Here is a 139,122-nt window from a genome sequence, read left to right as displayed (position 1 = left end):
TGGGCTGCCAGGTGACTCTTGAAGATCAATTTCTAATGTATGAGTTTGTCCATCTGCTCTTGACTCTGAGCTGGCTAGGTGACTGTTGGTTATTCCTGGGACAGGTGCTGGGTAGGCCAGGTTTCAGCATCGCAGACAAGAAGCGCAGGACAGGCTGCATTGGGGCCAAGCACAGAATCAGCAAAGAGGAGGCCATGCGCTGGTTCCAGCAGAAGGTAAAGCTGATTGATTTATCTCAAGTGAGGTGGTGGTGTGCGGTGTTGTGAATGGAGTTGGGGTTTGGGGATGCACAATACAGTAAGTAGTGTTTGATGGGCAGCTTGTTTAGAATAACTGGGCAACCTGGCAAGTGGGGGCTTCCAGGGTTGGTGGTTTAAAAGAACATCCAGAACTAGGGCTTTAAAAGGAGTTCCCTTTTCTCAGGTTATAGTGGAGTTGAGCACAGTGTTACAGTTGTTAAAACCAGCCAGCTTCCTGTTTAGTCCAGAAAGGATATGGGATTCAGAGTTCAAGTTCATGTATCAGATTTGAATTCTCAAATGTTAGCCATTGCTGCAATCTTTGTTGCCTCCTGTTCTGAAAAAATAAAATCTCTTCTCTTTCAGTATGATGGGATCATCCTTCCTGGCAAATAATCCCCGTTTCTATTCAAAAGGCCAATAAAAAAGTTTTCAATGAAATGTACATTACTGTTGTGTGTTCTGTGAAAGGAGCCTGGCCATATTCAAGTCCTTGGACCTCGAGCCTCTTAAAGCTTCGATGGGAATAGCTGGTAACAACCTTGTCGTTCTCTGATTGGATGCAGTGTTTCCTAGCAGATCCAAGTTTGAGCTTTGTAGCATTGCCTGACGTACCCTTGGTGGCATTCTGTGGCATGGTAGCCCCATTTAAACTGATTTTAGAGGGGAGGATATGGTTGGGGTTGGGGTTTGAATTTACAGCCTTGGTTAAGGGCAGGATGCAGTGCTCCTGTGTACCAGGATGTTCCCCTCTATTCAGTGATTCTGTTCTGTACTAGAAATTTTATTAGCACCGATGTGTAGTGAAGGAAACGCAGGCTTTAGTTTGATACTTGAGATTAAATTTTGGCTTCACTGTTCAGACTCAGGTTTCTTTTAAAATGAAGAGAATCTATAGGGTTTTTGAGAGGCGGTGTGTATAGATAAGAGGGCAGTCTTTGAGGCAAATTGTCTAGATTCAATTCCCAGCCCTGCCCTTCATTAGCGATGTTACATTGAGTGAGCGAGTTACAAAATAATTATTTTTGAAGGGGGGAGTGTGGAGGAGGGTTCAGTTTCTTCTTCTTTTTTTTTTTGATACTGTCTCACTGTTGCTCTGGGTAGAGTGCAGTGGCATCATCGTAGCTCACTGCAGCCTCAAACTTCTGGGCTGAAGCAATCCTCCTCCTGCCTCAGCCTCTGAAGTAGCTGGGACGACAGGCGTATGCTACCATGCCTGGCTAATTTTTCTATATTTAGTAGAGACAAGGTCTCACTTTTGTTCAGGCTGATCTTGAACTCCGGAGCTCTAGCAATCCTGCTTCGGCCTCCCAGAGTGGTAGGATTACAGGCATGAACCACTATGCCTGGCCAAAAGGGTTAATTTAGTTTATGTTTGGGTATGTGAGAAATGTTAACTCTTACAGGTTTGCTCCCCTTTGATGTGAAAGTGAAATTTATTGCCTGTAGTGATTTTCTAGATCTCACTGAAGCTGACATTTAGAAGCCATCATTTCTGTGACCATTAGACATAAAACTTGGCCATTGTTCATTTTCAATTTTGGTTTTTAATTTTGAGCACATGTTAATTCAGTTTAATAATTTACTCATTGTGACTGAGTTCAGTTGTTCTTGGGCCACCTTTTCATTGCTGTTATCAGGTTCTCTAATTTGTTTGCTATAGGTGTTTTAAAACCTGGAGGTTATATAGTGTGCCTGATCTTTTATGAAAATATGACTTTTGTAGTCCCAATAATAAAGTCGTCTTAATCAGTGAGATCAGATCTAGTTGGTTAAACGGAAGAATCATGGAGTGTTGCTGTATGCTTTTTATTTCACTTACAATATTACATAAACATGTATTGACTTCTCAATCTTCTAATGTAGGGCCAGGGCACCATCTCATAAACAGTGAAGGAGTTTGATTCAGCTTCAGTTTTATAGGGGGAAACTTGTCTTTTAACTTCTGAATTAAATAACAACTACCACTGGAATAAAAATGTTTGAGAACAAATTCTTGGTGAATAGATAGCTAACGAGAGCTGGGTGCCAACTGCAGTGGGGAGTGGGTATTGCATTTTATAGAGGAGATAGAGCGTTTATGTTATTCTCATCTGAATAAAGCATTTCGGAAATACAAAATGTAGAAAGTCCCTCTGATGCTACTACCAACCTTACAATATTGTTAAGGCTTTTGCTGTATGTCTGTTTTTTGGTTTGTGTTGCTCTTTAATTTTTAGTAATATAATTGTGCTGAACTTTCACTTGGTCCTGTATTTGTGTACTCAGTTGAGTTGACTTCCGTTTTAAAAAAATAAAGCTGCCTGGTCTCTTGTCCCAGTAGAAAAAGCTCTGTTGGGAGTTGAGAGAACTAACTGGATTTGAGCCCTGGCCGTAACTAGGATTGAGATTTTGGGTAAGTCATGAAACATCTGTGGGACTGAAGCAAGTGGGGACACTTTAACTGGTTTGGAACAGCTTGTTCCTATTCTGGCTGGAAACTTGACTTCCAAGCAAATGTCCCACTGGGGGCTTAAGGCTTGGTGTTTGTGGTTGAGCTTGTAGCAAGTGGGTAGATAGGATCACCTGGGAGTTTGTTAAAACTCTTGGGGGCCCCCCACCTACTGAATTGGAATCTGACTTAACGGGAGCTGCAGGTGGTTTGTATGCACACCAGAGTGTAGAGGCACCGCCCACATCCTGATGTCAAAACAAGGGGGAGGACGAGATACCCAACAAGATGGGTTTAATAAATTTAGTTGTATGAAGTTCTTACTGTGTGGTTATTTTCTCATTTCTTCAGCTGCTACCCATGAAAATTTGGGAGTGGATCATTGTTAGGTGACCCTCTGTCCCAGTGTCACAATTTTAGTTGTCTTTGGAATAAGGTAGTATCCCTAGAAGGCATCTGTCTATCCCAGAAATACTGTGCTGCTTTGCTGAATGAACATTCTATTCCTGCAGCTACCCTCTAGGGCAGAGTTCTGAAGCTGGGGCAATATTGTCCAACCCCTATCCCTGGGGTATTTCAAAATTTGTAGGGGTGGGTTTTTTATTGTCACAATGACACTACTAGCTGCTGTTGGCTTTAGTGCCTGGAGGTCAAGGGTGTTCCCACACACATCAATAGATACGTTAAGTGCTAAGGGGATTGATAAAGGGTGGTCACTGATATTACACAATGGGGCCAGCCATTTGTGCATGCTAGTAGGTCCCAGTCTGTTTGGTTGAGAAACAACAGAGACACCATAGAACTGAGTGAAGTAGGAGATCAGATCAGGCTAATGGGGCCAGATCACAGTGAGTGCACAAGGAGCTTAACCTTTGGAGGCACTGGCTGCTGTGGAAAGGGAGATTGGAGCAGACGTTGGGAAACCAGTTAGGTTATTGTACCACTGTGCTGGTATCTTCATCCATGTAGGATGGCCAAAGGACCAAAGGAGGAAGATCAAAATTCAGGTAAAAGAAATCTAGGGATCTTTTTAAAGGTGTGATCAAAACTTAAGTTTGTGTGTGTGTACCTGACTACATATATGTTACTGTTTTGAGCTGTTGGAAAATAATCAGTCCACAAGGATTGTTTTGATGCTAAATAACTAGTAAAAAATTATACATGATGATCATAGCACTAAAGATAGTGGTTTCTCTTTCCACATTGGAAATACTAAATAGCAGACACAGCTAATGTATCCTCTAAGCATTTTTCTTTTTAACATAGTTGAGAAGAAATCAGCTGTAGTTTTTTTTTTTTTTTTTATGAGACAGAGTTTCACTCTGTTGCCTGGGCTAGAGTGCTGTGGCATCAGCCTAGCTCACAGCAACCTCAAACTTCTGGGCTCAAGCAATCCTTCTGCCTCAGCCTACCGAGCAGCTGGGACTACAGGCATGTGCTACCTTGCCTGGCTAATTTTTGCTATATATATTTTTAGCTGTCCAGACAATTTCTTTCTATTTTTAGTAGAGACGGGGTCTCGCTCTTGCTCAGGCTGGTCTCGAACTCCTAACCTCGAACTATCCTCCTGCCTTGGCTTCCCAGAGTGCTGAGATTACAGGCATGAGCCACCGTGCGCAGCCTTCTATAGTTTTAATTCTGTTCTTTTCCTTTTAATAATTGTGTTCTCATGTCATTACTGTGGCTATATAATATTCCATTCGGGGAATGTACAGAACCCATTGCTTTGTGCAGCAGGTGCTAAATGTCTACTGTTCCAGTAGGGGTCCTTACCCTGTTTTGGCCCACTGTCCAGGGAGTACCTGGAAGGCCGTTGCAAGGTATCTTACGGCTGTTAGATGGTGTGGTATAGTGGAAGGAACACAAAGCAGGAGAAAAGTTATCCATGTTCTAATTTTTGTTCTGTTTTCTCTGCTAGCACTATGACCATGGGTAAGTAACATGGCAAGTTGTACCCTTTCTGGCCCTCTAAACGAGCCTGTTGGACTTTGTGTATAACCCTTTATCTTCTGAATTTCATGCTTTTTGCCTTAAGCTTCTTTCTCCTGCAGCTTAACCACCCACTGGCCCTATCCTGTTAATGTGAATGCTGAGGTACCCCAGCCAACTGGTGGCTGAAGACCAGAATGAGTTAGCTGCCAGAGGGGCCTGAGTCTAAAGGGTTAATGCCCAGGCCTTCTAGGTGAGTGGCTAGGTCAGGGCCCAGAAACCACCCACAAATAGTTTAAGCTGCCAGCCACTGGGGACCAAGCTAGTGCCTGGGGGTGCAGAACCACTTTCAGAGCAGCTTGTTATGGAAACCACAGTGTGGTTGTCAGAGGGGAATCCAGCTTAAGGCTCCTGGGGGCACCCGGAGGCCTGAACGTGACTCTGTTATAGGTGCAGATGGTTTGTGTTTCCACAAATCAGTGAACAAAAATGATGAGTTTGATTGTACCAATTGAGGACCTTTATGTAGCTTGATTTTAGAATGTTATGCAATTATATATTCATCACTATTGATGTAATGTTTTTTTTTTTTGAGACAGAGTCTTCGCTCTGCCCGGGCTAGAGTGCCATGGCGTCAGCCTAGCTCACAGCAACCTCAAACTCCTGGGCTTAAGCAATCCTCCTGCCTCAGCCTCCCGAGTAGCTGGGACTACAGGCGTGCGCCACCATGCCTGGCTAATTTTTTCTATATATATTTTTAGTTGGCCAGATAATTTCTTTCTATTTTTAGTAGAGACGGGGTCTTGCTCTTGCTCAGGCTGGTCTCGAACTCCTGAGCTGAAACAATCCTGCCCACCTCGGCCTCCCAGAGGGCTAGGATTAATAGCCATGAGCCACTGCACCTGGCTGGTGTTTTCTATTTTTTTTGTCTTTTTCTATTTTTTCCAGAACATTGGTTCTGCTTAAGCATGATGTGGCATATCATAGTGGTTAAGAACACAAAATTTGGAATTTAAGGGGGTGGGTGAGTGAAGAGAGGTTAATTAATGGGTCCAAAAATACAGTTAGAATAAATAAGACCTAGTGTTTAATACATCAGTAGGGTGATTACAGTTAGTAATCTATTGCATATTTCAAAATAGCTAGAAGAGAACAAATGTTCCCAGCATAAAGAAAAAACAAATGTTTAATGTGATAATATCCTAATTACATGACTGTATCAAAGTATTAATATCACATGTGCCCCAAAATGTGTATATCTACTTTGTATCAATAAAAAATACTAAAGTTGGAATGTAAGCCTCTTAAATCCCTGGTAGGAGTGTGAGATAAAATGCTCAGAATGGTCCCTGACAGGTGGTATGGGCTTGTTTTCTGTGAAGAGCCCACTAGCTGTTACGAGGCCCCCCTTCCAGCCCTGTTGTGAGGAAATACTTGCACAGTGATTGTTCCTGTCAGGACATCTCATCCAGGCAGACTCCAGGGGAGGGTGTACTTTGGTTGATGCTGATTGGGATTCTTTCCTGATCTGCATAAATTTCATTCAGTTGTCACAACCCTCTTAGTGTTAAAATGAGGAGAACGTGGTGTATACAGAAGGAAACAAATTGCCCAAAGTCAAAAGTGGTGGTTGTGGAACCACCTTTAAACCAAGGTTACATGACATTTATGCCCTTTGAAACACACTTGCATGAGCTTTTCCCAAAATTAAGTTACTACCTGCAAAGTACTGTTTATCCTTCTAGGCTACAGTCTCCCAAATCCCCCAGGAGGGCCGGGAGTCATAGAAATGGAGTTGGCCTTAACTTGTCAACAATTGAGTTTATAGGGACAAACACCCAGGCAGCCCCTCAATTATATAATTAAAGGAAGAATGCTTTTCAAAATGAGAGGTGTGTATACCTTGTAGCAGACATTCTGTAAGCTCAGTCACAGGGCCATGTCTCACTCCTATGTTCCTAGTGTCTAACCCTCGAGACCAGCTTGTTGCCCAGGTTGGGCACAGACAGCAACACTGCCACTTACTACCTGGGTGAGACCTTGGACAAGTCAGCCAACCTCTCTGGCCTTGGGTCTCCTGTGAAATAGGTTTAACACCTACTTTACTGGGTTGTTTTCAAGAATTAAAGGTAGGATATGTAAATCACTTGGCACATAGTAGGAGCTGTTTAAAGTATTGTAAATATATGTTAATTGAGTATACTTTTGGTGTTCTGTGGTAGGCCTAAATTCAAGAGGTTTCATTCTGTGGCTTGAGCCCTGTTTTCTACTGGAGGAAAAAAGGGGAATGTGGGGATTATTCACTTTAAAGGTACTGAGTAAACTCTGATTCAGGGGTTTATTTGTCAGGTTTCTCTTCTTTTTTTCAAGGCATCCCTAAAATGTATGAAGAACTAGGCTTTGAGAAGGACAATTTGAAGAAGGACCCAGGTACAGCTTTGTATTCTCATTTCAGCATTACTTATTTTTTTAGAGACAGTCTTGCTCTGTTGCCCAGACTGGAGTACAGCGGCCTGATCATAGGTCACTTGTAACCTTGACCTAGGCTCAAGCAATCCTCCAATCTCAGCCTCCTGAGTAACTGAGACTACAGGCAGGCACCATAGTGCCTGGCTAATTTTTTTATTTTTTATAGAGACTGGTCTTCCCTATGTTGCCCAGCCTGGTCTGGAACTCCTGGTCTCAAGCAAGCCTCCTCTCTTGGCCTCCCAAAGTGCTGGAATTACAGGTCTGTGCCAGCACGCCTGGGTGATTTTTAATTAATTTAATGTTTGAATGCTTACCTATGTGAAACATGGCATTGAATCAAACAGATATATATATAGTCCCTTCTGATAAGTTGGCAAAAATAAGTACATGTGCCCCTCTGCCCACTTTTCTGGTGGGAAAAAATCTTAGTGTCCCTCTTTAATGTTATTTAAAATAGAGACAGGGCCTCACTCTGTCACCCAGGCTGGAGTGCAGTGGTATGATCATAGCTTACTGCAGCCTCAAACTCCTGGGTTCAAGCAGTCCTCCCACCTCAGCTTGCCAAGTAACTGGGACTACAGGTGCACACCACCATGCCCGGCTAATTTTTTAGAAATTTTTTGTAGAGACAGTCTTGCTGTATTGCCCAGGCTGATCTCGAAGTCCTGGCCTCATGTGATTCTCCTGCCTCGGCCTACATGCATGAGCCACCGTGACCTGCCTCAAATCATTTCTTAACCATCAAGAAAGAAAAGGATATTTGCTCCCCCTGAGTCCATTTCCTCCCCTTTCTCCCCTAGTATGGAAAAACACCGGATGAGTTGAGTCCTGGAGACAGGTTTGAATTCAAAGAGCACAATAGTGTTTCTTTAAGTGTGGTCTGAGGACCACCTGCATCAGTCACCTGCCTGTTAAAAATACAGATTCCTGAACCACTACCAGAGATTTGAATTTTGTAGAGCTCAGGAATTCACATTTTTATAACTCTGAAAGGTTGAGATTTCTCTCAACAGCAGTGGCTTTCAAAGTTTTTTGAATATAAACCTACAGTAAAAAATATATATATTTTGTATATCACCACTTACTATTAATACATATATATATGTATACACTTAGCTCAAAAAATTTCATGAAATAATACACTTATAGGCAATGCATTCTCATTTTATAGTCTGTTTAATTTTTTTCCCCTAATGCTGGTTCTAACTCATTAAATGGATTTTAATCTGCAATTTGAAAACCCCTGCTCTATGGTGTAGGTGATCAAGTTTCAATCACAAAGGCAGAATGGAGCTAGAAGAGCCCTCAGAGGTCATCTAATATAGCAATTCCTACTTGCTAAGCCTTGCACAGTACTGGGCTGGTTATAGGAGGATTACCTGAAATACTTGTTTAAAATATAGATTCCAGGCTGGGCACAGTGGCTTATACCTGTAATCCCAGCACTTTGGGAGGTTAAGGAGGGAGGATCACTTGAGGCCAGGAATTAAGACCAGCCTGAGCAACATAGCAAGACCCCATCTCTACAAAAAATTTAAAAATATTAGCTGGGACCAGGCACCATGTCTCACACCTATAATCCAAGCACTTTGGGAGGCCAGGGTGGGAGGATCACTTGAGCTCAGGAGTTCGAGACCAGCCTGTCTCTACAAAAAATAAAAAAATCAGCCAGGTATAGTGGCTTGAACCTAGGAGTTGGAGGCTGCAGTGAGCTATGATGATGCCATTGTACTCTAGCCCAGGCAACATGGCAAGACCCTGTCTCAAAAAAAAAAAAAATATATATATATATATACACACACATATGTATTAGCTGGGTATGGTGCTGCATGCCTGTAAGTCTCAGGTACTCAGGAGGCTGAGGCAGGAGGATTGCTTGAGTCGGGAATTCAAAGTTATAGTAAGCTATGATTGTACCATGGCACTCCAGCCTGGGTGACAGAATGAGACCCTGTCTCTAAAAAATGTTTTAAATAATAAATAAATATATAGATTCCAGGCCCCAACCCTAGGGCGCTTAAAATGGAACATAGGAATCTAATGTGTAACAAGCTTCCTAGGTAAATTGTGTGCACAGCCAGGCTTGGGAATTCTAGGATGCAACCCTTGCCTGTGAAAGCCCTCTGGAATGGCAGAGGATTTGAGTTTGCCTCTGTTGTATAGAGGGCAGTGTTTCTCAATTTGTTTATCAGCTTCAGATGACTTATGAAATACTATTATTTGCCTGATATTTTCCTTAAAATCATAAAAGAACCCTGTCACTACTGAATTTACAGTTTTAACATGTTTATTATATTACTTTCTAATATATTAAAATAAATATTTAACTTGAAAAAAATGTGTCTCGAGCCGGTGACGGTGACACGAGCCTCTAGTCCCAGCTACTCAGGAGGCTGAGGTAGGAGGATCACTTGAGCCCAGGAGTTCCAAGGCTGCAGTCTGCCCGATCAAGCCTGTGAATAGTCACTGCACTCCAGCCTGGACAACATAGCAAGACCCTGTCTCTAAAAAATAAAAATAAAATTTAAAAATGTGTTCTGTTAAAGTCATTCATTCAGTAACTTTTTTGAGTGCCTACTATGTACTAGGTATTGTTTAAGGGGCCCAGGATACATCAGTGAACAAACACAAAGATCCCTGCCTTTGTGGAGCTTACTTTGTAGTGGAGGGAGATGGAAAATACACAAGGAAATCTGGAGAATGTTATAAGATGGTAGGTATGTGCTGTGGAGACGTGAAAACACAGGGCAGAGTGAGGGGATGGGGCAGGGATGAGATTTGAAGGGAGTAAGAGTTGGCCAAGTGAATATATGAGGAAGAGCTTTGCGGAGAGAGGGAGGGGACAGCTAGAGCAAAGGTCTCAGAGGATGTAGCGCAGAGCCCCTTACGGCCAGGTGGAGTCGGGGGGAAGAGGAGGAGATGAGGTCAGAGAAGTGTGGGGGACCAGCTGTGTGGGCTTTGTAGGCCATTAGTAAGACTTTGGCCTTTACTGTGAGCAAGATGAATCATTCGATGCAGAGTTATGAGCAGAGGCATGCCATGATCTGACATCCATTTAAAAACCATGACGGCTGTGTTAAGAATAGAATGTGGGGGGCAAGGGTGGAAACAGGACGTCATGCTGGCCTGGACGTGGGGGCAGCATTGGAGGAGGTGAGACGTGGTCAGATAATAGATATGTCTTGAACGTAAACCAGCACAGTTTCCTTGGACAACTGGATAAGGGATATGAGAGAAAGAGAAGTCAAGAATGACTGAAGGCCGGGCGCGGTGGCTCACGCCTGTAATCCTAGCCCTCTGGGAGGCCGAGGCGGGTGGATCGCTCGAGGTCAGGAGTTCGAGACCAGCCTGGTCGAGACCCCGTCTCTACTAAAAATAGAAATAAATTATCTGGCCAACTAAAATATATATAGAAAAAATTAGCCGGGCATGGTGGCACATGCCTGTAGTCCCAGCTACTCGGGAGGCTGAGGCAGTAGGATTGCTTTAGCCCAGGAGTTTGAGGTTGCTGTGAGCTAGGCTGACGCCATGGCACTCTAGCCCTGGCAATAAAGTGAGACTCTGTCTCAAAAAAAAAAAAAAAAAAAAAGAATGACTGAAAAGGCTGAGGTGGGAGGATTGCTTGAGCCCAGGAGTTTGAGACCAGCGTGAGCAAGAGCAAGACCCCATCTCTACAAAAATAGAAAAGTTAGCCAGGGAAAAATTAGTACCTGCCTGTGGTCCCAGCTAGTAATACTTGGGAGGCTGAGGCAGGGGGATCACTTGAGCCCAGGAGTTGGAGGTTGCTGTGAGCTAAGATGATGCCACTGCACTCTAGCCCGGGCAACAGAGTGAGACTCTGTCTCAAAAAAAAACAAAACAAACAAACAAAAGTCTAAAGTTTCAGGCCTAAGCAACAAGAAGTGTGGAGTTGCTGTTACTTTAGATGGGGAAGGTGGTATGGAGCAGATTTGACAGGAAACTAGGAATTCTGTTTTGAACACGTTCAATGTAAGGTGTTAATGATCTAGGGGAAGATGCTGAGTAGGCATCCCAGAGTCTGGGCTCCAGATGTGTGTTTGGAGATCTGCACACAGAGATGTTCAAATTTAAAGTCTTGAGACTGGGTGAAGATGTAAGGGAGTGGTTGTGACGACAAGAGAAGAGGACCCGGGACTGAACCTTGGAGTACTTCAGCATTTAGAGGTCTGGGAAAAGAATAGGGATCGGAGAAAGAGACTAAGAAGGAGGGACCAGTAAAGTAGGAGAAAAGCCAAGAGTGTGGTCTACTGGAAGTAGAGGGAGCGTGCATGAGGAAGGGATGATGAACTGGGGGAGTGCTGCTGAAGATCACGTGAACATGGGGGTCCCTGGTGGCTCTCCCTGGAGCAATGCTGCTAGGAGGATGGTGGGAAAGCCTCAGTACAGTGGGCTTCAGGGAGGAGCAGAGGAGGGTAAGTGGAGACAGCTGGTATAGACAACTGTTCGCAGGAGTCCTGCAGCCAAGGGAAGTAAAGGTGGGAAATACAACTTCTTATGGTGATTGGAAGAATCCAGCAGAGAAAAGAATTGATGTGGGGGAGTATAGCAATATCCTTGAGTGCGTGGGGGGTCGGCTTTGAGCACACAAATGGAGAGCTTAGACTTAGATAGAAGTGTGGCTAGGGTATTAGCAATAAGTTGGGAGGCTGAGTGTGTGGGTGCAGATATTGGTAGGTGGTTGATGGAGATCTGTGGACGCTCTCTTTGGATTGCTTCCGTTTTCTCGGTGAAGTGGGAGAAGGATAGGAAAGAGTCATCTGAGAGTGTGGGAGAACACTACCAGAGGACAGGACCCTCTCAGTAGAGCACCCATGGGTGAAGAAATAGGTTTGAGAGGTAAAGGGCCATGCTGACGATCACACAGAGAGTTAGTGGCAGAGCCAAGCCTAACCCAGACGGCCTGATTTCCTGGTCTGGTACTTGATAGATCCACAAGAACACTAATCATTTCACCATCCTGACAATAGAATCCTCCTGACTCTTCCTGGTGGTGTCACATGCTGCAGGTCTGTGCTGATACAGAGAGCTGTCCTGTGAGCGGCCCATGCGCTCTCGGTTCTGTCCTGGCTGCCCTCCAGCCCTGCTTTGTATCTGTGTCCTGCTGGATCAGTGATATTCCAACTTGAGTGCTTTAGAGTCTCCTGTAAGGCTTGTAAAAAATAGATTGCTGCCCCTCCCTGAATTTCTGATTCAGTAAATCTGGGCTTGTTTCTGATACTCTGCATTTCTAATGAGTTCCCAGGTGATGCTGAGGCTACTGACCTGGGAACCATGCTTTGAAACCTTGGCACTGTACTGTACACATCTTTCTTGGATTCAAGTTCATGAACTCGGCAGGCATCTGCCCTCTATCATGCCTTAGGAGTACCTCCCATTGACTGTGTTCTAAGAATGTTTGCTGAACTCATTCATTCAGCAAATTTTTATTGCATGCCTGGCTATGCATTGGGATCTGAGGGTTACAACTATGGAAGAAAGTCCCTACCTTTGCATAACTTGAAATTCAGTAGCGGAGACAAACGAATAAATCACCAAATGCTTCCCCAACTTCATTCATTCTAGTGCTGCTTTTATTATCTATCTATCTTATGTATCCATCTATGTATTTATTTATTTATGAATGAATGACAGGGTTTCACTCTATTGCTCAGGCTAGAGCGCAGTGGTGTCATCAGAGCTCACTGCAACCTCAAACTTCTGGGCTCCTGTGATCCTTCTGTCTCAGCCTCCTGTAGCTGGGACTACAGGTGCATGCCACCACACCCAGCTTGTTTTTTATTTTTTGTAGAGACAGGGTCTTGATATGTTGCTCAGGCTAGTCTTGAACTCCTGGCCTCAAGCGATCCCCTTGCCTTGGCCTCCCAAAGTGCTAGGATTACAGGTGTGAGCCACTGTACCCAGCTGCTTTTATTTTTATTTTTTATTTTTTTGCCATAACCAGGTACCACTTGTATTATTACCTAATGTTTACTTCAAATGGATTTATTTGTCAAATTTATATCTCTTTATATTCTACTATAAATGGAACATCAGTCTCGCTAGCTGGTTAGATTCTGTTGGCTGCTAAAGGCTGTGGGCCTGAAGCTTGTTCCATTCAAGAATAATTAGCCATGATTAGAAAGATGCTAAAGAGAACTATAATAACTGTCTGTTCCTGAGCATTTACCATGTGCAAGACAATATATTATTAACTCATTTGGTCCTTAGCACAACTGCATTTATACTATTATCTGTATAGTACAGTGAAGAAACTGAGGCACAGAGAAGTCAGCTAATAAGTGGCGTACAGGGATTGAATCCAGGCAGTCGGGCTCCAGAGGCCATGCTCGTAGTCACCACCTTAATACACCAGCACCACACTGAACCTTTCTCCTTGTAGTTGGAAAGGGAATAACTTTCTCACTTTGTGACTCAATATTAATTAATTAATGTTACATACACGTGGCATCTAAAATCATTTGTGTCGCCAATAGTATCCACCTCAACTTTAGGATACAATAGGTTAGAAGACAGTGTAACATATGGTGTACCAGGGGTTTGCTTAGGTTATTCTGTGAGTACTGTGTGTGGGGGTGGATGGGGGGATGATTAAAAAAACCTATTTGATTTAAATCTCAGTATCGTGAGTGAACCAGGCAAAGAAAGGGGTTTGGGGAAAAGTCATTTCAGGTACAGCAATAGTGATCACTCAGGTATGGATATAAGAAGAAGGATGTTAAATTATCTGGTGTGTCTGGAAATGAGAGAGGTGTTGGGGGCAGTACAGGAAATGTGGCTGAATTGACTAGATTTATGAAGGGCCTTGAATGTCAATCTAGCCCAAACTTGATCCTGAAGCTCAGTCAGCTGTAATGAGGAGGGCATGGGCTCTGGAGCCAGAGATCTGGGGTAGGATCTCAGACCTGGCTCTTAAAAACCTTGTGATCTTGGTGGGTTTCTTAAGTTCTCTGAACTCAGTTTCTTTGGTAAATGGGGGAACATATTTCTGTCTGACTTGGTTATTATAAGGAGCAAAAATGATGCAAGTGAAGTACCTGGCATATAACTATGACATGACTGATCATAATTGTTATCAGTTACTTTGTGTTTAGAAGCTCATCCTGGCAGCAGTGTACAGGGGACAAGGCTGGGCAGAGGCAGAAGCAGCAGGAACACTTTGCCTTACTCCTGATGAGAGATGAGGTGACCTAACAGGCAGTTGGAGAGGGGATGGTAGGTAGAGATAGTTGAGTGATATCTAGTGTTAATTACTGCTGTTTGCAGGCAACCCTGAAAGTCCATAGCAAATTTTCATTATGATTTTGCTGAGACACCCTAAAAGGTGTCTATTGTGGATCTCAGCTGCTAGTGAGGGTGATGGAGGTGAAGAGAAAATGGTGCAGTCTAAGGAATATGGCTTCTGAGACAGAAACCAGCTGGAGATAGAGGTCAGATTCAGCAGAGACTTGGATCCTGGATGTGAGGCAGCCTCTTTATAGACAGAGTACTGTTTATTCTGCAGCAAAGAGAAAAAGCCATTTGTTCTCATCATTTTCATCCAGTATAAAAATTATTTATCAAAGGAGAAAAAAAGATCAGGCAAAAGTTCAAAAGAGAATTTAATAACTCTGCAAAGCACTGTATTCCTAGATTTATGTGATCAGTGGGTATCTAAGGGTAATCTTTTTCCAGTAATACTTTATTTCATAACAAAGGCAATTATATAGAGGCATACATTTGGGGAATTCTCAAAAGTCTTTTATCCCTCCAGGATATCAGATGTTTTCGGTAGAATTGACAAGCTTTAGTCTACAATTTTCGAGGCTATATTTTCCTCATGTTTTCAAAGATGGTAACAACACATGAAGCTATTTAGTGTAGGTTCTGAAAAGGAATCACAGAATAGGGAGCTTGGCTTGAGATACATTAATCTAGAATGCTGGCCAGTCTTTCAAAGTATCTGCCACTGATTGGAGCATATCTAGAGGATCAATTTGGGGGATTATATTTTAAGAGGGAAGTTACCATATTAAAGTAAGGCCCGAGGAGGGTCACCAGGCATAAAGTATGTAAGGTGTCTGAACTGTCTTTGATCTTCTGTACAAACACATCTCATTCATCCAAGCTAGAAGCATATAATTGTCCAGACTGGTGGGTTCAACCTAGACTGACTCCCATTGAGGCATAACAGCCTGTTAGAGCTGAAATAAAAGGCTCCTAAATTCAGACTTGCCATGTACTGTTGAACTTGGGTTTGTGCATTAACCTTTCTGAGCTTCAGTTTCCTTATTTGCGAAACAGATAATACTACTGCACCGGATTATTGAGAACAAAGTGAGATCTGTAGAGTGTCTGGCATTTAGTAGGTCCACAACGAGCACTGGCTCCAACATACCTACACGTAATTTCTAAACAGCCTTTGTATCCATCTATCTGTCTACCTAGTTATTCATCTAACAAATATTTATTGAAGGCTGTTGTATTTCAGGTACTGTTTAAGCTCCAGGTGTACTTACTCTCATGGAGCTTACATTTAGTAAACAAACAAAAATATGTCAGGCATTGATCAAGTGGTAAGAAGAATAACTATATGCAGAGCATGATGGGGGCGTGTTGCAAAGGGTAGTTGGAGAGACCTTTGCAAAAGTTACACAAGCAGACGTGAAGGACGCGAGGGAGCAGCCTTGTGAAGATCTAGGGGAAGAGTATTCTAGGCAGATAGAGCTTGCAAGGACCTTGACATGAGATGTGGCCCCTTTGAGAAACAGCAGGGAGGCCAGTGTGAGTGGAGCACAGCAAGGGGGTGGGAGGATAGAAAGAAAAGAGGCAGGAGTGGTGCAGGGCAGACCACTTAGGGCCTTGACGGCCATGGCAATGACAACTTTGGATTTGTTGTATGATGGGACGTCATTGCAGAGGTTTGAAAAGGTTTGAGACATATTATACTTGAGATGCCTTTTAGTCATCTCAGTGTAGATGTCACGTAAGCAGCAGGGAAAATAGATATAAACTGAGGAGTTTACCAGGGTACAGGATGAAGCAGTTTATGCATTGTGTGTAGCAAAGTGCTTCTCAAACTTTAGCAGCCTCACAGATCTCCTAGAGAGCTTATTAAAACATAGATTCCTGGGCCTCCCAGGGATTCTGATCAGTAGATCTAAGGTGGTGATGAGAATAAACACATTGTGGCTGGGCGCCTGTAATCCTAGCACTCTGGAAGGCTGAGGCAGGAGGATCCCTTGAGCTCAGCAGTTCGAGACCAGCCTGAGCAAGACTAAGACCCCATCTCTACTAAAAATAAAAAAATTAGCTGAGCATGGTGGCATGCCTTTTAGTCCCAGCTACTTGGAAGGCTGAGGCAGGAGGATCACTTGAGCCCAGGAGTTTGAGGTTGCTGTGAGCTAGGCTGACGCCATAGCACTCTAGCCTGGGCAACAGAGTGAGACTCTGTCTCAAAAAAAAAAAAAAAAAAAAGAGAACAGATTGTCATGCCTGCTAGCTGAGCTCACACAGGGGGTTGGAGCAATGGGGAAAGATAGAAGATAAGGGAGACCTAACATTTACAGACAGTATAGTATCTCTTTGTTCCAGGCCTTATACATATTTGAGATAATCTTTACAGTTACTCTATAAATTATATAATATTCCCATTTTATAGAAGAAAAAGAAAGGCTCAGAGTCACCGCCAGGAAATGGGGGGAGCTTGAATTCTACCCCTGTTTCTTCTAACTCAGAGTGACTCTTCACATTGTGCTCTGTTGCTTCAAGAGGAGGTGTGAAGCATAGATACTTGGGCTCAGGTTTTTGTTGTTATTGTTGTTTTGAGAGGGGATCTCACTATGTTGTTCAGGCTGGTCTGAAACTCCTGGGCTCAAGCAATCCTCCCGCCTTAGCCTCCTGAGTAGCTGGGATTAGAGGCTTGCATCACTGTGCCCAGCTCAGTTTTATGTGATTCTCCCTAATAGCTTCAGATACAAGAACATAGGGAGGATGAGTCCCATGTAAAGGCATCAAAGTCAGAAAACTTAAAAAAAAAACCAAAAAACATGGCATGCACCTGTAGTCCCAGCTACTCAAGAGGCTGAGGTGGGTGGATAGCTTGAGCCCAGGAGTCCTAGGCTGTAGTGCTCTAGGATCTGTGCTTGTGAATAGCCACTGCACTCCAGCCTGAGCAAAAGAGCAAAACCCCATCTCTTAAAAAAAAGAAACAAGAAAGAAAGAAAATAAAAACTGGAGAAAACCAGACAAACCTATGAGTCTTTTTGGGACCCCTGGGTGTACAAATCCCCATCAGGATCTGCTTACATCTGCTTCAGGCTTCCACCCTTCACCCAGGACAGCTAAATGGCCATTCATTTGTTCATTTAGCAAACTTCGATTGAAGCGCCAGGCAGGCCAGAGTTGGACCCAGTAGTGAGTAGACAGACACAGCTCCCACCCTCTTGGTGCTAAAGACTGCAGTGGAGGAAGCGAGGAGGAAAAGCATAAACAAACAATAAAGAGTAGACAAAAACTAATACTCATTAAACATAGAGTTACCATTTGATCCAATAATTCCACTTCTGGGTCTAGACCCAAAAGAATTGAAAGCAGAGGAACAGACATTTGTACGCCAGTGTTCATAGCAGTGTTATTTATAATAGCCAAAGGTGGAAACAACCCACATGTTCATAAGATGAGTGGATAAACAAAATATGGTAAATACAAACAACAGAATATCACTCAGCCTTTAGAAGAAATGAAATTCTGATCCATGCTACCATATGGATGAACCTAGAAGACATTACACTAAGTAAAATAAACCAGTCACAACAGGATGAATATTTTGTGATTCCACTTTATGAGGTACCTAAAGTAATCAAAATCACAGAGACAGAAAATGAACTGTGGTTGCCAGGGGCTGGGGCAGGAAGGAATAGGGAGTAATGGTTCAATGGATGCAGAGTTTGAGCAGGGAGTGATGAAAAAGTTCTGGAGACGGATAGTGGTGATACTTGCGCAACAATGTGTACGTGATGCCACTGAACTGTACACCTGAAAATGGTTCATGTTGTGTGTATTTTACCATAACACAAAAAAGTAATACATTTGGGACTTGAATAACATGAAATAAAAAATTATGGAAATAAATTCATTTTATATTTAACCAAAAAAAGGCAATACAAGTAGTAGTCATGTAACAGCCATCATGGTAAGTGCTACAGAGAGTCCTCGCTGGCACTGCGAGAGAGGACGGCAAGTGAACCTGCCCTGGTTAGTAGGAAACCGAGCAGGGCTTCCTCAGAGAACAGCATTCCAACCCAGCCCTGATCAGACGGGGGTGTTTGTGGGAGACAGAACATTCCAGGCAGAAGGAACAGCAAGGCGAAGGCCGGAAGCAGGAGAGGGCCTTGGTGCAGTTGAGGAATGAAGGGTTTGTGTGTAGAGCACAGAGGAGGTGGGACAGTGACACCGCAGAGGGGAGGTTGTGCTTGCAAAGGATTTTAGGCTCCCACCAAGAGAAGATGGAATCCATCAAAGTGTTTGAGCAGAAGATTTTTATTTTTAATTTACAAGCCCACTGACTTGGTTGAGAGTGAGTAAAAAGGGAAGGGAATTATTGAGGCTTACTATATGTTGGCTGCTTTACCTACCATTCCCTTCTTGGGTAGAAGCCCTGTGAGGTCAGAATTAGTAGGAGGTGAGTTCCTTGAGGGCAGGAACCCAGCATTCTCAAACCTCTGTCACTAAGTGAAACACTTGGCGCAGACGAGGTGCTCAGCAGTGATCCACATGGTTGATTTTACATGGTTGTAAACCTCATGTGGTTGATGAGGCTCCAGGAGGCAAAGCCATTTGACCCAAGTAAGCAGGTGGAGGCCACGTGTCCCCAGTACTGTGCCAACCCAAGCCCAAACCCCGTGCTAGGCCATGCTGAGAGTACCAAAGCCCTGGCTTTCCCTGCTCTCTTCCAGAGCCTCTTCCCTGGGTCCCTCCTCCCAAGTACACTGGTGTGTGTACCCCTTGGCCAAGGGGGCACCAAGGGGCAGCTGTCTGTGAGGGCAACTCTGCACTTAGGAGCTGATGTGACCCCACAGGTGAACGTGAGCCCCTGTGGCGCAGGCCAGAGACTAGGGCAGTGTGTTAGTTTCCTGTTGCTGCTATGAAAAATTACCACAAACTTATTATCTTATATTTCTGGAAGTCAGAAATCAGCTATAATCAAGGTATCGGCAGGACTGTATCCTTTCTGGAGGCTCTTGGGGAGAATCCGTCTACCTGCCTTTTCCAGCTTCTAGAGGCCACCCCTGTTCCTTGGCTGGTGGCTGGCTTCCTCCCTGCTCAAAGCCAGCAGTACCATCACTCCAGCCTCTGGCTGTGTCATCACATCCTCCGACTCTGACTCACGCCTTCCTCTTTCACTTAAAGGACCCTTGTGATTACCCGGGGCCCACCCCGATAATCTGGGATAATCTCCCTATCTCAAAGTCAGTTGATTAGCAATTTTAACTCCCCCTTGCCACATAAGATGTAAGATAACATATTCACAGTTTTTTGGGACTAGAGTGTGGACAGCTGGGGTGGGGTGAGGGGATCACTGCCTGCTGCAGGTGGGAGGAGAAAGAGGTAGGTCAGGTTTCCCTCTCCTTGTGCCACCACATTCCCCAAAACTCTTGGGAATCCCAAAATTCTAAATTCAAACCTAGCTTCCAAGTTGCCAATAGGATAGAATAAAAATGATGCGTAATGGTTTGTTGGCTCATAACCTTTAAATATGTAGATAAACAGTGTGTGGGCCTCCATTTGCACGTTTGCCATTAGCCCTGCAAATGTTAGGCCCAACCCAAAGTCACACAACAAGTGAGTGTTCAAATTAGAACACAGATCTTCTGTTATTTCCACCACACAAGGCCACTCTTCAAGGGGAAGTAAGGCACAGGCAGCTCCCCGTGGCTCAGCTTTGATGCCTGTGTCTCCGCCTGCCTCCCTGGTGGCTCCAGGCTGCGGCTTCTGAGCCCGCTTTGAGAACCAGGCTTCCCAGCCCTCCCGAAGCTGCGGTTCTTCTCTCCCACTGTGTATCGTCCTGTGTAGATACCTCTTATACAGACCCTCCTCTAGGCCATTCAAGTTCATTTATTTAGGGTTCACCAGTTATTTAGCACCTCCACCGGGGATACCGAGGTGGTTTAGTCACAATCCCTGCCTTCAAGGGGCTCACAGGCTAGTGAGGACACCAGACAATGAAGTGGACAGTGACGACGAGGAGAGACTGTGTTCCAGTGATGGGCGCAGCGATAATCTGGGCAGGGCTGGGAGTGGCCAGGTGGCGACTGCTCAGAGGAGGTGATGCTCAGGTGAGTCTTAACTAGGCCAAGAGGCTGAGAGCTGGAATTTTGGGTTGAGAGAGTGGCATATTTATAGATCTTGAAGCTGCAATGGGGCAAGATGGGGGAGTCCCGTATCTGTCATGATGACTAGAACAAGGAGTGAGAGATGAGAGGAGGCAGAAGTAAGGCTGAAAACTCAGAGCCCATTGGCCCCAATGGAGCGAGGCCTCATGAGGGGCCTGAAGGTGACCGTTCGCTGATCCTCAATGCCCGTGAGATGCCGGAAAGACACAGCAGGTGCTGAAGGAATGGACGCCACGACCCCAGGGGCCTGAGCACCATACAGGGGAACCTGCACTCTTCATCCCGGACCAGCGGGTCCCAGCCCTGGCTGCACATGAGAACTAAAACTCTTTAGTCTGAATCTCAAGGTATGGGGACTTGGTGTTGGGGTCAGTTTAAAAGCTCCCCAGGTGATCCTAATGTGTGGCCGGGGTTGAGTCAGGGCTGCAGGCCACAGGGGAGCCTCGAAAGGTTTTACTGGAGATCAGATTTGCATGTGAGAATCACTCTGAATTGACAGCTCCTGAAGATGGTGGGGCTGGGTGCAGAAGTGGCAGTTACCGAGAGTGGCTGCAGCAGTTCAGGTGAGAGAATGAGTCCCGACTAAGGAGACCAGGAGAAGCAAATGGATTTTGAGAGAATTTAGGAAGGTACCACCGACAGAGTGTGGTGACTGGAGGTGGGTGGGTAAGGATCTAGGATGGCCCCTGGCTTCAGACGAGCAATTGGTAAATAACAATGCCCTTTCCTGGAGTGGGAAGTATGGGCAGAGATGGGTTTAGGGAGGGTTTCCTTGCCCAGTAAACCTCTCACTGGCCTCTATAAACAGCCGTCTGATCTCTTATTGGGCTTCTTACTGTTAATCCCAGGGTTCCCTAATCTTCACCTTGCCTCAGGCCCTGAGCGTTCTAGGAACTTTCATGTCTTCTGTGCCACCCTCACTCTTCATTCTGTCCATTTGTGTGTGGGGACGTCACTGCTCCCACAAAACTTGGCTGCGACGACCGGGGTTGGCCTTTCAGACTCCCTCCTCCGTGCTGGCCCGAGATGAACACTCTGAGCCTGTTTTTTGTTTTTTTTTGTTTTTTTAATAAAAAATAAAAGGGTGGGTTGGGGAAGAGGGAGCAGCAGGGAGAATGTTTATGAAAGTAACACTTAAGAACATTTGGAAAATACTAAAAAAAAAAATTTCAGTCACTGATACTAATATTATGCCCACATAAACCCAATCACTGCCATCATTTGGGTGTGTTTCCTAGACAGATTATTTTGTTTTGTTCCTTCTATACTTGCAATCACACTGGTGAAACTGAACTGATTATAAAAATAAGAAGGCAGCTTAAGGAAGGCAGTTTGAGTGTGGTTCAGAGAAAGCAATAGGAAGATATACCCAGTGAAGGCAAGGGCATGGAAAACAGACACTTTCACACCATGCTGGTGGAAATGTACATTGGTAGGGCCTTTCTGGTGGGCAATTTGACAATATCTATGCATGACTTTGAGCCCAGAATTCAACTTAGGATTATCCTACAGAAATAAATGTTCAAGTGCTCAAATTTAGATGAATGAGGATGTTTGATGCATCAATTTTTTTAAATAAGGAAAAACTAGAGACAACCTAAATATTTATATGATAAGTTAAATAAATTACACTGTCCAACAGCATGCTGATATGGAAGGTGCCCCACTGTATATTGTTAAGAGAGCAGCAAACACATTACAGGATGGTACGTGGTATCCCATTTAGGTATTAAAAGCAAACACAGAAAATGCTTCTGTCTTGAAAGAAAGGCACTGGGCCAGGTGCAGTGGCTCCTGCCTATAATCCTAGCACTCTGGAAGGCTGAGGCAGGAGGATTGCTTGAGCTCAGGAGTTTGAGGTTTCAGTGAGCTATGATGATGCCACTGCACTCTATCTACCCAGGGTGACAGAGCGAGACTCTGACTCAAAAAAAAAAAAAAAAAAAAAAAGAAAGAAAGAAAGAAAGAAAGAAAGAAAGAAAGAAAGAAAGAAAGAAAGAAAGAAAGAAAGAAAGAAAGAAAGAAAGAAAGAAAGAAAAAGAAAGACAGGCACTGAACTGTTAACAGTGGTGAGTACAAAGAGGGAATTGGGGAGGTGGGGACTTGCCCTCCAGAAGCTTCCAGAGGCAGGCAGGCCCATGTCCTGCTGAGATTCAGGCTCTGCTATGAGATCACTGGGTTCAGATTCCAGTTCCACCTCTGACTAGCTGTGAGCCCTTTGACAAGTCATTAATGTTCTATGCCTTAGTTTCTTCACAAGTAAAATGGGGATAGTAATTGCTTCTATCTCATAGGGTCGAAGTGAGAATCAAATTATTTAGCTCATGTGACACACTTAAGTGCTTAGCATATGAATATGCTTAATCAGTATTAGCTAAATTGGATTCCTGAGCTTGCACTACAGTTTTGCTACCCATAGGGCAAATTTCTTAACTTCTTTGAGCTTCGTTTCTTCATGCGAACACTGTTGATTATAGCATCAACCCTGTAGGGTTTTAAGGATTTGGGATAATAGGATGTCAATATCTCACTGAAGGAGCTGGGCACAGTGGCATGTGCCTGTAATCCCAGCTACTCAGGAGGCTGAGGTGGAAGGAACACTGGAGCCTAGGAGTTTGAATGCAGCCTGAGCAATATAGCAAGACCCGGTCTCTAAAAATATGTATATATAATAAAGTATCTCGCTGAAGAAATTGTCCCTGGCTGTAGTTCCTGGCCCCACTGCAGAGTTGGTAATACCAGTCTCTGGATTTCATCCCTGAGGGTGGATCCCATTAAATCTCCAGTCTGGGAGCAGCACACGTCCAGGCTTCCAGGGCGAAGTGGTAACTACCGGTCACGGTCACGGTGAAGCAGCCCAATGGGGGAGCCTGGGGATGTAGTGAAAGGTGGGGCTTGGCTGCTGCTCAGCTCAGCCACGTATTGCCCCATGGAGATTGGGCCAAGAGCTGCTAGGTCTTACTGTTTTGTACAGAAGTTGTGAAATCTCCTGATTTTAAACTCTTGGCAATTATTTCAATTATGTAAACACTGTGAGGGGAAACAAAGCATGTCAGCAGGCCGTATTTAGCCCACAAGCTGCCAGTTTGCTATCTCTGCTCTAGACTTTCTGTGCTTGATTTAGCAAAATATTTACTAAGTGCCTGCCGTACCTGTAGCTCCTTAGAACCTGGTCATGTTTATTGTTCTGCAACTGCAGGCCTGCTGGCTTGGTATTCCTGTCGGGTGCTAAATCAATTTTGGGGGGTTAGAAATGGTTTTTCATTGTGGTTTTAATTTGCATTTTCCTGATTACTAATGAGATTGAATCTCTTTTTATATATACATCTATAGGAGTTTCTTCTTCCCAGTAGAATTTTTGTTTCAAGTCTTTAGACCATTCTCTAGGTACTGATAGAGTTAGGGTTTCCTTAATGGAATTTTTCTTTCGAATAACATCACATCCACTAGACTGGATTCCTTGTTTAGGTTTGGGGCTGTCTGCACATTTCAGGAGGCCAAGCGTCAAACCCAGTACTGCCACAGAGTAGGGGCTCCATAAACACTTGTGAGTCAAGTCCTGTTTCATGAGCATGTTATTTCTTCTTTATGCTGCAGTCTTGGCACAGGTATTATTGATTTAGCTATCAGCTTATTCAACAATCACAACTCCCCACTTTGATGAGAAAACACGTTGTGAAAGGTTTGTCTGTGCCTTGCCCCATTAAAACCAGGAAGTAAAAAGGGGAACTGGCTGGCCTTAAGGGAACAATGATTCTTTTAGGTGATAGGGAAATGTCTACTGAAAGGGGTATTGGAGCTTGAGAGAGTACAAGATTGGGACTCTGATAACCGACTGCACAGAAATTATTCTAATGTCAGGCTGATGCTGATAAGCCTGAGATGTGAGTGCCCCATGACACAGAAGGCCCTCCCTCCTTCATGGCCCACAACCTGAAGCTTTTTCGTGAAGTGGGAAGAGCATCGTTTTCTTTTTCTTTTTCTATTTTGAGACAGAGTCTCACTCTGTTGCCCTGGGTAGAGTGCAGTGGTGTCATCATAGCTCACAGCCACCTCATGCTCCTGGGCTCAAGCAGTCCTGCTGCCTCAGCCTCCTGAGTAGCTGGGACTACAGGCTTGTGCCACCATACCCCGCTATTTTTTCTACTTTTGGTAGAGATGAGGGTCTCACTCTTGCTTGGCCTGGTCTCAAACTCCTCACCTCAAGGGATCCTCCCACCCTGGCCTCCCAGAGTGCTAGGATTATAGGCATGAGCCACCACACCTGGCCAAAGAGTATCATTTTCACAGCTGGAGTCCTGAGTTCCAGCCCCAGTGGTTCCCACCAAGTGATTTCGCACCTTACCAAGCCTCAGTTTCTTTTTCTGTAAAATGAGGGCAATAATGTCCACATTATAAGGCTATTCTTTAAGTGAGAAAACATTTAAGGCACCCACCTCTGCCAATAGTACTAAGCCTTCCATTTGATTATTTTTTGTTATCATTACTAGCCTTCTTTCATCCTAGGTCACAGGGGCTTCCTATCTGGGGGGAGGAATCTAACACCATATTTGTCTCTGAGTCAACCTTCCCATCTTAGGCAACCCTGCTGCCTGGAATGCTCTGCCCATGGCCTGTGAGGCCTGGTCTTTGTGGTGGCAGTCTCTCTTTCCTGGTTACACAGTGAGTTCTCTAGAGAGTAAGTTCTTTGAGGGCTGCAGGAGGTCACGCCAGTTTGAACATAGTGGTTCCATATGACTGGTTTTGCATCTGCGCTCAGATGACCTGCTTTTTGTCTTCAAGGTAGAAGAACACTCCAGCCCCACAACCCCTTTAATCAGTACCCACTGGGAGTATTTGTAGCTGTGCTTATCAGTTCCAGGGCATTTTGACCAAGATTCAGGGGGGAGGGGATACACTGTGAGCACTGCCTTTTTCTCTCTGTTCTCCTTCATGTACCCTCCACTCGAGCCACACTTCCATTTGCTCCAACGCTACAGACTGTCAGACCTCCAGGCCCTTTACACCTGCTGTGGCCTCTCCTGGAGTATCCTTCCACTCACACAAATTCCGTCCTTCTTCTCATCCTTCAAGATCTAGGTCAAATGGTCTCTTTTTGAAACTTTCTCTGGCCCTCCAGGCAGAGTTAGGCCTCCCTTCTTTGTAGACATTCATTCACTCACTCAGTTGGTTAGCTGCCATTTAATGGAGCATCTACTATGTACCAGGCAGAGGCTACTGGGATTGATTTAAAAATGGCCAGGTGCAGTGGCTCACACCTGGAATCCCAGAACTTTGGGAGGCTGAGGCAGGAGGATCACTTGAGCCCAGGAGTTCCAGGCTACAGTGAGCTACGATTGCACCACTGCACTCCAGCCTGGGTAACAGAGTGAGACCTTATCTCAAAAATAAAATAGTCCTTGCCCTAAAGGAGTTCACAGGTGAATGGGGGAGACAGACCCAAACATTTAGACATTAGGAAAGCACTTCGGAGGAGCACCTCACCTGCCTTGGGGTACAGGTGACAGGGAATGTCCTGGGAGATGGTGACACCTGAGTTCTATGAGTGTGTGGGTATCCAGATAGAGGAACAAAGGAGAGCGTAATTTGGTGTGTGCAAGACAATGACAAGCAGTTGGTTTTGCTGAAACATAGGCAGGGGCCAAAAAATGTAGGACTTTCCATTCGATTGACCCATATGAAACTGCCATTTTTCTGTAGGTCAAAAATAGTCAGATATCATCAATTGGCTCAAGCTAGTATGTCACCCTAAGAGTACTGGACCTTATTTTAGTGTTTCCCAAACTTGTGTCATTTTTGAACCAACTTCATGATTTTTACCTTCTATGAGTTCCTACTAAGAACCACTTAATTTTTATTTAGAGAGATTCACTTTTTTTTAACTTAAATTTATTTTAAAAGAAAACTTTAGGTCAAAAATGTAAAAACATCACCACTTGCCGTATAAAGGAGGTAGTTGTAAAAAAGTTCAGTGAAAACAAAACTCTTGCTAGATCCTGTTGCCCATAAGCCCTATCTATAAGTTTCCCCTTCCACAAACAAAAGGAGCCTAAGCAGTTGTTAAAGAAGCATGCAGTTGGAAAGTTTGAGAGAGTACACATCAGTTAAGAGCCCAGGAAGGTTCACGGCAGTGAGAATATAGAAGAGAAAATGGAATCAATAAATGCTTGAGAATGAAGATCACTGGGGTTAATTGGATGTGGTGGGAGAGAAAAGAGGAATCAAGAATGACTTTCAGGGCCAGGCGAGGTGGCTCCTGCCTGTAATTCTAGCACTCTGGGAGGCTGAGGTGGGAGGATCACTTGAGCTCAGGAGTTCAAGACCAGCCTGAGCAGGAGCAAGACCATCTCTACTAAAAATAGAAAAAGATTAGCCAGAGCCGGGCATGGTGGCGAGCGCCTGTAGTCCCAGCTACTTGGGAGGCTGAAGCAGGAGCATCACTTGAGCCTAGGAGTTTGAAGTTGCTATGAGCTAATGATGACACCAGTGTACTACAGCCAGGGCAACAGAGTGAGACTCTTGTCTCAAAAAAAAAAAAAAAAAAGGAAAAAGAAAGATTAAAAAAAAAAAACAATGGCTTTCAGGAGGGCCAAAATCCTGGGGGAAGATGATGGCACTAGCTACAGACGTGGGAAGTGATGATTTAGGCAGGAGGATGATGAGGTGATCTTGTACATCTTGCATTTGAGGTGCCTCTGGTGCCCTCCAGATGGAGATGCCCAGGGTGAGGGTACAGAGAGTCCTCAAGGCTGGGGAGGCAGCCATTTGGGTGGGTGTACTTTGCTGCAAATCCTCCCAGCCTAAAACTTGATCTTTGCCCTCCCCTATGGAGGAGCAGATTGGGCTTCCAGTGGGCAGCAGTTTTCTTAGTCTTCTCTGTCTCAACAGCTTCTAGTTCACCAGAGGAAAGGAAGTTTGAGGAGAAGATGACAAATTCCATCTTGAACCTGCTGAGTCATAGGGACATGAGGTAAGGGGAGGGAGCCAGAGGGAAATCTCCATCCAGGTAGATTCTGAACTCCATCCAGGCAATCACAAGCTTGGGACTAGACCTATAGATTTGGGAAGCGCCAGCCTATAGATGGTGGTAGAAACCACAAGTGTGGATGAGAATAGCCAAAGGGCGTATGTAGTGTCCTAAAAGTAACAGGCACAGGTCTAAACTCTGAGGAACTATAGCATTTAAGGGTAGAAAAGGAAACCATAAGGGTGACAGAGGGGAGTTGGACACAGTGGCTTGCTCCTGTAATCCAGCACTTTGGGAGGCTAAGGTGGGAGGATCACTTGAGACCAGGAGTTCAAGACCAGCCTGGGCAACATCTTTACAAAAAATTAGCTGGGGCTGGGCAGTAGCTCATGCCTGTAATCCTAGCACTCTGGGAGGCCGAGGCGGGTGGATCACTCGAGGTCGGGAGTTTGAGACCAGCCTGAGCAAGAGTGAGACCCCGTCTCTACTAAAAAATAGAAAGAAATTATCTGGACAACTAAAAATATGTAGAAAAAGGTATCCGGGCATGGTGGCGCATGCCTGTAGTCCCAGCTACTTGGGAGGCTGAGGCAGAAGGATTGCTTAAGCCCAGGAGTTTGAGGTTGCTGTGAGTGAGGTTGTGGCACTCTAGCCTGGGCAACAAAGTGAGACTCTGTCTCAAAAAAAAAAAAAAAAAAAAATAGCTGGGCATGGTGGTGCATACCTGTAGTTCTAGCTATTTGGGAGGCTGAAGCAGAAGGATCCCTTGAGCCTGGGAGTTCAAGGCTGCCGTGAATTGTGATCACACCACTGCACTCCAGCCCAGCCTGGCTGGCAGAAAGAGACCCTGCATCAAAAACAAGGCCGGGCGCGGTGGCTCACGCCTGTAATCCTAGCTCTGGGAGGCCGAGGCGGGTGGATTGCTCGAGGTCAGGAGTTCGAGACCAGCCTGAGCAAGAGTGAGACCCCCGTCTCTACCAAAAATAGAAAGAAATTATCTGGCCAACTAAAAATATATATACAAAAAAATTAGCCGGGCATGGTGGCTCATGCCTGTAGTCCCAGCTACTCGGGAGGCTGAGGCAGTAGGATCGCTTAAGCCCAGGAGTCTGAGGTTGCTGTGAGCTAGGCTGATGCCACGGCACTCACTCTAGCCTGGGCAACAAAGTGAGACTCTGTCTCAAAAAAAAAAAAAAAAAAAAAAAAAAACCCAAAAAACAAACTACCTTCAGATGTTGTCACTGGGATTTCACCGGTGACCTTAGAAAAACTGTTTTCAGTAAAGTGGTGAGAATGGAAACCAAAATTCAGATTGGACTGAGGGGTGGCTGGGAGACAGGCATAAACAGTAAGCATAGACTGTTCTTTGGGGGAGGTATAACATACCTTTATTATTTGTTCATTCATTACATATTTATTGACAGCCTACTATGTTCTCAGCACTGTTCTAGGTCATGATGAACAAAGCAAAGTTCTTGCTTTCACAGAGCTTATATTCTAGTGCTGGTGAGGGAGACAGCACATAAAATATGGCAGGTGGTGATAAATGCTTTGAAGAAAAAGTGGCCGAGATGTGTATGCCATTTTAGATAGGGTGATTAGGTAAGGGCTCTGTGGTCAGGTGAATGTTATAAGGGATTGTTGAGTTTGTTTTAGGGTACAGTATCAGATTAATTATAGTCCTTAATTCTTGGTGTACTGTCTACAGTGTTCCAATAATTATAGATTTTTTCTCTCCCCTACATGGAATCCACAAAACTTTACAATAAAATACAAATTCCTTATCCTGGACCCTACATAAAGTTCTAAGGCCCTGCATAATCTGCTTCTGCCTTCCTTGCCAAATTCATCTTCTACTACCCTTCCCCTTTCTCATTCCACTTCAGCCTCATGCACCAAAGCTGGACCAAATGAATGAATGAGGGGTTGGATAGTATCTTCCCAGGTGTCTTCTCAGGTGACAGTAAGCAAAGCAGCTTAAGGTCGAAGAGCTCGAGTTTTAGTGCCAGACAAACCTAGCTCTGAGTCCTGGCTGTACTACTTAAACAAGCTCTGTGACCTTGGGTAGGTCACAAATCCTCAGTGAGCCTCAGTTTCCTCATCTGGGAAATGGTGATTACATATGTATATTGCAGGATTGTTTTAAGGACGAAGTTGAGAGTTAATGCAAATTGCTTACCACAATGCCTGGCACATTGTAAGCACTCAAAAATTGGTAGTAGTTAGGGATGGGGAGGGCTGCCCAGGCCCCAGGTGTTCTGACATGGAATGCAGGCCAGAGTGGGCTTTGTGGCTGAGCAGACCTTGGCTCACATTTTGAATTTGTCATTTACCAACTTTGAGTTAGTCACTTAGCCTTTCTGAGCCTTGAGTGCTCCTTAAAATGCCTCACGAGATTGTTGGAAGGTGGAGAGATGACAGCACAGAGCTGGGCCACTGAGAAGGCCCTCAAGCAACAGCCCCTTCTGTTTTCTTCTTCCCTGCTTCATTCAGTGGGTTTCAATCTTTCATTCTTTTTTTTTAAGGGAGGAGGGAAACACACACCCCTTTGAGAATTTGTCATCTGTGGACACCCAAACTCAGAGAGTTCACAGACCTCAGCCGACACTGGGGATGAAAACTTAAATCAGTCAGTTGCTCCTTCTTCCTTTGCCTCCCCAGTCCCCCTTTTTTCTTTTTCCTGTTCTCTCTATCATTTCTAGGCTAGTTGCCTTTACCTCACATTTTTCCTAACAACTTTGTTCCAGGGGCATTCTCAGCAAAGACCACAACCACAGTCTCAGTTTCTGAGGCTGAGGACACGGTGTCATGTAAGTTTCCTAAGCATCAATTTTCTCATCAGTAAAATGAATAGTGAAGATGAACTAAGATAACATTATTGGTGGGTAGCGCTTTGCCAGGTGTTTTTACACATAGTCTCATTTAATCCGTTCAACAAGGCTGAGAGGTAGAGTTTTCATGCAACTCAGTCAATATTTATTGAGTGCCAGTAGGCACCAGGCACTGTTTTAGCCACAGTGATGCCTCATGGAGCTTACATAATGGAAAGAGACTATAAAAACTTGCACCACTAAATAAGGTAATTTCAAGTTGTACTAAGTGTTGTAACAAAAGTGAAACAAAGAGCTAAGGGAAGGCATGTAGGTTACTACCTGGATACAATTTATATAAATACATAAAGTTTAAAAGTAACAAAGTATACTTGTTATTTTTTAACTTTTATGGTAGTTTTTTATCTTGTAAACAGTATTCTCAGTAGTTTGCTCCCCTGAGAGCAGAATGCTACATTCTATCCTCTTTCCACAAAGGGCCTAAGAGGGTATCTAGGTCTGACATCCTTAAATTGTCAGTGGAAAGTTTAATCCAATTTCAAGGCATTCTGCAAAAGGTGTGGATTTTGAATCTCAGCACTACTCCCTAGAGCTGGCAGTCTCCACTTGCATTACTATTAATATATTTGAGAAGGGTGAGTGAATCCAATGTGAGAAGCCCAGAAAGATGCCACCCCTAAGTAAATAACCAACTGAACATATTTGAAGGATGTGAAACAAAGATGAATGTAGTCAATTCAGAAACATGAGCCCCTGGGGAAGAGAACAGTGGCTACAGCTGGGCAGAATAAAACTGGCCCAGATGGAGGATTTTATATCCTGCTTTACAGCAGAACACAATATTCTCTTTACCAAGGCAATGCATTTTCCCTAATTGCTGCTTTTTCAAAAATACCTACTATATGCCAATTACTTAACATATTAATAAGCCTCACAAGAAATCTGTAAAGTAGGAGGAAAAAAATTCAGCACGTTTCAGTAACTGCTCAGGAGCCATGGTTAGCATTGGTAAAGTTGGGCTTGGAACTTGGCTCCGACCCTGTTCTTACACCCACCATCCAAGCAACCTCAGACACTGCCTACTTGCTGAGATACAGTGGCAGAGCCCGGCAGGAGAAGTCCAAGGGGGACACCTGCTCAAACCAGTATCCCTCAGTTAGCACACTGTCCAGCCCATAGACTCTCACTCGACCATTCCGTGAAAGGGTTCCTTTCTGCTATAGAGGACAAGATGGTTGGTTTTTATTTTTACTTGTCTTTCAGTGTTTTAAATCACCCTTATATTAGCCAGCCTGGGATTACTCTCTTTCAAAATTAAAATACCTTTAAGTTATTTTCATGTTAAAAGTAAATCATACTTGCTGCAAAAACTCAAAAAAGTGTATAAAGCAGAAGATAAGAGCCTCCCCTCCTGGCCTTCTCCCCCAGTATAGCTTTAAACATGTCTTCTGAGCAGAATATGATAGGTCTTTTAATTACTCTCATGGGGGCTCTATAGTGCTGATAAGAGAGCTCAGGAGCCCCTCTCAGGTTTTCAGATAATACTCTGGGCTAGCTGTAAGTGTAATAATAATTAGTTCAGTTTTCAACAGACTTTTATTGAATGTCAGCCGTGTGCTAAATGTTGCTGATTCAAGGTGGACAAAACAGCCTCTAACCTTAGGGAACACATTCCTGTGTTCAACACCCTTGTGTAAACCAAGGATTACAATGGTAATTCCCCAGTGAATTCATACAGAGTATCATTTTTAGAACTGGTTAAAAACTTAAAAAAAAATTAGAGTATGACACACATATAATTAACTGCTCAACTGAGAAGTCATATATTCAAATGTAGCAGTACTTTGCAGGTAAGCCTGACTCAGGCTGACATAGATGGGGCAGGGGGTGATGCACCCTCTCCAGGAACCCCCAGCAGCATTCATTGTTTCTTTTCATTTTGGTTGTTGAGATCTCCCTGGGTAACATTTGCAAAATGCCCCATGTATCCCGAGCATGTGCCAGGTCAGTTAGTCAGCAATCTGCTTCAAGAATTGCCCTGTATTCCATTACACCAGTGCTACAATTTCAAAATGGAAGGAATTTAAAATGTAAAATCATTTGCTGTGCAGAGAAGGAAGACTCTAGTGCTGGGACTGGAATCCAAGTCTCCTCACACACAGTTCAATCCCTTTTTCATTACACCTGATTGAGTCTTAGGTCATCAAGTGGGTGGTCATTAATCTTGTATAGACTTTATATCCAATGCTGATTATATTGTATTGTCTGTATTATGCTAGGTGGCAAAGATTCGAAGTTGGACAGGTCGGTTACTGTACTTGATAAATAAAAAGCCCAGCTGGCAAGACAGATAAATAGACAATTTACACTCTGAAAGGGTCAGTTGCTTAGGTAACTTGGGGAGGGGCACCAGATGGAGGAGTGAGACATGGTGGGGAGGACTTCTTAGCACAGTCAGTGAATGAATGTTCACTGGAAGAAACCACTTATATTTAAGGGTTTTTGTTTTCATGTTTTTTGGAGTTTTTTTGCTTGTTTTGTTTTTATTTTTTCTTCCAGAGCTGGGACCTGGAAGAATCTCTGGGCTTTCCTGCTTTGGGGGAGATGTCAGTCTAGGTGCATTGTCAGTTTGGAGCTGAAGATCTGTATTTTTTTTCATTTATTTATTTTTGAGGCAGAGTCATGCTCTGTCACCCGGGCTAGAGTGCTGGGTCATCAGCCTAGCACAGAGCAACCTCAAACTCCTGGGCTCAACCAATCCTCCTGCCTCAGCCTCCCAAGTAGCTGGGACTACAGGCGCCACCACGACGCCCAGCTAATTTTTCTATTTTTAGTAGGGGGGGGTCTCCCTCTTTCTCAGGCTGGTCTCAAACTTCTGACCTCAAGGGATCCTCCCACCTTGGCCTCCCAGAGTGCTAGGATTACAGGCTTGAGCAGCTTCGCCCTGGCCAACAGCTGAAGATCTGATTAGGATCTACTCTGATCTGATCTAATCAAATGAGAGGCATGCTGGTATTCTAAGTCAATTTTTGACTGTTTAGTTGCTCTTTTTAGTAGTAATACTAGTAATCCGTAAAATTTAGTGCTTCTAGGATGAGGGTAAGTGGCCTCAAGGACAGTGTCTTGGGCTGTTCTGATTTAGGTCCTCCTGCTCATGGACAGGTCATCAGAGGAAACATCCACCCATCCATTTATCCATTCATTCATTCAAGAAGTATTTATTTGGTGCCTCTGTGCCAGATACTGTTTGGGGGAAAACGCTACACACAGGCTATTACTGCCTCACAGAACTAAGCTGTTTGACTTTTGACACATCTCTTTCTCTCTCTGGGCTTCAATTTCTCGACCTATTCAGAAATGTGCGTTCATACTGGACCTAGATTTCTAAGATTCAGATTCCATTTTCACTTCTTCCCTGTTATGTGACCACTTGCAAGTTAATTTCATCTCCCTGAGCCTCAGTTTCCTCGTCTGTAAAATGGGGATAATATAACTCGATTCATCAGTTTGTATCGAGGCTTAAAAAGATAGTCCAACTGCTGGCGCGCAGTGCGCTCAACCTAGAGTGGTGGCCGCTGTCGTTCGTACGCCCGCTGATTGCCTGAGCCGGGCGCCAGCCAGGGACCACTGACAGGTGTTAGTTAGGGCGCGGCTCAGCCCAGGGCGTGGGGGGTGGGTGGGTAGGTTTTATAAGCCGGGGCTCTGGCGCTGCGGCCTCATTCCGTCTTGGACTATACACCGAGAGGTCTCCCAGAGGCTTCGGCTTGGCACACCGAGGACCAGAAGCGGGTCGCCCGCCTGCGGCCAGCGCGTTCGGCCCCAGGGGCCCACGGCGCCCGGCGCGCGCACCTGGGCCCACGGCGCGAGGCGGGCGCCACCGCGGGTGGGCGCCGAGGACCCCGACCTGGGGGCGGGGCCTGAGGCCGGCCAGCCCCCCTCGCCCCGCGCCCCCCGAGCCGAGGCCCGGAAGGGGCCAGTCGCGCTTCCGTCTCCGCCGGGGATGCACGGAGGGCGGAGCTGCGGCCCGAGGACGCGACGCGAGCCCAGTTCCGGCGAGGAGGCCGGCCAGTGACAGCGATGGCGGCGGAGTCGGCGCTCCAAGTTGTGGAGAGGCTGCAGGCACGCCTGGCCGCGAACCCGGACCCTAAGAAGGTGAGCGAGGGGGCTGCGCGGAGCGCGGCGGGCGTTGGGCGCGGCGCGGGCCCCGTAACGGCCGCGGGCCCGGGCGCGGCCGGTTCCCGACCGACCAGGGCCACGGGGGCTCGGACCCTGAGCCAGGCCCCGCCGGGCTCGCGGGGCCGGGGTCGCCAAGTTCGCGGCCCTAGCCGCTGCCCACGCGGGGGGACCCCGCACGGCGGGCGTCGGGACTCGGCGGCCCGGCCCACCTCCCCCTCGGGCCCGGGACGGGGGCGCCCGCGGGATCCCGGCGGCCGGGACGCGCTCCGGTGCGGACCCCGCGTGCCCGGCGGCCCCCGGGCCGCTCCGCCCGCTCCGCGCCGGCTGTTTCCCGTCGGTGGGGCTCGCCGAGGGCGCGGGAAGGCGCCAGCCTGGGAGTGACTCTGCCCGCCCGCGGGTCCTGCGGCGCCCGGCTCCGACCGGTCCCCGCGAGTCCGCTCTGATTTCTGAGTCCCGGGACGGTTGTCGCGAGGAGGAGCAGGAGGCGGTGCCGCCTGTGGTGATGGAGCCTCGGCTCGGCGTGTGGTCCTGCGTTTCCCACTCACGTCTTTATTGCTCCTGGCTGGATGTTAGAGCCTGGACCTTTCGCTTTCAGAACAAGATAGAGCCGCCGTCACCTCGCCGTACTCCTAAAACTTAGGTCGGGATTGAGAAAGAAGGGGGTGGGGTAGAAGTTGCAGCTGGATCTCCTCCTGGCATTCATGGAAAAGTAAGAGCTACCGTTTCTCGTTGTTCGAGTGATGGGCAACCATTTTTAATTGTACTTAACTAGTTTTTGTTGTTTCTTTTTAAAACTGGACGTTAAGTTTAATGCATTCTTCTCTCTGTTCATCGTTGTTATCCAGCTTCTCCGTTGCCTCCAGGAGAGTGTCTGGTGGCTGTTAGAATTTTTTTTTAATTGAAATACGTGGATGAAAGCACTTGGGGTGTTTGACATTCGCGGTCCGCATTCTAGCTGGGGCGCGCGGTTCCCGGAGTTGCGAGTCAGCGCCAGCGTCCTGGCGGAGGAGGAAGTAATGCAGGGAGGCATCTGCTATGGCCTTTGGGGGCGGTTCTTTGCTGAGCGTGTTTACTCACCTGCTTCTTACTAAACTGAAAGGCTAAAGTGCCACGCTCGATGTATGTGCTCAGCAGATACAAGTTGCCATTCTTCAGATCTTTCTTCTTGAAGAGCCCCTTTCTCTTTACCTTGTTCTGGCCTGTCAGAGGTGTCGCTTCTCGCTTTCGAGAGGCTGCACACAGCCTCTGCCCATCAAGCCACTGTCTGACTCTCCTCACTCATTCCTAGCTCCAAGATCCACTTCAGGAAGCCATTTTAGTTCTAAATCTGTGAACACTTAAATACTTTAAATTGTGCTATGTTTTCTGTTGAGCCTGCAGTACCTAATGGCCAGGCATATTTACAAGTTTCTTTTTACAATAACCCTTTGTGGACATCTAATAAATGGTCATTATTTCTGAGTACTAGTTTGTTTTCCTAAACACTAAGATTTGTGACTGACTTTCAAAATCTTAAAGCCAGGTTATGTAACCACCACCACTCCGCTTTGGTCTTTATTTGTATCAGATAAAAAAAGTTGTCTGTAGTATGGATAGTCATTTCTCCACTAGAATTTAAATTTTGAAGTAGCCCTGTGCATGAAATATCAAATCGGGAAAAGGCTCATTTTGCTTCTCAGTCTACTTGAACAGCTATTGATACTTTGAGCATTTGGGCTTTCTCTTCCCAGATAGAAAATCGCCCTGAATTTCTGGCTTTGCATTGTAAAGTGAGCATTATGAAGATGCAAAAATGTTGAGAGATCATTTTTGCAGAGAGCATAAGAGTTGGCATTCAGAAATGAGTTAACTGCAGAGAGAAAATTGCAAGCTGGCACACTGGCCTTGCTCCTCTCAACCTTCTGTTAACCCAGCAAGCTCCCACAGGTTGTTTGTGAAATTGCAAGATGATTATATAGCAGTATTGAATTTGCAACCATTTCTTGCTTTCAAACCATTATTAGCCAAAGGGGTGATTCCACACCTATGTTCATGGATCTTCTGGTATTAAACGTGCTGTAATTCTGTTTTCACCTTTGAGTTCCTCTATGATCTAGGCTTACTTGGGGGAGAAGGTATCAGGCAGACCAGGGCCATTTGGTTTCTGTTTTCATGTTTCCGATTTTCATGGCTGATAACAGTTACCTGTCCCATGTTACATTTTGACTGTGAAAACTACCAAGAACACAGTTTGATGGCAGGGAGAGAACTAGGAGGTCAACATTAAGAACATTTTTGCTCTTTGCAAAAGCAGTGTGCAAGGGACAACTGAGATTCCTAAGCATGTACTGTGAAAATGTTTGATACTTCTCAATTGTCTGTTATCACTTATTGCAAGCTCTATAATTGGTACCCTGCTTTGATAACAGCAAATTTTCATCCACCTAAGGATGCCCAATGTGCTTTTGCCTTGTTATTGCTTTGTTCTTTCTTGAAATTTACTGAAAATAGAGGCATTGTGAAGCTCCTTTTCTCTATTGTTGGGCTAAATTGTTTGAAAATCTTGAGAGTTTTAGTTTTATCTGCTTTTAAGTCACCCCTGCTAACCCAAAGAGAAACAGAAAGGCAGTTTTTATTCTTCCAGTTAGTGCTAGGCTTTGAGGTAAACACACCCACAGTGACTTGTGGCCTCATCCTTATATATTGGCTTTGTAGAGGTCCTGGGACTCTGTCCCCCTGGTGACTTCCTTTACTATGTGGACTCTAAACTGTCTAACAACATAGTACTGAGGAGGAGCTCTTCTGCTACTCTTATTCCGAGTATGCCAAGAGGTATATGAGTTACTGCTCTATGTCCTTTTCCTAAGGACAGTGTTATTATGTTGGATGCTTCTCTTGGCTTTGTAGTCCATACCGTGGTAGACACATTTGATTTATTAGCTCGTTAGGCAAGGTACCTAACCTCACAGGCTCAGTTTTAATATCTGTAAAATAGGGAGAATTATAGTCACCTTATAGAGTAGGTTGGTGGGGATGAAATGAGGTAACATATTATGTGCTTAGCATAGCAACTGACATGCAGGAAATGGTATATAAATGTTTCCGACCTACCCCTTCCAGGGGATGGCATATTGTGGGATAACCACTTGTTTTTAACCTTTTTGGTGATATTTAAATTTTCCTTTAAGAAAATGAATTGGCATTAATCTTTGCACCTATAGCTTGGGCAACAAGAAACACAAAACTTTTCCTTAGTTAGATACAGTGGTGATCGAATTTGAAGTGGAAGATAATTTTCACTCAGCTATGACAATGAAACTCCCTAGATACACCAGTTGGCCTCTTACTTGTTCCTAGTCAAACAAGATTATCACTTGTGATCCAATTGCTCTGCCTAGTGACCATGTTAAGTAATGATTGAAAGCAGAATGACCAGAAAAACATACTTGTTACTCCACCTAATAGCAATATGGCATACTAATTATAGCCTGGGCCACACATGAAAAAGAACTGATCTTGTTATCTAATATTTAAATGCAAAGGTAGCCCCAGTTATCTATTTTTAATTACTTGTACTTTGCACCACTGCTTGTATGGTAAGTATGTTTATATACACATAAACATTTCCTAGAGAAAGGCATAGCCAATCATGACTTTTGGTAGAAATAGAGCAAGTAGGGATTGGCTAAAGAATATCTGGCCGAAGATCAAGAGTAGAATATTTAAAGAGCTGTCAGTTGATGAATGAAATGATTAATAATCATTTATTGAGCTTTCAGACTATTCCAGGCACTATGACTAAGGACTGCTCATGGTTTGGTTCAGTGAGTTCTCACAGTTTGTGAAGCAGAGACAGGATCTAATTCCTGAAGTCTGGAGAGGTTTCTGACTTGTACAAGATCACCTGGCAAGGAGGTGACAGAGCTAGACTGTGAAGCCCGTCTCTGACTCTGGAACTCCATCTTAACAGCTCTGCTCTACTGATTTTGACCTAGTTTTAGGGGCTATAGAAAGGAAATGTGGCCAAACCCAGATCGCTTTTTTAATCTACCTAGGCATTGTGTGTTCACCATTAACAGCAAAGCTCTGATTCTAGCAACTTGAACTTGCTCTTGGCTTCCCACTTATGCATCAAAAAACCAATTCAACACTGCGGGCCTCTGGAAACATGGTGCTCTTTCCCTGCAGAGGCCTCTTCTCTCTTTACTTTCCTGTGTGCCAGTCCATGGGTAATTTTCCTAAAATTGGCATCCTTCTCATAAATTCTGTCAATACAGGGACAAACTGACAGTTGTTGATGACTTTTATCTGAGTTGGTAGGTTTTGATCCTCTTCTCTCTGGCTCACTTCCCCTTGGTGTGGCCGAGTGGTTGAAAGCAGGAAATCGAAAGCCATGGACCGGAGTGAATCCTGCCCTGCTTGCATCCTGGGGAGAGTAAAATAACTTTTCTGAGCCTATTACTGCACTCGTAAAATAGGGATAATACTTATTACTGTAAAATGCTTAGCACTGAGTAAGCACTTAATTGTCAGATACTATTCTTATTCCAGTGGATATGACTATTAGAATTAATGGTTGTTTTATTCTCTCTGCAGCTATTGAAATATTTGAAGAAACTCTCCACCTTGCCTATTACAGTAGACATTCTTGCGGTAAGAGTTGTGTAACTTTATATCCCATCCCCTTCCCACCAGAGAGAGCGTAGAGGTAAAGTTAAGAGCGTGAGCTTTGGAGTGAAAGAAACCAGACACAAAAGGCTACATGAAATGTCCAGAATAGGCAAATCCATAGGCAGGAAGTAGATTAGTGGTTGCCAGGGGCTGGGGCATTGGGAGGAACAGGATTTCTTTTTAGGGTGATGGAAATGTTCTGGAATTAAGTAGTGGTAATGGTTGCACAATACTGTGAGTGTTCCGGAATCCACTGAATTATACACTTTAGTTAAAATGGTGAGTTGTTATGTGACTTTTATTTCAAAAAATTTAAAAGAATTAACGTCTACTTTGGCATCAACTTGTCCTGGATTCAAATCCCAGTTCTCTGACTTTCAGCTGTTCCTATGTAAAACGGGGCTGATTCCTGCCTCACAGAGTTATTACAAAGACTGATTCAGATACTGTAAGCAAAGCTCTTAATAGTACCTAACATCTGCCATAATCACTCTTGTTGTTACTGTTAAAGTTCTAGAAGTGGTTTTCCTGTTCTGAATTTGGTGTGCTTTGCTACTATGTGTCATTAGAGATTTGGGGCATAGGCACAAAGTAATTTAGTATGAAGACTTGTATGCTTTAAGAAAGAAGTATTGCTGTTGAGTTTCTCAAAGCAGGAGGCCTTATTTCTTAGAAAAATGTCAGCCTAGTTCCATAACCCTCTAACGATTTCTTTGTCAAATTTGTAGGAGACTGGGGTTGGGAAAACAGTAAATAGCTTGCGGAAACATGAGCATGTGGGAAACTTTGCCAGAGACCTAGTGGCTCAGTGGAAGAAGCTAGTTCCAGTGGAACGGTAAGAACCATTTTTCTTTAGATTTGTTCAACTGCATGGTTAAATCCAGTACTCAAAGTGTTTACAGATTGGAAACTTTTTCTTTATTATTCCTTTTCTGCCTTCTTATTTAAACTCTTTTGTTCAGGATGCCTTTGGTATAGAGAAAAAAAAAAACACTCTTTGCCTCAATTTTAAAAATAATCCATGATCATTGTAGAATGTTAGAAAATATTAAAAAATAGAAATCAAAATCTCTCATGTCTATCATCTAAAGATAAACATTATTAACAGTTTGGTAAGTTTCTTTCTAACCTCTTCTTAAAAGGCATTTTTATATAGTTGTGAACTAGATAAATAATTGGCAGCCCTTTTTTTATGTAACAAGTTAAACATGTCCCTGCATTTAAAAACATCTTCAAATTTTCATGTCTATAAGAAATTTGATCTTCTTTGTATGTTGCAGTTAAACTTGTCATTTCCCATTTCTGTTTTCCCAGTTTTAAAACTTGAGTATTGGCCGAGCATGGTGGCTCACGCCTGTAATCCTAGCACTCTGGGAGGCCGAGATGGGTGGATCGTTTGAGCTCAGGAGTTTGAGACCAGCCTGCACGAGAACAGGACCCCATCTCTACTAAAAATAGAAAGAAATTAGCTGGACAACTAAAAAAATATATAGAAAAAAATTAGCCAGGCATGGTGGCGCATGCCTGTAGTCCCAGCTACTCAGGAGGCTGAGGTAGGAGGATCGCTTGAACCCAGGAGTTTGAGGTTGCTGTGAGCTAGGCTGACGCCATGGCACTCTAGCTGGGGCAACAGAGTGAGACTCTGTCTCAAAAAAAAATAATAAAACTTAAGCATCTTCCTTTGTGACTAGAGAAGAAAGAAAAAAAATTAAAAAATAGGCCGGGCGCGGTGGCTCATGCCTGTAATCTTAGCACTCTGGGAGGCTGAGGCGGGAGGATCGCTTGAGGTCAGGAGTTTGAGACCAGCTTGAGCAAGAGCGAGACCCTGTCTCTACTAAAAATAGAAAGAAATTAGCCAAAACAACTAAAACATATACAAAAAAAATTTAGCTGGGCATGGTGGTGCATGCCTGTAGTCCCAGCTACTCGGGAGGCTGAGGCACGAGGATCTCTTGAGCCCAGGAGTTTGAGGTTGCTGTGAGCTAGGCTGACACCATGGCCCTCTAGCCCAGGGAACAGAGTGAGACTCTGTCTCAAATAAATAAATAAAAATAAACTTGAGTATCTTTAAGCATAATCCTTCTTACAGTACAGGTGCTTTTTTTTTTTTTTTTAAAGCATAACCCACTTACCTTCTTCCCAAGACCTTGTTGTTTCTAACTCTGAATCTTTTTTTTTTTTTTTTTTTGAGACAGCCTTACTCTGTCCTCCTGGGTAGAGTGCAGTGGTGTCAGCCTAATTCACAGCAACCTCAAACTCCTGAGCTCAAGCAATCCTCTTGCTTCAGCCTCCTGAGTATGTGGGACTACAGGCCTGCATCATGATGCCCGGCCAATTTTTCTATTTTTAGTAGAGATGGGGTCTCTCGCTCTTGCTCAGGCTGGTCTCAAACTCCTGAGCTCAAGCAATCCTTCCGCCTCAGCCTCCCAGGTTATCAGGATTACAGGCGCGAGCCATTGTGGCTGGTCCTAAGTCTCCATCTTCTTCATCTCTTTTGTGGATGCAGATTCTGTGACTTGTCCTCTGAATAAGGATTACACTGAGATTTGTATCTGCTTTTTCTTTCATTTTAGAAACACTGAGCCTGATGAACAAGACTTCGAGAAGAACAATTCCCGAAAGCGCCCTCGGGATGCTCTTCAGAAGGAGGAAGAGATGGAGGTGGACTACCAAGAGAACTGGAAAGCCTCTGGTAGCCGATCCTATAGCCCTAGCCCTGAGCACAGACAGAAAAAACACAGAAAAATCTCAGAGCTGGAGAGACCTCATAAAGTGTCTCACGGTCATGAGAGGAGAGAGGAGCGAAAGAGGTGTCACAGAGTGTCACCAGCTTATTCCTCAGACCATGAATCTTCTGATTATGGCCATGTTCAGTCCCCTCCATCTCATACCAGTCCTCGTCAGATGTACGTGGACCATTACAGGTTCTCAGAGGAGGATCATGAGCCCATCGTTTCACACCAGAAGCCTGGAAAAGGCCACAGTAATGCCTTTCAGGACAGACTGGGAGTCAGTCAAGAACGACACCTGGGTGAACCCCAGGGGAAAGGGGTTATGAATCAAAACAAGGAGCACAAATCTTCCCACAGGGAAAAACGCCCCATGGATGCCAAGGGTGATGAGAAGTCTTCTGCTCTGAGCAGAGAGAAATCACACAAGGCCCTCTCCAAAGAGGAAAACCGAAGGCCGCCCTCAGGGGAGAGCACAAAGGAGAAACTGCCCTCAGGTGGTGTGAAGAAAGAGAAGGAAAAGGAGAGCAGCAGCATCAAGAAGAAGTTTTTGCCCCCTTTGGAGACTGCTTCAGACAACCACCTTAAAAAGCCAAAGCACAGAGACTTGGAGAAAACCAAATCAGACAAAAACAAGCAAAGTCTGGACAGCTTAGACATAGGAAAAGGAGACCTGTTGCCCAAGGTAAAAGAGAAGGTTTCTAATAACCTAAAAACTCAAGAAAGGAAAATAAAAACTTCTAATTTGGATAGAAAGTCACTGGGCTCCTTCCCCAAAGGTGAGGATGCAGATATGGAGGATGAGTTCGAGCAGCCCACCATGTCTTTTGAATCCTACCTCAGCTATGACCAGCCCCGGAAGAAAAAGAAAAAGATTGTGAAAACTTCAGCCACAGCACTTGGAGCAAAAGGACTTAAAAAAAGTGATTCTAAAAGCACTAGTAAAAACTTGGACTCGGTTCAGAAATTACCTAAGGTGAACGAGAACAAGTCAGAGAAGTTGCAACCAGCTGGAGCCAATTCAGCCAAGCTGAAAAAGGTAACCCCTTCAGCCCCTGGTGGCTTCCTGTAGCCTCCCTGCCACTAAACAGGGAGGCTTGCTTTTACATGCCTGTTGAATTTCAGGTTGTAGTAATTTCCTCTGGGCCTTGCTAGCTGTCAGGGTAGATGGTACCCCAGATAAGAATTTTCTAGGCTGAGTGTGGTGGCTCACACATGTAATCCCAGCACTTTGGGAGGCCAAGATGAGAAGATCACTCAAGGCCAGGAGTTTGAGACCAGCCTGGGCAACATAGTGAGACCCTGTCTGTATGAAAAATAAAAAAAAACTAGCCATGTGTGGTGGCATGGCTACTCGGGAGGCTGAGGCAGGAGGATCACTTGAGCTCAGGAGTTTGAGGTTATAGTAAGCTAGGATCACACCACTGCACTCCAGCCTGAGAGACAGAGTGAGACCCTGTCTCCAAAAAAAAAAAAATTCCCTGCTCTGAGGTATCCTGTTGTGATGGGCCCATCTGTCAGAGGTGACTGTGCCCCTTCCAGCCTAGATCTGCTGGGAAGTGTGCCTGGGTAACACTCCTAGGAATTGACTGTAGGAGGGAAAGCTATGCTCCTGCTCACTGGCTCTCCATTCACGAGCCTGTCCTCTGCAGGTCCCTGATGTGTTGCCAGTGTTGCCAGACCTCCCGCTACCCATGATACAGGCCAATTACCGTCCACTGCCTTCCCTCGAGTTGATGTCCTCCTTCCAACCAAAGCGAAAAGGTAATTTTCTTTTTTAATATGAGAAAAAGATTTAAAAATTCATTCATGATCTATCACCTACTATCATATTTTTGGTACATTTCTAAGAGCATAGGCCCTGGAGTTTGATGGCTTGGATTTGAATCCCGACTCTTCTATAAGTTGTGTGACCCTCGGTAATATCTTAATTTCTTTGGACCTCAGTTTCATATTCTGTAAATGGGAGTAGTAATGGTATCTGCCTTATAGTGTTCAGTTTAGTGGATTCAAAGTGATAATGCAGCCAGGTGTGGCAGCTCACGCTTACAATCTTAGCACTCTGGGAGGCTGAGGCAGGAGGATTGCTTGAGGCCAGGAGTTTGAGATCAGCTTGAGCAAGAGCGAGACCCCATCTGTACCAAAAATAGAAAAATTAGCTGGGTGTGGTGGCTCACACCTGTAGTCCCAGCTACTGGGGGGGCTGAGGCAGGAGGACCGCTTGAGCCCAGGAGTTTGAGGTTGCAGTGAGCTGTGATGATGCCACTGCACTCCAGCCTGGGTGACAGAATGAGAGCCTGTCAAAAAAAAGAAGTGATGATAATGCCAGTAAAGCTTTTAGCTCTGGGTTTTTGACATAGTAATTGTTCAATAAATCTTAGCTGCTGCTGTTATTAGCAGCACTTTAATTCTATAATTGTTAAATATCATATTTCATCTTAAAGAAAAAAATGTCTAATATAATGGCAAAAGAATTAAAAGCCACGTAAGTGTCCATCAGCAAGAGACTAATAGATAAATCATGGTTCATCCACATAGCAGCATCCTGTGCCACTGTAAAAAATGTGGAAATTATTTTTTAATTAATTTATTTTTCCCTTTGAAAATTTTTTAAAATAGAATTAGGGAGTATGAGTTGGAAAGTCTTTATGTATGGACATGGAACAATCTCTAAGATGTGATAAATACAAATAGTGGTGTGTGTAGTATGTTATTAATTGGTTGAAAAAGGAATAAGGTACATATTTGCTTACTTTTGGATAAAGTCTCTGGGAGGATCCACAGGAAACTGGTAGCATGGGTTGCCTTTGAAGGAAGTGGGAGGCCGAGGACTGGGGTGGACGGAGAGTTTTTACTGTATCACTTAGAGCCTTCTGTAATTTCCTTTTGGGTTTTTCTTGCCCTGTAGCATTCTCTTCACCCCTGGACGAAGAAGAAGCCGGATTCACTGGACGCAGAATGAATTCCAAAATGCAGGTGTATTCTGGTTCCAAATGTGCCTATCTCCCCAAAATGATGACCTTGCACCAGCAGTGCATCCGGGTACTTAAAAACAACATCGATTGTAAGTCACACGCTTCTCTCTAGCTCTCAAGCACATTGTAGCACTCAGACCCTTATCACTGGGTGGTTTGGCCGCTATTCAATGCTTTCACCTTTGATTTCTCTGCAGCAATCTTTGAAGTGGGAGGAGTCCCATATTCTGTTCTTGAACCTGTTTTGGAGAGGTGTACACCTGATCAACTATATCGTATAGAGGAATACAATCATGTGAGTATCCTGTTTGGGTGGGAAGAGGGCAGTTTTCTGGCTGTGTCTCCCGAAATAGCTTTATCCCTGTGACGCTGCTGTGGCTGAAGAACAGAGCAGTGGTCCGAGCATTGTTCTGGGCATGTTGGGTTGCCTGTGGGCCTTTAAAGAAGCATGTTATTAGCACCTGCTCCTGGCATCTTAAGTGGGCTTCTTGGGCTAGAATCAAGGTGGCATTCAAATTGGGGCAGGGGGCACTTCCAACACCTCCCTTGAGCCTAGTCATAAAGGTCGTGGGAGAATTCTGGCAGCGGAGCACCTGGGATCCAGGGCAGGGACAGTGCTTTGTGTTGACACTCAGCCTGGCTGGGTGTCTCAGTATCTCCTAGAGACATGAGATCTATCCAGAAATCCTTCTCGTGGTGTGGATGTGCTCATTTGATCACATTAGAGAGAGAATCAGCTGTCTCTCTCTAATCCTGAGAGCTCCATAGCCCAACATCCTTCTCAGGTGGCCCCCTGCCATCACAGTTGAGTGTCCGCGCTGGGAAGTACCTGATTCGTGCTCATCCCAGCTCTACCCTCTACTGATTTTTCTAAAGGAAAAGACTAATCTTAAACTAATTTTTGTGTTATCTTCTGTCACAATCACCTGAAAGCAACTAGCATGGTGCCTCACACTTTACAATTTTTAAATTTAGTGATTTGTGGTATTTTAATATAATGCCACTATGAAGACCAAAAAATCATTAGGAGAGTGTTTATTCCTAGATGATTAGAGAATGGAGAAAAGATATATAAGAGTGCATGTATATAAGTGGTGTCCTGGTTCTCATTTCAGGTATTAATTGAAGAAACAGATCAATTATGGAAAATTCATTGCCACCGAGACTTTAAGGAAGAAAGACCAGAAGAGTATGAGTCCTGGCGGGAGATGTACCTGCGGCTTCAGGATGCCCGAGAGCAGCGGCTACGAGTACTGACAAAGAACATCCAATCCGCACATGCCAATAAGCCCAAAGGTAAAGGAGAGGGGGTGGCCAGAGAAGAACTGGCAGGATGGATGCTCTGGTTGGCACAGGTCTTGTTGGGCCCCACTGATGTAGGATTGCTGGTCCCTAAATCTCTTGCATTTGCAGTAGGCAGGCAGGTGGGTGTTTCTTGTGCCACAGCCCATGCTACTCAACAGTGGGGTTTCGGGGCACTTGAAAATCCTATAGATTAGGAATTCTGCCTCTGGACTGTCTTCCGACTTAAGGCTGCAACATCAACTTTTTCCTGGGTCTCCAGCCTGCCATGCAGATTTTGGACTTGTTAGTCCCCATAATTTTGTGAGCCAATTCCTTAAAGTAAATCTCTCTCTCTTTCTAAGAAAAAATCCTATAGGTTATTTAAAAAACGGAAGCATCTGTTATTTAAGCTCAAGAAAGCAGATGTTAATCTCCATATTTCTCCACAGGCCGACAAGCAAAGATGGCCTTTGTCAACTCTGTGGCCAAGCCACCTCGTGACGTCCGGAGAAGGCAGGAGAAGTTTGGAACAGGAGGAGCGGCTGTCCCAGAGAGAGTCAAGTAAGATCTCTGCTCCTACTTGGTTTTTGCCTGCTCAGGGAGGAGAGCCCCAAGAGCTTGTCATCAACCTCAAGAGGTTGCCATAGGGGCAGGAAGGGACTCATTTTTGGGGGCAAAAGTAAGGGAGTGTGGGATCTGGAGGCCAACCTCGACCATCTCAGCACTTTGCTGCAGTGTGAGCCATGTAATTATTCGTGCCTCAGGGAGTCGAGAGTAAATGGAGAACTGGGCCTGGCTTATGGGAAATGTTCCCTTATGCTTTCCATTTCCCCACGTAAACAAAAAACATATTTCTGTGATGATGAAATTATTTTTTGTGTGAGCCACGTTAGCATTTTCAAAATACAGATTTTATATCTAAACAGTGGACGGTTAATTGAGTTGATCATTTATTCTGAAAGACTGAGGCAGACATCCCTGAGCCATCGCCAGAATCCAGAGTGCTGGGGTGCACTGTCTAAACTGCAAAGTGAGTCGTCCTCACACAGGCCAGCTTCAGGCTATTCAAGCTGAGGGCAGATTTCTGGTACTCATGACTAGCCAGCTTTGTTCTGTGTTGCAGGATTAAGCCAGCCCCGTACCCCACAGGAAACAGCCATGCTCCAGCCAGCAGTGGCAGCAGCAACAGCTTTAACCCCAGCCCAGAGGAGCCAGCCTACGATGGCCCGAGCACCAGCAGCGCCCACTTGGCGCCGGTGGTCAGCAGCACTGTTTCCTACGATCCTAGGAAACCCACTGTGAAGAGTAAGTAACTTGGAGTTCTTGCTCGGATATTTCAAAACTAAGTTTTTTTAGCCCCTTTAATGTCATTATCACTATATTGCACTGTGTTGGCTGTGGCATGTGTGTGTGCCCTGCACATAGGTACATAGCTGGTCTAAACGTTAGTCCCTCCTTTTCCCTGCTTTGTCCATACATAGCACATGTGGTGTTTTTTGTTTTGTTTTGTTTTTCTGAGACAGGGTCTTGCTCTGGAGTGTAGTGGCGTGATCATACCTCACTGCAGCTTGGAACTCCTGCATCAGCCTCTTGAGTAGCTGGGACTATAGGCACATGCTGCCAGCCTAGTTAATTTTTTAATTTTTTTTTTTTTTTTTGAGACAGGGTGTCACTCTGTCACCCAGGCTAGAGTGTAGTGGTGTCATCATAGCTCACTGTAACCTCAAACTCCTGGGCTCAAGCCATCCTCCTACCTTAGCCTCCCAAGTAGCTCAGACTACAGGTGTGTGCCACCATGCCAGACTAATTTTTCTTTTTCTTTCTTTTTTTTTTTTTTTGTAGAGATGAGTTTTGCTCTTGCTTAGGCTAACTTTTTAATTTTTTGTAGAGATGATGGGGTCTTGCCATGTTGCCCAGGCTGACGTGTATTTCTTAAATAATGATCATAGTGAATGTCGCATTCTGCTTTTTTCACCTAAATGTAAACCTGTTTCTCTGGGTGGTAACACACAGTTCATAATCACTATTATTAACAGCTAAATCATAGTCCATCTTACTGCAGTTTTTTTAACCTTATAACCCTAGCTTCCAAATATTTATTCTTTGTTCTAGTTTTGCATTTTATTATTTTTTACTATTTTGTATTTTATTAACTTTATTTTATTTATTTATTTATTCATTCATTGAAACAGAGTCTCACTTTGCCACCCAGGCTAGAATGCAGTGGCATCATCACAGCTCATTGTGGCCTCAAACTCCTGGGCTTAAGCGATCCTCCTGCCTCAGCCTCCTGGGTAGCTGGGAGTACAGGCACACACCATAGCGCCCAGCTAATTTTCCTATTTTTAGTAGAGATGGGGTCTCACTCTTGCTCAGGCTGGTCTCAAACTCCTGAGCTCAAACAATCTTCCCACCTTAGCACTCCCAGAGTGCTAGGATTACAGGCATGAGCCACGACACCCGGCCTTTATTAACTTTATTACCATAGACTATCCCCAGTATCCTAAGGGTGTGTCCTAACTTAAGTATTATTCTGTATTCACTGTGGAGCCCAAGGGAGGGTGGCAGTCCTGGCTTGGGCTTCCGCCGTGCTTAGTTTAGCCAGTCAAGAGGCAGGCTAGCCCTCCTTTGGTGGTATTTGTATAGCTCATCTTAGACCTGTTGCTACACTGGACAGATTTAGGGGCCTGGGCGGCTGTCTACCGGTTTGGCTATTTGTGAAGCAGAGTTGAACTGTGGTTGAGTATGGCCTTGAGTCTGGCAGAGATCAAATTCCAGTTCTGCCACGTACTGTACCACTATGTGCAAGTTGGCCGGTCTCTCTGAGCTTTGGTACAGGTCACTAGAATCGGAGAGTGATTGTTTTGCACCCGGCAGATCCTCAGAAAGTGTTTGTGATGAGCTGTTGCTTCTACTGCAGTGTTAGCAGATAGTTACTATTTGTATCTGTTTTCTGATGGTGCACAGCCAAGCGTAGGCCTGGCTTTGACTATAAACCACCAGGGGTGTGTCTGAGCTGCCACAGATCTGAAACTACTGCCTCATTTCACAGAAATTGCCCCGATGATGGCCAAGACGATTAAAGCTTTCAAGAACAGATTCTCCCGCCGATAAACTGAGGACTTGCCTTGGATGGAATTTGGGGGGCAGGAATACAAGGACAATGGGGATTGGGGAATGGAACTTCCAAAGGAGCCCGGAATCTTTTGCTTTGAGGAACCTCTTGGTCTCCGTGTCCTGCAGTCTGCAGGTGCTGCCCCAGGAGCGTGCGTGCCGCAGGCCCTGCCTCGTTGCTCGGAGCACACTTCAGAATTCTGAATGTGAAGCCTCAGGCTCACTGAGGATTTTAAGGTCAATTATACTTTTGTTGTTCATTAGTGTCTTTGTAAACTATAAGACATAGTTTTAATTAATAAATATTGCCCCCCGATTGTATTTATATTACCCCCAGGTTTTTTTGTTTCTGTTTTTTGTCTACCACCACACACTTAGCCTTTTATTTTCTGGTCCTTTATTAAAGTTAGATAAAAACCTAGTGAAAGCCATTCCCCTTTCCCAGCTCAGCTCTCCTGAGTAGTCTCTGGTCCAGACAGAGGACTGAGCATCCCCAAATCCTGCAGAGTGTCTGCTTCCTGGGGTGAGGAGTGAGTGCCAGACTGCCTGTCCCACAGGGAGCTGTGATCGGAGACAGGAGCATTCATGTGGGCTCTGCCGCAGACCCTTTTCAGTATTGCTGCGTTCTGTGCAGGTGCATTTCTTTCTTACTCATTAAATGATATTTATTAAGGGAAGTTATTTGTAAAGGCCTAGAATCCTTCTCTCATACTTTTGGCCAATTCCCACCTTTTTTTTTTTCTTTGAGGCCACAGAACCTTGAGAGATTAATTTGCACAGAACCCCAGCATTTTTATAATTTCCAGTTTCTCATCCAAAATTTTAGGTTTTTTTTTTTCCTTTTTTCTTTTTTTATCGCTTTTCCTATTTTTCCTTCTTCTCACCAGCACGGGGGGAAAAAAAACACATGGCAGGGCTTTTCATAGCCCTGAATACAACTTTAGAGTTTTAAAAGCCAGCACTTTAATCTCTTGCTCTGTGAATTGCTATGAGAAGTGAATGGTTTTAAAAGTTGTAATGCTACGTTGGAAATTGGCTTTGTTTTGCCTTTTCTTTAAAAGGTAAGATCATGTGACTGGAAGAGCACAACGGTTGGCTGTGTTTGGTAGAGAATTTTGCAGCTGAAGCTCTCTGCCTTTTAAGTGTTTAAGCCAGGATTTGGAGGGAAGGACCAGCTTAGGGAAAGTGTTTGAGCTGCAGCATCAGGATGGGGAAACCACATAGGCATCCATCAAGGTCAGGAAGGGCAGCTCTCACTTTCCTGTTGACCCAGGAACAAGATCGGAACTAGGAGGGCAGCGTCAGCCCTCTTCCGGGCTGTTGAAGAACACAGATCTAGTAGAAACCTGCTTGGTTGCGACCCGGGTGGAGGCAGATGCTATGAATTTGAGATATGCATCCTTAAGAAACCTGAGAAGCAGACTGAGGGGATGGTTAATGTGACAGCCTAACAAGTTCGGCAGTCAGTCCCCTCGAGAAGTTTTCTCAAAGCCCAGAATACTGAGCCCCCTGTTTTTAACCATCCTGGAGACCTCAGGCCTCCTTTGGCTTCCAGAGCGATGCAAGAAATCCGTACAGCAAGAGCTCTGCGTTGGTCAGTGTGTGCTGCTGTTGCAGGGTGCCTGTTGCGACAGGACACAAATATTGCTGTGTTTTAATTTGCTGTAATTTTTAATTGGATAAAGCATTATTTTTCCTGGTTGCTTATACCACCATTCTACCCCATCCCTTAGCCTGTTCCCCAAATCTATTAGGAAGCCTCTTACCTGAAACCAAGTGAACATTCGGGTCAGGTGCCAGACATCTGTTGCCTAGAATAGCTTTTTCTAGGTGTCTACCACCTTGAATTTGTCTCTTAGCTAAGTCCTTGTCATTGAAACCAGTTTTTCATATTTTAGATTCAGTTGTGTATGATTTAGTTTCCCTTATTAGGAGTCTTTAGGCAGGGAGGGAAGAAGGGACACATATTTGTTCATCCCACTGTTTGGGGCACATAAAGATTTTTGATGAATTCTGATTGCATAGAGCCAGATCTTCCCTCGACCCCCCCAAGAGTAGTCTGCATCAGGGATGTGACTTGGTATGAAATAGAGTAAGGGGGGAGAGGAAAAACCAAATTTCTAAACAACTTCCTCACCTGGCTTATTGAAATGGCTGCAGAGCAGACATGGGATAATGTTGAACCTTTGGTCTCATTTGTGAAAACTTGTGCAATTTTTTTCTGTGCTACACTACATACAAATCACAAATTACAGATTACCCCTTAGTGATCCTTGGAGTAATGAGCAGTTTCTTTGGGGCTTTCTCTTTCTTTCTGGGTAGTGGGAGGGAAAGGAGCAAGGTGTCATCCTGCTCTTTATTTGTATTTTGGTCCCAAAATGTAAATACAATTTTCTATGTTACTTTTTTGTGGTAACTACCAAGATGAATATTTTAATTAGATAAGTTATATGAAAAGGAAGATTCCATGTCTAAATAAAAAATGAAAAAACTCCACATACTGTGTCTTTCTTCCTTACTGTGTCAGGGAAAAGAAGTTGGTCACAAAACGTCTCTGATTCTTGGGCTGTGAGGCAGAGGTCTTAATCCTCAGGCTGGGCCTTGAAGGATGTTGGACTTGTGTTGGTAGCTTAGAAGGACCAGGAGAAGGGAATTTCAGGGGGAAAGAACCCCATGAGCAAAGGGAGGGAACTCAGCTGTAACAGGCACTTGCTGGGGATAGGCACTGCCCCTTGTTATACTTGGAACCCTGGGACTGAGCCAGCAACCCCATTTTACAGTTAGAAACTGCAGCTCAAAGCGATGAAATCACATGGCCAAACCGCATAGCTAGTCAGTGGCAAAGGAAGGATTTGACACCCAGATTGCAAGGTTTATGCCACCCTACCTTTCAGTTTCCAGGGGTGAGTGGGCCCAGGTAGGCCTACTCGGTCTAACATTGGCATCCTGATGACAGCATAAGAACACTGATGCGGAAAGGTCATGTTGGCAAGGACTTAACCCGCTCCGCTGGCTCTGGCTGAGCTGCAAGAGTTTCAGCATTTGCTAATGAGCCAAGGGCTGGCTTCGGCCCTGCACACATCAAGTGGGTTTGTACGTCAAACCCACGGCATCTCACAGCAACACAGCTTTGTTATCCCTCCTCCTCTCCTAAACAAGGCAATCTTGGCATACGGTATGGCCTTATTTCCCAATTCTTTACTGGATGTAGTCTCACTGTAAGAAATTGCTACACATTGAAGTTAATTATGGAACATGATATTTGGTGGATGATTTTATCCATAGTTTGTAAGTTAGTCCTTTGTCCTTTATTCAGTAGTTCAACATTTGCTGAGCCAGGGCCTGTATTAGACTCTGGGATACAGAGTAACACTCTGGCACTCACAGATGAGGAGGAGTAATTGACTTTAGTGATTGTGTACCTACCAGGTGCCAGGCACCATTCTGTCTTGTGTATACTGTCTTGGTTACCACAATAATCCTGGAGGGTAAGTAGTCATGGCCCCACTTTAAACATGAGAAAACTAAAGCACAGGAGATTTACAACTTGCCCAAGGTCACACAATCAGTGAGTGGCGGTGCTGTGTACTGGCCTGACTGCAAAGTCACATTTATCATCTCATACACACACCCAGTTAGGATTCTGAAGCAAAGCCGACCTCCAGTGCAAAAGATGCCAAGGCCAAGCCATAGTCATGTCTAAGAAGGATTTCTTCTGTCTGCTGTGTGTAACTGGTCCCAGCAGAATCCTCTACCTGGCTTATCGTCTAGACAGGTGTCCCTGTCACAGGCTTTCTCATCTACTTGAGTTTCTCCCTGGGTATTTGGCTAAATGGTGACCTAGATTGTCTTCAGAGGTCCCTGGACTTGACTTCTATGATGCCTACTGTCTTAACCCTTTTCAAAGACTAAGGAAAATTCCAGCCATCAAAATTTTATGTAGCTAACCTGTGTTTCTCAAGCATAGAATCTCTGGGGAAGGAGCCCCAGAATATGCATTTTTAAAAAATAAGCAACCCAAGTGTCATGGAATGTTTGTGGTTTCCCTCCTGCCCCTCGCCACCCCCCCCCCAAATTCCTATGTTGGAATCCTGTGCCCCAATGGGATAGTATTAGGAGGTGGGGCCTTTGGAGGTAATTAGGTCCTGAGGGTGGAGGCTTCATGACTAGGATTCTCCCTCATAAGAAAAGTGAGTTTGCTCTTGCTCTCTGCTGTCTACCGTGTGAAGATACGATGAAGACTGCAGTCTGCAAACCAGGAAGAGGGCCCTCACCAGACACGGGATCTGTTCACGCCTTGATCTTGGACTTTCAGCTTCCTGAACCGTGAGAAACAAATGTTTGTTGTGTAAGCCACCTGGTCTATGGTAATTTGTTATAGCAGTCCAAACTAAGATACCAAATGATTCTTTAAATGTGCACTGAAGTATGAGAGAACTGTGCCAGAGAATTTGTCATAAATAACTCTTCACAGCTGGTCCGTGGGTCAGGGATAGGAAGTTTGTACATTTAGTCACTCAGGAAATATTTGTATTGTCCCCAACTCTATGTCACTGAATAAGACAGATATGCCTCTTGCCCTCATGAAGCTTTCATCTAGTAGGAAGACAGTAATCAAACAACTGCACACATCATTGTTTAAAATACAGATTTCTCAGCCCCACTGAGAAGTCTGGTTGAATAGGTCAGAGGTAGGATGTGGAAATAGGTATTCTTTTGTAGGCCTCTCCAGTGAGTTTGATGAGCAGCCCGGTTTGGGAATGCCAGTATAGTAGAAAAACCATGCATGACCTGTGGACTGAGACCCAGGTTCAAATCCTGATCCCCACTACTCCCCACACCTCACTGAGCCTCCTTCATCTGCAAAAAGGGAATAATGACACCCCACAGGAATTCTTGTGAAGATTTAGTGACAGAAGGGGAGCTAAATAAATTTTGGTGTCTTTCCTTCATTCCCTCTAAGTGTGGAATGAAGTTTTGTTTACTATTGATGGGAATAGAAGATTTAGGGTCACAAGCTAAGAGCTGTCTTGAGGTCAGTGAGTCCTTCCTGATAACTGAAATCTTAGTCCCTGCTGCCCCAGACAGAGTTCAACTTTTCTGTTTTTGGACCCTTATCTTATTTTTTTAGGCTGTTTATACTATAGCCCCTAACAACCACCAAAAAAGCAGACTCTGTCTAACTTCTTCTTGTCTCAGGGTCACAAAGAGGTTTGGTATAAGACAATAGGCAGTGAAGGGAGCAGAAGGAAAACGAGAGCTATGTACACAGCTCCACCTGACTGTTTCCAGGTGGAATGCAGGGCCCAGTGTTGCCACATCTTCTGAGTTTTAAAGAGAAGGCAGAGAGCTGGGGTGGCAGCTCACACCTGTAATCCCAGCTACTGGGGAGGCTCACTTGAAGTCCAGGAGTTTGAGACCAGCCTGGGCAACATAGCATGACCCCATCTCTAAAAAAAAAAAAGAAAAGAAAAGAAAAAGAAAAAAGGCAGAAGTCTAGACTTCCATGTAAATTTTCCCACTTTTTAAAACCCTGTGCTGCCACAACTATATACAATATAATAGAAAACCTATATGAAGTAGGTAAGTAGACAATTTTCTAGACAAATACAACTTATCACAGTTGACCCCTGTAGAGCTGGCAGTCTAAACAGACTAATTACTATAGAAACAAAGTAGTTGTAAAGCCTCCCTCATAAGAAAGCTCTGGGCCCAAGATGGTTTCATAGGGGAACTCTTTCAACCTTTAAAGATCAGATAATACCAATGCCACTTACTATTCCAAAGCACAAAAAGGAAGGAAAATGCTCTTGAAGCTAGCGTAATAACATTGATATTGAAATTAGACAAAGATTGCACCAAAAAGGAAAATTACAGATCAATGTTCTAAATATTAGCAGAATCAACAACACATTAAAATAAGCAAAAAACAAAATGAAACAAAAACAAACAAACAAAAACTCCCCAACACCATGCCCAAATGGGGTTTATTTAGGACTACCAGGACAATCAGACTATGAGAATAGGCTCAGGCAGTATTCTCAACTGGAGGTGACTTTACCCCCAATAAGACACTAGGCAATGTCTGGAGATGTTTTGGTTGTCACTACTGTCAGGGTGCTATGGGCATCTAGTGGGTAGAGGCCAGGGATGCTGGTAAACATTCTACAATGCACAGGACAGCCCCTCCCCACAATAATTATCTGGCCCGAAATATAAATAGTGCCAAGGTTGAGAAACCCTGGGCTTGGCTATATTGCAGTAACAACCTCCGAATCTCAGGGGCTTGCAACAGCAAGGGTTTCACTACACGTCCATTGTGGGTCTGCTGGGGATCTGCTCTATGTCATCCTCACTTGGGGGTCCAGGTTAAGGGAGGTGCCATCTCCATGCTTGTAAGATTTTCAAGGCAAGTGGAGAATACTGCACTGGCCTATAGGTTATGGCCACCATATTTCTTTGGCCACACCTAAATTCAAGGGGGAAAGGAAGCACAATCCATCATGTGCCTGGATGCAGAGAACTGGAAATATTTGCTAACGGTACCAAAGACTCCAAAGGCAATAATGGCAGCCTGGGCTTTAGGGAATCCACAGGGCCAGGAGCAGGGTGGCGAAGGGTATAGGCTGTGGTCAGACCCGACTTAGAATCCCACACTTCCTGGCTGTGTGCTCTTGAGCAACTTACTTAACCTCTCTATGTCTCCATTTCTTCCTCCAAAAATGAGGAAAATATGTCAACCTTGCAGAGCTATCATGTAATGATTTGGTGAGTTAAAACTTGTAAAGTGTTTAGAACAGTGCCTGGCACACAGAAAGTGCTCAGGACATGTTGGCCAGGATGATTATGATGATGAATTAGGTTAGACACCAAGCATGGAGTGGGCATTTAGGAGAGGGGTGTTGTTATAACCTAAACTCTGAGGAAAATGACTTGTCCAAGGTAACACAGCTGGTAAGTGCAGCATGGTGGTTAAGCTCTGGGGTCTCAGCCTGTCACATAGTAAGTACTCAATAAATGTTAATTAATTAATATTTGGAGAAGGTTCAGGGTGGTGAAGAACAAATTCTAATTCCTGAGCTCAAATTCTAATTCCACTACTAACCACCTGTGTGACCTTGGCCAATTTACTTAGCCTGTCTGTGCCCCAGTTCTCTCATCTATAAAATGAAGATAATAGGACACCAGCAATTAAGAAGATTAAAAAATAATCTAGGCTGGGCGTGGTGGCTCACACCTATAATCTTAGCACTTTGGGAGGCCGTGGAGGAGGGAACTCCTGCTTGAGGTCAGGAGTTCAAGACCAGCCTGAGCAAGAGCCTCTACAGAAAATAGAAAAATTAGCTGGGCATGGTGGCATGTGCCTGTAGTCCCAGCTACTGGGGAGGATGAGGCAGGATTGCTTGAGCCCAGGAGTTGGAGGCTGCTGTGAGCTATGCTGATGCCACTGCACTCTTGCCTGGGCGACAGAGCAAGACTCTGTGTTAAAAAAAAAAAAAAAAAGCCCCTAGGACAGTCTTTGGCACATTATTAATGCCACAGGGCTTTTAGCTGTTACATTGTATGCCACAGTTTGCCACAAAGAGGCAATCAAAAGTAACAACAACAACAAAAACACTTTCTCCCAGCCTAATTGAGATGAGAAAAGGAAAAGGGAAATAGATACAAATTCAGCAGTCCTTGAGCTCGGAAATGGAGGGTGGTGGTGGGAGAAAGAAAAAACTTAGAAGCTGTTCTTACCTGCCCCAGGGTAGTCCTGGAAATTAGTGAGAATTCCCATTTGTCCTCAGGCATTCCTGCAACATAAGCGTGCAAGAGAGGGGACAGTAAGTAGAGGCACAAGGCATTATTCCCCAATCCCACCTAAACCATCCTGCAACCCCCAGCCTGCTCCTTCCAAATCCTTAGCAACTGCAGTTTTCCGTCTTCCCAGGAGGGGGCGCTGAGCCGAAAGCCTTGCTCTTGGCAATAGTGACAGCCACCGTGGAAGCACAGCACAGATGTCCGCTTAGGACAGTTCCAACTTACAACGGGTTTATCCCGCGGTAATCCCATTTTAAGTTGAGGCACATGCTGAATTCGTATCACCTTCGCACGATCATAAAGTGGAAAAATCCTAAGTCGAAGCATCATAAGGTGGGGACTATCTGTAGTCCCCCTTCATCTGTGGGGGATGTGTTCCAAGACCCCCAGGGGATGCCTGAAACCGCGGCTAGTACTGAACTGTATATAGCGAGTATTACGGTTTTTCCTATACATGCATACCTATGATAAAGTTTAATTTATAATTAGGCACAGTAAGCAATTAACAACTAATAATAAAATAGAACTACAACAATATACTGTAATAGAAGCTATCATGCATGGTGGTCATAACTTTTGCAGTTTGAGGTGCAGCAGCAAAACTAGCTAGCAGGAATTTCTTTTTCCTTCTTCACAATTCCACAGATAGAAGAGTCGTTCTTACCATAAATCTTAGCAACTTCAGCATACCTTTTTTAAATTCTTATTAAGTCAAGAACTTTCACCAAAGGAAGCACGTTACACTTCTCTTTGGCATCTCCAAATGGCACTCCTCTTGCTCTTTGGGTCCATTATTAAGTCAAATAAGGGCGACTTAAACACAAGCACTGCAGTACCGCGACGGTTGATGTGATACCTGAGAGGGCTACTAACGGGCAGGGAGCATCTACAGCGTGGAGACGCTGGACAAAGGGATAACTCATGACCCAGGTGAGATGGGATGGGATAGCATGAGATTTCATCATGCTACTCAGAACGGCGTGCAATTTAAAACTTATAAATGGTTTATTTCTGTATTTTCCATTTGATATTTTTGGACCATGCTTGACTGAGGGTAACTGAAACCATGGAAAGTGAAACCAAGGATGGGGGGTGGGGTGGGAGACTACTGTAATAGCCTTTTCCTAAGTAGCAGATGTTGCATCAAACACTTTTCAGGTGTTATCTCACATTACTGTCATAATAAACGTCTACAAAGTAGGTACTCCTACTATTCTCATTTTAGATAAGAAAAATCTGAGGCCTAGAGAGGTTAAGCAACTTGCCTAACAGGCCATACCTAATATTTGTGGGACTGAGGCATGAGTACAAATAGAGGCATACTTAAAAAGTTATAAGTGAAGCTAATGAACTATTAAATAAAAGACAGTCTATTCTGCTATTTTAATAAATAAACCTTCACAATACCTGGAAGACCATATTCAAATTGTGGGGTCTCTCAGAACTCTGCACTAGAAGGTAGTGGAAAGAAGAGAGCAGGACCCCAATCCTCCCCCCCCTCCACTTCATATCCCTAAATGTACCTGGCAGGGGGCCTTGTGCACATGCATTCAGATGTCCTAACCTGCCTGCTCACACTGTTCTAGGGTTTCTAAATGGAAAACATACAGCAGGTAAGCAGCACAACGAATGACAAAAGAGTCATACCAAAGCACAACATCATCACATTCCAGAATACCAGGGACCAAGAGAAGATCTTAAACGCTTCCAGAAAAGGGAAGGGGAAACTCATACAAAGAATCAGGAATCAGAACAGCATTGTATTTCTCAAAGCTGGAGAAAAACAGAGCAGTATCTTCAAAATTAGGAAAGAGTTTGATCTACAAATTACCAATTAAATATAAGAGTAGAATAAAGACATTTTCAGTGCCACTTAATATGTATGGTAGTGTGGTAGCCAGTCACTAAGGTGGCCTCCAGTGATTTCTGCCTCCTGGTATCTGCACCCTTATGCAGTTCCCTTACACACTGAATGTGGTTGAACCATGGGATGATACAGAATGGACAGTATGTGACTTCTAAGGCCAGGTCAGAAAAGACATTGTGGTTTCTACTTTGCTCTCTCTTGGGTCACTTGGTCTGGTGAAAGCCAGCTGCCATATCATGAGAACACTCAAACAGTCCTATGGAGAGGTCCACCTGGCAAACAGCCTGCATGAACTGGCCAGCCCTGTGAGTGTGCCATCTGGGAAGTGGATCCTCCAGCCCCAGGCAAGCCTTCAGGTGACTTCAGGCTCACGAGAGACTGAAAACCAGAATCACCCAGCTAAGTTGCTCCCAAATTCCTGACTCACAAAAATTGTAAGATTATACATGTTAATTATTGTTTTAAGTCATTAAGTTTAGGAGCAATTTTTTATACAACAAAAGATAACTAATATAGGCATATTGGAAGTGGGTAAGGGAAAGGAGCCACAGTATCTTGTAGTTCTTCCAGTCAAGAGGTGAAGTCAGCAGATAGTCTATCTTTCCATGAAACTTGAATTTGGATTTGGCCATGAAACTTGTTTTGGCTGATGGGACATTACAGAAAAAGCACAGAAGTGGGGGTTAAAAAGTGCTTATGCAGGCCGGATGTGGTGGCTCACACCTGTAATCCTAGCACTCTGGGAGGCCAAGGCGGGAGGATCACTCGAGGTCAGGAGTTCGAGACCAGCCTGAGCAAGAGTGAGACCTCGTCTCTACTAAAAAATAGAATGAAATTATCTGGACATCTAAAAATATATAGAAAAAATTAGCCAGGCATGGTGGCCCATGCCTGTAGTCCCAGCTACTCGGGAGGCTGAGGCAGAAGGATTGCTTGAGCCCAGGAGTTTGAGGTTGCTGTGAGCTAGGCTGACACCATGGTACTCTAGCCAGGGCAAAAGAGCGAGACTCTGTCTCCAAAAAAGAAAAGAAAAGAAAAAAAGTGCTTATGCAATTTTTTGCCCTCTCTTGCTCTTGGAACCTCTGTGACTGTCACCATGTAACTTAGCTCAGACAGTCTGCTGGAGACATGTGGCCCCATCACCCCAGCTGGCAGCCAGTATCAACCAGACATATGAGTGAGGCCATACCAAACTTTCTAGCCCAAGCTGAACTAGCCCAGAAGAGAACTGCCCAGCTAATCCACAGAATCATGAGAAATAATCAATGTTTGTATAGAGCTTTTGAGTTTTCAGGTGATTTGTTACACAGAATAAGATAATCAATACAACAAACTTACTTCAGGTGTACCTTTTTCCTCCCAGGAAACTATGGGAGGATGTGTTTCAGGAACAGTGCAGGGGATGCTCAATGCCTGGTTACTTCCTAACCTTATCTGGTCTTGGGCAAGTTAATTCATCTCTTTTAGCCTCAGTTTCCCTCATCTTCAAAATGGAGGTAACATTAGGTAATAGTACTTACCTCTTAAAGTACAAATAATTGAGATGATTTACATAATGTGCTTAGCACAACGTCTGGCACAGAGAACTCAATAAATCATTAAATGATGCCACTGAGGCAGAAGACAGGAAGAAAGTTCAAAGTGAGCTGATGCCCTGGGTAAGGCCTGGTCCTTCAATGGGACATACTCTTTCCAAAGAAAGGCTACTGAGTGTACCATTCAATTAAACAAACATTTACTATGCATTCACCACATGCAAGGCCCCTTACCTGAAACTGTGATGTGAGAGTGGGAATAATTCATGACACTGAGCTATTCTGAACCAGAACTAAGCTTGCGTATTTCACAAGTAACTGAAGTAGGACATCAAAATGTTTCTGAATGGAACTTGAACAGATGGATACTTTGGTTTGTATTTCACCAGTACCCATTCACATCTAGGTACTCCAGAGACAGATGTGAAGGGCAGGAGGTATCCAGGGAATCCCAAAACTCTCTCTGCATCCTGTCTTTCTTCCTCCCCACCAGGCAGTCAGAAAGCATTCTACTCTGAAAACAAAATAATTTCAACTCTAAATAGTGGTTTTCATTCTTTTGACCTCAACCCACAATATGAAAAACACTTTACATTGTGCCTGAGTACACAAACCCAAAACTGAAACGAAAGTCCCATCGATTGAGACTTAAAATGTGTGATACATTCTGAATATTTTTTGTATTTTTTTTTTTTCTTGAGACAGGGTCTTGCTCTATCGCCCAGGCTAGAGTGCAGTGGTGCAATCATGGGGTCTCACTATGTTGCCCAGGCTAGTCTCCAACTCCTGGTTTCAAGTGATCTCCCACCTCAGCCTCCCAAAGTGCTAGGATTGCTGGTGTGAGCCACTGCACCCATACTGTTTTTTAAAATGTTGGTCACAATCCTCTAAGTGGATTTTAAGACATATTAATGGGTAACAACCAGCCATTAAAAAAACTGCTCTAAAATATCACATGGGGGAGGGAACATAAAGATCATCTAGTCCAATCCCTTCACCTTACAGGGGTCAAACTGAGCCTCAGGGAGGTGAAGTCACTTGCCCACGGCCACACAGCTAGTAAGTGGCAGTGCTTGGATTTGTCTGTAATAACCAACAGCTATTGAATGCCTACCATATGTCTTGAGTTCTTTAATTGCATTATTTACTACCCACTGTGATCCTAGGAAACATATTATTCTTACCACTTTACAGATGAGGAGATGCAGTCTCAGACCAGGGAAAATGACTTAGAGAGTCACATGGTCAGTGGCAGACCCAGGACTTGGCTCCAGGTCTGGCCGTCCACAAAGCCTGTGCTCTCAAGCTCTAAGCCTGCTGTCGGGAAAGTTGTTACGAAAGTGGGCTTGTGAGCTCTCGACGCCTAAGCGTGTGAGGCGGTGATAAGGCTGCGTTCTCTAGCCTCCCAGGCCTTATCGTTCCGCACGATTTCCTCCCTCAGCTCCTAAAGAAACGCGCAGGTCCAGGACGAGAGGACAGGCTTGAGCCTCAGGGGAAGAGGATTCGAACCCCAGCTCGACCGCTTACTCGGAACGCAAGTTTAACCTCTATGCCCCTCGGTTCCCACATCTGTGGAGCTGGGATGGTGAAAACACCCACCTCCAGGACCCAGGCAGCCGACACTAACTCTGGTACCTGGAAGGCGCGGGTCAAATGTCAATTCTCTCTGCCCCGCCCTCCTCCTCCCAGGCGCATGCGCCGCACAGGAGCGCCTTTTACGACGCGGCGGACGCGGCGCGCTTGGCGGCCGGAGCGGAGTGGCGGGAGCGCGGCGGCGGGGCGGAGGGGACGCGCGGGCAGTGGCGTCGCCATGTCGCACGGCCACAGCCACGGCGGGGGCGGCTGCCGCTGTGCCGCCGAGCGGGAGGAGCCGCCCGAGCAGCGCGGCCTGGCCTACGGCCTGTACCTGCGCATCGACCTGGAGCGGCTGCAGTGCCTTAACGAGAGCCGCGAGGGCAGCGGCCGCGGCGTCTTCAAGCCGTGGGAAGAGCGGACCGACCGCTCCAAGGTGGGCCGCCCGGGGCGGGCGGGGAGGGATCCTCTTGGGGCCTCAGGCCGTCTGTCTGCTCCGTCAGCCTCATTCCTGATGCTAAAAATAATGACAGCTCAGTCGCCATGTACTTTCCCGTGCCGGTCTCCTGCCAGCCCTTTGGGAGGCGAGCAGGGTTGAGTCTCCCCATTTTGCATATGGGGAAACTGAGGCCAAGATAGGGAAAGGGGGCGATTTGTCTTTACACAGCCTAACGCTCTATTCTAGTGTCGTGTGGGTTAGTGAGGGAGGATGGTCGTGAGGGCGTTTTCCCTTCCACTTGACCATTGGTTCCGATGGCTGCCTCATCATATCACCCGGTGAAGACCAGCGTAGGGGGATGAAGGGTATTTCCTATCTAGAGCACAGGTTCTTTACCATTGTGGGGCGACAAGCCCCTTTTTTAGCCATTTGAAAGCTGTGGACCCTCTCCCCAGAAAAATGCGCATAAGCACCTGTCTTTCAATTCACAATTCAAGAGGCTCTTCGATCCTGGAAATCCATCCATGAGCTCCTCATTAAGAACCTTCTAATTGGATGGTCTGGGGCTCTTAGGACACTGTGGATAAGACTGATTAGCTTCAAGTTAATAAGTCCTGGAGAACCGAGGAAGATTGACTTTTTGCATTGCACACCAGTTGTAGAATAGGGTGGGAGATGCCTGAAATTGTAGGCTCTCAGCAAATATTTGTTGCTTTCTCCTCCCCACTCCCCATCCCCTCCAGTTTGTTGAAAGTGATGCAGATGAAGAGCTTCTGTTTAATATTCCGTAAGTATCTCCTTGGTGCCTGCCTCAGGCTAAATAGGCTGTACCCAGTTGCCTACTCAGATGGATTCATTCATTGGTTGTGTCAAGAGCACACATCTGTTTCTAGAGATGGGGTAAATTACTTTGGTGGGTTTGAGGAGGAAAGCATCATAGCTTTCTTGGTGCAGACTGGAAACAGATGTATTTGTTGAACGATAACTGAGAAATTGAGGCAAATTTCTTAGAATTGCAGAATGCCAGAGGTAGACAGGATCTTAGAAATTATCTAGTACAAGTCTGACAGATGAGTAAACTGAAGCCCAGAAAAGGGAAGGGTCTTGCCCAGGGTCACACAGCTAAGCAGGTATTCAAACCCAGCTTGACAACCTTCTCTTTTGCATTCTGGCAGATTTACGGGCAATGTCAAGCTCAAAGGCATCATTATAATGGGAGAGGATGATGAGTCACACCCCTCTGAGATGAGACTGTAAGTGGCAAGGGCCTGGGCCCTCAAAAAGCTCCTAATTCTCTTTTTCTAATTACACTTTAATCTAGAATAATGCTATTTTTCTTTTTACTGGGTTTGATATTTTCTCTTTTAAAGTATTTTGGTTTTGTTCTCTTTCTGCATTGGAATATACATTTCTCTTCCTGAATTAATAACTTTTTTTAGGTTAAATCTTTGGGACCAACAGCTTGTCTCTTTTTTCAAAGTGCTTACTAGGGCACCATTTATTCAGAGAGCATTTTGTAAATGCCATTTGTTGATGACTTTGCAGTTTTCTTAAAACCAACTGCATATCTCAAATGATCTTTATGAATTATACTCTTGGGGTTAGCTTCAAAATTTCTAAAATTTCCCCTTGCTATTTCATACACTCATAATCTTTGCATGCGTTTTGTTGACAGGGAATTACTCCATCTGAGCTTAACCTTTAGTTAGCAAAGTTCTGTATACCTCTTGCAACACTGGGTCTGTTACCACCAGAGCTAGTACTCTCTTTTTGATGACTTACCTTATTCTAGGAGAGCCTTACTAAAAGATGGGGAAAACTGCTTTTTGAGTGCTGGAGAAACAAATATCAGAACTACATTAAAAAATTTCATCTGAAAAATAGATTTAAATGGATTTTAGAGAGATATTTAAGATACTGATATTTTTGAATGTTAGAAACATGAATTTGAAAGCAATTCCACATATTTACTAATTTTAAGGAAATAGTACTTTTGATCTGATGTTTTTGGAAACTCATTTACTTGGAAGATGATGGATTGACTTCCAAAGACTAGATACACATCCATGTTGTATTGTGGTTAAGAGTACGAGCTCTGGAGTAAACTAGGTTCAAATTTTGGCTTTACCACTTGCTAACTCCATGGCTTTGGGACGTGACCTTATCTTCTCTATGCCTCAATTTTCTCCTGTCTAAAACGGGAATAGGGATGGGTGTGGTGGCTGTAATCCTAGCACTCTGGGAGGCCGAGGCAGGAGGATCACTTGAGCTCAGGAGTTCAAGACCAGCCTGAGCAAGAGCGAGACCCCCATCTCTACTAAAAATAGAAAAATTAGCCAGGCCTTGTGGTATGCGCCTGTAGTCCCAGCTACTCAGGAGCTGAGGCAGAAGGATTGCTTGAGCCCAGGAGTTTGAGGTTGCTGTGAGCTAGGCTGATGTCATGGCACTCTAGCCTGGGGAACAGAGCAAGACAAAGGGAGGGAGGGAGGGAGGTTGTGGTACATACCTCATAAGATTGTAGAGAGAGTTAAATGAGATACAATATGTAAAGACATTAGAATAGGTCTGGAACATAGTTAAGTGCCCAATTTTGGGGGAGCAGATACAAATATTTACATAGCCTTCAGTTCTAAGCACACTACATTTGTTATACGTTATGGAATCTAAGATGTCATTGATTGTAAAATACACCATTATTTTCTGTACAATTAAGAAAAAAAATGCTATCTACTCAACTATAACAAGCCATGGACACCTCCAGAAAAGTTAAATTGGGAGTCAGGGAAGTTTGAACAGACTCGGTGTTAAACAATATTAAAGAATTACTGTTAATATTGTTAATTGAAGATGCATGATAAGTATGTGGAGATTCATTATTCTTTCTGCTTTTGTGTACAAAATTTCCCATAGTAAAAACTTCTTTAAAATATATGCATCACTTAGAATTGATTCAATTTAATCTCCACATCAACTGTATGCAGTATGTACTATCACTACCCCATTTTGCAGGTGAGGAAACAGGTTAAATCAGTGGCCCAAATTTACACAGCTAGTAAGTAAGTGACAGAGCCAGGCTTGAAACCCAGGAAATCTAGCTCCAGACACTGCCTTTAACCTCAGTGCATATACTGCCTCTCATAATGCTGCCCATAAATGTTCACTCTTATTATTATTCTGCTGTGCATCATTCTTAGAAACTCTTTGAAGCAAATATTTGCTTTCTTAAATTATATGCATTTTGCTGCAGCTAATATCTGGGCCCCTTTTGTGTGGGTGTGTTAATAAAACACCTTGGAGTTGGCGGGGATATGCTGCTTAGTCCTTGAGAATTTGTGGGTTATAGACAGCTGTTGATTTGTAAAAAATATTTCTTCACTGGCAGTTTTACCTTGACTTTCTAAAGCCTGTTTTGAGGTTGTGGCCTTTTGTGCTCTTTCAAAAGGTAAATTCCAAATTGTATTTTTTTTTTTAAGAACTGTAAAATGACTGAGTTTATGGGGTAATTTTTGGACACAAAAATGCTTGAGCGCTGGATCATCTGATCTTAACTCTTATCTGTGTGTAACATGTTTCTGCCAAAGTATGTATTTTTTTTTTTTTTTTTTTTACCATGAGTAAGCTGTTTTATTTAATAACATCCTCAGCTTGGTCTGAATGTGCTGAGTTGCTTGTTTTCTCCATGCATTTGCTGCACGTGACCTAGTTTGAGCCATCTCTTTGTGTATTGCTTCTCATGTGATCTTAACCCACTCAAAGATGCCATGGCATTATGTTGCAGATCTCAGCTCTTTTCTTGTTGTAATTAAAGACATTTGTATATAAGTGCCAAAAAATGCCATTCCCAAAGTTTGACCCTCAAATTTAATCTCCTTTTGATAGAACCAAAGGCAGTTGAGCAGTCAGTAGGAAGTTTTGAAAAGCTGAAAAGCATGATAGTGCATATTTTTTAAAACTTTTTTTCCTTTTCCTTTCTCAGGTACAAGAACATTCCACAGATGTCCTTTGATGATACAGAAAGGGAGCCAGATCAGACCTTCAGTCTGAACCGGGATCTTACAGGAGAATTAGAGTACGCCACAAAGTAAGCACGGGGCCTGTCTTCCACTGTCTGTGGCTGCTTCTGAGGAACACAGGTGCTCCCTCATTTGCAAAGAGCACGTATGCATCAATGCTTACAGGGCTTGCCATTTTTTTTTGGCCAGTCTCCTGCTGTCTTCTCTTACTATTAGAAATGACTTTAAACAGTGGAAGAGGCTTGATCCTTGGCTTGGTCAATTTTTGGCAGAGATTCAGTGGAAGACACAGACTTGTTAACTTGTAAGCAATTGGCAGATTTGAATGAGCTCCTAGGGTGATCTTAAGAAAGATGTTTTCAGAATTCCTTTTTGTATACTGAGCTTACAGCAGGCTGAGTTATACGGGAGCACCTCATCTCTTCACTAGTTTTCCCTTTTTCCTAAGGGAAAAAGGTCAACACTAAATGTGCTTTGGAATCCCTGCTGAGTTATGCAGCATTTCTCATTCCTGTTCCTTGAGGGCAAGAGCAGTGTTTATTCATCTGTCTGTCTGTCCCTACTCCTTGACAGAATCTGGCAGGTGGCTCAGTAAATGTTCATTGAATTAATTGCTTGTCCAGAGAAGAATGAGGAGGAAGAACCCAAGAGTGTTCTCTGACATTTGCCTGGATTTTACCACAAGTTGGAGCTGAATTGTTGTTTGACATGATGGTGAGACACTCACTGAAATGTAACCTATGTCTCCTCTCCCTATTCCTTTCATCCTCTAGAATTTCTCGTTTTTCAAATGTGTATCATCTCTCCATTCATATTTCAAAGAACTTTGGAGCAGATACCACAAAGGTCTTTTATATTGGCCTGAGAGGAGAATGGACTGAGGTAAGATGGGTTTGGAAAGGCTGGCCCCCCATTTCTCTCTCTTTTTCTCTTTCTCTCTCTCTCTCTGGTGGTGGGAGCTTTCAGGGAAGAGAAAAGAGCAAGTGAGATATCAATTGGGTCCAGTCTGTTTATAATTTTTCATGGTTTCATCACTATAAACTGTCTCATTTGACAGACTATAGGTACTTTTAAGGGGGTTGAAATTATGTAGTTTACATCAATTCAGTTTTTCACTTTCAAATTCTTCCCTTCATTCAACATTTTTGATATTCTTTCTTGTTCCGGGCACCAGAGATAGGATGATAAACAAGACAGGCAAGTTCCTGTTCTCATGGTACCCCCATTACAGTAGGGGGAATGAATCTTTAGAGTCACAGGGCGAATCAGAGATAATGATCTTTGTAGGCTTCTCAAGATAAAAAATATCAGAAGAGGGGTGATATTAGATGATGACTTCTAGAAATGAGCCTGAGTGAGGACTACTGCAGTGTGTGTAATCTGGGAAAGAGGCTTGCTGACCCAGCCTCTCAATTTTCTTGCAGCTTCGTCGACATGAGGTGACCATCTGCAATTATGAAGCATCGGCCAACCCAGCAGACCACAGGGTCCATCAGGTTACCCCACAGACACACTTCATTTCCTAAGTGCTGGCCAAGGCTCCCGCAGAGGCGCTGTGTCAGTGAAGATGTACAACTACCTGTTGGGAGGAACAAAGGGACGAGGCTCCAGAGAGAGTTGGCTGCCACCACCTCTGCCAAGCTTTGTTTTTGGGGCTTGCTGCAGAAACCTGGCCTACGGAAGATACCACACCACTGGGAGGGTTGTGTGGGTACTGAGGGACAATCGTGGTTCTCTAGGGCACTGCAGAAATCGGGGCTTGGGCCGGGTGGCATCTGGCAGTCATGGATAATGCTTGCTTTTCCAGTTGATGTGGCCATGGGATTCCAAATGTCTTGTTGCTTTGTGGCAGGATTTTTGTGTGACTTGTTTTTTAAAAAATGGAAACTATTTCTGGGCTGCAGGAAACTTTCTGAAGCTACAGGATCATGTTTGTATTAGCCATCAGGAGGGTCTCCAACTAGAAGCACTTGTTCCTGCTTGCTCCTTTTCCCTGTCATTGTTCAGCATTCTTGTTAAGTTGCCTAGCTTGGAGTTGTCTGTCACACACGAGTGTCCAGTGGTTACAGCTAGAAGGGCAGGAGTCTCTTGCCCTGATGTGTGATAGCTTGGGGAGAAGGTCTCCTTTTCCACTGCCTAGCTAAGCAATCTAGGGAGAGCATGGGAATCATTTCTGTGTTTGTGGGTAGCTTGGTTGGGGTAAGATTGAGACCAGTTAAGATTCCCCTTGGAACCTCTGTAATGTTTATTAGCTTCTAACTAGTTTTGTAAGCCCAATGCCAGAATTTGGAGATCTCTGAGTTTTTCTTTTAATGGCTTTTATTCACTGTGACTGATAAGCTTCCTAATAAATCCTTGCCAGACTTAATGTTTATATTTTCTTTTGAGTTCTTGATAGCATTGATGAAAATTTCATTTTACTGGTAATTGTACTGAACTTTGAAATTTTTATTATTGTTTTGGACTAGGTAGATCTTAAGAAATGCCATGATTAAATCAAGATTAGGTCAGTTTCTCCTGGAAAGGCCAAGCTTAATTCTGCACAGTAGGTTAAAAACACTCCGACACCCACATATAAAAACCTACATTCCATTTCTCACAAAGGGAAGTAATTTGTGGAGTGACATTTGCAAAAATAAGGGAGGACAGATTCTGGAGCTCATCAGAAGAAATGAAGGTTAGGAAAGTAAGTGAGCAGCACATGCTGTCTGAAGGTGGACCAAAGACTCTGGACTTAAATTGTGAAAGTCAGTGCAGCAATTCAAGATAATTTAAGTATCTAAAAAGACGATTTGAGATGGTCAGTATTCTTTCCCTTGCAGAAAATAGGAACAGGTGATAAAGGGAATTAGTGTTGAATCCGATCCTCCTGAGAGAATTCCTCTGACGGATTGGCCCACACTGTTGTTCCTGTCCTGGGAAAAATCTGCCACCACCAAGCCTTGTCAGGGCTTAAAATTTCTAAACTTTGAGTCTAAAGTCAACCAGAATGCAAACAGTTCTTGATGCACTTAGAGTCCTACTCACTCAGCCACAGCCTATTTTATTTCAGTTGGATCATTTTGGAGATGTCAGAAGGGCTATGTTTTAATTTGGAGTAGGGGGTGGGAAAATAAAGTTGGAAATCTTAGAGCAGACTTGCCTTTTTATTAATTCCACTAATTACAGCACTAATCACAGGTAGCTGGTAGGGCTGAGCCTCTGAATTTGAAGCTTCACTGTGAAGAATTTGCTGAAAGTGCTACAGAGTCTCAGGTGATTGGGATGCAGGAGGAACTGCTCATTCTTCCATGAGCAAACCCAGCAGGGATTGTGTTGGGAGTGGGGGCGGATGTATTGTTTTACACTTTTATCCCCTTTCTCTTTTGACATCCAGTCCTGAGTCCTTGGCTTGTTGTGGCTCCCTGGGTCCAAAGTTTTCCTGCCCAGAATCCTGGTGTTTTAGGCCTGGAGAAAAGTGCTTTGTTGCTACCAAGTTTGTACTGTGTTCTTTCAGTTTAAAGAAATAACTAGTATCAGTGTACAGTGAGCTGGGTTTAAAAAAAAAACTAATAGGTTAAGCTGGGAGAATGAGTCCTAAGCTTGAGAGACAAATGTGACTCATTTCCTGTGTGCAGATCCCCACATGTTCTCTCAGGGACTTGCTCCTTCAACTCGTTTGCCTCCCTTCCAGCCTTTCTGTGGTCCCTAAGCCCTAGTTCCACTTTACCAGTGCAGCAAGGAGCAAAGGTGACTCGATGACCACATGAAGCCCTTTTTGTTCTTGTTTGATGGAGCTCATTTGATGGTGGCATTTTGTGCGCTGTCTGCATGGCATTGCTTATGGAGAGCAGTGCTAACAACCCAACCAGTATCTGTCCAGCTATCCTGATAGAGCCTGCGTGTGTTCTCAGGGTCCTTTTCAAAGTGATTAAGGCCTCACGCTGTGATTTTACAGTGTATAACGCATGTTCACACGACCTCATTTGACGCTACCAGCAAAGCTGTGAAGTAGGCAGGAAACTGGTTATTACTATTTTATAGTTCAGGAAGCCCGTCCAGAGGGGCAGCATTACGGTGTAATGTGAGGTTCCTGTTTATTTATACTTCTCTTCCCCAAGCCTCAGTTTCCTCATCTTTAAGATGACTGGAGGACTAGATGATCTCTAAGGTCTTTTCGGTGTAGAGTGTATGATTCCATTCATGATCCTGGAATAGGGCATGAAAACCAGCGACGGATACCCAAGGCCATAGGAAGTGTGTCCCATGGGGATGGGAAGGTGATAAACTTTATGCCAATAATAGTATGAGGGATGCCTCTCCTTCCAGACAGCTTTCCTCCAGGAGGCGCACGGGTGGTGGTGGCAAGTGGCAGTCTAGATTCTGCAGGTGGGAGCGGGTAAGAACTCTGCGATCCCGCGGCTGAATGACGGGGAGTGGCCCCACCGTCTCCAACATGGCAGCTTCCACTCCGCGAGGCCCTGTCCCCGCTTCCGGGTTCCGTAACGCTGGCCAGGCTACTTCCGGCAGCGCGATGGCTGCGTTCCCGGGACTCTAACGGAAGTTCCGGCGGGGGCGGCCGAGGGGGAAGAGTGTGTGTCTGTGCGGGAGAAAGAGGAGAATCGCCCGAGCGGTCTCGAGAGCCCCAGGGAGTGGAGGTACCCTGGGCCGGGGCCAGCGGCGGACGGAGGGGGTGTGGAGGAGGCCGGAGCGCCGGGAGGGCCCGGGAGTGGGGAGGGGAGATGCGATTGTGAAGAATGGGGGCGGGGAGTGAGGTGCGAAGGCGCTGTCCAGTCTTGGGGACTTTGGGAGTGGGGCGGGGCTAGGCAAGGGAGGGCCCGGGTATGATGAGAGGGACTTTGGGGTCGGAAGTGGAAGATCCCATTGTGGGGCAGGAGCTTCCCCAGCGTCGAAGGTAGAGATCCCCTTTGTGGGCAGGTGTGAGTCCTGGGCCAGGGTAGAAAATGTCACTGTGGGGAGGGGATGACCCTTGGTCAGAACAGAAGTTCCCATTGTGGGGAGTGGGAGACCCTGGGTCAGGGTGGAAGTTCTAAGCGTGGGGAGGGAGACACTGGGCCAAGGGGGAAGGCACCCCGCTGAGAGGTGGCAGTCCCCACAGTGGAGACGGAAGGGAATCCCAGCTGAGGGCGGGAGGCGCATTCCCCAGTAGGAAGAGGGACCCCAGGGTCAGAGGAGAAAGATCCCACCGTGGGAGGTGCCTCAGGGGCACCTGAGATAGAAGGTGGAAGCCACTTGGGAGGGGTGGGCGCCGGTGGGAAGGGCAGGCACTTAGAGGCAGGTAGTGGAAGCTTCCGGGAGTTTGGAGGATGCTAAGGAAGGGGAGGGGCCAGCCAGCCTGACATTCTTTTGTGTTTGGGAGTCCCACAGTGTGGTCAAGCTGGGGGCCCATTTGGAGCCAGTGGCAGCAGCAGCAGGTAGCTCCTTCAGGGGGGTGTGGAGCACCAGTTTGGAGCGGGTGGTGGACAGGAGTCCTTATGCTTCCTGGGGACATGGGCAGCCCCCAGGGGCTGTGAGAATGGCTCAGCCAGTAACTGCTGTGCAGGTTGGATGGGGGCTGGATGGGAGGATGGAGGTTGGAGATTTGGGGGTGTAGGGGGAGTAGGGGCTGGAAACATACTTCCCTGTCATTTTTCTCCCTTTCATTTCCCAGTAGCACTAGGAGTTCGGGAGGACGGGACCCAAGGGGTCTGGAGAAGGGCTGATTGGAGAGCAGGGAGGAGGCAGGTAGCCACTGAGGAGACAGTGGGCAGGCCACCGGGACACCCCAGAGCCCCAAGCCTTGCCTCTGCCTATCTCTAGCAAGCTCAGGGACATGAGTTCTGGGCCACTAGGGTGGCTGCCTCTGCCTTTCAGCCCTGGAATGGAGGCAAACTTCCTACCTCTCTGCCCGGGGACTTCTTGCCTACTTCTCTTTATGCCCGGGAAGGAGTCTGGGTGCTGTGTGGGGGCCGATGGCCTGGGAGGGCCCTTTGAGCCGAGAGTCTGTTCTCTGCCTGGCCTTGCTCTTGACCACTGCCCCCGTGGTGCAGGCCCCCGCCGTGGAGCCCTGCGGTGTATGTGTGGTAACACCATGTCTGTGCCCCTGCTCACCGATGCTGCCACTGTGTCTGGAGCTGAGCGGGAAACGGCTGCGGTAAGGATCCCCTTTTACCCATGGCAGCCGCCAGGGCTCACCCGGTGTGGAAGGGGTGTGGGAAAATGCAGGTGGCAGTGATGAGAAGGGAGTAGCCCGAGGCCAGGAGGCTCGCTCGGGGTTCATAACCTGTTTGGCTGCCACCTTAGTCCCGCCAGGTCCTTGGGCACTGGGGAGGGGTGGGCAGAAGTTCAGGACCTGGGGAACCTCCCCATCTCCCCATTTCTCATCCTTTTCCAGGTTATTTTTTTACATGGACTTGGAGACACAGGGTGAGTGAGCCAGGAGGGCTGCTCCTCGGGGAGGGTGCCGAGCCCGGCAGGCAGGGCTGGAGAGGCTGCCGCCCTCCCTCTCCCTTTCTCGTCCTACATCCGTCCCTTTCTCCCTTCCCTCCTACAGGCACAGCTGGGCTGACGCCCTCTCCACCATCCGGCTCCCTCACGTCAAGTACATCTGTCCCCATGCGTGAGTGTCACCCCAGCAAGGGAGGGGCTGAGGCTGGGGATCAGCCAGGGGTGGTCCTGCGGCCCTGGGCCTGTTCTCTCCTGTCAGCTGCATCCTGGGGCTGGGGCTCAGGGCAGCCAGAAGTGCCATTTTCAACCTCAGCTGCTGCGGCACCCCAGGCATGGGGCCCAGCACCAGCCCCCAGCCCTAGGGCTTCCTAGACCTGAGGTCTCCTAGAACCAGCACCTCCCTGTGCCCCTTCCCCAAGCACTCACCGGCCGCTGGGACCCCGTCACGCCGAGTGTTGGGCTCTGCTGCTCCTTCCTAGCGCTGATGCCCCAACCACAGGCTCCAGCCCCACGTGGCAGGTTGCCTGGCAACACCTTAAACACAGGCCCTGCCTGCTGGGAGGGGCCCCCCCGGGGGTGGCTCTGCCCTCTCTGGGCTCTCTGCTGTGGCTTTCTCATCCCTCCTGAGCATCATGGCCCTCTGGCTGTCCCTCCCCAGGCCTAGGATCCCTGTGACACTCAACATGAAGATGGTGATGCCCTCCTGGTGAGTTTGGGGGTGCTGGTGATGGGATTGGAGCTGAGGGAGCTGCAGGGGGCTGGTTGGGGTCTTCCAGTAGCTGTCAACACCTCTGCTCCCCCAGGTTTGACCTGATGGGGCTGAGTCCAGATGCCCCAGAGGACGAGGCTGGCATCAAGAAGGCAGCAGAGAACAGTAAGGCCCTAGCCCCCGTCAGCATCCTCCCTCTCCCGCCCCCCAGGAAAGCACTGGCAGTGCCTCTGCCAGGCTTCCTTTCTGGGCCCCTCAGCAGCTTCTCCCCACCCACTGACCCCTCCCTCCAGTCAAGGCCTTGATTGAGCACGAGATGAAGAATGGGATCCCTGCCAATCGCATCGTCCTGGGAGGCTTTTCACAGGTGAGGGGAGAGAGGGGGTGGGGCTGGGAAGGTGAGCTGTGCCCTCATGACCTCTCTTTCTCTCCCTGCTCCAGGGTGGGGCGTTGTCCCTCTACACAGCCCTCACCTGCCCGCACCCTCTGGCTGGCATTGTGGCATTGAGCTGTTGGCTGCCTCTGCACCGGGCCTTCCCCCAGGTGAGTGTCCCCGCAGACCCCTTTCCTGCCCTTTGGGTCTCCTGTGGCTTGGAGATTGAGCTGCAACACTGGCTTTGCCCTCTGGGTCCTGTCTGGCCCACAGGCAGCCAATGGCAGTGCCAAGGACCTGGCCATCCTTCAGTGCCATGGGGAGCTGGACCCCATGGTGCCTGTACGGTTTGGGGCCCTGACAGCTGAGAAACTCCGGTCCGTTGTCACACCTGCCAGGGTCCAGTTCAAGACGTATCCGGGTGTCATGCACAGCTCCTGTCCTCAGGTCAGTGGGGGGACCACACCCACCCGTCTTCTTCCATCCTCTCTCCAGCCAGGGGCCTCTCACAGTCCCCCTCTGCTCCCCACAGGAGATGGCAGCTGTGAAGGAATTTCTTGAGAAGCTGCTACCTCCTGTCTAAGCAGAGTTGCTGGCCCCCAGCACAGTCCCCCAGTTTATGGGGGACCCTGCAAGCAAGCGTGGCACCATCTTGGATCTGAGCCGGTCGAGCCCCTGTCCCCACCCTTCCTCTCCCCGTCCTCTTCCCACAGGCCTCTGGGGCAGATGGCAAGACCTGCCAGGCCTTCCTTCCTGGCCTCAGCCTCCTGGCCCTGTCTGCAGCAGGGGTGGGCTGCTTGCTTGTCCCATTTCCCTGGAGGCAGGCGCCCCTGGCAGCAGTACTGGAGGGGCTGTAGGCAGCTGGAAAAAGGGGCCCAGCCGCTGACCCACTCACTCAGGACCTCACTCACGAGCCCCGCTTTGGGCCCCCTCCTGTGACCTCAGGGTTTGGCCCATGGGGCCCTCCCGGGCCCCTACCCCAACTGATTCTGCCCAGATAATCGTGTGTGTCTCTCTGCCTCCACTCTAGCTGCTTCTCAATCATGAATGTGGCCATGGCCCCGGGGCCCCCTTGCTGCTGTGGGCTCCCTGCCCTGGGCAGGAGTGCTGGTGAGGAGGTGGCGTCTTTCGAGGGGGCCTTCCCTCAGCTGTTCCCCCCACTTGGGGGCTGGGCCCTGCCTCCCCATTACCCTCCTCCCTGCAGGCCTGGAGCCTGCAGGGCTGGACTGAGGCTCAAGGTCTCCCCCAGCTGTCTCACCCCCACTTTGTCCCCACTCTAGGGCAGGGAGGTGGTGGGGGAGGAGTTGTGTCTCGTCTTCTGTCTCCATGTGGTTTTGGGTGTTTTTCTTGTTGTATCCTGGATTCCGATAAAATTAAAGAAATTAATTGCTTCCTCAACTCTCAGGCCTGGCTGATTCTATCCAGCGGGTAGAGAGCGACCGTCTTCAAGCATCTGCCCCAATGTAAGAAAACTTTTTATTTTAAATACTTTGGAAAGCTTCTTCAGAGCAGTATAAATTAGTGCCTGGGAGGAGGGGGCTTTTGTGGAAGAGCCCTGACCCCTCACACTCGCTCTTGGTGGTCCCGATGAGTTCCCAGACCCTGTGGAAGGTGAGAGTTAGAGACCCCTGACTCCTGGTCAGTGGAGCCCTCGGCCTCGTGCCTGGTGGGCTGCGAGGGCCCAGCTGGGGTTTGAGGTAGGGGAGGCCTTAACTTGGCCCCAGAGGCTCTGGGCCTTGGGTCCTGCCAGAGGCTGGAGAGCAGGCAGCTGCTTGTCTTTTCCTTTTCTGGTCCATGGTTGGGGGGGGTCCCTTAGGCCTGCGTGCCAAAGCCTGAAGGATTCTGCTTCTGCCAGCGCCATAGATCTTCACCTGTGACAGAGCAAGGTGTGTGGTCAGGTCCACACTGGAATGCAGGGCCTCGCCCCGACCTCTCGGGCAGCCCTGGGTGGGCATGCCCAGATCTGATCAGCCCCTCCCTAGCCCCTCTCTCCCAGGGCTCAGGCAGCACTCACACATCCTGTCCAGCCCTAAGGCTGCTGTCCAGCCCAGCTCCTCGTGGGCCAGGCTGGGGTTGGCGTAACAGGCAGCCACATCACCTTCCCGCCGTGCCACCACCTTGTACGGGATCTGCAAGAGGAGCTTGTGTGGCTCAGCTGAGCTGGCCCTGAGCCCCACCTGCCCAGCTGCCAGCCAGGTCCTCAAGAAGCAGAAGTGCAGAGCAGTGTCTTGCTCATGGGGACCTGGCACTGCGGTGCTAGCTGGGCCGAGGAGACTGGGCAATGGTGGGGCGCCCACCGGGCAGGCGAGGGGGAAGGGTCAAGGCTTTACGCTGCTGAGCGTCAGATGGGGTGGGTGGCTGGCCTACCTTCTTCCCGGAGGCCTTCTCCATGGCGCGGACCATCTGCAGCACTGAATAGCCTGTGCCAGTGCCCAGGTTGTAGATCTGCCCAGGAGAGAACAGACTTTGTGGAAGGGGCTGGACTAACCAGCTCTCTGGGCCCGTCTGCCGGATGCAGCCCCTCCCCACCCTCGCTTCTCCCTTCTCTGCCTACCCGGCAGCCACACTGCTCCTTCAGCTTCCTCAAAGCTGCGATGTGGCCTTTGGCCAGATCCACCACGTGGATGTAATCCCGGACGCCTGTAGGGGAGAGCAGGCTTGGGTGGGAAGTTTGTTCTACCTCACTCTCCCTCCTGGCTCCCACTCCTGGGTCCTCCTGGTCCTAGGCTCACCTGTGCCATCCTCTGTGTCATAGTCGTTGCCAAAGACATTCAGGGCCTCCCGCCGCCCGATCGCCACCTAGAGGTGGAGGTCAGGTCAGCTCCTTCCAGGTCTCCGACACCAGCTATAACCCTAGGGCCACCCCCTCTGTCCCTACCCTTCTCCCTTACCTGGGAGACATAAGGCATGAGGTTGTTGGGGATGCCCTGGGGGTCCTCACCGATGCAGCCAGAGGCATGGGCGCCCGTGGGGTTGAAATAGCGCAGCAGCACTGCATTCCAGGCCTGTGGGACACAGGTCAGAGGTGGGGGGCAGGGACGCAGGCAGCGTGTCCCAGCTGAATGCAGAGCCCTCTACCTCACCCCCATGCCTGTTCTCTCTCTCTCTAGAAATGAGAAGGGGCTGGGGTCCTCGCTGCCAGTGCTGTGACCTTGGGCAAGTCACTGCCACTTCCTAAAGCTTGGCTTCCTCCTTGGAGGGGGTGCTCAGAATCCCCTCCTCAGGCTCACGGGGGAAGGGGGGCTGTGCGGAGTCAGTCGACCTGTCAACGAGCAGAGTGCAGGCTGGGCAAGGGGGCGCTCACCTTGTCTGACCGGCACAGGTCCCGGATCATTTCCTCAATGAAGAACTTGGACTTGCCGTAAGGGTTGGTACAGCCACCCGTGGGGTGGGCCTCATCCAGGGGCAGGTACTGGGGGTTCCCGTACACAGTGGCGGAGCTGCTGAACACCAGGTTCTTCACCCCACAGGCTCTCATGGTCTGGCCATGGAGGGGAGGTGTCAGTGGCCTCTGCCTCACACGTTGTTCCCACCTGTCACACCCTGTTACTCCTCCACAGGAGGATGGGGCTGAGCTGATGAGTACCGTCCTGTACAGATGGGGAAGCTGAGGCTGGGAGGTAGAGCTGTGTGTTCCAAGATGACACAGCTTGGGCTGTGTTTCACACTGCTTGCCAGACTGGGCCAACTAGTGTCTGTGTCCCTGCCCCATGCCTCTCACCTCCAGAAGCTGGATGGTCCCTGTCAGGTTAACTCTGTAATAATCCAGAGGCTTTTGCACCGACTCGCCCACAGCCTTGAGCCCCGCAAAGTGGATGACGGCCATAAAGTTGTGCTGCAGGGACAATGCCGGGGTCAGAGGTTGCTTTACTGGCTCTAGCCCCTGGCAGTGCCCTCTGCCTCTCTGCCTGCCAGGCACCCACCTGTCTGAAGAGACGCTGTAGGGCTGCCTGGTCCAAGATGTCCATCTCCTCAAACTCCACAGAACGGCCTGTCAGCTCCTGTACCCGCCGCAGGCTCTCAGGCATAGAGCCCCCTCCTGGTGGTGCACATGGAGGCCACCAAAATCAGGAATGGGGTGCTGGGGCCCCAGGGAGTATCCAGACACACACGCACCCTCGGTGATAGAGGTGGAACCCAGGGTGTTCCTTCTGCCACCCCCTCCAGAAGCCCCGGCCCCACTGCCACTGCTCACCACGGAAGGCGTTGTGGAAGTTGTCGATGACTACAGGTGCGTAGCCAGCCTCCAGCAGCTCGAGCACCGTGTGGCTGCCAATGTAGCCAGCCCCGCCTGTTACCAGCACCTTCTCTGCCATGGCACCTGTGCCCAGGACACCGATTCTCAGAGGTAGCTGAGGCTGCCTGCTCAGGGTCCCTTTCCCTTCCGGAATCTGGCCCCGAGCTCACTTTGGAGGTGGCAGTGTGCCCTAGATAACAGGTGGGTCTGGAGTTAGCACTGGGTCAAGTCTGGGTACCATCACTTTCTGGCCTTAGGCTTCCGACATCACTTACCCCTCGTGGTCTCAGTTTCCATCTCTAAAATGGAGCTAATAACTGTACAAACATCATGTGGTAGTGTGAGGGTTAAATGAGGTGACTTTAAGGGCTGCCACATGTACAGGTGGGGAGACTGAGGTACAGGCAACTTATTTTCTAGTTCCTATTGACCCGGAGTTGGGAAGGTGGAATCTGAGGATCCACACTCCCTTCCCCAAGGTGACTGGGGACAGGAGAGTCCTGAGCATAAGGAAACACGGCAGCAGGATTGGGACTTCGGGGCCCCAGAAGGAGATTTGCGGGCTCAGTCTCAGGCCTCCCCAGGGCCTCCACCAGCACTAGGTGTAAGCTAGCTCCTGCCCTCAGTGACTAACACCTCCTGCTCTAGGCAGCCCCCCACTTCCCACAAGGGTCAGCTGGGAGGAAGCAGGAAATATCCAGATGGCCCCAAGGGTGGGGTCCTTTGCCAGGCGGCCAAGCCCAGCTCCGGGGCTGCAGCACCACGGTCCTGAAGTGGGCCCCACCCCATCCCGCCCCCGGCTGTGCCTCTGCCCATGCCAGGACCAGCTGGTCACTCCTGGCCACTCCTGGCTCAGAGCTAGGGATCCCACCCAACTTAATGCCGCCCTGGTCGGCCGGTGTAGACGTGGACTTGGCCAGGTGTGCACGTCCGCCCTAAACAACTCTCCGGGCAGAAGGGGCGGGACGTACGCCCCAGACACTGAGGCCTTTCATTCCCAGAGACCTGGCCCGCTGCCGCTTCCTCCAGGCTGCCTCCATCCCCTCCGGGCCCCTTCAGCTCCGACCCACTCGACTGAGCGCCCACTGCGTGCCAGGCACCTCTGCTTTATTTTTCCGAATTCCCCAGCATCTCGATGAGGCAGGTGTTATTACTGGCACTTTACAGAGAAAGATACTAGAGTCATAGCCGGGTGGAATCCAGATCTCCCGCCTAGCAGCCCGGCCCGTCTCCGGGGACTTCGCCCTTCCCCCCACCGCTCCCTGCTGGACTCTGCCCCCGACACCGCCCCCACCCCGGCCGGCCCGCAGAGCCCGCGCACTGTGCGGACTCGGGAAAGTGGTCGCGGAGAGGCCGCGGGGGTAGGACGGCTGCAGCGAGGCCAGCTTCGCTCCGGACCCGCGGAGTGACCTTGCTCAGCTGTCGCTTCCTCAGTTTCCCCAGTCTGTGGGATAGAGGGGAGGCCGGCTTGGCCTTGGGCTGCGCTTGGGGCCGTCGCGCTTAAGGGGGCCGAGCGAGGAGTCCCCAGGCCGGGAATGAATGAACCCAGGCGGCCCCAGCCACGGCAGCGGGGAACTGGGGAGAGGGGGCGGGCCCGTCCCGGCGAGACTCTGCCCGCAGGGCAGCCGGGGCCCTCCTTAAATTCCCTCGCTCCCCGCGGACCACCCGGCTCCTCCCGAGCCCACCCGGCCTTTCGTCTCGCCTCTCAAACCTGCTCACGATCCCGCGGCACCGCCTACCGCGCCCGGAGCGGCGGTCCCTTTAAGAGCAGCCGGCCCAACCTGATCCCGCCCCTTCCCCGCCCCCAAGGAAACGTGTCACTTGGGTTGAGGCCACTACGGTGACGCCGGAAGGACAAAAGGCCTATGCGGTGTTGATGCCATCGCGCAGAGGTCTCTCACGGAGGGCGGAAGTGGGCGGTGCCACCCCCGAGGGGGCGGGGAGCCGAGGAGAGCCGCGGGTCTCGCCCACGTGCCGCGAGCTGGGCGCAGAGGGCCCCGTTCTAACCTGCGTGTTTTCAAACTTTCCGGTATCTGCCAAACCCTTAAGTCAAACTCTTGCATGAAATATCCGACTCCGGCCGGGCGCGGTGGCTCACGCCTGTAATCCTAGCACTCTGGGAGGCCGAGGCGGGACGATCGCTTGAGCTTATGAGTTCCAGACCAGCCTGAGCAAGAGCGAGACCCCGTCTCTATTAAAATGGAAAAAATTTGCAGGGCGTGGTGGCACACGCCTGTAGTCCCAGCTACTCAGGAGGCTGAGGCAGGAGGATTGCTTGAGCCCAAGAGTTTGAGCTTGCAGTGAGCTAGGCTGACGCCAGGGTAATCTAGCCCACGTGACAGAGCAAGACTGTCTCAAAAAATATATATATCCGACTCCACGGATCTAAAGCCACAGAGGGCTGCACTCAGTGAAGGAAATGGGTGGAGGCCGCCAGGGGACTGTGGTTCTAGGAAATCTAGTTTGTAAATAAACCACGGAGCTGCACCAGGAAGCTCTAAAGCCACAATAGCCATTCCAGTGCCAAGTGCTCTCAGCTCTCCCAAACTGTGGCCCTCACCTGCTGGGAATGGTTTGCACCCAGCTTGCCATAACAGCGGTTAGAAAATGATTTTGCTTCTGTTTACAATAAAAGGCAGGGCTAGGGCATGATCCGCAGGAAGCCATGACATACTGAGTGATGAAATCTGAACAAAGAAGCCATAAATGCACAAGTGCACAGGTGTTCTCCTCCGCGGGGGGTGTGGTGTCCTGAGCCTGCCCTGAAGGGCCTTGAGCACTGAGCAGGAGAGGCCTGGAGGAGCAAGTAGTGCTGCTGCCCTCGGGGGAGCTTGTGCAACAGCCCTGGTCACAGAGGCAAAGCCACAGAAACAAGCCCTGGGGTGTGCTGGCCAGCAACCGCTGCAGGCAGCCTTCTGAGTTAGCCCAAAGCCATTGATTTCCAATCACTGTGGATTTGGGGCTCTGGTGGGAAAACAGGGAGGAAATTCAGCGAGTAATAAACTAGTTCAAAGTCTGTCTTCTTGGTGTGCAACGCTGTGAAGATATTTACTCCTCCACTCTCATAAATGCACACATCTGGCCAGGCGCAGTGGCTCATGCCTGTAATCCTAGCACTCTGGGAAGCTGAGGTGGGAGGATCACTTGAGGTCAGGAGTTCGAGACCAGCCTGAGCAAGAGCGAGACCCTGTCTCTACTAAAAAATAGAAAGAAATCATCTGGACAACTAAAAATATATAGAAAAAATTAGCCGGGCATGGTGGCGCATGCCTGTAGTCCCAGCTACTCGGGAGGCTGAGGCAGAAGGATCGCTTAAGCCCAGGAGTTTGAGGTTGCTGTGAGCTAGGCTGACGCCATGGCACTCACTCTAGCCCGGGCAACAAAGTGAGACTCTGTCTCAAAATAAACAAATAAATAAAATAATAAATAAATAAATGTACACATCTGCACAACAGAATACCAGAATGCTTCTCTGTCATAAAAACCTTTAATTATATAAGCTGTTTTCAAAAATCATGTTGAGTTCAGACTCTCCAGAGATGCTGGAGTTGGAAGATGTCCACCACAGCAGCTCAGCCCTCCCTCTATCTGCACATGCCCTCTGTCAGCTTGGGGAAAATCTCCGCCGTGTCATTTACCCTAAGGGGTCAGAGAGCAATGGCCCCAAGGCCATGGCCGGGTGAGTGGTATAGAGCAGCAGTCCCCAATCTTTTTGGCACCAGGGACCGTTTTCATGGAAGACAATTCTTCCACGGACTGGGGAGGAGGACAATGGTTTTGGGATGATTCAAGCCCATTACATTTATTGTGCACTTTATTTCTATTATTATTACATTGTAATATATAATGAAATAATTACACAACTCTCCATAGGTTGGGGACCCCTGGTATAGGGTAGCCAGCTGGCAGATTCCATCTAGAGAAGAGCCTTGAGGGTCATGCCCAGCTGGGAACGGGGTTCCCAAGCGCCCGCAGGCATTCAACTCCTGGGCTGTCGGGTCCACGGTGAAGGGAGAGTTCAGCCCCCAAGGCCTCTCACTACACTGACTCCTCTGACCCGTCACCTCCCTTCTGCCAGCAGAGACCTCTGGGCAGAGCTGGCTGCGGGGTGCCTGCTTCTTTTAATCTCCTTCTCATTTCCCAGTCCTCATCCTCCACGAATCATGTGTGGGTGCTCCTAGTCCGCAGGGCTTCAGGTGGGCAAGGGGCTCAGAGTTTACAGCTAGCCTGGGCCACTTTGGAGCTGCTTTTTCTGTTCAGGGCTTGACAGATAAAGTCTCCAGCTTCCAGGAGCTTCTGCATGTTCACACCCTTCAGGAAACAAATTAGAGGATACACAAAGTCATGACGTGACCTTAACACCAGGGAAACACCTTTCAGAACAGACAGCTGTGATACTGAACAAAGAAAGGTGAAGACAAACAGGCTCTTTCCCCTGACAGCAGCGCACCAGCTGCCTGTGAGCTCGTGTCCATCTGGCGTCTGGGGTTACCTCTCTGACTCCCTCGTGTAAGATGCCTCAATCTGTGTGATGGTTTATCATGCCACCTCCAGGACAGGGATCTCAACAGTCTTGTTCAATACTGCACCTCCAGGGCCTAGCACAGGGCTGGCCTACAGAGGTGGAAATCTGCATATTCAAGTGAGGACTGTGAGGCAGCCAGAGACAGGAATAAAAATACCAACTGAAGGACCAGGCAGGAAACCTCTGTTCGTAACAATGGCTCAGGATTTGCTGATGTGTACTATGTGCTCAGCTCTGTGCTAAACATTCTACATTTTCTTACTTAACCCGCACAACAGTCCTATGAGATAGGTGCTATTATAATTCCCAGGGAGATGAAATAATTTTTCTGAGATCACACAGCCGGTGAGTGGCAAGACTAGGTTTTAAACCCAGTTCTAGCTGATCCCAAGCACAGACGCTACACTGCTTCCACCCCGCCACTGAGGGTCCTTATGGATTCTGGTAGGGCCCTGGTGGGCTGGTTCTGCTGCCCTCATTTTACAGAGAACAAAACAAAGGCCCAAAAGAGACTGACACATTTCAGGTCATCAACCTGACCCCTTTCAGGGCTCTGGTGCCTACTAGAACTGAACTGCCAGAGTCACACTGCCGAAGTCACACTGGACTCCTTGTGCCCGTGCTCGTGGCCCCATTCAACCATACTCTGCTACCTCAAAAACATTAGATAAAATATCCATAATCCCCCTGCACCCCTCCCCTCTACGACCCCAACCCACCCCAGCTTCTGTCCTCCGGCTTCAGGCCGAGCCCTGGGCAGTTCAAGGCTGTGACCACTAGGGGGCAGGCAGGCTTACCGTGTGAATGCCCAGGCCTGCTAGCATGTAGACGAGGTCTTCAGTGGCCAAGTTTCCTGATGCCCCCTCTGCATAGGGACAGCCTCCAAGTCCTGCCACAGAAGAGTCCACGACAGTCACTCCCATCTGGAAACATAAGGATGGTGAAACATGGCTGTCGCTGGGGACCAGAGCCCACAAAGCCGGTCCTTGCAAACCTCCCAATTGTCTGTTGTCTGAAATTGTACCGTGAGAGTCATTCTGTCTTTTTGCCTTATGATTCTACTGACATGAAAACCCCACTGAAAGAGACAGTGCTTCTCTTTTAGTTCCTGGAACAGTTTCCTCTGCTGGGAGTATCTTTCCCCATTCCTTTCATGGTTGACTCCTTCTCACCCCTTAGGTCCCAGTCTACAAGCCACTTGCTCAGATCACCAGCCTAACCCTCACGTACTGCTGAGATTTCAGACCCCTGTTGTTTACTCTGGCTCATTTACACCTCCTCACTCAAGGGCTGTTCTCACTCCAAGTCGGGGCCTCTAACTGCATGAGGGCCATATCCCATCTCCCCAGGTCAGCTGCTTCCCACTCTCCTAGATTAATATTTTGCTTTCTTTCTTCTCTCTCCTTAAAACTCTATCACCCTCTTCCCCTCCTCATTCTCAGTTGCTTCATTCAAAGACAAAACAGATGCAGTCAGAATAGATGTCTCCACTAGCTCCCACCTGCCTGCATCCGGGCCCACAGACCCACCATCCCTCGTGCTACCTGGGATGGACTCTGAGCTCCGAGCCAAGGCCAACGCCTCCAGCTCTGCATGGGCCCGTTCCTACATGCTCAAGGATGTGCTCCAGTAGAGTCTCCCTCTCTCCTGCAACCTGTTATTCCTTCTACCCGGCCATTCTCACATAAGCTCCCTGAGATCTCTCCCACCTTTTACAAACTCCTTTTGGAACCCTCCAACTTCCCATTTCTTTGCCCCCATTCTTTGCCCTGTGCCTGGGCTGGGCGTGGTGGCTCACGCCTGTAATCCCAGCACTTTGAGAGGCCAAGGCAGGAGGATTGCTTGAGGCCAGGAGTTTGAAACCAGCCTGAGCAACATAGTGAGACTCCATCTCTATAAAAAATAATTTTTAAAAATCAGCCAGGCATGGTAGCCCCAGCTATGTGGGAGGCTGAGGCAGGAGGATCACTTGAGCCCAGGAGTTCAAGACTGCTGTGAGCTGTGATGGCACCACTGCACTTCAGCTCTGGGGGACAGAGACCCCATCTCTAAACAAAACAAAGCAAAACTCCTCAAAAAAGCTGTCCCCACTTCTTATCTGTCACCATTCTCACCTGAACCCATGCTAAACAGGTCTGTGTCCCCAAAACTCTTCCACTTCAACAGCTCTAGTCAAGGTCACTGTGACCTCTATGTAGCTAAATGCAAAGGCCAAGTCTCGTCTTTGTGCAGGACCGTGAGCATCACTGTCCGGAACACTTTCTTCACAGAGCATCCAGGGCTCCACCTCCCTCTAGTTTCCTCCTAACAGCCCAGCTCTCCTGAGGCCTCGATCCAGTTTTCGCTGGCTCTTCCTCCCTCCCTGACTTCTGAGGGTCGGAGCCCTCACTGCCCTATCCTCAGACAGACAGTTTATTAGTCTAGGTTCACTCCCAGGTGACTGTGTTGTCTTTAAATAAATACCTATCTACGTGCTGAAGACTAAAATGTTTACACCCAGCCCAGACACTCCCTGAAGTATAGAGTCACACGGTCAGGAGCTCCACTGGGATGCCTGACAGATGTCTCCAGCTTCACAGGCCAGAAAGCGAACTCCTGACAATCCACCCACTGCCTGCTGCTTCCGGGATTACTGGAGGCTCCAAACTGGTTCTTCTGCTCCCGCTACTGTCCCTCTATAGTCCATTCTCCACCAGCAGCCACGGGATCCTTTTAAAGGGACAGTTTCAGATTGTATCCCCTCCTTCCCCCTAACCAAGACTCTCCATCAGCTTCCTGCTCAGTCCGAAAGAGCCCAAGTCCTACCTGATCCGGCCTTCCTCTACCTCCAATGCCTCTACTCTTCCCCTCGGTCACACTGCTCCCGCCAAATGCCTCCTCATGTTCCTGGAGCACAGCAAGCGTGCCCCACCGCAGGGCCCTCGCACCTGCACCTGCCGGTCCTGGAGTGGACTCCCCTCCCTGCTCCCCCGCCCCCACCCCCATGGCTCACTCCCTGGCTTCCCGCGGTCTCTCAAATGCTACCTTCCATGTGAGGCCGCTCTGTATAAAGCTCCCTTAATCTGCTTTGTCTTTCTCCATGGCTCTTATGAGCACCTGGCCTACCCTAGGTTTACTTGTTGATCATCTGTCCTGTCTTTCTAGAGCGCCAGCCTCATGAGGTCAGAGATTTTGTTTGGTCACAGCAGAATCTCCAACGCTGAGAGAAGAGTCTGGCACACACAGAAAGAGTTCAGTTTTAATAGCTGCACAAGTGCCCTTACAATCTGTGTTTACACATCTGTGGTCTTCATCTGTCTTCCCCACCACACGAGCTCCCAGAGGGCTAGAACTGGGCCTCTCTTGCTCCTATTGTCTAGTCAGCACTTAACAGGGTAACCCCGCACAGAGAAGTCACATGATACATATTTCTGAAATAACTGACGGAAGGAGGAGGCCACAGGAAGCTACTGGCAGTCATTACACGGCTGATCCTGTTCCCTGAGAAATTTTCAAAGAGGAGATAGCACAGAGAAGCACAGAGAAGCAGGAGTATCCTGAGCATGGTCAGGGTGAAGTTTGGCCTCAGACGTACATGGCTGTGCAGAAATCCCTTTTACCTGCCTGGCAAGGTGTGCAAGGGGAAGTCTGCTCTCCCCAGCCTGCCATGCCAAAAACTTGCGAGCTGCAGGAAAGCCCAGGGGCCTGGGCCAGGGTGTCACAGCAAGTCAAGAAACGGAGACCACAGAGCTACAACCACAACTCCGAGGAAACAGACACAGAAAGTATTAATAATAGAATCATCTGGCTCATAGACATGAAACTCTAGGAGGGAACCGAGGAAACAAGAGGGCCGGGGATTGCCAACACCATCCTGAAGATGGCAGGTTAGACTGATGTTACAGCAAGGTGGCCTGTGGTCAGACACCAAGAATGCCCCTTCTATGGGGCTGCCAGCCAACAGGATCCCCATTCTGGGCCAGGCCATGAGAAGCAAACCTCGAGGGAAAGCAAATCCGCGGTCTCAGCCCAGTCTGGGGAGCAGCACTGAAGGCCCCAGTGCACACTCGCACACACACTCACAACCCTGTGTGTGGTCGTGGGGCTGGGGTAGATGAGCCCTCCCTAAAGCCCACCTCAGTCTTAAGGTACAGTCCTGCCTAGTCACCTCTTCTCTTTCCTTTGTCAACAGCTTAACTTCACGTCCGTCAAGCCTTGCTCAGGCCTCTTTGGCAAATCCTCCCTGACCTCCTCAGCTGGGATGGGGACACTCTTTAGGCTTCCACCCTTTGTGGCATCTGTCATAATGCAGTAGGATTACCATGTTACTCCCTTGACTGTCTCGCCAACAGACAGATGTGTGCACCTTCAGGGCAGAGTCACCATGTCTGTGTCCAGCACTGCCAGCCCGAGACCTGGCAGGCTGGCATCGGTAAATGTTGCTGAAAGAATAAATGAAACCAAGCTGTCCTGCCACCACGCCCTTTGGGAGAACGGGCATGTGCCTTTTATTACCTGCAGGGCCATCAAGGTGTTGGCCAGGGCTTGGCCATAGGTGTCATGGCAGTGGACAGCCAGGGCAGCCAGGGGCACCTCGTGCATGACGGCAGACAGCATGTCTCTCATGGCCCCTGGGGTGCCCACACCAATGGTGTCCCCCAGGGAGATCTCATAGCAGCCCATCGAGTACATCCTCTTGCTGACCTGGGGAAGCAAGCAGGCATCTGGAGACACCACATTCCGGCAGCCAGGGGTCCGAGTGCTCAGAGGCAGGGATCTTGTGCCGAGGCTGCACAGCTCCGTGTCTGAAGCACTAAATCCCTGCTGGACCGCAGGCTCCTTCCAACTGTGAGCGGGAGTGACATCCTCATTCTGCTGACCGGGACACTGCGACACACGGGGCAGACAGCACTGTGCTTCCTACCACCTTTGTCCCTCTCACTCCAGTTCTTCGTTTGCCCTCTCCACGCATGGTGTCAGACCCAGGTATGGTACCAATAAAACTGATTCCTTTCACACAGTTTTATCCTCAGCAATAAGATCTGCGAGATCATGGGCCAGGCGCGGTGACTCACGCCTGTAATCCTAGCACTCTGGGAGGCCGAGGCGGGTGGATCGCTCGAGGTCAGGAGTTCGAGACCAGCCTGAGCAAGAGCGAGACCCCATCTCTACTAAAAATAGAAAGAAATTATCTGGCCAACTTAAATATAAATATAGAAAAAAAAAATTAGCCGGGCATGGTGGCGCATGCCTGTAGTCCCAGCTACTCGGGAGGCTGAGGCAGGAGGATTGCTTGAGCCCAGAAGTTTGAGGTTGCTGTGAGCTAGGCTGATGCCACGGCACTCACTCTAGCCCGGGCAACAGAGTGAGACTCTGTCTCAAAAAAAAAAAAAAAGATCTGTGAGATCATGGATCTGGGAGACTAGTTATGTTTTTTATAATAACAGAGGCACATAACTATTTACATTTTTAAGAAGCTCATCTGCAAACCCCTGAAGACACTGCGAGCGGGAGTGGCACATGTCTCACCTGAGGAGACGCTGCCCTCACCGGGCTGCCGGGCAAAGTGAGGAAGGATGTGGCAGGGCAGCGGACACATGACACTCACCAGTGATCTACCAGGTGAATGAAATGGCGATATCCCCTCCCCTCAGCGCCCCTGCACACGGAGAGCGGAGCGGCAGGGGCTTAGCCGCAGGGTGGCGGGCGCAGCGGGAGGAGCAGGCCTCAGTCTCCTGACGCTGGAGTCAGTGCCAGCTCCAGGACTCCAGAACTGTGGGCCTTGGCAAGGGACTTACCTTTCCTGAGCTTCAACTTTTGCTCCTGAAAAATGGTGATGACCCTTTGCAGGGCTATGGCGAGGACTTGCGGCAACGTGAGGCTAGGACCTCAACAAGCAGCTGCCATCCGTCCTTGCTACATGATGTTGTGGGAAGGACAAGTGTGCTTTGGAGGGAGACAAACTGGGGTTTGAGACCTGGTTTCACCATTGGCAACCTGCGTGGCACGTTACTTAGACTTGGCTTCCTCAACTGTGAAATGGAACAATGATACCAAATTTGCAGAGTGGCTTTGAGGGCCAAATGACATAAGCTCCTGGGTTGCTCCCACTTGGTTCCCGCCCTGTGGTCTTCTCAGTCTTGATGTGGTCCCTGTTCAGAGGACGTCAAGGGTGGGGGCTCTCGGCCACTGCAAGGAACCGTGGGAACTCCTGGGTGGGCAGCCCCTCCTCAGAGGATTATGGCCTTGATTATCGCCAGTCAAATGACCAGACCGGAAACGGAATCGGAGGCCTTCAGGCTGGGGTAGAGGCCAGGGGCTTCAAAGACTACCCGCCCGGCTAGGAGGAGGCCTCAAGGGAGCAAGTCAGGCTGTGCCCGCAGGGGCACAGTGACGGGGCTGGGTGAATGACTGAATCAGTAACCTCCAGGACAGGGTGGGGAGAGGCGCTGTGCACTCAGGGGCAGACGGGGCAGCTGACCCGCACAGAACGCTGCCGGGGACACACACACCTCAGCTACTTTAGCCGGGGAGATCTTCCCTTCATAGGGGCAGCCAAGCACACAGGAGATGTACCTGTGGGGAAACGGGAGGAAGGAGGTCAGTGCTCCTGAGCTCTTGGCCACCAGGGCTGCGGCAGGGTGGCTGACGGACACGCGTTCCTGGTCAGCGTGCGGCCAGCACCTGCAGCTGGGCAGCAGGCTGAGAACCCGGGTGAAAGGCGAATTCAACGAGGTGGCATGAGAATGGAGGTGGCACAGCTTAGTGCCAGGAGGAGGCCGTGGAGAACCCGGGGAGGGGAGGGCACTGATGGGCCTACAGGTTGGGAAGCAGGGGTCGTGCAGGCCTCAGGAAAAGGAGCAGAGGATTGACAAGAAGAGAGTAAGAGTAGGCTGGGCACGGTGGCTCACGCCTGTAATCCTAGCACTCTGGGAGGCCGAGGCGGGTAGATCGTTTGAGCTCAGGAGTTCGAGACCAGCCTGAGCACGAGCGAGACCCCATCTTCACTAAAAAAGAAAAGAAAAGAAAGAAGAGAGTAAGAGGAGGGGAGAAGCTAAAGCAGGCATTGTGAGCAGGCGGCTGGGCAGAATGAGATGAGGCACAGCAGAGCTATGTGCTGGGGAGCCAGGCTGGTGCTCCCGGGAGACCAAGGACTGGATGAAACCAAAGACCAAGTAAGCGCTGAGCTGGCTAAGTGTCAGGGATAGGCTGGGCTGGCCTGAGGGCCAAGGGCCTGGCTGCTGCAGTGAACTGCCAGAGGAGTCATTCATTCATCTGATGTTTACGGAGTTGCCTGCTATGGGCCAGGCACAGGGACTCAACCAGAGAGCAAGGCTGATGTGGTCCCTGCCCTCTCGTAGCTTACTTCAAGTTCGGGAAATAGCCAACAAAAACGTAACCAAATAATCAGGTGAGGAATCCCAGAAAGTGATGTGCTACAAAGGCAAAAAAAGGGAAATGAGACAAGAGCAACTAGAGAAGGCCAACTAGAACGATGGTGGTCTAGGAAAGACCCCTGAGGGCAGGACATTGGAGCTGAGAAAGGGGAAGGTCTGTGGAAAGTGTATTCCAGGCCAAGAGCAGAAGCTGGGCAGAGCCCTGAGATGGAAGAGTCAGGCACGGCCAAGACAGGACAAAGTACAGACAGCTGAGACACAGAGACACAGGGCAGAGACGTCTGAGAACAGGCCAGTGAGGTGGGCACAGGCCCGACCGTGGCTCTTCTGGGCTATGGTGAGGAGTCTGGATTTTAGATGCAACAGCTTCTATTCCCACCCGCCCTATTGGAGCTGAGGAGTCTGTTTTTTTGTTTTTTTTTTTTGAGACAGAGTCTCGCTCTGTTGCCTGGGCTAGAGTGAGTGCCGTGGCATCAGCCTAGCTCACAGCAACCTCAAACTCCATCCTACTGCCTCAGCCTCCCCAGTAGCTGGGACTACAGGCATGCGCCAACATGTCCGGCTAATTTTTTCTATATATATATTTTCGTTGGCCAGATAATTTCTTTCTATGTTTAGGAGAGACGGGGTCTCACTCTTGCTCAGGCTGGTCTCGAACTCCTGACCTCAAGCGATCCACCCGCCTCGGCCTCCCGGAGTGCTAGGATTACAGGCGTGAGCCACAGCACTCGGCCTTGAGCTGAGGGGTCTTAAAAGCCTTTTAGAGTCCAGCAAAGTATTCTGCATATTAAGAGGCAAAATACATGTTTGCTGGATGAATAATTTCAGACTCATAGATCTCAGTGCCCTTTTCCATTTTAATTCTTCCACTTGTTCTTCAAACACCGCTGAGCAAGGAAAAGGTGAGAGAGACACTGAGAAACGAGCCCAGGCTGCGAGTCGGGCAGACACAACTCGAGCTACTGCTTCCCCGTCCATCCATCTGCCTGGCAGTTGCTGAGCGTCTACTGCACGCTAGGCCCTGCGCTGGGCAAGCAGAGCACACCAGGGACTGAGAGAGATGCCGGCTTTGTCTTCATGGAGAGGGCAGTGGGGCCCTGGGGTCTAGTGGGTGGGGTTTTAACAAGCAGCCAAAGTGCTATGTCAGAGGATGTCCAGGGGCCTATGAGGTCCCAGGGAAGGGCACCGACTCCAGCTGAGGGACAGTGAAAGCTTCTCGGAGGAACTGACATCCACAAGAGAACCTGATAGTGAGCAGAAGTCAGCTCCAAGAAGCAGGACGTGGGGGAAGAGTGTTCTCTGTGTATACAAACCACATGCAAAAGCCCAGAAGCGAGAGAGAGCGGGGCATGTGACAAATGGAAAGAGGTTCCAGCTGGGCTGGAGTGAACCATGTAGAGGAAGAGGGGCTAGAAGGGAACAGTGTACAATAAGGCTGCAGAGAGTGGCAGGGACCAAAACCTGCAGGGTCTTGCAAACCACGTTACAAAGTCTGAACTTGGTCAGTCACTGAAAGGTTTTTGACCAGAAGTGATGTGATCACATGTGCACTTTTGAAAGATCGCTCCGGCTGCAATATGGCCAGCTGTGTGACCTTGTAGGAGACTGTTCACCCTTCCTGAGCCTCAGCTGTGCCACCTGTAAAATGGGGACAGCTCCCTCCTTGCTTGGCTAGTGTGAGGCTTTGATTAGATACTACACACACAATGCCTGGAACTCCTGCTATTAGAGACGCAATGCCGGAAACTGAAGAGGCCTAGGGGATTCTTCAGGGATGCATGAAGCGTTGGTGGTAAAGCCAGGACTAAACCGACCTCCGCAAACCCCAATTAGTGACCTGTCCTCGGGTGAACTGACCCAAAATTCAGGTTTGAAAGAAAGCACTTGCTAGGATTTCTTCTGACCACATTTACTTGGGAAAAGATGCCTAGGTGTGGAGCCCGGGCTATCCCACGCAGGAGAAGGGGCTTGTGGTGGGGAGGACTGCCTGAGTCAGAACCATTCCAGAACGGTCAGTACCGTTCCAGAACGGCACTGAGGAGAAGATACCAATGTGGCCTGACTCACCCCCGCACAGGAATACCAGCTGCCCGCGCTGCCTTCGAGATTGCATCAATTCGCTGGAAACTCTCCTCGATGGAACCGTTGACGTTCTTCTGGGAGAAGAGCTCTGAGGCGGCTCCGAAGACGCTCACTTCCTTGGCTCCAGCAGCAACCTGCCAACATCCAGGAGAACTCCTTTCAGCACTTTTCTCTTCAAGGAACACCGACCAGGGTGGCAGAAAACTTGTCTTGTGGTAAATTGTGTGGTACGTGAATGTTATGGGTTCAACTGTGTCCCCTAAAAAGACACGTTGAAGTGCTAACCCCCAGCACCTCAGAATGTGACCTTATTTGGAAACAGGGTCATTGCAGATGTAATTAGTTAAGATGAAGCCATACAGGAATAGAGTGGGCCCCTAAGCCAGTAGGACTGGTGTTGTTCAAAGAAGACGGCCGTGTGAAAACACAGAGACACAGAAGGAAGACCACGTGCAGAGGGAGGCAGAGACTGGAGCGACGCCTCTGCGAGCCAAGCAAGGCCGAGGAGGGGGCCAGGCCAGCAACCGGCAGAGAGGCACGGAACAGACTCTGTCTCAGAACCCCCAGAGGGAACCAATCCTGCCCACACCTTGATTTAGGACTTCTAGCCTCCAGAACCATGAGAGAGTAAATTGCTGTTGTTTTAGGCCACTCAGCTTATAGTATTATACTTTCTTACAGTGGCATGAGGAAACAAATAGAGCGAGTTATATCTCAATGAAAAGCCACCTCTGACTTCCCCCAAGGAACCTGCCACTGCCATTACCAGTCACTTTTTTTTTCTATTTAGCAGGCTGAGATGGAGACACCAGTTACTCTAAAAGAAGCTTTTTGCCTAAATGCAGAACCAACACCTCCAATGAGTTTCTTGTCTAAAATTATAAGAAGATTCAAAGACACAAACAGGTCAAAAGTGAATGGACAGAAAAAGTTGTTCCACATAAACAGTAACTGAAAGAGAGCAGGGGTCACTGTACTTATCTCAGACAAACAGACATTAAACCAAAAGAGGTTCTAAGAGAGAGGTGCAGTTGCTCATGCCCTGCAGTCTTGGCTACTCAAGAGGATGAAGCAGGAGGACTGTTTGAGGCCAGGAGTCTAAGAGCAGCCTGGGTAATGTAGCAAGATCTTATCTCTACAAAAAATTTATAAAATTAACCAGGCATGGTGGTGTGCACCAGTAGTCCCTGCTGCTCGGGAGACTGAGGTGGGAGGATCGCTTGAGCCCAGAAGTTCCAGCCTGGGCAATACAGTGAGACCCTGTCTCTAAGAAAACAGTAATTAGAGAAAAGGTTCTAAGTGACAAAATGATATATTAATGTAAGATCAAAAACAGCAAGAAGATATAACAATGATAAACATTTACACACCTAATAACAGGCCATCAAAATTGAACCAAAAATGGACAGAATAGAAGGGAGAAATCGACAGTTCCACAATCACAGATGGAGACTTTAATACCTCATTAAAAATAATAGAGCCACCAGACAGAAGAAAACAGAAGACTTGAGCAACACGATAAACCAATTAGATCCAACAGACATACAGAACATTCTATGCCACAAGAACATACACATTGTTCTTAAGTGTACTTTGAACATTTTCCAGAATAAATATATGTGAGACTACAAATTAAGTCTCAGTAGGTTTTAAGAGATGGATATCATGCAATGGAATTTTCTCTGAACACCGAAGAATAAAGTTAGAAATAAAAGAAGGAAAACTGATATAAAAAAATTATAAGAAAGCTGGTAGATGCTTGAAACTTGTGTGTACAGCTTGGTTACCTTTCTCTGAAGCAGTGGGTAGTAACAAGGGCTAAGGCTCACTAGGCACCCGTGTTACACCAGGCCGTAGCTATGCTCAGCAGTGTGTGTGCATTCTCTCTTCTGTCATCCCCACAACATTAGGCACTACCATCGGCCTGATTTTATAGGCAGAATGTGAGGCTCAGAGATTAAGCAACTTGTCGAGATCAGACAATGGTGAGTGTCTGGACCGGGTCTGTCCCAGGGTCTGAATGAAAGACAAGACGGTCAGGTAGACTTCCCAGGATAGGGGACTGACGCCCGGAGACAAGGCAGGGACCCATGCCATCAGTCTCTTTCCTAAAGCCCCTACCAACAAGCTATCTTCTCACCGCTGCCTCAAAGCCTTTCCAATTTGGGACCAGGACTGGGTAGCTGATGCCGGGAAACTTCTGAATGCCCTTCAAGACTTCAGTGTGGTCAGCCATCTAGGAGCCAAAGGAAACATTGCCAAGTCGTGACCAGAAGCAGGCAGAGCACTCAGAGAAATCTTTTTTATCACAAAATCTCTGTTCTCCAGAGCCCTAGAATGATGCCTCCTGCCAAGCCGAGTATCCCCAATGCATTTACTACTTGTTTGACTGCTCATGGGCCAGAAAGGCCCTAGGTTTGGGTGATATCCAGTTTTTCCATGTGGCCCATACTGCCAGCTTTACAGAAGCAGAAAAAGCAGTAATCTAGGACAAGCCATTTACTGAGGACACACCTGGAGCCAGGCCCTGCACTCAGCTCTCTGTGTTATCTGACACTCATTTTGTATCTTTCTTCCCCACTTGATTATCTCTGTGAAGCAGGAGTCATCCCTCTTCCCCTTTTACCAACACAGAAGCCACAGACAGGCATAGAGATTCTGGGCTTTTAGAGCCAGAAGAGACCTAAGAGGTCATCTCAAACCTGCAGAGGGGAAGGTCCTAGCGAGGTCACCCAGCAAGTGGTGCGGGGCCGAGACTGACTCCAAGACCCCTGAACCCCAGGTCACGTGCTTTTGCTGCAACACAGAGCTATGAATCACCTGAGACTTCTCAAAGTCAGGGACCTGGAAACCTAAGTTTTCTATTTCTATTTGCTTCAGGGGAAAATGTAAAACTGTCCATCACTGAGAAAGGCCTCTCTCATCGAGGGCTGGGTCTCACCTGGGGAACCCACTTGGGAGACACAAAGCTGGTGGCTTCTATAACAGGGAGTCCCGCCTCAGAAAGCATGTCCACGAGCTTGATCTTCACTGGAGTAGGTACAATATTCTATAGAGGAGAAACACCAGAAGACAGGTCAGCAAAGTTGGTAATAAAATGGCCTCAGAAAGCAGTGCCTGTGATTCCAAAGCTTTTGCTAGAGCAAGCACTTCACTATCCTAACTTCCACATACTAACATGAATTCACATGTAATCTCCACCTACAGGTGGGGTACAAGGCTTGTCTTTGAGTTCCACAGGTAGTGTTTTGCAGTAGATGCACCCTCGCACCTGAAAAGGAGTTAATATTTACATGGCAATATTTTTCTGCCATGCAGACTTTTCCTAAACTAAATGTGTGTTAGCTTATGACCCCATGACAGACAAATTGAGAACACTGTGCGATGGCCTGAAAGGGCAGAGATGAGACTGACCCTCTGGGTCCTGGGATGGGGCCCCCAAATATCACACCCTCCTCTTTTCCACCTCCCCACTTGCACAGGACTTCATCCTCACGTGTTTGGCTTATAGCTTCTCCCCCTCCCCCACCATGTCTAGTCCCTCACCAGACTGTATGGATTCCTCTTTCCAAACCTACCATCATTATCCCACGTATCTTATGGCAAAGTCTCACTCAACCAATCTATCCTGCACAGGAATCCTCCCAAAACGCAGCTTCCGTTATCTCACTCCCTTTCCCAAAACCCTTCTATGGCTCCCTAATACCTATAGGATTAAGTAAGAAAAATTCTAAGAACTCAGCTCCTTTTCGGTATGCCCTCCCACCCCCACCCCTTGTCTCAAATTTCTCTCCCACTGCTTTAACTTAGTCTACTCCACCAATCATTTTTGAAAGCCCTTCGTGTTCCAGGCATTGTGTCAGGAGCTGTGATGTAGCGTAAGCAGAACAGGCAGGATTCTGCCCTCATGGAGCTTACAGACTCTTGTTTCCAACAAGCACTATTAAAGCTAGGGTGGTCACGCTTTCAAAAAAATAAAAAAATAAAAAGTTTTTCTTATTGAAAAAATACATGATTATTTCAGAAAAATCAATATCATTTCAGAAAAATCGATCAATATCAATACATGATTATTTCAGAAAAACATGCCAAAAACAAAAGAAAACTACCCTTAAAACCTCCCAGTGATAATACTAACACCCTTTTTGTGACTTTTTGCATCTGTACAGTCTGTTAGCCATGAGCCACACGTGGTTATTTAAATTTACTTAAAATTATATAAAAATAAAAATGCAGTCCCTTGGCCACACCAGCCATATTTCAAGTGCTCAAGAACCACAAGCATCTAGTGGCTACCACATGGGAAAGCTCAGGTCTAGAATATTTCCATCTCCACAGGAAGTTCTATGGGACAGTGCCGGTCAAGATCCTATTCTAGGTAGATGCTCCCACATATCTACTTTTTGTTTCTTACATAAAAGTGTAACATTAAGATATTTATACACACATTTTATAACCTGATTGAATCACTTAACATACACCTTTATTATTAATGGGTTCATATTTCATTTTATGAAAAGTCCATAATATATTTGACCCTTCCCCATACTGAACATTAGATTGTTTCCAACTGTTCTGCTATTACCAACAGGTTCGTAAGGAACATCCCCAATGCTGCATCTCTGCACTTGGTCTTCGTGACTTCCTTCGGATAAATCTCCTTATGTGTATTGGCAGATCAAAAGGCGTGCCCTTGCCTCCACTCTACACCATCCACCCCATCCCACCAGGCTGTGACACAGGGGCACACCTGTGCATCACCATTTCAGATCATTTAACTGTCACAGGTGCCTGCCCGGCCTCCTCAGCTCGGCCCTAAGTCAGGCAGAGTGATCACATCTTGCATAGCTCTGTCCACCCCACCGACACCTACCACATGGAATATCAAAGCAGATGTCTGAAAAACATATTTGCGTTAATTTTCATTTACCTTTTCATTTTGTAGTCCATCTCGGGGACCAACTTCCACGATTTTCACCCGATTCGGGAAAGTGCCCATAGATGAGGTACTGAACTTTGGTTTAAAAGAGGAAACAAAAATGAACAGGAAGAGATTGTCACAATTTCCTAGTGGGGACCAATCTGAAAGAATGGATCTGAAGAATGGAGACAAAATGCATGTTTCTCACCATTTAGTTCACATTTGGTTTGTTTTAGAATTAAGAACAAAAAGAATATTTCACTTAGAACAGGTATGAGCAAGAGATTCATGCTCCTGGTACAGGCTCTCCCCTGAAGTCCAGACTCATTTCCAACTGCCTGACAGCTCCATTTGCACCGATCCAATTTAGCAGTCCCAAAACAGAACTCTTTAATTCCTCCTAAAGCATGTCCAGCTCTGTAAAAGGCATCACATGCACCCTGTTGCTTAAGCCAGAACTTGACTGGTCCTCTTCCCCTATTTGCCATGGCCCACAAGACTGTGATCTGGCTCCTCTGAATTCACCACTTGTCCCTACCATCCCAGTTCCAATTCCCCACCCCCACCCCACCCCATGGCTAAGCCCCAGCCCCGTGGCCTTCTCTCGCTTAGCAGGGCCTCCCCCTGCCCAAAGGCTCTTCACCTGGCTCTTCTCACACCTTCTCATCTTGCAGAGGCCTCCTCTGACCATGCTTTGCAAAGCTGGCACTCACCCGACCCCCATTATTTTCTATTTTGGGACTATAATCATTTCCTCAAAGCACTGCAAATGTTTTCTCCAGTAGAATACAAGCTCTGTGAGGGACCTTGTTTGTCTTGACCTCCACTTGATCACCAGTGTTGGGCACTGTGCTTGGCACCAAGTTGGCACTCAGTTATTGAAACAACAAATAAATGCATGAGGGCACAGCTGTCCTGGAGGAGGGTAATTACTGAATGTGGGGAGTCCTCCTGGACTTTGCAGGGGGTGGGATGTAGGACTCTGTTCTATTACAATCATAAGCTGGGTGATGACAAGGAGAATGAATCTGAGGGGAAATGACACTCCCAGTAGCTTAAGACATTTAAAGGAAAAAAAGCCTTGAGTCTCCCCTGCATAAAGTCTGCCTCAAATCTCAACCTTCTTCCCAAGTGATGTAAAATTTCTATGCCGTCTTCCTCTACCCTTCTTGATACTGTAACTCTTCAAATTAACTTTCATTTCCCAGATTTAATCTGGATAAACATACTGCAGGGGGCAAGGGGAGAGATACACTGTGTAATCTAATAAGGATCCCAGCCCCCTGCACCCTGAAGGAATTCCCTGCTTGGAACCAGCTGGAATTTGAATGACTTATCTGAACTGGCCTTGGTTTTAGGCAGCAATGTTTCTCAGAGACTAACGAGACTAGCCACTGCATTTCATGAAGTCAATAGCCTTTGCTGGAAGGTCCCTGAAACTTGAATCTCCCTCCAAAAGGGATATACAGCCTCTGATAGTGCACCACCCTAAAATTATCTCGCTGGAATGTAAGTTTCATGAGGCAGGGACTTTGTTTTATTCACTGCTGTATTTTCAAGGCCCTGGGACATAGTAGGTGCCCAATAAATAACTGTTGAATGTTATTGAAAGAATGTAAAAGTATTTGCCATGCACGTATAAGAGGATTTTTACATATTAAACCATGTCATCCTGTCAACAACTTTATTAGGTAGGAACTATCATAATCCCATTTTACTGTGAGAAACCTGAGGCCCAAAGACATTAAGTAACCTTCCTAAGGTCACATGGCTAGTCAACGAGGCCATATCTGAATCTGGCAGTGTGGCTCCGGAGCACATGCTCCTAACCCAGGGTTGGGGAACCTGTGGCCATAAGGCCACATGTGGCCTTCCAGGTTCTTCAGTGTGGCCTTTTGACTGAATCCAAATTTTACAGAACAAATCCTTTTATTTTTATTAACACATTTTATTCGTCTTTTATGTTTTTATTTTATTTTTGAAATGAATGTATTTAAAACAACAAAGAATAAAATAAGTTTCAATGAAATAATCCTCCCAGATTGACTGGCACAATTAGAACATTAGTAAGCCATAAGGGCTAAATTAACAGCTGCTATGCTCATGATTTAGTTCTAACTTCCCTGCCTAACTGGCACCACTACTGCAAGCTGGATGGTGAGAGTTTATGGGAGTCAAGTATGCCAGTCTGTCTTCAGCTTTTGACAGCAGTGCACTGTGTTTCTGTTTGAAGTGGAATTTGTGAATAGTTGCACAGCTCAACAGTATTTTTTAATTCTGTCTGCTTAACAGCCCATCATGTCAAAGAAGACCAAGAGAACGCTGAAGGAAGAAAACAGATTTTTTAATGAGGATTGGGAATTGCAATATTATCTTGTTTCTGCTAAAGATAAGATGATTTGCTTGTTTGTGATACTGCAATATCGACATTAAAGAAATTCAATGCTCATCAGCATTATAACACTCATAAGGACCACAAATATTTTAAATTAGAGGCAATGGCGCAAATGGTTGTATTGCAGAAATTAAAAGATGAAAAGCAAAAGCAAAGACAATTCTTTCAAGCAGCAATAAGACCTGGAAATAATGCCACTGAAGCAACTTACAAAGTAGCTTATATACTCAGGAAAAAAGGGAAGACGTTCAGTGACGTAGAAATTGTGAAAGAATGCACTGTCAAAGTTGTAGGATGTTTAGAGCCTGATAATGTTTCAAAGTACAAACAACTGCCTCCTTCAAGGAGAACTTAACTGATAGGCAACATAAATTAGCCTTCAATTTAACAGAACAACTTCACGCAATACTTCAAAAGGAAAATATATATTATTTAATTGCTTTGGATGAATCAGCTGATACTGACTTGGTGCAGATTTTATACTTCATTTGGGTCATAACAGAAGATTTTCTTTGCTAAAAAGAGTTACTTGCTTTGGGCGCTCCTGCAAACAGAATACAGGGAATAGGTATCTTCAATAACTTTCAAAATAAATGTTGTGAAGTTGGACTGAATTTGGTAAATTTAGTGAGTGTACGTATAGACGGTGCACCTTCCATGACAGGAAAACATGAAGGGTTTGTTGCACAGATTAAAAGTATTAACAGATCCAGATGCTCTCATTTCTTTTCACTGTACCTTGCATCAGCAAAATCTCTGTGCTAAAGCTACTATTTTAAGTGATATAATTTGCAACAAGTTATAAGTATTGTTATAACTATATTCCTGCAAATGCAACATGGCATCTGTCAGCGTCAGTTTCATAACATGCTAAAGTTGAACCATAAGGTTATTCAGTGTGGATCTGCCATATCATTCTAAAGTGTATTGGCTATCACAGGGACAGGTGTTAGCCAAAATTTTATCTCTGTGAGAACAGATAGTTAAATTGCATGAAGAACAGAATCAGCAATGTGAATCACTGAAAGAAGATTTTTATAGGAATGCAGCATTTCTGTGTGATATGTCAAATCAAAACAACTTGAATATTTCTTTGCAAGGTAAAACTAAGTCTATACATGGTATGTGGCAAAAATCCAAGCATTTCGAAAAAGCTATCTTTTTTCAAAACATTTCTTCTTCAAAAGGAAATGTTTAATTTTTTTATTTTTATTTTTTATTTCTGAGACAGAGTCTTGCTCTATTGCCTGGGCTACAGTGCCGTGGCATCAGGCTAGCTCACCGCAACCTCAAACTCCTGGGCTCAAGCAATCCTTCTGCCTCAGCCTCCCAAATAGCTGGGACTACAGGCATGCGCCACTGTGCCTGGCTAATTTTTCTATATATTTTTAGTTGTCCAGCTAATTTCTTTCTATTTTTAGTAGAGACGGAGTCTCACTCTTGCTCAGGCTGGTCTCGAACTCCTGACCTCGAGCGATCCTCCCGCCTCAGCCTCCCAGAGTGCTAGGATTATAGGAGTGAGCCACCACGCCCAGCCTTCAAAAGGAAATTTTTTTTATAGTCCTTATTTTTTTTGTTTTGGTTTTTGCACCCATGCCAGAACAAGACAAAAGGAAATTTTGAATGAACATTTTCCCCAGTTAGCAAAGGTCATTGATGAACAGGATGATAAACGCAAACCATTTGAAGAATACACACCTGTTATAGACCTATTAATTGGAGAGTACAATGAAAGATTCACTGACTTTTGAGAATCATGATATCACACTGAAATTAGTATTTCAGCCTCACCTAGTTGATATCACCAGGGCAACCTAAAGAATTACAGATGGGGCCCACTCACACCTATAATCCTAGCACTCTGGGAGGCCAAGGTGGGAGGATTGCTTGAGCTCATTAGTTCAAGACCAGCCTGAGCAAGGGACCCTGTTCTACTAAAAACAGAAAAATAAGCCAGGCGTCCTGCACCTGTAGTCCCAGCTACTTGGAAGGCTGAGTCAGGAAGATTGCTTGAGCCCAGGAATTTGAGGCTGCAATGAGCTACGATGACACCACTGCACTCTACCCAGGACAAAAGAGTGAGACTCTGTCTCAAAAAAAAAAAAAAAAGAAATTGAAATATTAAGACATTAAGAACTACAGATGGAACTGGAACTGACTGAGCTCTTGGTAGATGACATCTTAAAGTCATTGTCTGATGCTAAGCAAGATCCAACTGAAATATGGAAAAATGCAGAATACCCACTCCTTCAGCAATATGCCGAAAAAATGCCTTCCTGCTTTTCAACCACTTACTGCTGTGAATCTACATTCTCCTACCTAACCCAAATCAAGATGCCCTGAAGGTCACAAATGACTGATATCCATCTAGAGGATCAACTGAAACTGCGGATGTGCACATGCACGTTGCAACCAAATATTCAAATGCTTTCCAACAAAAAGCAGACACAAAATCATTAAAAGGTTAACTTTAAAAGTTTTCATTTTTTGAAATTATTAAGTACATATATCTTTAAAAAATAATGTACATTTTTAAGTATATCTAATTGAAGTTTCTTGAATTCAGCCTTATTTGATTACAGCTAAATTAACGTGGCCTTCCAACACGAAAAGGTTCCCCATTCCTGTCCTAACTCCTAGCAATTGTTGCGTCATCACTGCCCTTTGGTCCACATTCTTCTTTCCTGGTAAACACTCAGTTCTGGCTGGGTGTGGTGGCTCATGCCTGTAATCCTAACACTTTGGGAAGCTGAGGCAGGAGGATCACTTGAGGCCAGGAGTTCAAAACCAGCCGGATCACTAGTGAGACCTGTCTCTACAAAAAACAAAAAAAGTAGCCAGGCATGTTGGTGTACTTGGGTGCTGAGGCAGGAGTATCACTTGAGCCCAGGAATTTGAGGTTGCAGGAGTTAAGCTATGATGACACCACTGCACTCTAGCCCAGGTAACAAAGTGAGATCCTGTCTTAAACAAACACACATCCACTTCCTTCTCTCTGTAAAGTTATGCTCAAGGAGGATCCCCCCAACCACACAATTACTACGCCACAGTATCCCAAGGTATGATGTATCTACATCAGCATCAACAATATTAGTCAGTCTAATACTGACTAAAATCCAGCCCTAAACTACAGGCATCAGTACCTAAAGGCAGGGGCAGTCATTATTCCAAATCCATGGAGGAAGTAACCGAGCCTCAGAAAGATCACCCAAAATCACACAGCTAGAAAGTGATGGAGCTTGGACTTGAACCCAGGTCTCGTTCTAACAGCAACCCTATGGAAGGCCATCTCATTACACCAAGGATTAAATTTTTTTTATTTCATTTAAAAATTTATTATTTTATTTATTTTTTAAAATTATGTATGTATATATTTTTTCAACCAGGGATTTTTTTAAAGAGGACATTAATATCCACCATCTAATTTAATTTTTTTAACTTGCCAAGTTGGAATTACCATCCGCATTTTACACGTGAGCAATTGGTGGAGATGGGTGGCCTAGTAGAGTAAAATGGCTTTCTGAGAGCGACCCACTGCCAGAAGAGTGTAATTTCGCCCCCCCCACCAGTTACAGTGGTTTTTACCACCACTGACTGATCACTTATTAAGAGCCAGAACAATGCCAAATACTTTACCTACATTTTTGCTAATTTCCAAAACAAACCCAAGGTAATGTTATACATTTTACAGATGAGAAAACTGAGTTCAGAGAGTAAATAACTATGTCACTCAGCCTAGACAGTGGCAGAACCACTGGGACACCATAGGTTGAGCTTTGACCAGCACAGCTCAACCCTTTATACAGCTAGCTCTCCCACACTTTTCGTCCACTCACTGAGCATGAGAGACAGGGGAAAATATCAGGATCCAACCGGCCCAAAGTACAATTCCAAGGAATGACAGTCTGGTTCCGCGAGACCCAAGTCCTGCTGGGTTCGATGGGACAGAAACCAAGCGTCTCTACAAGTAACAAGAGTTGGAAATGGAGGCGGAAGAAGGGGTGGCCTTGCTTTTCCCACGCGGAACTTGAGGAGTGTTCGTGATTTTCACTAATTAAGAGTTGGAGAGGTCTGAAGCTCAAGTGAACAAAGGGGCCAGCGTCACCGGGAAGGGCCGCGGACAGGGAATCAGGACGCCCGCGATGGCGTCCGAGGTCTCTGAGACCCAAGCAAGTCGCTCCACCTCTCCTGCCTCGGCTTTCTCCTACCCTTAAAGGGATCTGGGTGGGACCCGGAGGGTCCAAGACTCCCGCGCCCTCCCAACTACGGCTTGAAGAGCTGTCCGGATTCGCCTCTCCGAGAGAAGCTGCCACGGGCCAAGCCCTCCACCCCGACCGTCACGGTGCCTGCAGGACAGCCCCCTCAGCGGCCCGGGGCACTTACAGCCCGCAGGGACGCCAAGCCCACCAGTCGCTGCGGCAGCACCACCCTCGTCGCCGCCATCTTGGCCAGCTTTCCGCGCAGCCACGGTGCTGGGCCTCACGTGACCGCCGCTCTGCAAGCAGACATGGCACCGCCCAAAGGCGGAGCCTCGGGAGTGACGCGTGATGCCCTGAGCTGGCTCCACCCCCAGCCTCGCCGCTTTATCCCTTCTTGCCAGTTCCTGCTTGTCCGTTTACTGTTTTTGTGAGCGCCTCTTATGTGCCAGGCCAAGTGAGACTAGGAACCTAAAGATGAAGTTTAGAATCTGGGAGGTGTGAGAAAGCAGATATTAATAATCACACAAAGAGTTGTATGATTTTTAATTGTTACGATAAGAAGCAGCATTACTGTTTAACACTCACTGTTCTGAGTTCTTTGCACTTATTAACTTATTTATCACGATCTTCACGATTCAAATGCAGGCATTGAGTTCCAGGGAGGGAACCATCGTTTGATTTCATACCTTGAAAAATGAGTAAGATCTAGCCAGGTGAAAAGGATACAAGAAAAGCTTTCCAGACAGAGGGAATAGCATATGCAATGGCCCTAAGGCAAAGAAATTGAATACTTAGAGTAATGTTTTTCAAACTTTACGTTTTGCCCGGTCATGATATCAATTTAGTGAGTGCCAGCTTTTTTTTTTACTAAAACATAAATTTATTAGAAGGGACATTAATAAAAATTTAAGAGGAAATTACCTGGAGTGGATGAAAAACAAACACAAAATACTGCTAATAACCTAATGTCTGATACTTAAGAGATTTTTGAAAAATTTTTACAAAAGACATCTGGCAGACTGTGAGCCCACTGATTTCCTGTTCCCTAGTCCAGCCTATGTTGCTGGGCTAATATGAGTGCTGTGTGTGCTCCCCCTCTTTCAGAATCTGAGCCCTTTTCAAATGTAAATCTTGATGGCTGATCCTCTTGGTTTGTGTCTATTACCCTTAGTAGTTCTATAGCATCCACTGGAATATTCATTGGAACCTTGGGAGCATTTATAACTGGGCAGAAACCTAGAATTCCGTTTGTATTATAGCTTTAGGGGTAGGGATGCCAATTTACCAATGTGGGACATAAATGCCCACGGCATGGGGTACTAAGCACCATACCGGGATGTGAAAAATAGAAATAGAGAATGCGGCATCATCCCCAAAGCTGAGGGTGCCAATCCTAAGTCAGCTCTGTATGTTAGTCTACCAGTTCAGGAGAAGGTCTCCAAAATAATTCCCTTTAGGGAAAACAAGATACCACTCACCCCCTCAAGTGTTGCCTTTCCTACTCAGGCATAAGCAGACTCAATCCCAGGATCCTGCCTATCTCTCTCCTTCCCTCAGTTATTTTATTATAGAGGCAGGGTCTTGCTGTGTTGCATGGGCTGGTCTTGAACTCCAGGGCTCAAAGCAATTCTGGCTCCGCATCCCAAACTGCTGGGATTATGGCCATGAGCCATTGCACCCCGTTCCCTTCCCTCAATTTCACTCCGGAATATGCTCGTCTAATTTCTGAAATAACAAGGAGTTAGCTCACACAACTTGTTTTATTTTTAAAAATATTTAAGACAGGGTCTCACTATTTTGTCCAGGGTAGTGTCCCGTGCTCAGCCATCCTCCTGCTTCAGCCTCCCCAGTAGCTGGGACTATGAGCACACCAGCACACCGACTGCCTGAGGTCCGTAGGGCGAGCTGGTAGGGTAGAAACGAAGGAAACCCAGGTCAGAGCTGACGTTGCAGCGTCAGAGCAGCAGGTGGGGCCAGCAGGCTGTCTGGAGGAAGGATAGTTAGTGAATTCTTCTAAATGGAATCAGGTTGCTCTTAAGATGCCTTTTTCAAACAGTGGGTCCCAGATTTTAACAATAAATAGAACAGAAAGTATTAGAGGCCGGGTGTGGTGGCTCAGGCCTGTAATCCTAGCACTCTGGGAGGCCGAGGCAGGAGGATTGCTTGAGCCTAGGAGTTTGAAGTTGCATTGAGCCATGATGATGCCACTGCACTCTAGCCCAGGTGACACAGTGAGAGCCTGTCTCAAAAAAAAAAAAAAAAAAAGGAAAGTTCATTATTTGAGACTAATAAAATTTACAAGTCTTCCAACAGATGAATCACAAAAAAGGCATAAATGTTTAATGTCCTAAAAAATGCACTGAAATGTTTCATGTACAAATTTATGGACAATAAATTTGAACATTCTGTCAAAATGGATAATTTCTTAGGAAATCATAACTTTAAAAAAAGTGGCTCAAAAATTAAAAAATCTTCACATTCACTAAGATGGCTATTATCAAAAAGACAGATTAAGTATTGGCAAGGATGTGGAGAAACTGGAACCTTCATATTAAATACATTGCTAGTCACGCCTGTAATCCTAGCACTCTGGGAAGCTGAGGCAGGAGGATCGCTTGGGCTCAGGAGTTCAAGACTTGCCTGAGCAAGAGAGAGACCCCCGTCTCTATTTTTAAAAAAATTCAAAAAGAAAAATACATTGCTAGTGAGAATGTAAAGTGGTGTAGTTGTTGTGCAAAACAGTTTTCATAGCAGCCATTCTCGAATAACACCCAAGAGCACTGATTTACTTGAGACATTGGATGAAATACTGAAGACTTAGAGTTGGGGCCACACGTGGGTATTATTAAATTTTCACGGAGCTGGTTCTACTCTTCTGCATGCAAACCATCCTGGACTCACGCCCCAAACCACTCTAGATATTCACTATCTTCGGGAAGAATTAAGAGCTGGGGACACATCTGGGACCATGATTTTGCCAGGAATTGGCTCTACTAGCAGATTCACTCAACTGGATTTGCTGGAGACATTCCACAAGGTCAGCGACGCTGACTCGAGAAACCTCCACAATATCTGAGAGGCCTGCCCGGCACCATCTTGTGACCCCTGCATCTCCTTCCGGTGGGAAACGGGAGTTAGAAACTTCAGGGCCGTTGGACCTGCGACAGTTGGGAGTTTCTTGCACTTTTGCTAATTTTGTTTCAGTTACCTTGTATCTTTTGTTTTTGTGGTAAATGGGTTTTTTGTTTTGTTTTGTTTTCTGGTTTCTGTACTGTAGAAATGCAATTGACTTTTGTTTATTGATCCAACAACTTGCTAAAGTATCTTATTAATTCTAATAATTCATTTGTATATTCTTTGAAGTTATCTGTGGACAGTTACATCATCTGAGAACAATGACAGTTTGGTTTCATCCTTACTCTTCCTTACATCCCTTATTTCTTTTACTTGTTTTACTGCATCCATTAGGACCTCCCCAAAAACACTGAATTCAAACGGATACCGGGCTCTCCATCTCATTCACATAAAGGCTTGCTTCTAAACATCTTGCCTTTGAGTATGATATTTGCTGTAAATTGTTAGTATGTATCCACTTGTCCTGCTTTGTAAAGATTTTTTTAAAATCACAAATGTTTTGAATTTTATCAAAAGATTTTTCCTGAAATTATTATCACCTGGGTTTTCTCTGATAATGCAGTGAATTCATGGATAGATTTTTCTGATGTGAAAGCAACCTTGAATTCCCGGAATATAACCAATTTTGACGTGATTTTTTGTTGTTATAGTACTTGGATATAGTTTGCTGATTGCTTGCTCAGACCTTGTGAAACTATATAAAATTTAAAAGCTGTTGGAACCCCAAAAAACACTTTAAGCCTTGAGAGAGATGTGACTACGATGTGAGTCACATATAGTTACAATTCTGTTCTAAGATTACAGATTAACGCACTATCTTATTTTTCTTGTTCTGTACAATGACTAGAGAGAATTAAACAATGTCAGGAACAAAAACTTCCTGCCTTCTTATTAATTTCCTCTTTGTCATTCTTTGCTTAGACCAGATGACAGAAAACCCAAGATGATAACACCCTCTGTAAAAACAAGATGTTTACTGTATCCTTCTCAAAAACACTGCTTATAAGCAAATTGCAAAACTATGTGCTAACCCTTTATGAATGTTGTAATCCTGCTAAAAACTCCTCTGTCTCTGCCTATATAAATGAAATCTTACCCTCCCTGCTTTGGAACACTGACACCATTCCTTTGGAGTTGGTGTTTCCAGGTGGTCTGTCCTCACACTTTATGCTTGGATAAACTTTAAATTGTATTCTGACCCTTTTGGTTATTTTAGGATGACAGACTTTTTGTATCTTTGTTCATGAGTGGGTAGGGCAATCCCTGTATTTTATTCTTATCTAATTGTGGTATCAAAGTTATTAGTTTTATTAATGAGTTGGAGAGTGTCCCTTTTTCTATTGTCTAAAAAACTGTAAGACTTCCAACCTCATTGGAAGTTTTGTGGGGCTAACCTGTAAACCTCCCTCGGTCTGGTGTTTTGTTTTCTGGTTTTGTTTGCGGGAAGATTGTGCGCTACTGATTCAGTTTCTTTTATTGTTAGAGGACTTTCACGTTGTATATTTCACCTTAAGCTATTTCTTAGTGTTATTTTCTAGAAATGTGTTCATTTTATCTGTTATTGTTTTTAATCTTGGTGTGGTCTTTTTTCATTTTTAAAATTGTTTATTTGTGCATTCTCTTTTCCTATTTGTCTATTTTGTATTTCCAAGAATAAATTTTTAGCCCTGTTGATTATTGTGTTCAGCTTCCTTAGTTTCTGCTTTTCATTACTTCTTTTCAGCCTTCATTTCAGGATCTACGCAGTGGTTCACGCAGGTAATCCCAGAGCTTGGAGGACTGCTTGAGGCCAGTTCCAGACCAGCCTGGGCAACATAGCAAGACCTTATCGCTACAAAAAAAAAATAACAAAAAACAAAAAACCCCATTTAAGGGATACATTTTCCTAAGGGTACTTTTTTTTAAAGTTACATTTCACAAGTTTCAATGCATAAGTGTTTTCATTATCATTCTAAGTATTTTCTAATTCCCCATATGGTAACTTCTTTAATCAATGAGTTATTTAGAAGCGTTTTTAAATTTCTAAACATAGGGTTTTTTTCCTCCAAATTTTTGTTGCTGTCCTTTAATTATGTTGTAGACATACGACATAGTTTACGGCACTGCTTCTTCAGTATTTGAGATTTGCAAATGTTCCATATATGCTTGAGAAAAACATATTCATTAAATGGTAGGTAAAGATTTCTAAATATATCTATTAAATGAAAAAGAAAGAGAACTTAATTAGATCTATAACAATTAAAGTGGCTGAACTGGCGTCAGCTCAGAAGAATGGTACTAGAAGCGAGGAGCAGAAAAACCAAAGGAATTCTATTCTTGTTCAGCACTGAGACTTGAGAAGCTTAAAACAAAAACAAAAACACAGAAACTGATCATAAAACCATAAACAAACTGAAACTAGGAAAAGAAACCTACGATATATATGGTTTTTGGTAGAAATGATTATTTGATCATATTTAAAAAGAGCAGAATCACATTCATTTCCTTAATAATCACTGTAAACATACTGGATTTTGGAGCTCTTAGTTTGCTCTAGAAATTAGCAAAGAGTTGACCATTAGCAGCCTGGCAAGCCTTCTCCTTCCCCTCCAGGCTCTTCTGCCCTTTGGGGGAGGAGTCTTTGTGACAACTGATACTAAATAGCTTGCCAAATCCTTTCCACCTCCTCCCATAGGCAACAGGGTGACTTGGCTTATTCTTTTACTAAAGTCATTGAATAAGCAGGTAGGTTATCAAACACAAAGAACGGAGGGAAGGTTCCATTGTAGACAATTCCCAAATATAAGAATGGATGAATTCAAGACTTAAGCTGTTCAATCCCTTCTTTTGCAGACTGGATAGATACACTAGCAAAGGATCTCAGATTTTTGGTTGATTAAGATGTCAGTGTAGCTTTGCACAGTGGTAGTATCATAGTCAATGAGGTTAATCCGAGGTGTGATTATTGCTAATTGAAAACATTAAGAAAAAAAAGATACCAGTGTAATGTACTCAATTCCTCAGATTAAAATGTATTAGAAAAGCCATCTCTGGGTGGGGAAGAAAAGTTGGTGTATTACAATGATGGTACTATAAGAGGAAAATTGAAGCAGCAAACAGCAGGTGGTATTATCCCTTTCCTCTTGAACTCAAATGATCACTTCACGTCTGTCAGCTTTATAGTCCAAGCAAACTGCACTGGGATAGCAGAGGGTAGCAACTGGGGCAGATGGACAATGATCCCTTTATCTGGATCTGGGGACCACTTCAGATCCTCTTGGATTCCCAGCATCGTTACCTGCAAAAAACAAAAAGAAATGGGAAAAAACCAGTAATGCATTAATGAGTACAGGATATAGCCTGAACATGGTGGGAAACGGCTATGCTGGCCCAGGGCTGGAAAGATGGTCAAAAAAGCAAATATGGGAGAAACCTGGGCAGGGAAGGAAGCTGTAGAGAAGGCCTGCCAATTCCTTTAGAAAAAGTTACACCTTAGGACTGACCAAGGCTCCTTACCATTGTAGTTGAGGTAGATATGGGGGATTTAAGGTTCAAGACTCCATTTGCTGGCCACTGCAGAAAAATGGCATAAACAGCTGATTCTTTTGAGGTATACCTGGGAAAAAAGAAACATCACTGTCTAAGATACGAGGCTTGTTACCATGATGCATAACCTTATATATTCCCCTTACAATTAGCTACCAAATCCAAGACCTTGAATCTGTCACTGCTACTATTAATAGGAAGCACCAATAACTCGATACCAATTAAGGCCTGCAGGATGGAAGCAGTCTATAAAACTCTTTCTGGTGATATCTTCTATTTTCCCTCTCTGTTGGATTAAGTTTTCTTTAAAAATTAACTCTTACATTAGTTATTTCACACTGAAGCATTTACTTTATTATTCAAATCTTTTTTCAACTCCAAATGCAGTGAGGATAACAAGGGCGAGATATGCAATGAAGACAAATTTGTTGTTCTGAGATTTCACCATGTTTGGAGAAGAGGATGAAAACCACTGCTATTGTTTGAATGTCCCCCCCAAATTTCACATGTTGGAAACATAACCCCCAAATTCATATGTTGATGGTACAGTATTTGGAGGTGGGGCCTTTGGGAGGCAGTTAGGATTAGAGGAGGTCATCTGGGTGGGGCCCCCTGATGGGACTGGTGACTTATAAGACCACGCCATGACAAAGCAGGAAGGCCCTCATCAGATGCCAGTACCATGTTCTTGGACTTCCCAGCCTTCAGAGCTAACTACACCTCTATTCTTTAGAAATTACCCAGTCTGGGGTATTCAGCTCTAGCAATAGAAAACAAACTAAGACAATCACTAAATAGAAATTCATCCAAAACAGAGTAGGATTAATGTGCTTCCCTTGATCCAAAGACCAAGCTCTTTGGTATAACACCAGCAGTTACCTTTTATTGAACACTTAGTTTGTGCCTGGCACTCTGCTGGGTGCTTTACACATATTATCTCATTTAATCCCCAGAACTCTATAAAGTTAAATATCATCACTCCATTTTGCAGTAAAAAAAAAAAACTGGGGCCCAAGAGCAAATAACTAGATCCAGAAGTACAAGTATGAATGGAAAGAATTTAGAATGGAGGCCCGTACATGGTAGGTATAATACACGCATTAGCTGTTACTATTTTTAGGAGGCAGGATAACAATCTCAACTACACTGACTGATGCTCTGTAGCTCCTTCCCTTTTCACCAAGCCTACCAAAGATATCCTGGTAGCCCAGGTATAACTCAACTGGGGCACAAATTTTATAGGAAAAGAACAGTTTTGGGTTTCCTTGAGGCAACTTCCAGCTTAACTCGTTACACCGTGGACTCAAGGAGATGCCAGTTCAGGATGGGCCACAGTCGTAACAGAAGACAAGACTCACCATACAGATGTCGTATTCTTCTCAATTTGCACCCGCCATGGTTTGGAGGCATAGATAGCTTCCCCATTGACGCTTAGCCACTTGCCAACAGCAAGAAGCCTTTCTTGGAAGATGGGAACAATCAGTCCATCTTTAGTTGGTCCAATGTTCAGAAGATAGTTGCCTCCCAGACTAACTGTCTGAACCAGTTCCTGGAGAAAACAAAAACAATGACAGCCTAGCTATGAATGCCAAGCCTGGCATTGTGCTTGGAACACATAGATACTAAGAGAAGAAAAATAATCTAGGGTACATTCTCTGTTTTGTGAATATCCTTTCCATTTGAAAAATTGTATCTTTTTTTGGTCATTATAAAAGCAGGAGAGGCTCATATGAGAAAACTGAAAAATCCCACTATAAGATGGAGAAATACATTAACTCATATTCCAGGGAGTGGTCACAGGGCACTTCCTGGGAGGCTGCACTTTCCAGGGGGCTGGACGCAGCAGGAAGGGTCATGTCTCAGAAACGCAGGGTGTGAGCAGGGAAGCTGAGAAAAGAAGCAGTTGGCCATGAAGGGATCACATGGAGTGATGTAGAGAATCTGGGGACCAGAGAGGAGAGACCTGGAACAGTTGCTGAGGGAGGAAATTTCGGAAGCTGGAAGAGATGTGAAGAATTTCAGAACACTCTCTGCGTTGGGCTGTAATAAATGCACATGCTGCCCCTTTGGGAAAACTGAGGTAGAGATATATTCTTTAAGGCCTCTGGAGTGGGAATTGGGGGTGTGTCTGTGTTCACTGTGACCTTGAACAAGTGAACTTCCAGGTGGCCCAGAAAAACTAAGGTTATATACAGAAAATTTTAAAAAGCAGAATTCATTACAGTACTCCAAATGACACCACACCATTAACTTTTGATGGTTTCCAGTCTTTTTCCTATGCAGTTAATTTTATATAGTTGCAATAATATGTAACTTATTTTTTCACTCAATAACTAACCTATAATGACATTCATCAACATTTTTATCATTAACGAAAATCCCTAAATCTACATAATTTTCTCTTTATGGTTACAAGAAATTGAAACTACCCATGTGTCCAATTAAAAATAATCCTGGGAAGAATCTCTGTACAGCTTTCTTCTGTAATGGTAACTATTTGATATTCCTTAGTATAGGTTTCTGTTAGTATGTTCAGCCCTCATGGGTCCTATCAACCTGTACTTCCAGCCAGAGTGCGTCTCTCACTCTTTGAAGGCTGCTTTGAGATCAGTAGTTAAAAACTAACTCAGAGGTGCCCTTACCGAAATAATTTCAGATTCTTCTTTAATATCAGACATCACCATGTCCCGACGATAGCCCCAGGAGAACTTGTCGATACTGGTGCACATCTCCCACTTGTGACCTGGCAAGCTCTGTGGCGTGTATTTATCTTGACAGTTGTAGTATCCTCCATGGTGACAGGAACAGTTCTTACCCCATCGGTCATTTACTACCACCTCATCCTAAAGGGGGAAAGAGTACTCGGTTGTCAGGAGTAAAACCCCTTACTGCTTTATGTAATGCAGTTTGATAACTTAAGAGTCTGTTTGGAAGCAAAGAACAGTTAGTCTAGAGCAACGGTTCTCAACTGGGGGCAATTTTTCCCTGGAAGGAACATTTGGCAAAGTCTAGACACTTTTCCTTGTTACAAGTAGGGTGGTCCTACTGCCATCTAGTGGGTAGAGGCTGTTAAACATCCACAGCCCACAGCAAAGAAGTACCCAGACCTGGGTATCAATAGAGCTGAGGCTGAGAAACCCTGGTATAGAGACTGGGAGGACCTGTTTTAAAGATCATCTAGCGAACTACTTTGTTAGAGGAGAAATGGACAGGAGAGGAGTTGTGAGTTTGGCCTTTCTCCTTTCTGTAAAAAAAAAAAAAAAAAAAAAAGAGGCCAAACAGACTCAGGCTCCCTGGTGAGTTGTGTTTGATTTATTTTATTTTTTATTTATTTAGCTTTTTATTTATTTTTTAGAGACAGAGTCTCACTCTGTTACCCAGGCTGGAGTGCAATGCCATGATCATAGCTCACAGCAACCTTCAACTCCTGGGCAAAAATGATCCTCCCACCTCAGCCTCCCAAGTAGCTAGGACTATAGGTGTGTACCAACACACTGGCTAACTTTTAAAATTTTTTGTAGCGATAGGGTCTCAATCTCCTGGCCTCAAGCAATCCTCCTGCCTTGGCCTCCCAAATTGTTGAGATTACAAGCTTGAGCCACCTCACCTGGCCTAGCTGTGTTTTTTAAATGGTGATTGGGGTTGGTATTTTCTTCCCTTTTCCAACAGTGCATCTTTGCCTAATCTTTTTTCCTTTTTCATGATGCTCCTTAATTAAGAACACTTCACTGTAATGCCACATGGCAAATGACCTGGCTCCATGGGTACACACCCTGGACAGGTATGTAAAAACCACTTCAGAGAAAAATGGGAGTGTTAACAATCTAATTCTTGTGGCTCACGCCTGTAATCCTAGCACTATTGGAGGCCGAGGCAGGGGGGATCGCTTGAGGTCAGGAGTTTGAGACCAGCCTGAGCAAGAGCGAGACCCTGTCTCTACTAAAAATAGAAAAATTTAGCCAGTCAACTAAAAATAGAAACAAAAAATTAGCCGGGCATGGTGGCGCATGCCTGTAGTCCCAGCTACTCAGGAGGCTGAGCCAGGAGGATCACTTGAGCCCAGCAGTTTGAGGTTGCTGTGAGCTAGGCTGATGCCACGGCACTCACCCTAGCCTGGGCAACAAAGAGAGACCCTGTCTCAAAAAAAAAAAAAAAAATCCAATTCTTGGTTCAGTACATACACATCCTTTCATTCAATAACCACTCGGCAACTACTATGAGGTTCATACCGTGGCAGGGACTAGGGTATCCAAGGTAAATAAAACACAGTTCTTGCCCTCAAAGATTCAGCAGAGACTAGCAGAGACAGATATGTGGGCAATTATAATCTGACATCATATCAGAATTTATTACCTAGGGATGAACTGTGTATCTGGGAGTCCCCACACATTCAGCAAGTCCCAGGAAACCACTCTTAACCTGTCTTTACCCATTACATAGGATCTCTTTCCTTTTTTCCTTCTTCTCGTTTTCTGACTTTAGTATTAGCTACCCAATAATATCCTTAGAGGCTTGTTAATCTAACAAGGTACCTCAGTTCAAACTGGTTTTATACTTAGGTTTTGCTTTGAAATCCACAACAAATCTAGAATATGTAAAATTTTTGAAACCTTCTATAGTGAAGATTAAGACTTAAGCTACCTGGAAGTGTGCTGAAATGGAATCTGTAAATGGGCAGCCAATATGCACTGGCCGATAGTGTTGGTTACGGCTGGGGGGAATAGGGCAGCCAAGGTTCCCCCAAGAATGTAGAATTAAGGGAAATGAACTTGCCCTTTGAGAGGTAAACTATATAATCAATACAGAATAGGTGAGCTCTCATAGATATTTGCATTTTATTCCCACCATTTAATCTTATATGTTTTGTATATCTTTTACATCAAATGTTTTGTTTCTATTTTTTTTTTTTTGAGACAGAGTCTCACTTTGTTGCCCGGGCTAGAGTGAGTGCCGTGGCATCAGCCTAGCTCACAGCAACCTCAAACTCCTGGGCTTAAGCGATCCTACTGCCTCAGCCTCCCGAGTAGCTGGGACTACAGGCATGCGCCACCATGCCCGGCTAATTTTTTTTCTATATATATTTTAGTTGGCCAGATAATTTCTTTCTATTTTTAGTAGAGACGGGGTCTCGCTCTTGCTGGTCTCGAACTCCTGACCTCGAGCGATCCACCCGCCTCAGCCTCCCAGAGGGCTAGGATTACAGACGTGAGCCACCATGCCCGACCTGTTTTGTTTCTATTTTGTTAATGTGTTTTGATATCTTTTGGGTGGTTTTCCCATTTATAATATTTGCTTGCTTAATACAGTTTATTTTCTCTGTAGTGGTCTGGGAATTCTATATACTATTTATTCTACTACATAAATTTAACACTATTTAAACCTATATTGTCAAAATCAAGAATTAAAAGAGAAAAAGAAAGCTCATACTTCAAGGGGTGTGGGGAAGGACTACAGGAGAAACCTGTAACATCCACTGAGTGCCCCAGTCCCTGCCACCCTCACGCTGATGTTACTGTTTATTATTGCTGCTGTGGGGGTTGTTGGGATACCCCAGATCTTGGCTCCTTGTACTTCCTTTTATCCTAATAGACAAATAAGAAATTAGTTATATAATTGCATACCTTGACGGGGCTATCGTTGTAGAGCCAAGAAAGAAATTCTGTGGAGTTCCAGTAAGTATCGGAGCATTCCCACTCCCCATCAGACCAGATCAGATCAGGCTTGTAGCTGGAAGACACGTGATGAGGACAGAGTTTAGTATCTGAAGACATTCACAGTAAAGTCTTATGGACCAATTTTATTTTTTAATAAAGAGTGGGTCTCACTATGTCACCCAGGCTGGAGTACAGTGGCGTCATCATAGCTCACTGCAATCTCAAACTCCTGGGCTCAAGTGATCTCCTTGCCTCAGTTTCCTGAGTAGCTGGGACTACAGGCATGTGCCACTGTGCTCAGTTTGTGGAACAATTTTTGCAATATTCAAAAAATTAATTTCCCTCCATTTTGAAAGTACATACCTGTTGAGCCTAAGAAATATTGATTTATAGAAATGCCCCCTATATTTTTAGAGACAGAAATGATTTCAGGAGTCTTACAAGGCTTTGCCCTGAAGGAAAATGTAAACATGTTAGTTCACATATCAAAAACTGCCTTGCCTCAGGAGGGCATCGCAATGGTCAGTAACAACTACTTTCCAAGATGGCGCTACAGTCTCAGGCCTAGACAAAGCAGGTTTTACATGGAGCCACGGGATAGGGAGCTGATCAACAAAGACAGGCCACCCGAGATGAGAGCTAATCAGAGATGAGAACTGATCAATAAGATATGCCGCCCGAGCAGAGGCCCAGACAGACCCATGCAGTTAAAGTAATTAACATAAGGGACAGCTCATGCTTGACTTCTAAAATCTCTGTTCTAATACACAATAACCATAGCCACAGATGTCTCTGTTTTTTGTTAAAGTAATAACTTTATCTTGAAACTTAGAAGTTTGCCCTAAAAGATTTTGTAACCCTTTGTTCACCTAGATAGAGTTAATTAAGGAATCTGTAAAAGCCTTTTGAAAGACTTTGGACCTAAACCAAACTATCTGTTACTATGTAAATCCTGTTACCCCTGGCAACCAAAACACTGTACCTATAAATACCTGTGTAAAACTTCAGTCAAGGTTACATGTTCTAACGGGAAAGGCGTGTAACCCTCCGAGTACCCTCCTTTGCCTATCTTCATAAATCTATTCTTTATAAACTATATTTTTGCCTCTGTGTATTATTTTTATTTCTATTTCCTACTATTTTTTCATCCTTTGTGACGACCCCTGCCTGAGGGACCCGGTTTTTTACTGGAAACATAACTAACTCCCCACACATACCCACCGTAAAAATTACCACAATGCAGAGAATGTGTAAAACTAAACAAACAACAATTACAACAAATCACTTTGCTAATGTAACTAGTGTTTAAAACAAACCTAGCATTTTGGTACACTTCCTCCTGATCTTTTTCTTCATGCATTTTTAGAAAATGAGAGTGGTCATCAGTATATACATAATTTGGTTTCCTTTAACAACTAACTTTTGTGGAAGGGAAAAAAAAAGTAGTGGCTAGAACTACAGGACTCAGGTTTTGCTTTTAAGATTTGTTAGGAGCTTGAACTATTCCCTGCAATGCATTTTTTACAACTACCCAACATTTCTACTGTAAAGGATCTACAGAAACCATTTGAGCCCCAGTTGTACTTTTTCCATGTTCTTACTCTGAGCCCCATAAGTGGTGTGTGTGTGTATAAATACATATGTAAATACCTACATAGTAAGCATCACTAACCCAATTTTAGTAGCAAGAATTTGATCAGCAGGGCCATGTGTTGTAGGTGACAAAGCTTGTAGGTAACTGGAGCTGGAACTCAAATGCAAATCTGCCTGATGCCAAATTGCACGCTGTACCCCATAATCAGGCCAGCAAGTAAACTCTAGGAAAAAGATCATCTGTCTAAGTGGCAAGATATATTATAACACAGTCTGTGTTTTACTGTGTATGAGGAATTGTACTCAGCAATTTATGCTCGTTAATTCTCACAATTCTGTAGTGTATTATTATCCCCATTTCACAGATAGAGAAACTGAGATCTTGAAGGGTTAAGAAGTTTGTTCAAGGCCATACGGTCAGTAAGAAAAAAGAACTGGGTCTTCAGATCCAGTAACGTCTAGCTCTGTTCAAGCCTCTGCTGGTCTCTTACAACTGTGTACTGTTTCCTTACAGAAGTCTTTTTTTTTTTTTTTGAGACAGAGTCTCACTCTGTTGCCCTGGCTAGAGTGCCATGGCATCAGCCTAGCTCACAGCAACCTCAAACTCCTGGGCTTAAGCAATCCTTCTGTCTCAGCCTCTCGAGTAGCTGGGACTACAGGTATGCGCCACCATGCCCGGCTAATTTTTTTTTTCTATATATATTTTTAGCTGTCCAAATCATTTCTTTCTATTTTTAGTAGAGACGGGGTCTCGCTCTTGCTCAGGCTGGCCTCGAACTCCTGACCTTGAGTGATCCACCCACCTCGGCCTCCCAGAGTGCTGGGATTACAGGCGTGAGCCACCATGCCCGGCCTAGAGAAGTCATTTTGATAGAATCTGGATACGGGGAGATTTTTTTTTTCTAAAATGAGAATCTAGGCACCTGGCTCTTAAGCTTTAAGGGTCTATCATCCTCTATGAGTCCCCAGGGACAAGGGTAAACTAGGGATAAAACATAGTGAAGACTAGTGACAAATCCCAAAGTCAACATGATCATTTCAAGAATAATGATAATAGGCTGGGCAAAGTGGCTCACACCTGTAATCCCAGGACTTTGGGAGGCTGAGGTGGGAGGATTGCTTGATGCCAGGAGTTCGAGACCAGCCTGGGCAACACAGTGAGACCCTATCTCCACAAAAAATAGAAAAAATTAGCTGGGTGTGGTAGTGTCCCTGTAGTCCCAGCTACTCAGGAGGCTGACCTAGGATCACTTGAGCCCAGGAGATTGAGGTTGCAGTGAGCTATGATGATGCCACTGAGTGAGACTCTGTCTCAAAAAAAAAAAGAACAATGATAATAATAACAACACCCTTACACTCTATACCTGACATTTTGACAGATATACTTCATGTGTTATTCAGTATGGAAGGCATTATTACGCTGACTTTACAGAATGAGAATCTGAGGCTCAGAAGGGTGTTCTGTTTAAGGTTTGTAAGTAATACATGCCAAAACTCAAAACACAAATCTGTCTGATGCCAAATCCTACACCAGGTCTGCTACAGTTAGACCATACTGCCCCCTCCCCAAGGTCCTGACATAGGGAAAACAGTATACAAGGAGGGAACTGAAGTTTTGTCTTTCTACCATCCTGGGTTTTGTAAGATTGTTTCAATTTATAAAGGCAATATAACGATTTTATAGAAGTTTTGAAAAGTAGGAGGAAAAAAACAATACACCTACCACTTTTTTTTTTTTTGAGACAGAGTCTCACTCTGTTGCCCGGGCTAGAGTGCTGTGGCATCACACTAGCTCACAGCAACCTCAAACTCCTGGGCTCAAGCGATCCTACTGTCTCAGCCTCCTGAGTAGCTGGGACTACAGGCACATGCCACCATGCCCGGCTTAAATTTTTCTATATATTTTTAGTTGTCCAGCTAATTTCTTTCTATTTTTAGTAGAGACGGGGTCTTGCTCTTGCTCAGGCTGGTCTTGAACTCCTGAGCTCAAACAATCTGCCCGCCTCGGCCTCCCAGAGTGCTAGGATTACAGGCATGAGCTATCGTGCCCGGCCACAACTACCACTTTTATGATTTTGATGTCTTCTAGATTTTTTTCATACCTCCCTCACCCCCAACTTTTACAAGTACCTTATAGAAAGCTCTGATTTCATTGATAAAAGTCAAAAGACCAAAAACATTTGTTTATTACCTGATAACAAGGTCATACAGCTCTGGCAATGTTTTTGCTGTGACAAAATACTGTGTTTTGAAGCCATTTTTCTTATCAAGTAGGTACAGTGGGTGGAACCACTCTAAGAGTGAGTGGTAGAGGCCATAGCGTATGCTCCTTAAACAGAAAAACAGGATAGAAACTGTTACTAAGCAAAGAACAAATAATTTAAGAAAAGTCAGTTCTAGCATTTTTTACATCTTAGTGAAACTTACCCATAAAGACATGCAAGTGGTGGGATCTAAAACCATTTCCTTAAATTATGAATCATTGACTTAAGCAAAAAGATTGGGTTTATTGTGTTTTCAATAATATACATAGCTATTGTTTATACACAAATATCTTTTTTTTTTTTTTTTGAGACAGAGTCTCACTTTGTTGCCCGGGCTAGAGTGAGTGCCGTGGCATCAGCCTAGCTCACAGCAACCTCAAACTCCTGGGCTTAAGTGATCCTCCTGCCTCAGCCTCCCGAGTAGCTGGGACTACAGGCATGCGCCACCATGCCCGGCTTATTTTTTCTCTATATATTTTTAGTTGTCCATATAATTTATTTCTATTTTTTTAGTAGAGACGGGGTCTCGCTCAGGCTGGTCTCGAACTCCTGACCTTGAGCGATCCACCCACCTCAGCCTCCCAGAGGGCTAGGATTACAGGTGTGAGCCACCGCGCCCGGCCTATACACAAATATCTTAACACCAAAATATCATTTAAGCCACCTTCTATCTCTTAAGTCAATTATCTCAATAACATATAGTCCCCTTTTTTTGGAGATCAGGTCTCACTCTGTCACCCAGGCTAGAGTGCAGTGCTGTCACCATAACTCACTGTAACCTCAAGCTCCTGGGCTCAAGCGATCCTCCTGCCTCAGCCTCCCGAGTAGTTGGGACTACAGGCATGCACCACTATGCCTAACTAACTTTTCTATTTTTTGTAGGGATAGGGTCTCACTATGTTGCTCAGGCTGGTCTTGAACTCCTGGCCACAAGCGATGCTCCTGATTCAGCCTCCCAAAGTGCTGGGATTACAGGCATGAGCCACCATGCCTGGCCATATAGTCCTATTTTTAAAAAATGTTTCCCCAATCAATCATAAAATTTCATATTGTAGAGATATTGGAAAATAGAGAAAAGTATAACAAATAAAATATCCAAAATACTATTATTCAGAAATAATCATTAGTGACATTTTCTACATAGTTGAAATGAATATAGGTTTATTGCTTTATTTATCTAAGAGTTACTAAGAGTTCTTAACATACTCCAAATGAAATATGGTTAAAGTGATATATTTTCACATACAATAAAGCTTGTTTTGGGTTAAGAATGGGGAATGTTACAAAAACATTATAATGCAAGTAAAAAGCAATGGTATAGATAGGAAGGAATTGGAAGTGTTTCATCTATGACTTGAGGGCTAAGTAGATACAAAGGTAAAAATCATGGGTCATAAAGTCCAAATCTAGTCCGCATCCCAGAGTTTTACAGCAGGACTATGAACAAAACACAGTGCTGGGAAACTGAATATTGAACAGGTGAGTCAGCACACTCCTAAAGGTCCAGATAGCATTTAGGCTTTGCAGGCCACGTGGTCTCTATCTCAGCTCTCAAACTCTAGCCTGAATGCAGTCATCGGCAATACACAAATAGGCATGACCGTGTTCCAATCAAACTCTATGATTTACACAAATGGGCAGCCGGCCTACCCCACAAACAGGACATCAGGTTTACCAAATCACAGCAGAGCTGAAGTTGGGAATGGCACAAATACCATACTTTTCCTTCTTATAGGTAAACATACCTGGACTGTAGGGTCCAAAGCCAGAATACCTGGGTTCAAATTCCCTCTCTGCCACTTCCTACCTCTTTGATCACTGGAAGTTACTTCCAATTAAGTGGCTAATATTAGGGAGCATTAATTAGAATCAACTGAGTACCTCACTTTGTGCTGCTTTAACTGCCAGTTTCAGTTCCCTGTGTGACCTACTATTCATCCAAACCTTCCCTGAAGGCATGTAAAGCTTCGTGCTGATGGCTAAGGAGAACAGAAAGGTGAGAGACCTGGCCCCTAGCCTCCGGCAGACACTGGAAAAGGCCCTGGGTTGTAAGCCTTCCCAGAAGGAATCCTTCACAGGTTGCAGATAGAACATTATGGTCCATGCTAAGTATCCTTTGCCTAATCAGACATGGCCATGAACTTCTCTGATGGAGTCACCTTTGGTCCCATGAAAACTAAGCATCAAACACTGCTAATTCAAAGGCCAGAGCCCTTTAGGTTACTTGCTAACTGCAAACTTAAAAAACACACGACTAGAGAAGGTATGGAACTCTGGCCAGCAGATGAAAAGAGAAGACAGAGTAACTGTCCATAGACACACACCTTTTCCGGAGAGCTGTCCCCAATTCACCAACCAAATCCCGATGGGGCCCCACGTCGTTAGAGTTCCAGTTCCAAGACACAGGACTCGGCCAATTTGTAAAGCCTTCGTGATGCTTTGTTGTCAGGACTACATACCTGTGGACATCAAAACCACATGAGCAAAAGAGTAGGCAGTGGGCAAGAACTTGTCCAGCATGTCTGAGGCTTTTAAAATGTCTGGGAGAAGTTGACTACAGGGAATGTACTTGTGAGAGGGGCTCTATTATTGATACCCAGGAAGTTGCTACCATCACGACTCCCTTTGAGTACTGCTCCAAGAATGGAACCAACCTTGAGCAAGTCACAGTCCTTAGTTCCTGGCCAAGGAGGAGGCCCAGAGGGAAGGAGGGAGTATGTAAGGGAAAAGAAACACATCTTAGCTCTGATTCTTCAACCCTTCTGGTATAAATGATTAACTTTCTTTAATCCTTTTCCCTGAAGGAGAAAGATCTCTACTGGAAACAGCAGATGACAGAAAAGTTAAGTTGTTTGTTTTGCCAAGCCTATATGAATTGCCACTCATTTACAGAGGTGACAAAAGACCCAAAGAACTGGGAGAAAAGGCAAGTGTTGAAATAACAACCAAATCATCCAACATTTAATTTGCTTTTATGGCAGAAAAATAGACAATGCCTACACGTGTTCTTTCAATCACTGGCTGGTGTGGGAAACTCCAGAACTTTAAGGGCCAGATAGTATTTTAGGCTATGGGTCACATTCTTCTCTGTAGCATATTAGTATTCTTTTTAAAAATTTTATAATCCTTTAAAAATGTAAAAACCGCTCAGCAAGGTAGCTCATGCCTATAATCCCAGCACTTTGGGAGGCCAAGGCAGGGGGATTGCTTGAACTCAGGAGTTTGAGACCAGGCTGAGCAAGAGTGAGACCCCATCTCTACTAAAAATAGAAAAAATTAGCTGGGCACAGTGGCAAGTGCATGTAGTCCCAACACCTTGGGAGGCTGAGGCAGGAGGATCACTTGAGTCCAGGAGTTTGAGGTTGCAGTGAGCTATCATGACGCCACTGGACTCATGTAGCTGGGGCAACAGAGCAAGACTCTGTTTCAGAAAAGAAAAATACAAAAAAACCCAAAAAGTAATAACCATTCTCGCTTCCTGGGCCTTAAATAAACAGGCAGAAGACCAATCCCTCCGGCCAGCTGGAAGACCCCTGGTGTAGTGGAAAGAACCTTTACCTTGGAGTTATAAGATTTGGAATCTAGGACGTTAGATTCCTCTCTCTGGGCCAGTCACCTCATTCATAAAATAAAGGGTATGGAACGAGGCTGTCTCCCAGATTTTATTTTTTTCATTTATAAATTATGGATTTCTAAAGCCCCTAGAAGACAGGTAACACTTCCTCTGTTCATTCAAGCCTTATATTCCCATATATTTAATGACAAACACTAAATGCCAGCTGTAATTTGTCTTTAGTACAAGAGAACCTAAAGTCCACGAGAAACTAAAACCTGGCAGATGATTGAGGAACCCAGGTAAGGCTGGGAGACTGTTCTAAGCAGATGAGGAGCCCTCCCTGCTTCCATTCTTACCCTTCTCCAACCCACTTCCCTCCCAGCAGCCAAACGAATCCTTCTAGAATCTGAGAGTAACCCTTTCCCCAATTTAACACCTGGCAAGGCTTAAGGCTCACTCCTTCGGGACAGGCCCCTGCCTTTCACTGCCTCCCCTTGTCCCTACCCCAGCACTCTCTACTCTTTCAGTTCTCTGACTAACCACCCACAAGCTCCAACAGTTCTCAAAACCAGTCACACCTTCTCGGGCACTTAGTGTGCTAGGCACCGAGCAGAGCAGATGAATGAGAATCTGTACTGTCGCCCAAACACACTGCACACCAGAACTCCCTTCCTTTCCATCTTAGACACATTAGAGTTGAAAGAAACGAATACGATCCCTTTCTGTAACCACAGGAGGCTGAAATGACAAGTTCACAGTCGAACTAGAAGCAGACGCCATACCACTGGTTTAAAACCCTGGAATCCTGATTGTCTTGTCGATCAAGAAGGGACCTTCGGTATAGCCTCCCTCAATCCTGTCGCCATACAGATGTGGACAGGGAGGGCTTTCGGGCCCACCACCTCCCAGAAACCTTCATTTTTCCATCCCCAAGCAGATGCACCTTCTCCTTAGGGCCAAGTGTGCCACTTTCAATCCTGCATCCTTCGGGAGGCAAAACACAGGACCCGGGGGCACCTTTAAGTCAGGCAGGCAGCCGAGTGGCCTCGGGCGAGCCCCTAGCCCCGCACCGCCTCTCACCCCGCCAGCCCCGCCACGACACTCACTTGGCCCCCGCCGCCTGGAAGAGGCCGGCCCACTGCTCCGGCTGGAAGAAGCGCGCCGTGAACTGCGGCCCGAAGTCGGCGTAGCTGAAGCCGGGGGGGTAGTTGTCGCTCATGAAGCGCTGGAACTCTGGCCGCCCCTCGCCCTTCCAGTGCCACCAGAACCACTCACTGCCCCAGGCTGGCACCGAGAACACGCCCCAGTGCACAAACACCCCGAACTTGGCCTCGTCGAACCAGGAAGGCAGCGGCCGGGAGTCCAGGCTCGGCCAGTCGGGGGTGTAGCCGCTCTCACGCCGGACCCTAGGCGCCAACTCGGCCGCTCCGAAGAGCAGCAGCAGTAGCAGAGCGCCCACCGGCCACGGCCTCGGCCCCGGAGCCCGCATCTCTGCCGCCGGTGCGCCGCCGCTCCCCCTTAACACGCAGCGGCTGGGCGCGCGGCTCCGCCCACTCCGGCTAACGATTGGCTCAGAAGGAAAAGGGGGTGGGTCAACCCGTACTGGCCACCGAGCCGCTCCCTCTCCGGGTCGGCCTCCCTGGAGCGCCCTCTGGCGCTCTAGCGGGGAAAGACGCAAGGAGGCGTTGACAGCGCTCCGCTGATGGAGTAACGAAAACTTGAGAAGGGACTTAACTCTAGGGTTAAATTACGCAGGTGGGGAAGGCCTAGTCACTGTTAGGTTTAAAGAATTCACCCTCCCCAAGCTTCCATCAAACCTGCTATAAAACCCACCCCTCTCCCCTTCCTAGGGGTGTATTAGGCACGTAACCTTTGCCAGACCACTAGGGAGATAAGGGAATGAAATGCAAGAGGGGCACTTACTTACCTTATCCCTCCTGGTAAGTGCTACCCTTGTCCCTCCTCGTTGTTCCCCAGGGAGATGAAGGAATGGAATGCAAGAGGGAAACTTACTTTCCTTATCCCTCCCGGTTGTCTGAAAAGAATTTATTGACTTCTCCCAGGAAAACCCCCTATAAAACCCAAGGCTCTCCCCTTTTCTCTCTTGGACGCCTTTTCAGCCTCCACTCATCTGCACCCAGATGCTCAAAATAAACAGCATTTTGCTAAACATGAGGCTTCATGTGTTTGTCTCTCAGCTCCGGATATAACAGTCACTAGGCCCTAGTGTGTGTGGAGAGCTCACATTTAAGCAGTCCATTGGGAGTAGTCGCTTCGCTTTTGCTGCAGCAATCCTGCAGGGGTGAAGTCAGATGGCGGGTTTCATTTAATGGGCAATTGGTAGCCACAGGGGGCTTTTTTGAGCTGTCATGTAGAAGAGCAATCTGGTATCCCCACCAGATTGGAAGGGTATTGTTACAGCCCTGGCAGAAATAACAAGGTAGAGGGATGATGGGGGAAGTACTATGAGGGGAGAGAAGGCAAAAAAAGTGGACGCTGAAAGAGGGAGAGCCAGTGCGCTCATTCTGTCTGTCTACTGTGCATCAAGTTTGCTTTGGGAATTCTGAGACATTTCAAAGAGCTTAGCATCTAGCTAGAAAAATAAGACCCCCATGCACAGGTCACCACAGAGGAACATTTTTAGAACATCAGGGTCAGAAAAATTTGAGCCAAGAGACCCCAGGCTGAAGGAATATCTATGTGAACCTTCCCTGGCAGGGAGGTCTCCCAGTCCCTCTACAATTTGTTTGAGCTGCACATGCTCAAACAGGAAGTGAGGCCATCAGTGCAGCAAGGATGCAAGTCAGAAGTCTCATGATGCCACGCAGCACAATTAGTCCCCACATACTGGTGAGAGAATGGCAGCATATCAGAGTTGGAGGGGACTTGGAGATGCGTGGCACCATCCCTGACACTTCTGCAGAGGAGGAAGCTGAGGACCAGAGAGGGGAAAGGAGTTTCTCAAGACCACACAGCTAGTCTGGGTTAGAGGTAGGACTAGAAGCCAGGTCTACATATGTGAAATCTATGCCTTTGTCCATACCACTTCTCTCTCTGTTTTTCTCTGCACTGACCCCCCACCACTTCTCTCTTGCACCACGAACTTCCTCATTCTGGCAGTGATAAGGAAAGACAGTGGCTGTTGCTGAATAGACAGCTATTTTCTTTATCTTCTGTGTTTTTTCCTCTGCATGATTATGTTGAAATATTATTCAAAACAGTAAGCACGAACACCTTAAAAAACCACAATCATTCATCCACACTTATCTAGTGATCAAAGCATATAATGATGTTATAGAGCTTGTCACAAGGGAGGTAAATGACCTTTATCTCTCCTTAGCCACATAATCAACATGTAAACCTGCAGGGGCAGGTAAGAGGCATCGTGGTAGAGTGGGCAGAACTGGAAGTTAGGGAACCTGGATTTCTTGCACCAGTCACCACCTCGTTGGTCTCCTTGGACAAGTCTTGGCCACTGTCTGAGCCTCTTTCTTCATGTAAACGGGAGCAGTTCCCAGTGATATCTAGAGTTCCTTTTGCTCCCTTGCTCTTCCCATCCTTAAACTCTGCTTCTCTACTTAAATCAGAAATAGAGTACAAAATTTCATCACTCTAACAGAGTGTAATTTAACTAGCTGTAAAAGTAGAAAGTATAGAAGTGCATTGAATTAAAGGATTTTTAGAATCTAGTTTTATTCATTCAATAAATATTTACTGAGTGCCAATTTGTGCTAGGCAGTTGGGTATTTTCTTTGCTAAAATAAGAAAGGAGCCCACTAGTGAATAAAGGCATGCTCCAAATTTAAGGAATCACGAATATGTGAACATGCAAAATCACCTTTAAAAATGTATGCCTGGTGTGTTCCTTAGTCCCAGCTACTTGGGAGGCTGAGGCAGGAGGATTGCTTGAGCCCAGAAGTTCAAGCCCAGCCTGGGCAAGAGAGTGAGACCTTGTCTTAAGACAAAACAAAAGAAAAAAAAAATAATCCCCCCCAAAGGAAAACAAAACAGCAACAATTCATGCCATTTCTTTGTTTGACAAAAAGATAGGTATGTGGGTTAAAATATAATTTGATTTTCAAAAACACACTAAAGAGCTTTTCAGACAGTTCACATGCACAGATATTGATCAGATCCCTTCAGACTGTGTTGTGTCCTCACTGAGCACTGGGAACACTGAGGCAAACCCACAGCTCATCTTGTGGGGGAGGATAACCTAGTAACTGCTGCTTACCACGGCCCAGAGGGTGGACTTCGTTAGGTCTGGAGCTGAGAGAGAGTCACATGAAGCCTCATGTGTAGCAAAATGCTGTTTATTTTGAGCATCTGGGTGCAGATGGGTGGAGGGCAAAAAAGGTGTTCCCAAGAGAAAAGAGAAGAGTTATATAGAAGGTTTTTCTGGGAGAAGTAAATAAATTCTTTTCAAACAACCAGGAGGGATAAGGAAAGTAAGTACCCCTCTTGCATTTCATTCCTTATCTCCCTGGGGGTCTGGCAAAGGCTACGTGCCTAATACACCCCTAGGAAGGGGAGAGGGGTGGGTTTTATAAGAGGTTTGGATGGAAGTTTGGGGAGGGTGAATTCTTTAAGCCTAACATTCCACCTTTTTTATTATACACATATAAGAAAAGGAAGAGCAAGGCATGGGTAAAAAATTTAAAAATATTAAAAGGTTGAGAAGTGGGCTTTGTTGTCTTTCTGACTACTTCCTGCTGGTAAAGGACTTTGTCAGGATCGGGTATTGAGTTGGAGGTATGGAAGGGCTTGTTCCATCATGAAGAGATTGATTGGTGGGTGGTGGCTTGAATTCTGTTTATCTACTTGGAGATTTGAGACCAGTTCTTCTGGTACGCAGGTGAGCTGGACGGATGTGGGTCCTGTTACAGTAGACCTGCGTTAGGCTTAAAGAATTCACCCTCCCCAAACTTCCATCCAAACCTCCTATACAACCCACTGCTCTCCCCTTCCTAGGGGTGTATGAGGCATGTAACCTTTGCCAGACCCCTAGGGAGATAAGGGAATGAAATGCAAAAGGGAACTTACTTTCCCTATCCCTCCTGATAAGGACGATGCCTATATAAAACCCAAAGCTCTCCCCTTTTCTCTTGTGGACACCTTTTTCAGCCTCCACCCATCTGCACCCAGATCCTCAAAATAAACAGCATTTTGCTACACATGAGGCTTTGTGTCTGTGTGTGTCTCTCTCTCTGCTCTGGACCTAACAACCTGTAGAAAGAGGGGGTAGAGGTGATAACTCCCTTGTTGTAGGGTTTAAGACGGGAAATGTGGATCCAGGTTGGGAGACCTTGGAGTTTTGCTGCTGTTGGTGTAGTCAACAGAAGAAGATGGCCCCCCTCATTGTGGTTGGAGTGGTTTGGGATGTGGGGTTCTTAATAAAGCCCAATCTACAGGTTGTACGGTCAGATTGTGCGCAGTAGGGCTCTGTGATTGTGGTAAAGTTTCGTTAGCAAAGTCTCTGAGTAGCTGCCTAACCAACCCCAGGGTACTTTCCAGGGGCAGGGGTCTGAGTATGGGAGCAGAGTTAGCGTAAAAGGGCTGAGGAAAGTGGGGGCCCTCGACGCTGCCTGGATTCGCCTGAGGGCTCTTGGTAACTGGGAAGTCCATGGTTCTGTCACTTCTGAGGTGAGTTTCATTAAGTGAGCCTTGAGGCTGGAGTTCATTTTTTCTACCTTTCCCGAGGACTGGGGTCTATGGGGGATGAAGGACCCGGTGCATGCCTAGGGTTTGCATGACCTGTTGTGTGACTTGGGAGACAAAGGCTGGCCCATTGTCTGACTGAATTGAGGTGGGGAGTCCAAATCGGGGAATAATATGTCCTAAAAGGGCATGTGAGACCTCTGAGTCCTTTCCTGAAGCTGTGGGGAATGCTTCTACCCACCCAGAAAATATGTCAATTATGGTGAGAAGATACCTGGTTCTTTTGACAGGGGGCAGGTGAGTAAAGTCCATCTGCCCATCTTGGCAGGAACATCATCCCGTGTTGGATGAGTAGGAAAAGAGGGCGACCTAGCTACCCCCTGAGGGGAGAGCGAGGAACAAATGGAGCATTTGTGGGTTATGTCTCGTAGAAGAGAAAATTGGTTTGGACAGTGATGAGACATTTTAGGAGTGGGAGTAGAGGTTTAAATCCTACATGTAGTGGATTATGTATATCTCTCAGTGTAGTGTATGTGTGTTCTCGTGGGAGGAGGCATTTTCCTTGGTTTAGCAGCCAGGGGCCAAAGTGAGCGGCCCCAGCTTCTAGTAGGGAATGTTTTTCTTCAGGGGAATAGTTAACGGAGTGGTGAGAGGTAGCTATCGTTTGGTTGGCAGGAGCGGGAGGATTTCGCAAGGCTGCACTTTTTGCCTCTGGATCTGCTAAGTTATTGCCAGTTGTAATGGGGTCATGGCCCTGTTGGTGTCCTTTGCAATGTATTACTGCTGCTGCCTTCGGTAGGCAAGCTGAGCTGCTTGTAAGAATTTAAGAATGGGAGGCGAGTTGACTATGGGGGAGCCCTTAGCAGTGAGAAAGCCTCGCTCCTCCCACATAGAGGCATGTGAGTGTAGGCTGTGAAAGGCGTATTTGGAGTCTGTATAAATGATAATTGTTGCATTCTCTGAGAGTGTTAGTGCCCTGATTAGTGCCACCAATTCAGCTTTTTGAGAAGATGTCCCTATGGGCAGTGGCCTGCTTTCAATCTCTTGGGATGCCATAGCACACCCGGCTCTCCTCTGTTTCTCATGTAGGTAGGAACTGCCATCTGTGAACCAGGTGAAAGTGGAACTAGGTATGGTCTGTTGAGACATTGGGGAAGTGGGGAATTTTATAATATAGGCTTTCTGTGCAAGAATGCATGGAATGATCAGATAGGTAAGAGAGTGGCCGGGTTTAAAGGAGGGCTTTTGGCCAGGGATATATGTGGAGTTTCTATGAAAAGTAAATGAAACTGTTGAACACTAGATGTCAGAGTTTGTAGGGCCCCGTGTGAAAGAAGATCCGCAAGGGAATGAGAGGATAGACAGTGATGGGCTGTCCACAGTGAGTTCCTGACTCTCCTCTGTGAGAAGAGCAGCCGCAGCTGAGGCTCTCAGGCAGGGTGGCCAGCCCCTGACAGCTAAATCCAGCTGTCTGGACAAGTACGCTATAGTCTGAGTGTCTGGGCCATTATTTTGTGTTAAAATTCCCACTGCTGGGCCGGGCGCGGTGGCTCACACCTGTAATCCTAGCACTCTGGGAGGCCGAGGCGGGTGGATCGCTCGAGGTCAGGAGTTCGAGACCAGCCTGAGCAAGAGCGAGACCCCGTCTCTACTAAAAATACAAAGAAATTATCTGGACAACTAAAAATATATAGAGAAAAAATTAGCCGGGCATGGTGGCGCATGCCTGTAGTCCCAGCTACTGGGGAGGCTGAGGCAGTAGGATCGCTTAAAGCCCAGGAGTTTGAGGTTGCTGTGAGCTAGGCTGACGCCATGGCACTCACTCTAGCCCAGGCAACACAGCGAGATTCTGTCTCAAAAAAAAAAAAAAAAAATTCCCACTGCTACACCCTATCTTTTATCAGTATATAGTAGGAAAGGTTGGGTAAGGTTGGGAAGTGTGTCAGAGCAGAGGTCAGGGCATTTCTTTAAGGCTTCAAAAGAGGGATGAATATTTATAGTAGGATCTAATGGCTCATTGAGATCCCCTTTGGTTGCTTGATATAAAGGTCAAGGTAGGATGCTGAAATTAGGGGCCCAAATACAGAAATATCCAGCTAATCCCAGAAAAGAAAGGCGATCTCTCTTATTGGTGGGAAGAGGTATTAAGGTAATAAGACTTTTTTCTATCTACCATCATTTCTCTCTTTCCAGGGCAGTGGGCTAATCCTAGATAGGTTACTTGAGGTAAGGAAATGTGTGCCTTTTTGGGAGATACCCTGTACCCTTTCTCTGCCAAGAAATTGAGGAGTTGTATAGTATGTTGGTGAGAAATAGTCTCAGAGGAACTGCATAATAATAAATCATCTACGTGTTGTAAGAGGACAGATTGGGAAAGATTTAGTTGGATTAGGTTGGAGGCTAGTGCCTGTCCAAAGAGGTGGGAGCTGTCCCTAAATCCTCGGGGAAGGACTGTCCAAATAGGTTGTTGTAACTGGAGTCTGGGTCCATCCACGTGAAAGCGAAGATGTCTTAGGAATTAGGATGTCGTGGGATCATGAAAAAGGCATCTTTTAAATCTAGGACTGTATGGTGCGTGGTGGAGGGTGGGATAAGAGATAGGATAGTGTAAGGGTTAGGGACTGCTGGGTGGATGGGTCTCACTGCCTGCTTACTGAGTCTTAGACCTTGGACTAGGCTGTATGATCCATCTGGCTTTTTTACTGGCAGAGTAGGGATGTCATATGGGGAGTTAGCAGGGTGAAGTAAGCCTTTGGAGGAAAGATGAGAATGATAGGTTTCAATCCCTGAAGACCTTGTGAAGGAATTAGGTATTGGGCTTGGCGAGAAAACTGGGAAGGGTCTTTTATTTATGTATTTATTTTTTTGAGACAGAGTCTCACTCTGTTGCCCGGGCTAGAGTGCTGTGGCATCAGCCTAGCTCACAGCAACCTCAAACTCCTGGGCTCAAGCAATCCTTCTGCCTCAGCATCCCGAGTAGCTGGGACTACAGACATGCGCCACCATGCCTGGATAATTTTTTCTATATTTTTTAGCTGTCCAAATCATTTCTTTCTATTTTTAGAGACAGGGTCTTGCTCTTGTTCAGGCTGGTCTCAAACTCCTGACCTCAAGTGATCCTCCCACCTTGGCCTCCCAGAGTGCTAGATTACAGGTGTGAGCCAACGCACCCAGCCGGGACGGGTCTTTTAAATGTATTTGGATGGGGGAATGGTGAGTGGCTTTTGAGGAGGTTGAAATATCCCAGACTTTGGGGTTGACTTCAGATTTAGAAAAAGGTATAGGAGATGGGGGGGGAATTTGTGAGGAGAAGAAAGGCAGTGTTTGCCTGTGGCCCACGATCGACAGGTAGGTAAATAGTAACATGTAATTCTGAGAGAATATCTCTTCCTAGTAGTGGGGTTGGGCATTGAGGGAGAGCTAGAAATGAATGAGTGAAGATGTTTCAGCCTAGATGGCAGGTCAAAGGGAGGGTTATTAGAGGATGGGTGACAAAATGGTCAACTCCCACAATAGAGAGTGAGGAGAGTCGTGTAGGTCCATGGAATTCTGGCAGGGCTGAGAAGGTTGCCCCAGTGCTGATGAGGAAACCCTGCCACCCACAGAGTTCCCCGAGGATCTGATGTGGTCATCGGCTTGGGGGCTGTCAGTCCTGGGCACTGTTGGTCTTCTGCGGCCAGGCCTGAGAGGTTCGGTAGGGCGAGATCAGGACTGTCTGGTTTGTTGGGAGGAAGGGAGGTGGCTCTGTCTTGAGAGGCTAAGCTGCAGTCACCTTCCAGTGGTCCCTCATTCCACAGAGGGGACAAGGTCCTGGGGTGGTTGAGGATTAGGACATTGTCTCGCCCAGTGGCCTGTTTGTTTACATTTAAAACATGGGCCTGGTGGCATCACTTGCCCCTTTCCCTGGTCTGACTGAGGACGTTCCAGGGGTCAGTTGATGACAGCTGCCAACATCTGCTATTTAGCCTGGTCCCTCTTTTGTTTTTGAAGTTGTTGCTCCTCATCCCTATTATTAAATACCTTAAAGGCGGTTTGTAACAGATCTCTTTGCGGGGTTTGAGGACCATCCTCTAATTTTTTAAGTTTGTGTCTAATGTCAGGTGTGGCTTGGGCGATAAAATGCATATTGAGAAGTAAAATTCCCTAGGGGGTAGTAGGGTTAGGGTTGTCTACTTTTGTAAGGCTTCGGGGAGCCTGGACAGTAAGAGAAGCTGCATTTTCATCCTGTCCCTGTGTGATTTCTTTTAGTTTTTCACAATTGACTGCCTTGTGGGCAGCCTTTCTCAGGCCCCCTTAATGGACATGTGATCATATGATCTCTCTTAGCCCGTCCTTCTGTCCCCTGTTGAGTTTCTATTTGATAATCCCATAACAGGTCAGTTCTGGGAACCACAATTGTCCCCACTCGTTGGGCGGTGGTGCATCTACGGATTTCGTCGCCATGTGCCTGGCATTGAGCCAGACCCTCTCCTTCTCCTCAGGAGATAAAGCAGAGGAAAGAATTATGTAGAGATCATGCCAGGTAAGATCGTATGATTGAGTTACATATTCAGATTCTTTGATAAAAGCATAAGGATCGGTTGAGAAGGAACCTAGTCTTTTCTCTACCTGGGAGAGATGGGAAGGGGAGAAGGGAACATGAGCCCGCACAACGCCTTGTGTCCCAGCCACTTCCCTGCATGGGTATAAGCCGAGGGCGGTAGAATCCGCAGGTCCTGAGATTTGAACAGAGCCAGAGCGAGTAGTAGGGGGGCTGGGGAGGGGGTGTGGAGGGGGTTCAGGTAGCGGTGGAGGAGTTCTATATGGGGGAGGGCTGAGATCTGAGGGATCAGGATCTGGAGTTTCTGGTGGTTCAGGGGCTGAGGGAGGAAGTTGACAAGGGCATCTGGTGTATACTAGAAAGATTTGTGCCAGATTGCAGTTCTGCCAGAGAAAGGGTCATGAGCGGAGAGTAAAGAAGTCTTGGACATGAGGGACAACTTGCTATTGTGGTGACAAAAATTATCCAGATCTTGTAGTATGTTAAAGTCAAAAGTTCCATTTTCAGGCCACTGAGAGCTATTATCTAACTTATATCATGGCCAAGCTGTATTACAGTAAAAGATAAGTCATTTTGGCCGAATTCATCAGTGAGACCTAGTGCTTTGAGGCTTCAGAGAAGGCACTCCAAAGGGGTAGTTTTAGGAGGAGTAGGCCGAGAGTCTCCTGTGTTCCTGGAAAGAGTAGGGGTCACACGGGCCAATTCTACTCAATTCTAGGCGTCCCTAGAATGAGGGAATGGCATGGGAGTAATGAGCGAGTGACTAGTGCTAGACGAGTAGGAACAGGTGTCCCTGTGTCCACTGAGGGCCCTAGGGGCTGAAGGTCCTCTAGCTCACCAGCAGGACTTTTCGAGTCGAGACAAGTAAATGAGAAATGAGATCAAGAGGAATTGGGAAACGAGCTTGTGAGCTCCCTACTCACCAGGAATGGGATATCTCAGGGTGTAGATTTAGGAGGTCAGCAAGGAAGATCCCGGTTGCGGTCCAGTGTCTGCCTCTCAGCTTGGTTCAGGAGGGTCCGGGTGGACAATTACTTTACCTTGGCTGAGCTAGAGCGCTCTGCCTACACTCTAGGATCAGAGACAAGTTAGAGAGAGGCCCCTGCACGGCTCAGGAAAGATCTGTGGGAACCTTACTGATGACCCAGAGACTCAGAGGGAGGCAGGATTTGGGAATAAACCCAGGATGAGCTGCCACTGCCTACCGCTTCCCGAGTTGCAAGCCTTGCCTGCTAGAGTCCTGGAGGTCATGTCCACCTGGTGTGCCCTCCTGAGTTTTGGTACCAAATGTCAGGTCTGGAGCTGAGAGAGAAACACATGTAGCCTTGTGTGTTGCAAAATGCTGTTTATTTTGAGCATCTGGATACAGATGGGTGGAGGCTGAAAAAGGTGTCCACAAAAGAAAAGGGAAGAGCCTTGGGTTTTATGGAGGGTTTTTCTGGGAGGAGTAAATAAATTATTTTCAAACAACCAGGAGGGATAAGGAAAGTAAGTTCCCCTTTTGCATTTCATTCTGTTATTTCCCTAGGAGTGTGGCAAAGGTTACGTGCCTAATACACCCCTAGGAAGGGGACAGCAGTGGGCTTTATAGGAGGTTTGGCTGGAAGTTTGGGGGGGAGGGGGATGAATTCTTTAAGCCTAGCAGACTTTGTCCTTGAGGTCTGTACTGAGTTGAATATTGTGCCCCCAAAACTTCACTTGTTCACTTGGAACTTATGTGACCTTATTTGTAAATAGGGTCTTTGTAGATGTAATGAGTTAAATTTACATGAGGTCATACTAGATTAGGGTGGGCCCAAATCCAGTGATTGGTGTCCTTAAAAGAGGACACCAAGAGACACAGGGGGAGAAAGGCCACGTGAAGACTGAGGCAGAGAGAGGTGGCAGTTATGTTGCCACAAGCCAAGGAACACGAGGGACCACAGAAGTTGGAAGAGTCGAGGATCCTCCTCTTGAACTTTTAGGGAAGCATGGCCCTACTGACACCTTGATTCAGGAGTTCTAGCCTCCAGAATTGTGAGGGAATAAATCTCTGTTGTTTAAGCCATCCAGTTTGTGGAAGTTTGTTAGAGGAAATTAATACAGGGGCATGAAATGAAGTATGCTGAGTATCAGTGATGAGTTAAGGTCGCAGTGATCTGATGTTGCAGAAAACTAGTATCCCTAATGAGAAATAATCAAGCAGAATCTGACTGAACCAGGCCAGGAGGTTAGTGGCTGAGAGGCCAGGCTTTGGAGCCAAACAAGAACTAGTTTGGAAACTACAGCTCAGGTGCTCATTTGTGGTGTGAACTCAGGCAAGTGACTTTGCCTCTGACGTTTCCTCATCCATAAAATGAACATAACCAAGACCGTCTTCATTGGGTTATTGTGAAGACTAAGTGAAATAAGACATTTAAAAGTACTTAGTCCAGTGTCTGTCACATAGTAAAGGCTCGATAAAAGCCAGCCAGTATGTAGGACCAGAGCACCCAGTAGGTCTACCCCACCTGAAGTTGCCTTAGTTCAAATCCCTGTCAGATGACCCTGCCGATTGCCTTCATTGTACCACCTGTGATTATCGTCTTTATTTGCTTATTGGCTCTCTTACTACCGGATTGTAGATTGTAAGCCCCACAGGACAGGGGCAGAGTCTCATTTGTGGTTGAATATTCAGGACCTAGCACAGAGCCCGGCATGTATTTATGAGATGGATGGACAAGTGAACAGATAGTGGATACTTTGTCTTGAGAGCATTAAAAGAAGACATGTTTAATCAATATCATTCCTTTTATTCCATCTGTGTAATCAAATAATTGCATTAGAATTCCTCTGCAATCCTCCCTGCCACCAATAATTTCTCTTGTCTACTGTTTCAAGCCCCTGCAGGGGGAACCCAGCCTCCTTGATATGTAAAATACGGACACCTTCAAAAGCACGCAGCTGTGCTCTGGCTGGGGACTGTGGCATGTCAGCCTGTGCCTGGCAGATGGGAAGGGAACTGCCCCTCCTCCCACCTGTTCTGCTTACTATGTGTTATAGGGGCATGGAAAAGACAAAGGGGATGGATTGAAGGGGGATGGGGAACAATTTGGGGGTTTATAAAATCTTCATGAATATTGCCCTTTTTCTCAGAGTCAGGTTAGACTGGGACTCCACCTGCTTCCAACAGCACTGCCAGGCAGGACCTCACAGGGTCAATAAAATTCTCTGAAGAGTCTGTGTCTCAAGTGACCCCAGCCTCCTCTGTATTCCCCAGGGACCTAAGAGGTCACAGTGGCTGTGAGTGAGGATTGTCAGGATGTCAGGCAGGGCCCTTGCCCTAACAACAACAGGCCCTGAACTGAAGTCTTGTTATTTATTTCTGAAAGAGCCAGGTCGACACCCTTGATCCTCATCCCGTCACAGTTCTTGGTCCTCGGCGGCAAGGGTGACTTGCAGGTGGGGCCTTTCATAGCTCCAGAACCAAGGAGGCCCCAGCAGCTGAGCAGGAGCAAGGGCTGGCCAGCCATCCCATCTGATACCCTGAGTTCCCAAGAGAAAAATCTATTCTTCTTCTCAGATGTCCTCCAAGTTTCTCATCGCTGGGACTGAAAGCTCTCTCTGGCTCCTGTGGTCTCTGGAGGACGCGGGCACTAAGCCATCTTGCTGGGAGGGTCCCACAAACTGAGCCTGTGCCAGGCCTTTGCCCGCTGCCCGCCTTGCCATTCCCGCAGGCCCTAGCTACCCCGCAGCTGTGTGCAGGTGGGCATGGCCAGCCCACTCTCCCGGAGTCATCCCAACACTCATCAGCAAAAGTAGGGAAGTGTCCAGACCTCTGGGCTGGTTTGAGTAGGATGAGAGGGCCGAGACCCCTCTCTCTCCTCCAAGGAGTGAAATGATTTCTGACTTGAGTTGTTTCAACTGTGAAAGAAGCCGCGTCAGCAATCAGCAGTACGGGTCTCCGGAATCTGCCCACGGAGTGATTTTCACATCAGCCTCTGTCTCGGTGACTGAAGACCTTGGGGCTTCATTTTTTCCCTCAGGCCCGATGTCCCTCAGACACCTCCTCCAGCGGGCCAGGCAACGATGGGCAGAGGAACGGATCTCCCAACTCCGCAGGGCATAGATGACAGGGTTGACCATGGAGTTGACAAGGCACAGCATGGAGCAGAAGGCAAAGACCTTCTTGACCTGGTCGCTGAGCGTAGTGGTCAGGCTGTGGACCATGAGCGCCAGTACCGGGAACCAGCACACGAGCAGCACAGCCAGCACCAGCCCCAGGGTCTTGGCCAACCTCACGTCCAGCCTCATCCGGGCCATTCCTGGCACCTGCCTGTGCCGGTGTTCAGCCAGGCTGGCTACATGCTGATGGGCCTTCCAGAGGACATGCCCGTAGGTGTAGAAGATTCCAGAGAAGAGGAAGGCGATGAACAGGAGCCAGCCCAGCAGGTAGTCATTGGGGATCAGTGGGAAAAGCTCAGAGCAGGGACTGGGACAGCAAGTCCATCCCATGAGGGGCAGGTAGGAGACCAGTGCTGAGATGACCCATGTGATGCCCAGGATCACCAGTGCCCTCCCACGGGTGAGGAGAGCTTTGTATGTAGGTGGGTAGCGCAGACAGAGGTAGCGATCGATGGCGGTCAGCAGGAGGCTGCCCACAGAGGCTGTGAAGGTCATGGTCACGCTGCCAATCTTCAGCAGGAAGATGGCCTTGGAGTCCACGCCATGGAAGACATGGAAATTTACAAAGCTGCATGCAAAGACCACACTAGCCAGGAAGTCAGCTCCAGCCAAGCTGCCAATGAACAGGTATGAGGGCTTCTTGCGGAGTCGGTGGGAGGACAGAATCAGATAGAGCACAGCCAGGTTCTCCAGGGCGGTTAGTAGGCCCAGAAGCGTGCACAACACCGCAACGGCTATCTTTTGGGGACCACTCAGGATCATGTAATCCTTCATGGGGTTGAAATCCAAGCCATCCTTGGAGGCATTGGCTGTCTCCATCACCCAGCATCCCTCCATGGGGTGGGTCCTTTGGCTTCCACTGGGCTTGCCAAGAAGGCTTTGCTGCAGTACAATGAGAAGAAAAGAGTCTTTTGAAGTCAACACATTAATGATCTCACCTGATAACTGACTCTAGCCACAACCTCTACCTGTAGATGGAGCATATGTTGGAAAGTCAATTTATATTTTTGCCTGTTTTTATTTTTTTTATATAAAATATTTTTAATGGCGATTACATGACTTTATAGTATTTTCCCCATGCAATACTTCCAAATTCACAGAAATGGTGTAACACAGTATACATCAATTTATATTTTATTCCCCTGTATTTTGCCCTTGCTCCATCCCAGTGGCTGCTTCAGGGAAAGTATGCGGGAATGCAACAGGCAGAAATGATCTGTATGATTTTTGGCCTTTTGTTTTCCAGAAGGCTAATCCTAAGACTTCCCTTTGAAAGCAAGGAAAATCCCCAAAGGTCAAAACACAAAGTGAAAATCAAAGACAAGAAGAAATGGAATCTGCAGTGATAAGGTTGAGAGGGCTTTCTGTTGTTTGTTTGTTTGTTTGTTTTTGTTGTT

At 46.3% G+C, this 139,122-nt stretch overlaps 8 protein-coding genes, 1 long non-coding RNA gene and 1 other non-coding gene across 22 annotated transcripts in view; 5 read left to right on the top strand and 5 right to left on the bottom strand.

Annotated features, from left to right (window-relative positions):
* RPL11 (ribosomal protein L11) overlaps positions 1–684 on the top strand; it is a 4,739-nt gene extending 4,055 nt beyond the window's left edge. The window contains exons 5-6 of the mRNA XM_045546035.1: positions 105–215; positions 606–684. Coding sequence (XP_045401991.1) covers positions 105–215; positions 606–635 — 141 coding nt within the window. The 3' untranslated portion in view covers positions 636–684. The remainder of the gene's footprint in view (positions 1–104; positions 216–605) is intronic.
* A 33,437-nt stretch (positions 685–34,121) lies between these two features.
* ELOA (elongin A) lies at positions 34,122–51,681 on the top strand. Its single transcript, XM_045546028.1, has 11 exons — positions 34,122–34,409; positions 39,009–39,065; positions 39,812–39,918; positions 41,657–42,851; positions 43,465–43,576; positions 44,721–44,876; positions 44,985–45,082; positions 45,903–46,083; positions 46,521–46,632; positions 47,195–47,376; positions 49,124–51,681. Exons 1-11 carry the CDS (start codon positions 34,335–34,337, stop codon positions 49,183–49,185), a joined length of 2,337 nt encoding a protein of 778 aa, XP_045401984.1. The 5' UTR covers positions 34,122–34,334; the 3' UTR covers positions 49,186–51,681.
* Positions 38,148–73,335, bottom strand: LOC123634424. Of its 5 annotated transcripts, none has more exons than XR_006733911.1 (4): positions 73,267–73,335; positions 56,926–56,981; positions 44,566–45,223; positions 38,148–38,838 (listed from the first exon to the last, which is right to left on the bottom strand). It is a non-coding gene; the product is annotated as an uncharacterized LOC123634424 (long non-coding RNA). The 5 variants fall into 5 exon arrangements; XR_006733913.1 differs by having other exon boundaries at positions 44,566–44,734; XR_006733909.1 differs by lacking the exon at positions 73,267–73,335 and adding an exon at positions 61,575–62,043.
* PITHD1 (PITH domain containing 1) lies at positions 62,106–68,782 on the top strand. The gene is made up of 6 exons (XM_045546029.1): positions 62,106–62,398; positions 63,145–63,188; positions 63,577–63,654; positions 66,378–66,482; positions 67,188–67,296; positions 67,839–68,782. The coding sequence occupies exons 1-6, from the start codon at positions 62,201–62,203 to the stop codon at positions 67,938–67,940; spliced, it is 636 nt and encodes a 211-aa protein (XP_045401985.1). The 5' UTR covers positions 62,106–62,200; the 3' UTR covers positions 67,941–68,782.
* LYPLA2 (lysophospholipase 2) lies at positions 70,944–75,320 on the top strand. 4 transcript variants are annotated; one of them, XM_045546031.1, is made up of 11 exons: positions 70,949–71,051; positions 71,782–71,828; positions 72,444–72,547; positions 72,788–72,819; positions 72,947–73,012; positions 73,499–73,546; positions 73,644–73,714; positions 73,843–73,916; positions 73,991–74,092; positions 74,196–74,369; positions 74,455–75,320. In XM_045546031.1, exons 3-11 carry the CDS (start codon positions 72,470–72,472, stop codon positions 74,503–74,505), a joined length of 696 nt encoding a protein of 231 aa, XP_045401987.1. In that variant the 5' UTR covers positions 70,949–71,051; positions 71,782–71,828; positions 72,444–72,469; the 3' UTR covers positions 74,506–75,320. The 4 variants fall into 4 exon arrangements, with proteins under 4 accessions (XP_045401986.1, XP_045401987.1, XP_045401989.1 ...); XM_045546033.1 differs by having other exon boundaries at positions 70,954–71,051; positions 71,771–71,828; XM_045546030.1 differs by lacking the exon at positions 71,782–71,828 and having other exon boundaries at positions 70,944–71,051.
* A 59-nt stretch (positions 75,321–75,379) lies between these two features.
* GALE (UDP-galactose-4-epimerase) lies at positions 75,380–79,945 on the bottom strand. 4 transcript variants are annotated; one of them, XM_045546026.1, is made up of 11 exons: positions 79,871–79,945; positions 78,118–78,243; positions 77,846–77,961; positions 77,644–77,757; positions 77,227–77,403; positions 76,814–76,927; positions 76,655–76,721; positions 76,477–76,562; positions 76,290–76,367; positions 75,937–76,051; positions 75,380–75,793 (listed from the first exon to the last, which is right to left on the bottom strand). In XM_045546026.1, exons 2-11 carry the CDS (start codon positions 78,236–78,238, stop codon positions 75,735–75,737), a joined length of 1,047 nt encoding a protein of 348 aa, XP_045401982.1. In that variant the 5' UTR covers positions 78,239–78,243; positions 79,871–79,945; the 3' UTR covers positions 75,380–75,734. The 4 variants fall into 4 exon arrangements, with proteins under 4 accessions (XP_045401982.1, XP_045401980.1, XP_045401983.1 ...); XM_045546024.1 differs by having other exon boundaries at positions 78,118–78,349; positions 79,871–79,929; XM_045546027.1 differs by lacking the exon at positions 79,871–79,945 and adding an exon at positions 79,570–79,827.
* Positions 79,946–82,284: 2,339 nt separating this feature from the next.
* HMGCL (3-hydroxy-3-methylglutaryl-CoA lyase) lies at positions 82,285–103,977 on the bottom strand. 3 transcript variants are annotated; one of them, XM_045546020.1, is made up of 9 exons: positions 103,842–103,972; positions 97,073–97,156; positions 95,084–95,191; positions 94,283–94,378; positions 92,128–92,276; positions 89,176–89,239; positions 87,179–87,367; positions 83,482–83,607; positions 82,285–82,470 (listed from the first exon to the last, which is right to left on the bottom strand). In XM_045546020.1, the coding sequence occupies exons 1-9, from the start codon at positions 103,899–103,901 to the stop codon at positions 82,369–82,371; spliced, it is 978 nt and encodes a 325-aa protein (XP_045401976.1). In that variant the 5' UTR covers positions 103,902–103,972; the 3' UTR covers positions 82,285–82,368. The 3 variants fall into 3 exon arrangements, with proteins under 3 accessions (XP_045401976.1, XP_045401978.1, XP_045401979.1); XM_045546023.1 differs by having other exon boundaries at positions 82,382–82,470; positions 83,482–83,573; positions 103,842–103,977; XM_045546022.1 differs by lacking the exon at positions 94,283–94,378 and having other exon boundaries at positions 103,842–103,974.
* A 5,705-nt stretch (positions 103,978–109,682) lies between these two features.
* Positions 109,683–109,826, top strand: LOC123636111. The gene has a single exon (XR_006734327.1). It is a non-coding gene; the product is annotated as a U4 spliceosomal RNA (small nuclear RNA).
* FUCA1 (alpha-L-fucosidase 1) lies at positions 109,776–124,961 on the bottom strand. The gene is made up of 8 exons (XM_045546019.1): positions 124,491–124,961; positions 122,153–122,287; positions 119,756–119,893; positions 115,939–116,044; positions 112,960–113,160; positions 111,676–111,866; positions 110,288–110,387; positions 109,776–110,069 (listed from the first exon to the last, which is right to left on the bottom strand). The coding sequence occupies exons 1-8, from the start codon at positions 124,871–124,873 to the stop codon at positions 109,929–109,931; spliced, it is 1,395 nt and encodes a 464-aa protein (XP_045401975.1). The 5' UTR covers positions 124,874–124,961; the 3' UTR covers positions 109,776–109,928.
* An 11,371-nt stretch (positions 124,962–136,332) lies between these two features.
* On the bottom strand, positions 136,333–138,601 carry CNR2 (cannabinoid receptor 2). The gene has a single exon (XM_045546018.1). It carries the CDS (start codon positions 138,560–138,562, stop codon positions 137,489–137,491), a length of 1,074 nt encoding a protein of 357 aa, XP_045401974.1. The 5' UTR covers positions 138,563–138,601; the 3' UTR covers positions 136,333–137,488.
* Between the last annotated feature and the right edge of the window lie 521 nt (positions 138,602–139,122).

Source organism: Lemur catta, chromosome 3 (genome assembly GCF_020740605.2).
Source record: "Lemur catta isolate mLemCat1 chromosome 3, mLemCat1.pri, whole genome shotgun sequence".
Lineage (NCBI taxonomy): Eukaryota > Metazoa > Chordata > Mammalia > Primates > Lemuridae > Lemur > Lemur catta.
Note: the sequence above shows the minus strand (reverse complement) of the source record. Positions and strands in the feature narration are given on the sequence as shown.

Coding starts and splice junctions, on each gene's coding strand:
- LYPLA2 (XM_045546030.1), top strand. CDS start 72,470: ATGTGTGGTAACACCATGTCTGTGCCCCTGCTCACCGATGCTGCCACT. Junction 72,548..72,787: donor CTGAGCGGGAAACGGCTGCG/GTAAGGATCCCC, acceptor ATCCTTTTCCAG/GTTATTTTTTTACATGGACT. Junction 73,715..73,842: donor CAAGAAGGCAGCAGAGAACA/GTAAGGCCCTAG, acceptor CCCTCCCTCCAG/TCAAGGCCTTGATTGAGCAC.
- CNR2 (XM_045546018.1), bottom strand. CDS start 138,562: ATGGAGGGATGCTGGGTGATGGAGACAGCCAATGCCTCCAAGGATGGC.
- FUCA1 (XM_045546019.1), bottom strand. CDS start 124,873: ATGCGGGCTCCGGGGCCGAGGCCGTGGCCGGTGGGCGCTCTGCTACTG. Junction 119,894..122,152: donor GGGACAGCTCTCCGGAAAAG/GTGTGTGTCTAT, acceptor TTTCTGTTTAAG/GAGCATACGCTATGGCCTCT. Junction 113,161..115,938: donor ACAACGATAGCCCCGTCAAG/GTATGCAATTAT, acceptor TTCCCCCTTTAG/GATGAGGTGGTAGTAAATGA.
- PITHD1 (XM_045546029.1), top strand. CDS start 62,201: ATGTCGCACGGCCACAGCCACGGCGGGGGCGGCTGCCGCTGTGCCGCC. Junction 63,189..63,576: donor GAGCTTCTGTTTAATATTCC/GTAAGTATCTCC, acceptor GCATTCTGGCAG/ATTTACGGGCAATGTCAAGC. Junction 63,655..66,377: donor CACCCCTCTGAGATGAGACT/GTAAGTGGCAAG, acceptor TTCCTTTCTCAG/GTACAAGAACATTCCACAGA.
- GALE (XM_045546026.1), bottom strand. CDS start 78,238: ATGGCAGAGAAGGTGCTGGTAACAGGCGGGGCTGGCTACATTGGCAGC. Junction 77,404..77,643: donor GGACCATCCAGCTTCTGGAG/GTGAGAGGCATG, acceptor CTCCATGGCCAG/ACCATGAGAGCCTGTGGGGT. Junction 76,928..77,226: donor ACCTGTGCCGGTCAGACAAG/GTGAGCGCCCCC, acceptor TGTGTCCCACAG/GCCTGGAATGCAGTGCTGCT.
- ELOA (XM_045546028.1), top strand. CDS start 34,335: ATGGCGGCGGAGTCGGCGCTCCAAGTTGTGGAGAGGCTGCAGGCACGC. Junction 44,877..44,984: donor ACTTAAAAACAACATCGATT/GTAAGTCACACG, acceptor ATTTCTCTGCAG/CAATCTTTGAAGTGGGAGGA. Junction 47,377..49,123: donor TAGGAAACCCACTGTGAAGA/GTAAGTAACTTG, acceptor CTCATTTCACAG/AAATTGCCCCGATGATGGCC.
- HMGCL (XM_045546020.1), bottom strand. CDS start 103,901: ATGGCGGCGACGAGGGTGGTGCTGCCGCAGCGACTGGTGGGCTTGGCG. Junction 97,157..103,841: donor GCTTGGCGTCCCTGCGGGCT/GTAAGTGCCCCG, acceptor TTTAAACCAAAG/TTCAGTACCTCATCTATGGG. Junction 89,240..92,127: donor GCTGGTATTCCTGTGCGGGG/GTGAGTCAGGCC, acceptor GTTTCCCCACAG/GTACATCTCCTGTGTGCTTG.